The 144,179-nt window shown below is 50.4% G+C and overlaps 2 protein-coding genes across 2 annotated transcripts; one reads left to right on the forward strand and one right to left on the reverse strand.

Moving 5' to 3' along the window:
* Positions 1-6,194: 6,194 nt before the first annotated feature.
* On the forward strand, positions 6,195-19,083 carry LCA5L (lebercilin LCA5 like). Its single transcript, XM_066598939.1, has 7 exons — positions 6,195-6,444; positions 7,068-7,745; positions 8,080-8,273; positions 9,636-9,726; positions 10,884-10,984; positions 14,916-14,979; positions 18,052-19,083. The coding sequence occupies exons 1-7, from the start codon at positions 6,195-6,197 to the stop codon at positions 18,609-18,611; spliced, it is 1,938 nt and encodes a 645-aa protein (XP_066455036.1). The 3' UTR covers positions 18,612-19,083.
* A 16,428-nt stretch (positions 19,084-35,511) lies between these two features.
* KCNJ15 (potassium inwardly rectifying channel subfamily J member 15) lies at positions 35,512-97,494 on the reverse strand. The gene is made up of 2 exons (XM_066598970.1): positions 97,059-97,494; positions 35,512-38,926 (listed from the first exon to the last, which is right to left on the reverse strand). Exon 2 carries the CDS (start codon positions 38,905-38,907, stop codon positions 37,780-37,782), a length of 1,128 nt encoding a protein of 375 aa, XP_066455067.1. The 5' UTR covers positions 38,908-38,926; positions 97,059-97,494; the 3' UTR covers positions 35,512-37,779.
* Between the last annotated feature and the right edge of the window lie 46,685 nt (positions 97,495-144,179).

Below are 144,179 nucleotides of genomic sequence, written 5' to 3' on the forward strand. Positions count from 1 at the left end.
GGTGCTATGCCCTACCATATCTGGTGCTGCGCCCTACAGTATCTGGTGCTCTGCCCTACAGTATCTGGTGCCGTGCCCTACAGTATCTGGTGCCATGCCCTACAATATCTGGTGCTGCGCCCTACAGTATCTGGTGCTATGCCCTACAGTATCTGGTGCTATGCCCTACCGTATCTGGTGCTGCGCCCTACAGTATCTGGTGCTCTGCCCTACAGTATCTGGTGCTGTGCCCTACAGTATCTGGTGCTATGCCCTACAATATCTGGTGCTGCGCCCTACAGTATCTGGTGCTGTGCCCTACAGTACCTGGTGCTGTGCCCTACAGTATCTGGTGCTAAGCCCTACAGTATCTGGTGCTGTGCCCTACAGTATCTGGTGCTGTGCCCTACAGTATCTGGTGCTATGCCCTACAGTATCTGGTGCTGTCCCCTACAATATCTGGTGCTATGCCCCACAGTATCTGGTGCTGCGCCCTACAGTATCTGGTGCTATGCCCTACAGTATCTGGTGCTGTGCCCTACAGTATCTGGTGCTATGCCCTACAGTATCTGTTGCTGTGCCCTACAGTATCTGGCACTGTGCCCTACAGTATCTGGTGCTGTGCCCTACAGTATCTGGTGCTGTGCCCCACAGTATCTGGTGCTGTCCCCTACAGTATCTGGTGCTGTGCCCCACAGTATCTGGTGCTGTGCCCTACAGTATCTGGTGCTATGCCCTACAGTATCTGGTGCTGTGCCCTACAGTATCTGGTGCCATGCCCTACAATATCTGGTGCTGCGCCCTACAGTATCTGGTGCTATGCCCTACAGTATCTGGTGCTATGCCCTACCGTATCTGGTGCTGTCCCCTACTGTATCTGGTGCTATGCCCTACAGTATCTGGTGCTGTGCCCTACAGTATCTGGTGCTGCGCCCTACAGTATCTGGTGCTATGCCCTACAGTATCTGGTGCTGTGCCCTACAGTATCTGGTGCTGTCCCCTACAGTATCTGGTGCTATGCCCTACAGTATCTGGCGCTGTGCCCTACAGTATCTGGTGCTATGCCCTACAGTATCTGGTGCTGCGCCCTACAGTATCTGGTGCTATGCCCTACAGTATCTGGTGCTATGCCCTACAGTATCTGCTGCTGTGCCCTACAGTATCTGGTGCTATGTCCTACAGTATCTGGTGATGTGCCCTGCAGTATCTAGTGCTGTGCCCTACAGTATCTGGTGCTGTGCCCTACAGTATCTGGTGCTACACCCTACAGTATCTGCTGCTGTGCCCTACAGTATCTGGTGCTACGCCCTACAGTATCTGGTGCTATGTCCTACAGTATCTGGTTCTGTGCCCTACAGTATCTGGTGCTACGCCCTACAGTATCTGGTGCTATGCCCTACAGTATCTGGTACTACGCCCTACAGTATCTGGTGCTATACCCTACAGTATCTGGTGCTATGCCCTACCATATCTGGTGCTGCGCCCTACAGTATCTGGTGCTCTGCCCTACAGTATCTGGTGCCGTGCCCTACAGTATCTGGTGCCATGCCCTACAATATCTAGTGCTGCGCCCTACAGTATCTGGTGCTATGCCCTACAGTATCTGGTGCTATGCCCTACCGTATCTGGTGCTGCGCCCTACAGTATCTGGTGCTCTGCCCTACAGTATCTGGTGCTATGCCCTACAGTATCTGGTGCTGTCCCCTACAATATCTGGTGCTATGCCCCACAGTATCTGGTGCTGCGCCCTACAGTATCTGGTGCTATGCCCTATAGTATCTGGTGCTGTGCCCTACAGTATCTGGTGCTATGCCCTACAGTATCTGGTGCCATGCCCTACAGTATCTGGTGCTATGCCCTACAGTATCTGGTGCTATGCCCTATAGTATCTGGTGCTGTGCCCTACAGTATCTGGTGCTATGCCCTACAGTATCTGTTGCTGTGCCCTACAGTATCTGGCACTGTGCCCTACAGTATCTGGTGCTGTGCCCTACAGTATCTGGTGCTGTGCCCCACAGTATCTGGTGCTGTCCCCTACAGTATCTGGTGCTGTGCCCCACAGTATCTGGTGCTGTGCCCTACAGTATCTAGTGCTATGCCACATAGAGGGGTGGTAGATTCTCCTCAGTATATACACATAGAGGTGAGGTAGATTCTCCTCAGTATATACACATAGAGGGGAGGTAGATTCTCCTCAGTATATACACATAGAGGTGAGGTAGATTCTCCTCAGTATATACACATAGAGGTGAGGTAGATTCTCCTCAGTATATACACATAGAGGGGAGGTAGATTCTCCTCACTATATACACATAGAGGTGAGGTAGATTCTCCTCAGTATATACACATAGAGGGGAGGTAGATTCTCCTCAGTATATACACATAGAGGTGAGGTAGATTCTCCTCAGTATATACACATAGAGGTGAGGTAGATTCTCCTCAGTATATACACATAGAGGTGAGGTAGGTTCTCCTCAGTATATACACATAGAGGTGAGGTAGATTCTCCTCAGTATATATACATAGAGGTGAGGTAGATTCTCCTCAGTATATACACATAGAGGTGAGATATATTCTCCTCAGTATATACACATAGAGGTGAGGTAGATTCTCCTCAGTATATACACACAGAGGTGAGGTAGATTCTCCTCAGTATATACACACAGAGGTGAGGTAGATTCTCCTCAGTATATACACACAGATGTGAGGTAGATTCTCCTTGGTATATACACATAGAGGTGAGGTAGATTCTCCTCGGTATATACACATAGAGGGGAGGTAGATTCTCCTCGGTATATACACATAGAGGGGAGGTAGATTCTCCTCGGTATATACACATAGAGGGGAGGTAGATTCTCCTCGGTATATACACATAGAGGTGAGGAAGATTCTCCTCAGTATATACACATAGAGGGGAGGTAGATTCTTCTCAGTATATACACATAGAGGTGAGGTAGATTCTCCTCAGTATATACACATAGAGGTTAGGTAGATTCTCCTCAGTGTATACACATAGAGGTGAGGTAGATTCTCCTCAGTATATACACATAGAGGTGAGGTAGATTTTCCTCAGTATATACACATAGAGGTGAGGTAGATTTTCCTCAGTATATACACATAGAGGTGAGGTAGATTCTCCTCAGTATATATACATAGAGGTGAGGTAGATTCTCCTCAGTATATACACAGAGGTGAGGTAGATTCTCCTCAGTATATACACACAGAGGTGAGGTAGATTCTCCTCAGTATATACACACAGAGGTGAGGTAGATTCTCCTCAGTATATACACACAGATGTGAGGTAGATTCTCCTCGGTATATACACATAGAGGTGAGGTAGATTCTCCTCAGTATATACACACAGAGGTGAGGTAGATTCTCCTCGGTATATACACATAGAGGGGAGGTAGATTCTCCTCGGTATATACACATAGAGGGGAGGTAGATTCTCCTCGGTATATACACATAGAGGGGAGGTAGATTCTCCTCGGTATATACACATAGAGGTGAGGAAGATTCTCCTCAGTATATACACATAGAGGTGAGGTAGATTCTCCTCAGTATATACACATAGAGGTTAGGTAGATTCTCCTCAGTATATACACATAGAGGTGAGGTAGATTCTCCTCAGTATATACACATAGAGGTGAGGTAGATTTTCCTCAGTATATACACATAGAGGTGAGGTAGATTCTCCTCAGTATATACACATAGATGTGAGGTAGATTCTCCTCAGTATATGCACATAGAGGTGAGGTAGATTCTCCTCAGTATATACACACAGGGGTCAGGTAGATTCTCCTCGGTATATACACATAGAGGGGAGGTAGATTCTTCTCAGTATATACACATAGAGGTGAGGTAGATTCTCCTCAGTATATACACATAGAGGTTAGGTAGATTCTCCTCAGTATATACACATAGAGGTGAGGTAGATTCTCCTCAGTATATACACATAGAGGTGAGGTAGATTTTCCTCAGTATATACACATAGAGGTGAGGTAGATTCTCCTCAGTATATACACAGAGGTGAGGTAGATTCTCCTCAGTATATACACACAGAGGTGAGGTAGATTCTCCTCAGTATATACACACAGAGGTGAGGTAGATTCTCCTCAGTATATACACACAGATGTGAGGTAGATTCTCCTCGGTATATACACATAGAGGTGAGGTAGATTCTCCTCAGTATATACACACAGAGGTGAGGTAGATTCTCCTCGGTATATACACATAGAGGGGAGGTAGATTCTCCTCGGTATATACACATAGAGGGGAGGTAGATTCTCCTCAGTATATACACATAGTGGTGAGGTAGATTCTCCTCAGTATATACACATGGAGGTGAGGTAGATTCTCCTCCGTATATACACATAGAGGTGAGGTAGATTCTCCTCAGTATATACACATGGAGGTGAGGTAGATTCTCCTCCGTATATACACATAGAGGTGAGGTAGATTCTCCTCCGTATATACACATAGAGGTGAGGTAGATTCTCCTCCGTATATACACACAGAGGGGAGGTAGATTCTGCTCAGTATATATACACAGAGTTGAGGTAGATCTTCCTCAGTATATACACATAGAGGTGAGGGCGCAACGCGGGGCCATAGACTGGCATGTGGCCACAAGGTGCAGTCCTGGCTCCAGGAACTACACCTCCCAGCATGCACCGCTGTGCTCCTTGTCTCCATGGTAACCGCATACAGCTGCAGCAAAACATCTGTTGGAAACTGTTGGCAGGAGCTGTGCGGAGCGCTGGGAGCGGACAGTGGGGGTTGTACTCCTGAAGGGGGCGATACAGACCGGCAGAGGAGGAAGCGGACGGTGGGGGTTATACTCCTGAGGGGGCGAAACAGACCAGCAGAGGAGGGAGCGGACGGTGGGGGTTGTACTCCTAACAGGTCAATACAGACCGGCAGAGGAGGGAGCAGACGTGGGGGTTGTACTCCTGAGGGGGCGATACAGACTGGCAGAGGAGGGAGCGGACGGTGGGGGTTTTACTCCTGAGGGCAGCGATACCGACCAGCAGAGGAGGGAGCAGACGGTGGGGGTTGTACTCCTGAGGGGGCGATACAGACTGGCAGAGGAGGGAGCAGACGGTGGGGGTTGTACTCCTGAGGGGGCAATACAGACTGGCAGAGGAGGGAGCAGACGTGGGGGTTGTACTCCTGAGGGGGCGATACAGACCGGCAGAGGAGGGAGCGGACGGTGGGGGTTATACTCCTGAGGGGGCGATACAGACCGGCAGACGAGGGAGCGGACGGTGGGGGTTATACTCCTGAGAGGGGATACAGACCGGCAGAGGAGGGAGCGGACGGTGGGGGTTATACTCCTGAGAGGGGATACAGACCGGCAGAGGAGGGAGCGGACGGTGGGGGTTATACTCCTGAGGGGGGCGATGCAGACCGGCAGAGGAGGGAGCGGACGGTGAGGTTTGTACTCCTGAGAGGTCTATACAGACCAGCAGAGGAGGGAGCAGACGGTGGGGGTTATACTCCTGAGAGGGGATACAGACCGGCAGAGGAGGGAGCGGACGATGGGGGTTATACTCCTGAGAGGGGATACAGACCGGCAGAGAAGGGAGCGGACGATGGAGGTTATACTCCTGAGAGGGGATGCAGACCGGCAGAGGAGAGAGCGGACGGTGAGGGTTGTACTCCTGAGGGGGGTGATACAGACCGGCAGACGAGGGAGCGGACGGTGGGGGTTATACTCCTGAGGGGGGCGATACTGTCCATCCTCCGCGGTCTGTTAGCACCAGGCTCCGCTGACCGCTGCTGTCTATACGGGGCGGCCGCCATCCGCTGCGATGGATACGTGTATTTCACATGTTTAGCGCGCTGCTGAAGCCCATTGATCTCTATCGGGCCGCACCGCTACTCGTGACGCCTGTCATCTCCACCAGCGACAAGCTGACTTCTGCGCTTAATATGTTTGTTCACATGAATGGCCGCGCCGCCTCCGTGTTCTCGGGACGGATCCGTAGTTCTCGTTTATCAACACAGTCTAAAGGAAGAACCGTCCTTGTCGCCCCCAGCAACCAATCAGAGCGCAGCTTTCATTTCTGAAACAGCTGTGGTAAAAGTTGCGCTGTGATTGGTTGCCGGGGGCGACAAGGACGGTTAATGCTTTCAGGCAGTAATGTTTTCAATATCTCTGCTTGCTGTTAGTGATATTAACCATTTATGTTACACTTAGACCACAAAACAGGATGAGCGGAAATGGCGAATGGAGGCGGGAACCTTCTACAGACCCTGCGGAGGGGAAGTCCGTCAGCCCACCCAATGAGCAGACCACAAGTCCCAGCAGTGATACTACTAGCCCAAGAGACAGAAGTAAGAGGAGCTGCAGCAGCCGTTCCCTCAGTGAAAACTCCTCCTCCTCCTCCGAGACGCCTGAGAGTGTCAATGAGACGCCAGAAACGCCAAAGAACAAGATGCGTCAAACACTTCCTAAAGTTGGTAAGAAGTTGTAAGGACTCTACAAGGGGACATTATGCTGCGGGCTCACCGGCACTCCTTGTGGCAGCTCTTGGTCCCTGCGCCTGTCTCCCCTGCCGGGTTCGGATTATGGGGGTGAGCCCATTGCAGCGCCACCACCATGGCGGCCCGTGTATTGCAGGACGAGGGTCCATCTAGAAGGTCAATCAGAGACATCTTAGCAGTTTTGTTTGTTGCTCCTATGGTTTTATAAGCGACGTTTTGTGTCTGCGGCCCTTCATCAGACTGAAGGTCTCCGGAGTCCATGTGGATCCTGGTTCAGGTCCCGGAGAGCCGACAGAAGGACTGTAAGGCGGTTTTCTGTGGGTGCAGCGGTGAAGACTCTCTCATGGGTTATATACGATTCTGGTCTCTCCGGATCCCTCGATCACCGGAAAATGATACAGTATCCAATCATCCGGGTCTTATAGCAGTCATTAAGGGGTTAAAGAGATCATATTCCAAAATGTTAACCGCTGGAGTAGAGTCATCATGTAATAGGCCCGAGGGGGCGGGGCATCAGTGGGAGACCAGAGAGTATCCCAGTGTCATGCTCCGCCCCCGAGGTTCCGCGGCTCCTTTAACATCTCCCTCTTTGTGATCAGCATACACAGGGTTTTCCTGGAGGAAGTCGCCGCCATGGAAGCGGTCGACCCTGAAGCTTCAACATCCGCCCATTGCTATTCGTCACGCTGAACGTGACATCACACGGCGCATCTTATCAGCGCAGGTTCGCAACATTAAGGTACTGAAGGACGAACTGTGTGAGGTGCAGCGCAGCCTGGGGGACGTGAAATGCCAGAACCGCCTACTGACCCGCCTCCAGCGCAGACACATGAAGGCGCTGCAGAAGTACGAAGGCTCGGAGGGCAGCGTCCACCACCTTATAACTCAGCATAGTAATGAAGTAGGGGCTCTGAGAGAAAACCTAAGAGCGGCGCAGAGGAGCGAGCGGGGGCTGTCCCTGCGGCTGAAAACCGCAGAAGGCGAACTGCTGAAGACGAAGGACAACTTACTGCGGTTACAGCGACTCGCGGAGGATAAGAACCTCAAGGAGAGAGAAGAGCTCAGCAAGAAGCTATCCCGGCTGTCGGTCAAGATGGAACTCCAGAGCAGCAAAGAGAAGGTAGCGTTAACAGGGACCCCTGAGGACCACCCTGACATACGGAGGCACGGAAAGTGGGAAGCGGGCTCCACCTACAACCTGCAATGTAATTACGTATGGGCTGCGGGAATATACTCAGCCACAGAGAACAGCGGGCTCCAGCACCTGTATATACACGGCAAAATACAACATGCTGCAATCACGCTAATGCAGGCAATGTAATCGATGGCCTGTCAGTTACTGCATATCACACGGGCGTACATGTAATACGTGGTAACCATACACCTGTGTGAGCCCCGCCTAAATCTGCTGACATATTACACCGTCCCTTCAGTAGTTTGTAGTTTGCTTCTGAATGAAACTTTTTGCCACAAAAACAGAGGAAAATCAGCCAAAAATACTTAAAGGGCCGGAGCACAATTACAGGTTCCCCTTGTCCATGGGAGGGGGGATAGCGTGCTGATCAGCGGAGTCTCTGCTGATCAGCACGCTATCCCTGTGAATCTGTACAGGAATAGAAACCTTCGGCGCACGGAGCTCCAGTCACTTCTTGCTCCTCTGCTTGCAGGTCCTGGAGAAACAACTCCACCTCACGACGCGCTTCTACAACCGTCAACTGGCTCTAGAAAGTAAGAAGACGTCTGAGGCCCGCGGCACCGCCAGAAGGCTGCAGGATCAAATCCTATTACTGCAGCAAACCGTAAAGGTACCGGGGGAAAGGGGCTCCTACCGGAGAGCCGCGGGGGCCGAGTCCAGTAGCCATGTAACACATTGAAGTATGTCCCTCGAACCGGCTGTAGACCTAGAAGACTCCCCAATGCTCTGAGGGACATTTGTAGTTGGCACTTTGCCCGCGTGATGCCGCCCCTTGATAGCTGATCATGGGGGGGCCAGGAGGGGACCTCCACTGACCCGGTATTAATGTTCTGTCCTGAGGATAGTGCATCAATATTTTAATCCCAGAAACCCCCATTAGGTAGATATTCACACCTGGATAGGGTAGAACGACACAACTCCAGAAGAGCTCCGCCGCCAGCTCTACCGCTCCACCGCCGGCTCAGCAGGATGATGGATCGGGACTGTCAGATGTCAGACGGATGGGATATTTCCCAGTGTGAACGGCAAAGGCATCAAGCAGGGCAGCCACAAGTATAATGGAGCATTCAGTAACGAGTGCTATGCGTTTCAGATGTGACCCGATCGTTAGACACATATAACGATCGGCTCCGATCTATCTGGCGGTCTGGAGATGATGGGGGTCCGCCTCAGTTGGAGTTGGCACCTCAGCTCATACCCAACATGTGAGCTGTCCGTATTGACCGCCAGGTACCGCCGCAGCAGACGACAGACGTGACTATTCAGTAAGTTATACCGTCAATGACCACACATGTGAAGGGGTGCTCCGCTCTCCTGGTTGTTTGCAGCGCCCAGATGACTGTATGACATATCCAGGTGATTGCGGTATGAGCTGCTTTATTTGGCGCGGATCCAGGATGTTGGGTCACGACTTCCTCTCATCCATACCGTTACTGTGTCTCCTGAAGGGCTTTGGTCAGAGCTCTACAGGGGCATGTAGCTTCCTGCACACGAGGATGGAATCCCAGCATCGTCAGCTTCCTGCAGAACCTCAGGGTTTTCTGGCCGTCGGATCTTGTAGAATCTTTTGCAGGGTCGCTCGCTACTTTCGGTCACTGTTGGGGCAGCTCTGCTGGCCTTGTCCTGCACATCCTGGTGTCTCTGTGGATACTTTTCTGCAGGTCCACAAATGTTATTTCACTGACCATTTTCCCCAAAGTATAAAAGCCACTTTCCATTAGGTGGCGCTGCAGAGGGTTGTACTATTTCTAATTTGAATATCAACTTTCCCAGAGTGCATTGCACGGCCTTTAAGTCTCCTCACACCTACTTAGTGCTTTCTACAAGGAGAAACGGTATCTGTCCAGCCTCAAAAGAATAGAGATGCAAAATATCCCAAGGCTGCAATACCCTATCTGACCAGCAGGTGGCGTGATGAACCTCTTCCTGCAGGACCTTTTCTGTTTTAATTTGTATTTCCTTTCATTTTAAGAAAAAAGAGAGAGAACTGCATATAAAAAACATCTATGCCCATCGAATACCAAGAGATATCTGGAAATATGGCAGCCGAGAAGGTCAGGGAGGTAGGTATGATGGATCAATGGATGGTCAGGGAGATATGATAGATGAATGGACGGTCAGGGAGGTAGGTACAATGGAGAGATGGACGGACAAGGAGGGAGGTATGATGGATGAATATACGGTTAGGGAGGGAGGTATGATGGATGAATGGACAGTCAGGGAGGTAGGTATGATGGAGGGATGGACGGTCAGGGAGGTAGGTATGATGGATGAATAGATGGTCAGGGAGGTAGGTATGATGGAGGGATGGACGGTCAGGGAGGTAGGTATGATGGAGGGATGGACAGACAAAGAGGGAGGTATGATGGATGAATATACAGTTAGGGAGGTAGGTATGATCGAGGGGTGGACGGTCAGGAAGGAGCACGTGGAGGGGACAACCAGAAGAGGAGCACGTGGAAGGGGGAGGGGGGGCAACAACAAGAGGAGCACGGGAAAGGGGGAGGGGGGGCAACAACAAGAGGAGCACATGGAGGGGGCAACAACAAGAGGAGCACGGGGAAGGGGGGGCAACCACAAGAAGAGCACATGGAGGGGGCAACAACAAGAGGAGCACAGGGAAGGGGGGGAGCAACCACAAGAGGAGCACGGGGGAAGGCAACCACAAGAGGAGCACGTGGAGGGGGCAACAACAAGAGGAGCACGAGGAAGGGAGGGAGCAACCACAAGAGGAGAACGTGGAGGGGGCAACCACAAGAGGCGCGTGTGAGGGGGCAACCACAAGAGGAGCGCAAAAGGTGGTCGGCAACCACAAGAGGAGCACGTAGAGGGGGAAACCACAAGAGGAGCGCGTAGAGAGGGCAACCACAAGAGGAGCACGTAGAGAGGGCAACCACAAGAGAAGCACGTAGAGGGGGCAACCACAAGAGGAGCACGTAGAGGGGGCAACCACAAGAGGAGCACGTAGAGGGTGCAACCACAAGAGGAGCACGTAGAGGGGGCAACCACAAGAGGAGCACGTAGAGGGTGCAACCACAAGAGGAGCACGTGGAGGGGGCAACCACAAGAGGCACGAGTGGGAGGGCAACCACAAGAGGAGTGCAAAAGGTGGGCGGCAATCGTAAGAGGACCGTGGGGGGGGGGGGGGGGCAACCACAAGAGGAGCATGGGGGAGTGGCAACTGCCGAAAATCACCGACCCATAACATTTGGTTTTGTAGGAATGACTTTCACTAAGAGCATCCAGACAGAGAGCGAGATGTTCACACCAGATCAGCCCGATGCCCACCGAGGCCAAGAATGTGGTGAGCCCCAAGACAAGGTAAACAAAACTGTGTTCTTCAGCCCGGGACCCAAGGTCTCTGTCTCATCCAGGGAAGCCAGACTGAGTGTCTGGAAGCATGGGGGGAAGGCGTACATGACAGGGTGAGGTGGGCTGGCAGTGGTGAGGGGGGGCAGATGGGGTTATATAAAAGGGCTGACCATGAAGTAAGGTTCAGCCATTTTAGGACCACTTGGTAAAAATTTTAAATGATGGGGTTCTTCTTTTTTGGGTTTGCTGAAGGGTCCAACAGTGTGAGGTTGGATTTATGGCAGCCTTTGTGTTTATTGTCATGGCAGCACTGGTTGAGGGTGTGGGGGTCCTCGAAGTTGGTGTTTGGTGGGATTATTGCAGGAGGGGATCTGGCTTGGTTCTGGACTCCCAATGTAGCTATATCTTGTTATCTGGCTAGTGACCTCTGGGTGGTTATTTGGAGGACTAGTAATTATTAGGACATTATAGTCCCAGTGTTTCTGGAGGCACATCACACTCACAGCAGCTTGATTACCACACAAGACAAGCACAGCTTAGCTCCTCCCACAGCAGTGACATCCCCACAGGTCCTTCAGCCCACTGAATCTCTGTGGTGGAGGTAGGTCAGTGTGTTCTGTCAGGACCGTGAGAGTTGTGAGATAATAACGGCTTAGTTGTATTCTCAATGTGTTATTTTTGCCCTCCCCTTGCAAGAGCCCTCACTGTGTTGTTCTTCTGCCGGTCAGACTGTGTGTTTTATATATGTTGTAGGACCTTTAATGGCGTGACCAGGGGGCGGAGCAATGACATAACCAGGGGGTGGAGCAATGACATCACCGGGGTGGAGCAATGACATCGCTAGGGGCGGGGCAATGCCATCATCAGGGGGCGGAGCAATGATATCACCAGTTGGAACAATTACATCACCAGGGGAGGTGGAGCAATGACATCACTGGGGGCGGGACAATGACATCACTGGGCCCAGCAATGGCATCACCAGGGGGCGGAGCGATGACATAACCAGGGGAGGTGGAGCAATGACATCACTGGGGGCGGAGCAATGACATCACTGGGGGGCAATGACATCACCAGGGGCAGATGAAAGCGCTTCTCCAGCGGCAAAGTGACCGCTGAGAAAACAATAAACCAGCCAATATACATTGTGTTCCCGACCCGCGTTACTGCGTTCTGCATTCTTTGTCACTCCACCACCCTCTTCCACTATACCCCCTTACTACTCTACCCACCTGCGCTACTGCATTCTCTGGCCCGCCTGCCGCTGTATTCCTTGCCATTCTACCCGGTCTCCAATCACTTCCGGTACAGATGGTCACCTGAGTCTTTAGGCTTTCACAGTTAGAGGCGTCACATCATCAGGGGTATGACATATATTGGGGCAGTATCCCACTAATGGCTTCCTCAGTGATCTCCATCGTAGACTCATCGGCTCCATGTATATAGCGAGCGGTTGGCCTCCAGTTCAACCAACCCACATACAGCCTGACGGTGACACAACCCGCATGCAGCCTGACGGTGACACAACCTGCATACAGCCTGACGGTGACACAACCTGCATACAGCCTGACGGTGACACAACCCGCATACAGCCTGACGGTGACACAACCCGCATACAGCCTGACGGTGACACAACCTGCATACAGCCTGACGGTGATACAACCTGCATACAGCCTGACGGTGATACAACCTGCATACAGCCTGACAGTGACAAAACCCGCATACAGCCTGACGGTGACACAACCCGCATACAGCCTGACAGTGACACAACCTGCATACAGCTTGATGGTGACACAACCCGCATGCAGCCTGACGGTGACACAACCTGCATACAGCCTGACGGTGACACAACCTGCATACAGCTTGATGGTGACACAACCCGCATGCAGCCTGACGGTGACACAACCTGCATACAGCCTGACGGTGACACAACCTGCATACAGCCTGACGGTGACACAACCCGCATGCAGCCTGACGGTGACACAACCCGCATACAGCCTGACGGTGACACAACCCGCATACAGCCTGACGGTGACACAACCTGCATACAGCCTGACGGTGATACAACCTGCATACAGCCTGACGGTGATACAACCTGCATACAGCCTGACAGTGACACAACCCGCATACAGCCTGACGGTGACACAACCCGCATACAGCCTGACAGTGACACAACCTGCATACAGCTTGATGGTGACACAACCCGCATGCAGCCTGACGGTGACACAACCTGCATACAGCCTGACGGTGACACAACCTGCATACAGCTTGATGGTGACACAACCCGCATGCAGCCTGACGGTGACACAACCTGCATACAGCCTGACGGTGACACAACCTGCATACAGCCTGACGGTGACACAACCCGCATGCAGCCTGACGGTGACACAACCTGCATACAGCCTGACGGTGATACAACCTGCATACAGCCTGACGGTGACACAACCCGCATACAGCCTGACGGTGATACAACCTGCATACAGCCTGACGGTGACACAACCTGCATACAGCCTGACGGTGATACAACCCGCATACAGCCTGACAGTGACACAACCTGCATACAGCCTGACGGTGACACAACCTGCATACAGCCTGACGGTGACACAACCTGCATACAGCCTGACGGTGACACAACCCGCATACAGCCTGACGGTGACACAACCTGCATACAGCCTGACGGTGACACAACCCGCATACAGCCTGACGGTGACACAACCCGCATACAGCCTGATGGTGATACAACCTGCATACAGCCTGACGGTGACACAACCCGCATACAGCCTGACGGTGACACAACCTGCATGCAGCCTGACGGTGACACAACCCGCATACAGCCTGACGGTGACACAACCCGCATACAGCCTGATGGTGATACAACCTGCATACAGCCTGACGGTGACACAACCTGCATACAGCCTGACGGTGACACAACCCGCATACAGCCTGACGGTGACACAACCCGCATGCAGCCTGACGGTGACACAACCCGCATACAGCCTGACGGTGACACAACCCGCATACAGCCTGACGGTGACACAACCTGCATGCAGCCTGACGGTGACACAACCCGCATACAGCCTGACGGTGACACAACCCGCATACAGCCTGACGGTGACACAACCTGCATGCAGCCTGACGGTGACACAACCCGCATACAGCCTGACGGTGACACAACCCGCATACAGCCTGATGGTGATACAACCTGCATACAGCCTGACGGTGACACAACCTGCATGCAGCTTGACGGTGACACAACCCGCATACAGCCTGACGGTGACACAACCCGCATACAGCCTGACGGTGACACAACCTGCATACAGCCTGACGGTGATACAACCCGCATACAGCCTGACGGTGACACAACCCGCATACAGCCTGACGGTAACACAACCTGCATACAGCCTGACGGTGACACAACCTGCATACAGCCTGACGGTGACACAACCTGCATGCAGCTTGACGGTGACACAACCGCGCTGCGGCAGATTTACTATAGGAAATTCAACAGTTTTCTGGCACAAATTATAGCGGCAAACTGATGATCATGTTTTGCGCCATATTTACTATGTGCTTTAAACACTTTCAGACATTTCTTGCAGTGTCCAAAGGGGTGTTCCTTTGTAGAAAAGGGCCGTAGACTAAATGTGACACCATGTGACAAAGAAATGGCATAATTTTTGTCATAAACTAAGGCGGTGGTATAAACGTTGGCTTGACAGTCTGTAAATGGGCCAGATGTCATTGAGCAGAGCTGCTCTGGTAAACTGCTGCATCTTAAGACTAAGTGTAAGTATTAGTAAATCTGCCCCGCTGCGTCTACGGGGGCTCCAGCGGACGCTCCATGCTGGTAAGTCCTTGATTATGTCAGCATCTTTCCATGTCATCACATTTCTATATGTGTATAATATATATATACATTGTATCAAACATGAATATGTTACAGACTACTGAGCCCGAGAATGACAGCACTGAAGAGGAAGACGATGATGCCCAGATGACCGGCGCCGGTGAGTGCCAGAGAATAGCATGACCTTAACTATCCTCCTCCGCACACCCATCAGTCCCTGCACCAACGGAGCATAGAGGGCACCTCCAGTCCTTCCTGTACTTGTTCAGTATGGAGTCCCTCCAGCAGTACATCATTCAGGTCCCCGGCAGCTTCACCGGGGTTTACAGTCTCTTGCTGGACTTAACCGCCTCTCGTGGGGGCGCCATCATTGTAGTTTCCAGCAAGGGAGTTCAGGAGGGTCTGGATTTGGTCCTTGGTGGTGGTGGTGGTGGTGGGGGGGGGGGGGGGGGGGGCTGGATTGACTATGAGCCACACAAGAGACTCACTTTGTAGTCTCCAAACTTTTCATGAGGTTTAATGTCTTACAGGAAGGACCTAAATAACAACCAAAAACCTCACATGGAGGGATAAAAAATAGACAGAGGAACAGAACAGGCTGTGACTGCAGTTGTTTGCAGTATTTTTTGCATGATCATGAAATAAAAAGGCTTGTCCAAGGGGACTTCACAATCTTTTCATCCTACTGCAGGCAGGACAGAGGGGGGAGGCTCCTGCTGCAGCTAGTTGTCTTACAGCTAGGCATCCTGCAGCGTCCGAGGAGCGGGCCCCAGCCTAAGAGACAGCGAGGTAGAGTTTAGGCCTTGTCACCCAGAGGGTAATCAGGGACACATCCAAGGGGCCAAGGGCAGGCTATTAAATAGGTTAACCCACTGATGGTTTACCTTGGTCCTTTTTGTCCCTTGTGACATCACCGTTCCATCCTCTGCAGTGAATCCAGTTGTTGATTTAACTTTCAGAGCCAAACTGGGAACGGTCAGTGAAGCTCGTTTACTGGAAGTGACTTTGTACAGTTCAGTAATACACGCCAGCAGGGAAGCAGTACAAGACACAAAGTGGTGTGACAGGGAGGATTCACAGGTTTACAGAGGAGTCCACAGTCCTAGTTATCTGTGAGGTGCTGCTCTCTCTCCTTCTCTCTCCAGCTCTCTGCCGGTCATCACTCACATTCGGAAAGTGGATACGCTGCATGATGGCTCCTCATTCTCTCCCAGTCCTTTCAATCCATTAACACAAAGGTCTGGGTAAATTGGGCCCAGGGTATTCACAAGGCATTAGAGATGAGCGAGCACCAAAATGCTTGAGTGCTCGTTACTCGAGTCGAACTTTCAGTGATGCTCGAGAGTTCGTTTCGAGTAACGAACCCCATTGAAGTCAATGGGTGACTCGAGCATTTTTGTATATGACTGGTGCTCCGCTAAGGTTTTCATTTGTGAAAATCTTAGCAAATCACCAAAGTCATGTAAAAAAAAACCAGAAATGGATAGGGCAGGCGAGGAGCAACATGCAGGGCTGCATTTCGGGCTCCGAGGTCTCACTATTAAGCCACAATAGTGGCAAGAGTGAGACCCCTCCCCCCCCCCACTGTCAGCATAACGATCGTTCTCCTCTGCCACAGCTGTATCTGCCACTGTGGCAGAGAAGAACGATGTTAGCCCATTGAATTCAATGGAGCCGGCAATACAGCCGGCTCCATTGAAAGCAATGGGCTGCCGGCGAGCGCGGGATGAATTTTCGGGAAGGGCTTAAAAATATAAGCCCTTATCTGAAAAATAAAGATTTTAGTGTAAAAAAGAATAAAAATGCAGGCATTCTCTTCAATGGAGCTGCTGCTGCTGCCGGCGACTCCATTGAAGACAATGGTCCGCTGGCACACCTGAATTCTTTTTCAGGGAAGGGCTTTACATATAATCCATTCCCTGGAAATGAATTAAAAGTGATTTAAAAAATAAAAAAAATAGATACTCACCTCCCTTCAGCTGCCGGGGCACAGCCGCGTGTTCTCCTGCTGTCCCCTGCACTGTGGTGCTGAACTGTGGTCATTCAGCTGAGAGCTGCGCTGAGCCAATCAGAGGCAGCATTCACTCACCCATTCATGAATTCATGAATGGGTGTGAGTGAGATCTGCCTCTGATTGGTCAGGCTGTGACCAATCAGAGGGAGCTCATTCAGCAGGCGGGGACTTTAAATCCCCGGCTGCTGAATACTACAGAGAGCAGTTCAGGAGAACTGCCAGCTGGCCGCAGCTGAACTCCGTCTGCCGGGACCAGGTGAGTATATATATATTTTTTTATTTTTACACATTTCTGGATGAATTGCAGGGAAGGGCTTATATGTTTAAGCCTTTCCCGAAAATTCATAGTGCGATCGCCGGCAGCCCATTGCTTTCAATGGAGCCGGCTGTATTGCCGGCTCCATTGAATTCAATGGGCTAACATCGTTCTGCCGGGACAAGGTGAGTATATTTTTTTTTTTACTTTTTACACATTTTAGGATGATTTTCAGGTAAGGGCTTATATTTGTAAGCCCTTCCCGAAAATTCATCCCGCGCTCGCCGGCAGCCCATTGCTTTCAATGGAGCCGGCTGTATTGCCGGCTCCATTGAATTCAATGGTCAGTGCTCGTTTAATCGAGACGAGTACGGCGTGGTGCTCGTCTCGAGTAACGAGCATCTCGAGCACCCTAATACTCGAACGAGCATCAAGCTCGGACGAGTATGCTCACTCATCTCTACAAGGCATCCTTCCTTCTCGGCCTCTTCAATCGTGGTGCTCCTCTAAGGGCTGAGCAAAGCCTCTTCTACTCACAAGCGGCACACTACAACCTCAGCCAACTCTCTGGCTAAGATGGGAGGTCCTAGCTGCACGGGTCTCGCAGGCATTCTCCACTGCATCTGCCTTGCCTATAATGATATAATCAAACATGATCATGTGACAGACAACAAGATACTTTTCCAGACATAACTCACACGTTAACCCATTCTGTGCTGCAGAGGTGCAATACACATCAAATTCATACAACACAAAGACAATACAATAAGCACGAGACAAATGCATTCATACTTATAGAGGGGCCCCACTAACTCTGGGCCACTACAACAGGACTGGGGGGAGCCATGGCTGGACTCCTGAGTCACATCGGCCCCTGAGACATTTCCCACCTTCTTTTTTCTGTTTTTTTCTTTGCCAACCCAACATTTCTGCCTCTTACTACATGATGTCTTTATTTTTAGAAGCCCCAATACATGAAGTCTTGCAGACCGAGGAAAGTGATGGCTCTCTGGAAATAGATGGGAAGTACAACGAGGAAGACAAGGAAAGCTCATCGGAGGAACCAGACCAGCAAGGGTCCGGGGAACACCCGCCTCTAGAGGACACAAGATATTGTGAGAAGAACCAACCAGATGACTCGTGGAATGAAACCAAAGCTGACTCAGGAAGAAGAGTTGGGTCAGGTGATGCCAGGCGTTTCCTCCCGAGGCGCAATAGACATTACACATTCACTGCGGCCACAGAGAACCTCCACCAAGGCCTCCCGGCAACCGGGCCCATCTTGACCTTAAGGAAAGCCTATAACTGTAAAAGTCTAATGCTTCAACGCAGCTCCAGTCTTGGCCACGAAGAACTTTCTCTGCAAAAAATTGAGACTGGAAGTCATAACAAGAAGGAGAAACTTCCAGAAGTTTTTCAGAGCAAGAGGAAGAAAAAACTGATGGAAGAACTGTTTGGACCCGGGTACGATGAGAAAAATAGGATTTCAAGTGACTTTTTAACTTCAGAGTTCAGTTTATAGAATTGGAAAAGTAGCCAAAATATTGTATTGGAGAGACCAGACTGAGCGTGGTGGCATGTGTGCCATGCATTCTGACCAGACTGAGTGTGGTGGCATGTGTGCCATGCATTCTGACCAGACTGAGCGTGGTGGCATGTGTGCCATGCAGTCTGACCTGACCGAGCATGGTGGCATGTGTGCCATGCAGTCTGACCTGACCGAGCCTGGTGGCATGTGTGCCATGCAGTCTGACCAGACTGAGCATGGTGGCATGTGTGCCATGCAGTCTGACCTGACCGAGCATGGTAGCATGTGTGCCATGCAGTCTGACCTGACTGAGCGTGGTGGCATGTGTGCCATGCATTCTGACCAGACTGAGCGTGGTGGCATGTGTGCCATGCAGTCTGACCTGACTGAGCGTGGTGCCATGTGTGCCATGCAGACCCCTGGTAAATGCTTTCCTAATGTTTAATAAATTTTGTCCCAAGTCTCATTATCAGCCTCGTCGTCTTCATTAAGTGGACACCATGTATTTAGGTCCTTTTACACGGGTCAGTGATTGTTTCAACTGTTTAGATATGAAGGTCAATCCTGACTGCGGCGCCTCATCTCACCTCTTGCGTTGCGATTGCGGTTTGCCGATGGGTTGGCATGGCAGCCCAGAGCTTAGTAAAGGGTCCCAGGCCTGCCATGCATAGATACTATTAAACCATGCGTGTGGCTGTGGCCTGTGGCAGGGATTAATAGGCAGGGCTGCAGAGTACTATATAGTGCCTTACAGATGTATATGGTACAAGTGATCACAGGTTCAGGTCCCCGTGTGAGTCTGAATAAAAGTTTAAAAAAGGTTTAATCAAATTTTTAAAAATACAAAAAAAAACATTAAAAGTTCAACAAACCCTCTTTTTCCCATTTTTCGTATAAAAATATAAAGATAATTGGTTGGAATTGCCACGGTGATAAAAGTCTGAACTGTTCTAATATGCTATTTATCCTGCATTGTAAACAATGTACATCACCAGAATTTGGGGAGTTTGGGGCATCACGTCTCCTTAAGAAAACTAATTGAATCAAAAGAGTGATCAAAAAACTCAGGTCATGAAAGGGTTAAAGGGGTTACCCCAAAATTGGCTTTTGTCACCTATCCCTTGGGGTTAAAATGCTGAGTGCGACACGATTGGAACTCTTGTAATTGCAAGATATGGAGACGCTGCAGTAAAGCCGTAATCTTCTGTTTTTACCTCGTCCACCAGATCAGTGAGCTGTTATCGCCAGGGAAAGCCAGGCATGTTTCTTGCAGCGCCCTCTGCAGGGGAAATGTGGTATCACATAATGGCTGTTCAAATGACTGGTGGTCTGTGTAATGCACCCCAGTGGGGGCTTGTTGTGGCTCCTACGGGGGCTCCCGGGCAGTCCACTCCATACCTGGCGGCCTACAGCTGTTTTTGTTTTGACAGCTGAGGCCACCAAAGTAGTGCTGATCGCGGCTGTTAACGATTGATGCTGCATTCAAAACAGCCAGCCTGGGGGCACCTCCAAGCGGCACCACCCAGAATGCAATTGCAGGTGCAGGTGCTGATGGGTTAGCATGGCAGCCCGAAGCTAGTAAAGGCCCCCAGAGCTGCCATGCCTGGAGGTCTAACCTATGACCTCTGGCTGGACTTAATAGGCAACACTGAAAGTTACCATGTACTGGTATGACTGCTGGGACCTCAACCAATCCTAAAAATGGGGGTCCTTACCAAAATGGACCGGAGGACGTACACGTGCGTTGCCTCTTCATTCACTTCAATGACAGCTCCAGAAATTGCCGAGTCATTGATATGAATGGAGAGGTAGCACATTTGCCCATCCTCCGCTGTATTCAGGCAGAGACTGTCTGAACCCTCATTCTTGGGATTAGTGAAGGTCCCAGCAGTCAGACCCCCACCAATCAGAGGTCCCAGCAGTCAGACCCCCACCAATCAGAGGTCCCAGCAGTCAGACCCCCACCAATCAGAGGTCCCAGCAGTCAGACCCCCACCAATCAGAGGTCCCAGCAGTCAGACCCCCACCAATCAGAGGTCCCAGCAGTCAGACCCCCACCAATCAGAGGTCCCAGCAGTCAGACCCCCACCAATCAGAGGTCCCAGCAGTCAGACCCCCACCAATCAGAGGTCCCAGCAGTCAGACCCCCCACCAATCAGAGGTCCCAGCAGTCAGACCCCCACCAATCAGAGGTCCCAGCAGTCAGACCCCCCACCAATCAGAGGTCCCAGCAGTCAGACCCCCACCAATCAGAGGTCCCAGCAGTCAGACCCCCACCAATCAGAGGTCCCAGCAGTCGGACCACCACCATTCATAAAGTTATACTCCATCCTGTAGATAGGGTATAAATTATAATAAGCGCTGCGGAATAAGTTGGCGCTATACAAATAAAGATTATTATTATATCCTGGTACAAGCCGTTGCACCATGGATGATTTAGTGAATCCTGCATTGAGCAGTTGGACCCAATGACCCTGAAGGTCCTTTCTAACTCTACCAGTCTTTGATTCTATGATTTAAAGAAGATGGAATGTAGACTAGCTTACTTCTTAAATCCAAAGGGGTAAGCATCATATACCGTAGATAGCCAAAGTAGTTCTAATAGGGACCTAGGAAAGAGCGGCCCGGTGCAGGGTGGTTGCATCCACTATTCTGTAGAATAGTGAGAAGCGGTGCTGCCGCCCCTCTCCACGGGTCAGACTAGACATTCTCCCAAGAATCAAGAAAATAAGATGGGCACCGTCACGTCTTCCGGACCCGGCATGTAGTACTGTTAACACCAGAAGGAATGCAATGGTGTACGTAGAAGAGAGTGGGCCCCATAGCAAAGATCAAAAAGGGCCCCTTATTAAGGTGCTGGATTGAGGCCCCCAGGGCAGAGGGGTGTAGGGATTATGTTCCCCTCCACTCCCTTTTCATGACCCTTAAGATGTTTCCCAACCCCCTTGATTTCGAGCAACTCAGTTCCCCTAAATGATGAGTCCTGTACTGGTTCCCGCCCCCAGTAGAAGAAGGGGTGGGGCCAACTATAGCTGCCAATCAGATTTCAGCAATTATTTATCAGCTACCAATAGAAGATTTAAAAAAAAAATCAGTTGTAAGATTTGAAAAATAGTTAACACCCATTTAGAGGTGCAGTAAAATACGTGACTTGGAGGTGATGGCCACTTACTGCTACAATGTAGAAGTCCTACTGTCACAGTGACCAGAGGCAAAACATGAGGCCCCTGGGCCCCAATACAAAACCTGTAACAGGGCCCCCAACTATAATGCTTTATTCCTAGTGGCTTCTTATGGGCCCCTCAAGGCTCCTGGGCCCGGGTGCAACCGCATCCCCTATAGTTACGCCCCTGACAATAACTATAAAGAGCACAAAACCTTTCCAGAAGTTTACAGTCTCAGTGGTAGCAGTCACTTCTTACACCGGGTGTCCTTGCTCTGTAAGACTTGTGTTGGCTTTTACCCCTGATGAAACCTCCGGCATAAGGCCAGGCTTTCTCTAGAGTTGGGGCTCTGTGTCATGGCGGCCTCTGTCTCCGTTACTACTCCCGGATCACTCCAGGCGATCACCGCTGTTACTCCACCGCACACGGCAAGCTCCACTCTCCCACCGACTGCATTTCTTACCTGTCATTACACTTCCTCAGTGGTTTCTACCTGCCTGTGGTGCCCTCTGCTGTGGCGTACAGGTAGGCATGTTCTATAAGGCAGCAGTCACAATGCCAGCTTGTGGATAGCCACAGTTCCACCATCAGTGGCCGCCATAACTTGTGTCCTGTATTCACAATGTCCCTGGCAGTACTACCTGCAGCAATGGCACACCGCACTGCTCCCGGCCAGGGGGCACATGGTGCATGGGGACCAATACAGGGCACTAATCTCAACAGTATCTGCGTCCTCACTATTGAGGAGGTTGGAGACCTAATAAACGGCTGCGCTCACCTACTGTGTCTCTGCGGTCTCCACTCACCTTTGGGTCCAGCAGTCACCTGCCCATTGAAGCACGTTACCTGTTGCAGCCAATCACCTGTCAGTACTCACCGAGGCCAGCGGTTGGCTGCAGGGGTCATGTGCTTAGATGGGCCGGTGACGTCAGCTGGCTGTTTTTATACCAGTGCCCCCTCGGGTATCACAAAGGCCCTACACCAGGGTTTAGTACTGTGCTGTAAGCATCCACCAGAGGGCGCTCATATGCAGCAGCTCTTCTTGGGTTCCACTTATATTGCGGCCCTTGTGATGTCCCCCTGTGCAGCCGCCTGCGCCGCCGGTAAATAACGCACTGACTGACGTCTCTGTAGTGTTTGAGCGTTAGCATTACGGGGTTAATGAAACAAGGAGGCGTGGAGCCTTGGTTTCCTCAGCGGCTTCTGTTCCTAGAAGTGCGCCATACTACAGGTAATGTGCGAATAGCAGCAGAGGCCGCGGCGGTCCGATCGGCGCACGCTAGATCCTTTGACTCCAGCTTATTGCATTGGTTTACGTCTTGTGACGCTCAGCGTGGAGGCGAACGGCGGCAAACCACCCTCTGGAGGGAAAGGAGCGCCGAAGCCACAAATCAGAGCACGCGGGAAAGGGGAAGGATTAGCTTCATTAATGAGGGGGGCAGGGGTGGAGCTACCTGCAGGGCGGAGCCAGAAGGTCCCTCCACCACATGAGAAGATGACAGCATTGTAAATGGCACATGCCAGGTGGGACCCGGGTACAGATGGGGCTCCGGAGCGCTACGTTACATCTCAACTACCACTTAAAGGGATGCATCACCTATAAAACCCGACAGCAAAATAATTGCCATTTTCTCATCTGTTATTACTTTCTGATTGCAGGATTTTCTATTCTAATTTCTGTACACGATTAAGGGGGCGGCCATCCTGTCTGTACATGACTATGGGGACGGCCATCCTGTCTGTACATGACTATGGGGGCGGCCATCCTGTCTGTACATGACTATGGGGGCGGCCATCCTGTCTGTACATGACTATGGGGAGGCCATCCTGTCTGTACATGACTATGGGGGCGGCCATCCTGTCTGTACATGACTATGGGGGAGGCCATCCTGTCTGTACATGACTATGGGGGCGGCTATCCTGTCTGTACATGACTATGGGGGAGGCCATCCTGTCTGTACATGACTATGGGGGCGGCCATCCTGTCTGTACATGACTATGGGGGAGGCCATCCTGTCTGTACATGACTATGGGGACGGCCATCCTGTCTGTACATGACTATGGGGGCGGCCATCCTGTCTGTACATGACTATGGGGGCGGCCATCCTGTCTGTACATGACTATGGGGAGGCCATCCTGTCTGTACATGACTATGGGGGCGGCCATCCTGTCTGTACATGACTATGGGGGAGGCCATCCTGTCTGTACATGACTATGGGGGCGGCTATCCTGTCTGTACATGACTATGGGGGAGGCCATCCTGTCTGTACATGACTATGGGGGCGGCCATCCTGTCTGTACATGACTATGGGGGAGGCCATCCTGTCTGTACATGACTATGGGGACGGCCATCCTGTCTGTACATGACTATGGGGGCGGCCATCCTGTCTGTACATGACTATGGGGGCGGCCATCCTGTCTGTACATGACTATGGGGAGGCCATCCTGTCTGTACATGACTATGGGGGCGGCCATCCTGTCTGTACATGACTATGGGGGCGGCCATCCTGTCTGTACATGACTATGGGGGAGGCCATCCTGTCTGTACATGACTATGGGGGCGGCTATCCTGTCTGTACATGACTATGGGGGAGGCCATCCTCTCTGTACATGACTATGGGGGCGGCCATCCTGTCTGTACATGACTATGGGGGCGGCCATCCTGTCTGTACATGACTATGGGGGTGGCCATCCTGTCTGTACATGACTATGGGGGCGGCCATCCTGTCTGTACATGACTATGGGGGCGGCCATCCTGTCTGTACATGACTATGGGGGCGGCCATCCTGTCTGTACATGACTATGGGGGCGGCCATCCTGTCTGTACATGACTATGGGGGCGGCCATCCTGTCTGTACATGACTATGGGGGTGGCCATCCTGTCTGTACATGACTATGGGGGCGGCCATCCTGTCTGTACATGACTATGGGGGAGGCCATACTGTCTGTACATGACTATGGGGGCGGCCATCCTGTCTGTACATGACTATGGGGGCGGCCATCCTGTCTGTACATGACTATGGGGGCGGCCATCCTGTCTGTACATGACTATGGGGGCGGCCATCCTGTCTGTACATGACTATGGGGGCGGCCATCCTGTGTGTACATGACTATGGGGGCCGCCATCCTGTCTGTACAGGACCATGGGGGCGGCCATCCTGTCTGTACATGACTATGGGGGAGGCCATCCTGTCTGTACATGACTATGGGGGAGGCCATCCTGTCTGTACATGACTATGGGGGAGGCCATCCTGTCTGTACATGACTATGGGGGCGGCCATCCTGTCTGTACATGACTATGGGGGAGGCCAACCTGTCTGTACATGACTATGGAGCGGCCATCCTGTCTGTACATGACTATGGGGGCGACCATCCTGTTTGTACATGACTATGGGGGAGGCCATCCTGTTTGTACATGACTATGGGGGCGGCCATCCTGTTTGTACATGACTATGGGGGAGGCCATCCTGTCTGTACATGACTATGGGGGCGGCCATCCTGTGTGTACATGACCATGGGGGCGGCCATCCTGTCTGTACATGACTATGGGGGAGGCCATCCTGTCTGTACATGACTATGGGGGAGGCCATCCTGTCTGTACATGACTATGGGGGAGGCCATCCTGTCTGTACATGACTATGGGGGCGGCCATCCTGTCTGTACATGACTATGGGGGAGGCCAACCTGTCTGTACATGACTATGGAGCGGCCATCCTGTCTGTACATGACTATGGGGGCGACCATCCTGTTTGTACATGACTATGGGGGAGGCCATCCTGTTTGTACATGACTATGGGGGAGGCCATCCTGTTTGTACATGACTATGGGGGAGGCCATCCTGTCTGTACATGACTATGGGGGAGGCCATCCTGTCTGTACATGACTATGGGGGAGGCCAACCTGTCTGTACATGACTATGGAGCGGCCATCCTGTCTGTACATGACTATGGGGGCGGCCATCCTGTTTGTACATGACTATGGGGGAGGCCATCCTGTTTGTACATGACTATGGGGGCGGCCATCCTGTTTGTACATGACTATGGGGGAGGCCATCCTGTCTGTACATGACTATGGGGGAGGCCATCCTGTCTGTACATGACTATGGGGGCGGCCATCCTGTCTGTACATGACTATGGGGGAGGCCAACCTGTCTGTACATGACTATGGAGGAGGCCATCCTGTCTGTACATGACTATGGGGGGCGGCCATCCTGTCTGTACATGACTATGGGGGCGGCCATCCTGTCTGTACATGACTATGGAGGAGGCCATCCTGTCTGTACATGACTATGGGGGCGGCCATCCTGTCTGTACATGACTATGGGGGAGGCCAACCTGTCTGTACATGACTATGGAGCGGCCATCTTGTCTGTACATGACTATGGGGAGGGGGGGGGCATCCTGTCTGTACATAACTATGGTGGTGGCCATCTTGTCTGTACATGACTATGGGGGAGGCCATCCTGTCTGTACATGACTATGGGGGGGGGGCCATCCTGTCTGTACATGACTATGGGGGGGGGGGCATCCTGTCTGTACATGACTATGGGGGCGGCCATCCTGTCTGTACATGACTATGGGGGAGGCCATCCTGTCTGTACATGACCATGGAGGAGGCCATCCTGTCTGTACATGACCATGGGGGAGGCCATCCTGCCTGTATATGACTATGGGGGCGGCCATCCTGTCTGTACGTGACTATGGGGGCTGCCATCCTGTCTGTACATGACTATGGGGGAGGCCATCCTGTCTGTACGTGACTATGGGGGCTGCCATCCTGTCTGTACATGACTATGGGGGAGGCCATCCTGTCTGTACATGATTATGGGGGCGGCCATCCTGTCTGTACATGACTATGGGGGAGGCCATCCTGTCTGTACATGACTATGGGGGAGGCCATCCTGTCTGTACATGAATATGGGGGCGGCCATCCTGTCTGTACATGACTATGGGGGCAGCCATCCTGTCTGTACATGACTATGGGGGCAGCCATCCTGTCTGTTCATGACTATGGGGGAGGCCATCCTGTCTGTACATGAATATGGGGGAGGCCATCCTGTCTGTACATGACTATGGGGGCGGCCATCCTGTCTGTACATGACTATGGGGGGAGGCCATCCTGTCTGTACATGACTATGGGGGAGGCCATCCTGTCTGTACATGACTATGGGGGCGGCCATCTTGTCTGTACATGACTATGGGGGAGGCCATCCTGTCTGTACATGACTATGGGGGAGGCCATCCTGTCTGTACATGACTATGGGGGAGGCCATCCTGTCTGTACATGACTATGGGGGCGGCCATCCTGTCTGTACATGACTATGGGGGCGGCCATCCTGTCTGTACATGACTATGGGGGCGGCCATCCTGTCTGTACATGACTATGGGGGAGGCCATCCTGTCTGTATATGATTATGGGGGCGGCCATCCTGTCTGTACATGACTATGGGGGAGGCCATCCTGTCTGTACATGACTATGGGGGAGGCCATCCTGTCTGTACATGACTATGGGGAGGCCATCCTGTCTGTACATGACTATGGGGGCCGCCATCCTGTCTGTACATGACTATGGGGGAGGCCATCCTGTCTGTACATGACTATGGGGGAGGCCATCCTGTCTGTACATGACTATGGGGGCTGCCATCCTGTCTGTACATGACTATGGGGGAGGCCATCCTGTCTGTACATGACTATGGGGGCGGCCATCCTGTCTGTACATGACTATGGGGGCTGCCATCCTGTCTGTACATGACTATGGGGGAGGCCAACCTGTCTGTACATGACTATGGGGAGGCCATCCTGTCTGTACATGACTATGGGGGCGGCCATCCTGTCTGTACATGACTATGGGGGCGGCCATCCTGTCTGTACATGACTATGGGGACGGCCATCCTGTCTGTACATGACTATGGGGGCCGCCATCCTGTCTGTACATGACTATGGGGGAGGCCATCCTGTCTGTACATGACTATGGGGAGGCCATCCTGTCTGTACATGACTATGGGGGAGGCCATCCTGTCTGTACATGACTATGGGGGAGGCCATCCTGTCTGTACATGACTATGGGGGAGGCCATCCTGTCTGTACATGACTATGGGGGCGGCCATCCTGTCTGTACATGACTATGGGGGCGGCCATCCTGTCTGTACATGACTATGGGGGAGGCCATCCTGTCTGTACATGACTATGGGGGCGGCCATCCTGTCAGTACATGACTATGGGGGAGGCCATCCTGTCTGTACATGACTATGGGGGCGGCCATTCTGTCTGTACAGGACTATGGGGGAGGCCATCCTGTCTGTACATGACTATGGGGGCCGCCATCCTGTCTGTACATGACTATGGGGGCGGCCATCCTGTCTGTACATGACTATGGGGGAGGCCATCCTGTCTGTACATGACTATGGGGGAGGCCATCCTGTCTGTACATGAATATGGGGGCGGCCATCCTGTCTGTACATGACTATGGGGGCCGCCATCCTGTCTGTACATGACTATGGGGGCGGCCATCCTGTCTGTACATGACTATGGGGGAGGCCATCCTGTCTGTACATGAATATGGGGGAGGCCATCCTGTCTGTACATGACTATGGGGGCGGCCATCCTGTCTGTACATGACTATGGGGGAGGCCATCCTGTCTGTACATGACTATGGGGGAGGCCATCCTGTCTGTACATGACTATGGGGGCAGCCATCCTGTCTGTACATGACTATGGGGGAGGCCATCCTGTCTGTACATGACTATGGGGGAGGCCATCCTGTCTGTACATGACTATGGGGGAGGCCATACTGTCTGTACATGACTATGGGGGCGGCCATCCTGTCTGTACATGACTATGGGGGCGGCCATCCTGTCTGTACATGACTATGGGGGCGGCCATCCTGTCTGTACATGACTATGGGGGAGGCCATCCTGTCTGTACATGATTATGGGGGCGGCCATCCTGTCTGTACATGACTATGGGGGAGGCCATCCTGTCTGTACATGACTATGGGGGAGGCCATCCTGTCTGTACATGACTATGGGGAGGCCATCCTGTCTGTACATGACTATGGGGGCCGCCATCCTGTCTGTACATGACTATGGGGGAGGCCATCCTGTCTGTACATGACTATGGGGGAGGCCATCCTGTCTGTACATGACTATGGGGGCTGCCATCCTGTCTGTACATGACTATGGGGGAGGCCATCCTGTCTGTACATGACTATGGGGGCGGCCATCCTGTCTGTACATGACTATGGGGGCTGCCATCCTGTCTGTACATGACTATGGGGGAGGCCAACCTATCTGTACATGACTATGGGGAGGCCATCCTGTCTGTACATGACTATGGGGGCAGCCATCCTGTCTGTACATGACTATGGGGGCGGCCATCCTGTCTGTACATGACTATGGGGACCGCCATCCTGTCTGTACATGACTATGGGGGCCGCCATCCTGTCTGTACATGACTATGCGGGAGGCCATCCTGTCTGTACATGACTATGGGGAGGCCATCCTGTCTGTACATGACTATGGGGGAGGCCATCCTATCTGTACATGACTATGGGGGAGGCCATCCTGTCTGTACATGACTATGGGGGCAGCCATCCTGTCTGTACATGACTATGGGGGCGGCCATCCTGTCTGTACATGACTATGGGGGCGGCCATCCTGTCTGTACATGACTATGGGGGCGGCCATCTTGTCTGTACATGACTATGGGGGCGGCCATCCTGTCTGTACATGACTATGGTGGTGGCCATCTTGACTCTACATGACTATGGGGGAGGCCATCCTGTCTGTACATGACTATGGGGGCGGCCATCCTGTCTGTACATGACTATGGGGGTGGCCATCCTGTCTGTACATGACTATGGGGGAGGCCATCCTGTCTGTACATGACTATGGGGGGGGGGGGCATCCTGTCTGTACATGACTATGGGGGCGGCCATCCTGTCTGTACATGACTATGGGGGAGGCCATCCTGTCTGTACATGACTATGGGGGCGGCCATCCTGTCTGTACATGACTATGGGGGAGGCCATCCTGTCTGTACATGACTATGGGGGCGGCCATCCTGTCTGTACATGACTATGGGGGGGGGGGGGCATCCTGTCTGTACATGACTATGGGGGCGGCCATCCTGTCTGTACATGACTATGGGGGCGGCCATCCTGTCTGTACATGACTATGGGGGGGGGGGCATCCTGTCTGTACATGACTATGGGGGCGGCCATCCTGCCTGTACCTGACTATGGGGGAGGCCATCCTGCCTGTACATGACTATGGGGGCGGCCATCCTGTCTCTACATGACTGTGGGGGCGGCCATCTTGTCTGTACATGACTATGGAGTTGGCCATCCTGTCTGTACATGACTATGGGGGCGGCCATCCTGTCTCTACATGACTATGGGGACGGCCATCTTGTCTGTACATGACTATGGAGTTGGCCATCCTGTCTGTACATGACTATGGGGGGGGGGCATCCTGTCTGTACATGTCTATGGGGGCGGCCACCCTGTCTCTTCATGACTATGGGGGCGGCCATTTTGTCGGTTTACTTTATTCTGGAAGCACATTGGAAAAACTTCAGTTTCTTTTAACCATTTAGGAGACGGAAAAATTTTACATTGTTTATTTACATTTTGTGGAACATTTTGTTTTTCTACTCTAAGCCAAGATTGTAAAGGTGTCAGAATGATAGAGACCCCCAAAATGACACCATTTAAAATAAATGCCCCCCTTGATGAACTCACTGAGGGGTCCGGAGTTTCTTTTCGGGAATTAATGCAAGTTAGAGAAGAAAAAAGAAAATTTCCTATTTTTGCAGAGATGTCATTTTAAAGACATATTTTTTCCATAATGCGCATGAAAATGAGGATTTACACCCCAAAATGGATCCCCGTTTGTCCTGTGCTCAGAAACATACCCATTGTGGCCCTAATATTATGTCTGTATGCACAACGGGGCCCAAACTGAAAGGAGCAGCGGTGAGAGGAGATTAAACTTCAACTGTTTAAAAACTTTTACACGATCGCCATTATCCATTAACTAACGGCGATCACATGACCGCGGCCCTCAGTCACGGCTCCGGGCTCCCAGCTACCTTTGTATCCAGGAGCAAGGAGATTTTACATTTCCCGGCCCTCCCTGGCTTCTGCGTTTGTGTTCACCATTTTGCTGACGCACAGAAGCTGGGGAAAGGTCAGTGGATAAACATCCCATTGGGGTACATGGCCAGAGGCCTTATGTAAGTAATTTCACCCCCCTTCACAGTTCGGATACGTGATGGGAGGTGAAACTAACTTTTTTTTACTGTTACGTGATCGCCGTTTTCTAATAGTAAACGGTGATCACGTGACCAGGGAACGCGCACCACGCCCCCCCCCCCCCCCCCGCCGTGATATCTCCAGGCTCTCAGCTACATTTGGAAGCCAGGAGCAGGGAGATTTAAAATTTCCCCAGCAATCCTTAACTTTTGCGTCTGCCATTTTGCCGATGGGCGCATGTGCAGAAGCCGGGACATTACATCTGGTGCTCATGCGCAGAAGACAGCGTCAGGTACTTACAGGATCAGAACACCGCGGGACATTGCGGTGGCGGGAGGTGAGATGAAACTTTGACTTTATTTAACTTTTTTTCAACTTTTATGTGATCGCCATTATCCATTGGATAACGGCGATCACATGACTGGGGGTCGCACACCATGCCCCCCGATGACAGCTCCAAGCTATTGGCAACCTCCAGCAGCCAATAGTAGGGAGTTGTGACCCTCACAGACGCCGCGGCTTTACTCTGCTGGGCTGGTGTGTCTTTATGGCCCTGGGGATTAAAGTCCAGACACCCAGGACATGAAAACACGTATGTGTGGTCACTAATGGGTTAAGAGCGGAGCTTCCCCTAATCTGAGCTTCCCCTACTTACCTCCTGAAGACGTTGTAATTTATTCCTTTTGAACAAAAGGCTTTTCTCCAAGTCATTAAATGTTTCAGATTTGATCTTTATTATTTGGTCAGTGCAGAACTTACAAATCTCACCAAAACGCAGAGATTTCTGCAACACATGACATTTCAAGATTTCACATTCATTATTATCACAAGATACAAACATGATGAACCGGAAGCCGTCGATCTCGGATCCCATTTACAGTCCTAACATTAGCAGCTGATCAGATTCGTAACGGACCTCAACAGTATATGACATGGGACAGAAACTGCACGACTTTTAGTGTGTTTTATAATGTTACCAACTACAGGCCGTATGACGTCCCCACGACAGCCCTCCCTGGCCCTGAGATCAGGCAGCTCAGTGTTATCACAAGGACACCCAGCCAATCACAGAGGATCTACTTGTACATTTTCTTACCGATATGAGTGCTGGATTCTGATTGGTTGCTGCAAGGTTCGGTGCCCCAACCACAGCACGAAGAATTGTTGTCATGGGGACACGACAGGACAATCAGCTCTGCTAACGCGGGGATTCTAATTTCATCCTTGATGTCAAACTTTTAGTTTTACCATGGAGACACGGCAACAAAGTTCTGCAAAACCTGTAACTTCAAACCTTAAAAACTTGGCACAGAATATTTTTTACATTTCTAAAGCCTTCAAAGAGCCAGAAACATAAAAAAATAGCTTTTTGTCAAAAATTGCGCCACTCTTGTTGATGGGCCAAGTCTGTTATTGCACCTCGGTCCTATTCACTAGTTTTCATACTCGGGTTAAAGCAGTTTTCAAACATAGTTTAAGGGTTGTGCTGCAATTGGCTGTTTCACCTATCGATAACATTAGTCATAAAAGTATTATTGGTGGTGTTGTCACTGCTGAGACCCCCAACAATCCTGAGACTCGGGGTGCCACGCTCCCTCTTTTCATCACTGCCGGCTCACTGCACCCCCCAGTGACCTGGACATGGTGGGGAACAATGGTCACGCATGTGCGGTGCTGTTCTATTTAATGCAATGGGGCTGATGGGAATAGCCGAGTAAAAGTGCTCAGCCACCTCTGGCAGTCCCTCTGAAGATGAATGGAGCAACACCGCACATGCGTAACAGACACTCCATTCAACCTCCTCCTCACTACAGGAGGGTGCAGACAGCCATCAGAAGAAGAGGGTGTATACAGGATCTCCATTCAGTCGGGGTCCCAGCGGTGAGACCAAAATAATATTAGAATAGTAGAGTTGGAAGGGACCTCCAGGGTCATCGGGTCCCTCCAGGGTCATCGGGTCCAACCCCCTGCTCAATGCAGGATCACTAAATCACCCCAGACTGATATTTGTCCAGCCTTTGAAGACTTCCATTGAAGGAGAACTCCCCACCTCCCGTGGCAACCTGTTCCACTCATTGATCCCCTCACTGTCTAATATCTAATCTGTGTCTCCTCCCTTTCACTTTCAACCCATTGCTTCAAGCTTTTCTAGATCTTTTTGAATCCTCTCCCTCTCTTCCCTAGTGTTAGCTATCCCTCCTAGCTGTGTGACGTCTGCACATTTGATCAGTTTCCCATCAATTCCCTCCTGCAGATCATTTATAACAATGTTGACCAACACCGGGCCCAGGACAGAGCCTTGTGGTCCCCACTTGATACATTCTTCCACTTGGATGTGCAGCCATTTATGACCACTGAGTATGATTTAGTAAACCAGTTTTGGAATCTACAAGGTAACTGTTAGGTGGATTCACATTTGGTCATTTTTTCAATAAGTATGGTAGAGATACTTTGTCAAATGCTTTACTACAGTCAGGATATACTATATCCATCGCATTTTCCTGCTCAACCCAGTCGGTGATTCTGTCATAGAAGGAAATTAAATTAGTCTGGCATAACTTGTTTGTTACAAACCCATGCTGGCTCTGGTTAATTACTCCATTTTCATCCAAGTACTTGCATACATGCTGTTTAATAATTTGTTCACAGATCTTTCCCGGTATAGAAATCAGGCTCACAGGCCTGTAGTTTCCTGGATCCACCTTCCTCCCTTTTTTGAAGATGGGGACATTTGCCCTTTTCCAATCTTCTGGGACTTCTCCTGTTCTCCAGGAATTTTCACAGATAATGGCGAGTGGTTCAGCAATTACCTCCACTGCTTTCTTTAGTATCCTAGGATGTAATTCATCTACACCTGGAGACTTGGATTCATGTAAGTTAGCTAAGTATTCCCTCACCATCTCTCTGCTTATAGATAGCCTGCATTCTTATTATCCCTCAATACCACAGGGAAGATACAAAACAGGAATTTATAAGTTCGGCCTTCTCCACATCATTCTTAACCAATTCACCCTTTTCATCTTGTAAGCATCCAATAGCATCTTTGACTTTTCTTCTGCTTTTGACCCCCAAATCCTTTTTTATTGCTTTTGGCCTCTCTTACAAGCCTCAATTCATTATCAGCTTTATCTTTTCTGACACTTGCCCTACAGTTTCTGCAGACCCCATTATATTCTTCTTTAGATATTCCCCATCTCCCCATTTAATAAACATATGTTTCTTCCTCTTTAACATGTCTACAAGTTCTATGTTCATCCATCCTGGTCTCTTTAAATGCTTCCTACTCTTCCTTCTTTTAAGGATTGGTAACGATTGTGCTTTGAGAATCTCATTTCATAATATTTCTCAACCTTCTTGGACATTTCTGTCCTTAAGAACATCCAGACCAATCATCAGACTTTTATCACCTATCCTATGGATAGATAATAAAATGCAATTTTGGTACAGGCCCTTTAACATTCGTGGCAGTTGGGGAGACTGGGAACAATCAACTTAACTTAACCGCTCACTTATATAATGAACAAATCGAATGTCTACAACTTCTTGCTGTATAACGTGGGGTAGGCCACAGCTTTTATTGAATAACTTATGAAAACAGTATTGCTAATAACTTTCTCTAAAACAACCTATCCATGCTGAAAGCTGGTTAATTTTGTCCGTAAACCGTCCGCCGAGGACGTTCGTAAGCCCCGGTCCTTCGGCTTGCAAACTTTCCTCTCTAACCCTAACCAGCATGGACTACAGCATGGACTACTTCGGGGCCAAAACACTAGCTGTGACGACTTCCGAAATTAACCACCTACTCTGCCCTCTCCTCCCTATCATACCTACCGGGCGGGTGGGTGGGCGTCTTCTCTTGCTCAAATCCACCCTCTTCTCCTTGTGTCTCTCGACTTCTGGTTCCTTTTCTTCCGCTACCGTCCCTCTTCACATCCTGTCCTAGCTCCGCCCCCCTGTCCCGTTCGCTTTCTATTCAACCCCCTGTCCTATTCCTGTTCCCAGTCACCTGCTGTTTCCTTAGACAGCTCACAGCATACGAGGTGTGTGTGTGTGTGTGGTACTGTTGGGATGTGATAGGTCCCCTTGAACATTGATAGGGAGCCTAGACTGCTCTCATTTTATAGAAAATGAGATAGCAGGCAAAGATAGCCCCCGAGTTTTTCTCATCCTTTCAGAATCTCTGGTAGCCTAGCTTTAGTGAAAAATTAATTCTTAATTTTTCATTCCCGGGTGGTCTAGGGCAGTAAAGTGGTCAGGGCTAGATTCCATTGGCACATGAGCACAAAATTGAAATTTTTTTCACAAACATTTGTATAAGACCCTAATTTATCTGTTCTGACCGTACATTTCTTTTAAGAGTTATGAGAGAAAGTGAGCAAGACAAAGGGAGGAAAGTGCAGGGACAGGAGACACAATGATGTGCTCACCCCCTCACGGACATGTGATAGACTCTCAATATACGTAAACATACAATACCATTCATAATAAAATAATTTATTGCACAAAGTGTTTTTCAACATTTTTCAGGTTTTTTCTTATTGTTCCCACAAAGATTTGGAACTTCAATTTTGTTAAAACAGTTTTTGTTTTTTTTTAAGAAACTTTATTTTGTTTGTTCTTCGGTGATTTGGCAGATACTTGTTCATGCTCTATATATACTAATTATTCTACAGTTTAAAATTCATCCTAATCTTTAAAGGGCCACTTCAGCAAAAACACATTTTTCCATCCCTGCTCCCTCACCTGACTGCCTGTCACACTCTGGAGGTTTCCTCTGTGCGTTGCAGTCACATCCCTACAGTGCAGCCTCCTGTCTGATGCTTACTAGGCTCCATCTTGATGGTGAGATTTTTTACTTTCAGTTTCACATCTATCCCATGATGCATCAACACAGCATTAGCTGAGGCTGCACCATTTCTGCTTGATGGGGAAACAGTTTAAATATCATTATCTCCTCTAGTATACCTGTGTAAATCAGTAACTGTGTACTCTAGACAGTCTCTGTCGTAGATCCATGTAATAACATCATGCAAACAGATAAATCAACCAGTTTTGGAACACATAATCCCAAGTAGATCTGAGTTGGTCAGAAGTGAGATCACATGACTATCTGAGAAAAAAAAGAGGCCAGGAACTTCTGATAGAGAGTAATAACTCATGAAGATAACACCAGCCGACATATATATATATATATATATATATATATATATATATATATATATACATACATACACACACACACACACACACACACACACATATACACATACACAGTGGTGATAGCTGAATCATGAATGAACAGAAAATCATTGGAGTGGCCCTTTAAAGGGATTGTGTCAAGAGTACACCACTGTTCATATAACCAATTAGGGCATATGGACATTATGTACCGCCCTCTATGACCTGGGATGAAGACCTGTCCCCGTTCTGGTGGATCTTCTACTGCCCCGGTGAAAGGCATCCTGTAATACTACATTTGTAGCTGATTGTGGTTACTCAGCTGATTACCAGGACCTGGGGCAATCAGCCATTAGACCCCGGTCCTGTATTCTGAATTTTGGCACAAGCCGTTTAGGTTTTTATGTAAAATTCATATCTAATATTCTTAATATTGGCACAAAATGGAGAAATGTTTCTCAACTTTTTGAAATACATTGCATTCCTTCAGGCACTTTGCTGCATACGCTAAAAGCGCAGCATTAGGACAGGGCAACGTGTGCCACAAGCTGAGAACCTCGCACATAAAACATCAGTGAGACACGAGGACTGTAGGCCTAAGGAGCCATCAAAGCTTTACACAAAGGCTGCAGGTCAGTGGGTCGTAGTCTGTTTAGCTGTAGGTTTAGATGCCTAATCTGGTCTGTCTAAGGGCTCAGTCACATGGGCTCCGCCGATCCGCCCGCGTCTCTGGACAATAAGATGACCGCACTGCAGGTGCGAACGACTCTCCGCACCGGCCGGAAAAAAGAACGTATGGCTGGCAATAGAGCCGGTCACGCGGAGATTCGTCCGCACGCGGTGAGTCCGTCTTATCGTCCAGAAGCACGGGCGGATCAGCGCCCATGTGACTGAGCCCTAAGCCATACCGGACCTTGGATGTTAGTACACAGAATCCCTATGGTTGTGTACGAAGGACTTGTGGACACTCTGTGTGCTGGATCATGCCTCTATACGCCCGTATGATGGCATGTGATAACACGGACTGCAATTTATTTCCTCAAGGATATCATATAAGCTAAGAGAAAAGAAAACTCTGCATGTCTTGGATTAACGCGGGCTCACAGACCCATGGATCTCTACACAGATCTGTATTGTGACCACGTACATAAGACCTACGGGTCATTCAGTGTACTAAAGGAACCTGTGCACAAATCCTGGATCTTGGGCGGCACGTGGAGTCCTTTGGTTCTGTATTATGAGTCTTAAGGCACTCAATGGGTTAAATCATGGCTCCATCCGGTAACCTACATTGATTCTGTTTTCATAATACAGCAAGTAAATGAAAATATCATGTTTGTTCATGGATTCTATATAAACCATTAGAAAAATAACTCCGTTCTCCACTAGAACGCCATGGGTGCATACAACTTGGATCCATAATAGGGACATGTATGTAGGGCCGAAGGGTCTTCAACTCTAGAAATGGAACTCTTTAACAACAGTAGAACTTTACAAAATTCCTGCAATTAGACACCAGATTGGATGTACAACAATGATAAAAAACATTCTGCAGAGTCAAAGATAAGTCAAACATCGCTCTGTACTGACATCACCGAGAAGTGGTGCCGCTCCTTCTGTTCTTTCTGTCTTAGTTGCTCCTCCAATCTTTGCTTCTCGAAATTAGAGAAGTAGATTTTGTGTACCTCCCCACTCTTCCGGATCTTATCAAAATTACTGAAATCGGCAACATATTTCCCTTGTGAGGACAAAGAAACAACGGGAACAAATTCGTAACCCCAGAAGATCTCATCTGGAAGATATGATGTTCGACTCTGGCAGACTGTGCTGGTAGACTCCACAGTGGCATTGAGAAGAACAACAAGTTCAAATTCTTTGGTCTTTATGTTTTCGGGACTGAGATCTTTTAGCGGGCTGTGTTCATCCAGAACATGGTAGAACGTTAAGGGCAAGATTAAAAAGGGACTTTCAGAAGAAGAGTCTACATGGAAGCTCATGTTGGCTTGCTTGAGTAGGATCTTCTCCCCTTCCTTGGTTTCATATGAATGAAGAAGCTTTCCGTAGAGTTGACATTGTATTAAAAGACTCTTCCTCATGTTTGCCACCTGGACCACCAAGCACGTCTTTCCATTATGTTTTGTTACCACCGCTTTATTACTGAATTTTATCGTTTCTGCACGTTTTTTGGGTCTGGCAATTTTAGCAAGGAAAGTACCTGTGATGAAAATTTCAATCAAAGTCGTTAAGACCAACTGTGCCACAAGCAACACTATGGCCAAAGGGCATTCCTCAGTAATGTATCGGAACCCGTAGCCAATTGTGGTTTGTGACTCTAGAGAAAACAGGAAGGCACCAGTGAAGGAGTCAACATTCATCACACAAGGAGTGTGGTTGGACGTCAGGTCTCTCCGGACGTCTCCATGGACAACGGCAATAACAAAATAAATGACTCCGAAAAAACACCATGTCAGGAAAAAGGTTGCAGCAAACAGGGTGAGCTTATACCGCCACTTCATGTCAATCACAGTTGTCCATAAGTCTTGCAGGTACAGAAAAAAGACGCCATCGACTTTGTCGATTTTCACATTGCTGTGGCCGTTCTTTGATATTACCCTTGGTCTGTCCGGCTTCACTTCAGTTTGAATGTCTTCACCTACCAGCGGATAGCTGGACATGTCTGAATGGCTGCTGTCCATGGTCGGCACTGGATCAGTCCTAAAAGAAAATGCAGGAAATCATCATTCTATTAAAATATTACTTTAACAATCGCCCTTTGGCTGAAACCACCTAGGGACTAAATGTTGTCCTCACTGTAAAAGATGTGATCGCGACAAAACTTTAACCCCTTAAGGACCAAGCACAGTAAATATACAGCACTTGGTCCTGGGCTTTAATCCCTGCCAAAAGCAAAAATAGGGCGCGGGATTGAAGCCCCTGCTTCTGCAAACAAGCAGGAGCAGGTTGGGTCCTCAGCTGTTAGACACAGCTGAGGACCCACAGGAGAAACCACCTAGGGACTAAATGTTGTCCTCACTGTAAAAGATGTGATCGCGACAAAACTTTAACCCCTTAAGGACCAAGCACAGTAAATATACAGCACTTGGTCCTGGGCTTTAATCCCTGCCAATAGCAAACATAGGGCGCAGGATTGAAGCCCCTGCTTCTGCAAACAAGCAGGAGCAGGTTGGGTCCTCAGCTGTTAGACACAGCTGAGGACCCAGAGGAGAAGGGAGAAGCAACTTTTTAACCACTTCTGCCTCCTCCTTTCCCGGGTACATAGCACTCAACAAACTCTATATACTAAAAAGGGAAAGTGGAAGTATTACTTCCACTATGCAACCCGGTGATGACGTCACCCCAGGGAGTTCCCTGTTACAGCAGAGCTGCAGGGTCCTAGCAGACCCTGATCAGCTCTGCCAGTGACTATTGACACTAGAGGGGAATGTTTTCCCTGCAACTGGGGCTCCTATGGATGCGGCTCCTATGGATGCCCCAGCTACAGTGGAAAAGTGTGAAATAAAAAGAAAAGACCATGCGAATGTTCCCCAGAGGTCTTATATAGCGTCATGGGGGTCATAGATGGTAGAAAAAATATAGTTACTAAAATAAGATAAAAAAAAAAATATCACAGAATAAAATAAAAATATATACATAAAAAAAACATAACGACCATCCGGTGATGCAACCCAAACCGTCGCCATATGCACCCTGTAATCCAAAACTATACATATCATATATCAGAACATCCAAAACAAAATGAGGAACCCGGTCCCATACTTTATTTTAGCGTACTAATTAGAAAAAAAGCACAATATAAAAAACAAAAAGCTTTTTTAGCTTTTTACCCCCAATAAAACTAAGAAAACGGGGGGGGGGGGGGGGGGGGGAAGCCAGTAAAAAAAAGATGTTAACCCTTTCCAATCCAATTTGTATCCTGGTTTTCCTAGGGGGCTTACTCTTTTTCTGCTGTTATACAACGGCGCCATTTGCTGGCTAGAGCCAGTACTGCATGAGGTGACACGTTGGATAGGCTCCAACAGCAGAGAGGCTGGCAATATACAGCAAGAGAACCCCGGCAGAGTGTCTACCAACATCAGAGCTGTACAGCCTTAAATCCTAAAGTCTTCAGACGTCAGACAGTGGATTGGAAAGGGTTAAAAACTAGCCCTGTATGTCACAGGAAAAGACACGCAGAAAAATTTAATTTTGGTAGCTGAAGGAAATAAATAGGGCAGTAAAACCACCAGAGGGGTAAAATACCTAAAAAGTTTCTGGTCCTCGAGGGGTTAATGTTTCCTTATGAGACACAATAAAGCTCCCGGTGACCTAGCATGGACTTCCCTCATGGCCAAGTGTGTTTGGTCCTTGTTCCCCATAGATAAAGTCTGGCGTTACTGCAGTTTTGCCACCACTGGAGGGTAACGGGTTGGGATGCAGCCGCGGCCTAAATTACTTTTTCTTTTGAGAAACAAGTGATTGTAGTATGATAGCGGGGTCGTACCCTAACGGGGCAGTACGTGGTGGGAGCTGTGATACTAGGTACGGCCCAAGGAGCCTCCGACGCTGCTACTAACAAGCCCTAAGCTGGCCATACTCAGTAGATACTTGTGGGGGGAGTTCTCCTACCTTGATTGGGTCTGATGACAATCTAATTCTATCGGGACAGCAGGATTGTGCCTCAATGCCTAGAGGGACTGGACAAGCTAGATATTAACCTGTCTGTTCCTTCACTTTCCTGTAGACAACCCTACTGAGGGAAAAAAAGAGAATTCTGCTTAAAGGGCTGTCCAACTACTAATGGCCAATCTTTAGGGTAGGCCATCAATCGTAGATCTGTAGCTGTCCCAGACGCCTGTTGATCAGCTCTTTGCTGGGCTGATGCACTCTTGTACTGAGCTGATTTCTGCAGGAAGCATATACCTCTGTTCCACTGCAGTGGCCAGGCTTGGTATTACAGCCATTCATATTAAGACCTTGTTCACATGAGCTACAAAATCATCGCTATGTTTTGTAGCCTGAAAGAACCCATTGGATAGGATGGGCTTCACATACATGCGTTTTGTAGCAAGATTTTGTAGCCCGTGTGAACGAGGCCTAATGGTAACTTGGCCTGTAATACCAAGCCTAACCACTGCAGTGAGAATGGAGCTGTTTGCTTCCTGCATAAATCAGCTCAGTGCACAAGCACACAGTCCCAGAGAGCAGCTTACAGGTACGGGTGCGGGGCAGCAGACTCCACCAATCTACTATTGATGGTCTATCCTAAGGATAGGTCATTGATAGTTTGCAACTGGGCAACCCTTTAAGTCTCCTACACACAGGCATACAGAGATTGTTCCTCCTTCACCCTTTTCCCTTCTTCACCCCATCTGTTTTGTGTATATTACACCCACAATCATATATCTATATTATCTTGGCTCATTGGGAAGACACTGTGATATCCAAGAGCCAAATACCCAAATGGACTCTGGATCTGAAAGGGCTTATCAAGCCTTCAAAACTCGAAGGCCCATCCTCAGGATAGGCCATCAGTATCTGATTGGTGGGAGTTCACCACTTGGAACCCCCACGAGCAGCTGATTAAAGGGGCGAGCACTGCAGCTCTTCAATCTTTACATCTGAGCATGATCTTGTGAGCGCTCAGAGTGCCATATTTTCATAGTGGCCATTCTAAGTACTGCAGTCTTGTCTCACTGAAGTGAATGCAGTACTCAGAAGGGCCTTTATAAAAAGCATGAACAGGACTGTGCTCACATGTAAACATTGAAAAGGCTAAAGCATTTGTGTGAGAGCCACGGTCCCTTCAACCAGCTGATGAGTGCAGGTCCCGAGAGGCTGATGCCCAGTGATCACATGTTAAGGGCCTCTCCTGAGGCTGGATCACCCCTTTAAGGCAGCCCTATACAGATGTGCACTTCCATACCTTTCACCTTTGCTGGATGTGTTCAGATGTGTCTGCCATGAGATGAGCAGTTGTAACATAATGTTGTGACACCCCATCACGAGATGTCTGTCCTATATGTGTCTACTGTGGCCATCTGCTTGGGTTTTAGTAGAATGTCGCAATATTGTGTTGAATTGGTTTCATAAGCAATTAGGACTAAAGTAAGGAGGACACATCTGTACATTTGATGAAAGTTGACTCAATATGCCAGCTTCGGCCAACCATCTGATGGGTAAGGGGGTGCCCGACTCTCCTTCGACTGCAGATGTCTGAGAAAAGAAGGCTTGGGCATGTTGAGCTTCAATATGCCCTATCAGTTTGTATCCTAGAGGAGATGCCATCAGAGCCGTCTGACAGCGGCTTCCTATAGTGAACACTTGCACACTTAGCCGAGATGAGAATGCGTGTTTACGGGAAACGGGAGGGGTGGGAGGGGGAGAGGCTAAAGCTGTTGGCCAATCAAACATTCAGCCGCCAGCTATCTCCCTTTTAATAGAAGCAACAATCTGGCAGAAAAACTGCTCTAATTCAGGGGTCACGAATACCGAGGAGAGCCGAGGCCTTCATGACGGATCCCTTCTAAGCGTCCGATCCGGGAGAAGCTGCGTGTTCCTTCCACACGTGTGCACAGGGTGATGGTGGCATACTGAGCCTCGTGTCTCCCAGCTGTAGATCACAGACTGCCGTCTCTACTGTACTTTATTTACAGTCCATATCAGCCGAGGACCATCAAACACCCCTATCAGCACCTCCTCCAGTTATCTCACCAGACGCCCAGGGCTGATGTTCTTGTACAAACCAGTTCATCTGTTTTCCTTTGGCCTTCATGGTCACATCTTTACCTTGCAGATATTATCACCTTGCAGAAATCACGCTGGTAGGTGGATCCACAAACAGATCCCTCGGTACAACACCGCCGCGATTATCCGTCGCCGCCGCTGTCAGAGGGCTTCTTGGTTTTTGCGGGGCGAGTTGTAATTTTCAATGGTGCTATTTAATATGCCGTATAATGTACTAAAAACTTTTTTAAAAAGTGGAGTAAAATGGGAAAAAAACTGGCATTCCGCCATCTTTCGGTGCGTCTTGTTTCCACGACGCACAAACTGCAGCAAACATAACCTGATGACTTTACTCCACGGGTCGGTGCGGTTACTGCCGTACCAAACGTATACCGTAGTTCTTTTTGCTGAACTACTTTTTTCTTATAAAGACATTTCATTTATTATTTTCTGCCGCCATCATCTGAGCGCAATAACTTTTTATTTTTCTGTCAGCATAGTTTCCGTTGGTTTTATTGGAGTTCATACAACTTTTTGATCGCTTTTTATTGCATTTTTTCTTGGAGACGGGGGGACCAAAAAAAGTGCATTTCTGGCGTTCTTTATTTTTTATTTTTTGGACAACATTCACCATGCGGGGTTAATAATATGTTACTTTGATAGATCAGACTTTTAGGGACGCAGGGATACTTATTATGTATTTTTATTTTATTATTTAGATTCTTTTATTGTAAATATAGCAAAAGGGGCTTTTTTTTCTAACGTATTCCTTTTTTTTTTAACAATTGGTAAAACTTTATTATTCCTATTTTTACTTTTTTTAGCCCCCCTAGGGGACCATAACTAGCGATGCTTTGATCACTCCTGCAGTATGATGTAATGCCATAGCATTACATCACACTGTGATCAGGCAGGCAGTCTATCAGGCTACCCCACGGAGACAGCTTGATAGGCATTCTGCCAAGACAGCCCTGGGGCCTTTAAGAAGGCCCCCGGCTGCCACGACACCTGCACGGCTCCCTGCGATCTCACCACGGTAGGGCCGTACGGGACCCCCAAACATTGTTCGGGGCATTTAAAGGGTTAACAGACACGATTGGCCACGCAGCTGTTGCCGCCGGGTGTCAGCTGTAATAAACACACTGTATGAAGAGAGATCACTGCACAATCTCTATTCATACATACCCCGACCCTGCGGGACGTAACTGTACGTCCTATAGCAAGAAGGTGTTAACCCTTCGCAATCCAATTTTGGATTCAGGGTTTGCTAGGGGGATTTCGCTTTCTGCCATTATACAATGGCGCCGTCTGCTGGCTAGAGCCAGTACTGCGGTATGGGACATGTTGGAGAGGGCACTGACAACACAGCTGCCAGTAATATACAGTAAGAATACCCTGCCGGACGTCCTCCGACATCGGAGCTGTACAGCCTTCAATCAGAATGTCTTCAGATGTCAGACAGTGGATTGGAAGGGGTTAAAAGACTGTTGGCCATGTAAAAGGGCCTTTACACCTAACAGGGAGAAAACAAACAGAGGACTTCAACTTCACTTTGCAATAACGCAGATATAAACAAAAAAATCAGCAGCTCCCAGATCCAGAAGCCAACTTAAAAAATGACCAAAGTGATGTGATTGGACAGACAGGACTCCACAAACATCAGGGTAACAGCCCAATTCACAGACAGGGGGAACACTAAGGGAATACAGACGAACGACAAAAGGACACCTAAAGCAAAGACAAACCCCGGAACATAAACCTTAAACTGACGGACTACCAGGAACAAAGTGGCCAGTGTGACTATGTGATAAGGCCACTGCACCAAGACCCCGTAGCATGACCCATGGACCGCGATAGTACCTCCTCTCTGAGAAGAGGCGGCTCATTATGGTTCTGATGATGAAAAGCCCTAACTAGGTGACTGGCAGTAACATCGGCGGATGGTACCCATGTCCTTTCATCAGGTCCGTGTCACCACCAATGCACCAAATGCTGCAAGGATTCCTAACTGAAGGAGAGACAATAATTGAACCTCCCCATCCACAATAACTGGAGGAGAATATTCCCCACCCACTGGACAAACGTACCTCCTAATCACTGAATTATGGGAAACATGGGTAATTTTGAGAGCACCTGGGATCTCTAGTCTAAACAGCACAGGGTTAATGATCTCCTTGCTCTTGTAGGGACCAATAAAATGCAGGCCCAGTTTATAAGAAGGTACTTTCAGCTTGATATTCTTAGAAGGCGACCACACCAAATCGCCAACTCTAAGAGTATCCCTCCCCCCTGACCGCCTGCTACCGGCCCCAATCCTGTAGCCTCTTACAGAGCTTTTAGAATTTCTCTGCACTTCCAACCAAACATTCTTGAGATGTGAAGAAAATTCATTCATTCTCTTTAGCAACCTCAGAAAGAAATCTCGAAAAAGAACCAAAATACAGATGAAAACCATAAATACAAAAAAGGAGAAGTGCCCGCTGACTCCAAAGACCGATCATTCAATGCAAACTCTGCCAAAGCTAAAAACCACGACCAATCCTCATGATTGTCAGAAACAAAACACTGCAAATATTGCTCAAGGCTTGCTTACATTTCTCCATTTGGCCATTGGTCGTTAGATGATAAGCCGAGGAAAAAGACAGATGAATTTTTAATCGACAGCACAGAAAAACGCCAGATTCCAGACATAAACTGGACCCCCCAAACTGAGACGATATGAGACCGCAACCCATGTAACCTGACCACATAAGTCAAGAACAGTTTAGACAATGTTTTACCATCAGGAAGACTAGGTAGAGCAGTCAAATGACACATCTTGCTAAATCGGTCCACCACCACCTAAACAACTATGTGGACCATATTATGGCAGATCAGTAATGAAATCCATGGACAAGTGAGTCCAAGGTTTCTCCAGAACAGGCAAAGGTAAAAACTTTCAGACGGAAGATTCCAGGGAGACTTGGCTCTAGCACAAACCTCGAAGGAAGAGACAAAACTAAAAACATCCAGTCCAATGGCCGTCCACCAGAAGATTCTAGATATTAGCCTCTTAGTATTGTTGATACCCTGATGACCATCAAGAACAGAGCTATCCATCTCAGACAATAACTGGAGTCTTCTATGTACAGGGACAAAAAGCTTTCCCTCTGGAAAGTTTGGCGGGCAAAATCCTGTGCCTTACAGATCTGTTACTCCAGATCCAAAGAAACAGGAGACACCACTACCCTTTCAGACAAAATGGGTGCAGAAGGTTCGTCAGAGACTACTGGCAGAAAACTCCTGGAGAGAGCATCTGCCTTGATATTTTTGGAACCAGGGCGATATGTGACAAAGTCAAACCGAGAAAAGAATAATGACCGCCGAACCTGTCTAGGGTTAAGTCTTTTCTCAGACTCCAAATGCATCAGATTCTTGTGGTTAGTAAAAACTGTCAATTTATATTGGGCCCACTCCAAAAGATGCCGACACTCCTCGAAAGCCCATTTAATAGCCAACAATTTTCTTTCTCCAATAGCATAATTTGTTCCATTGCAGCAAACTTCCATGAAAAGAAAGCACAGGGATGGCGCTCTTGAGACAGAACTGCCCCCCTTCCCCCTTCGAAGCATCCACCTCCACCACAAAAGGTTTAGAAGAATCAGGTTGGATAAGAACAGAAGACGAAGAGAAACGCCTTCAGAGTCTTGCAAGCTTCCACAGTGCTAGAGGACCACTCTGAAGAAAAGGCACCTTTCTCAGTCATGTCTGTCAAAGGCTTTACCATCAATGAAAATCCCTGTATAAACATTCGGTAAAAAGTAGCAAAACGCAAAAATCTTTGATGTCCCTTCAAATTCATAAGCTGCGCCCAGTCCACCACGCCCATACCTTGGACGAGTCCATTTTAAAACCACGTGGTGTGATAATATGACCCAGAAAAGAAATCTCCGGCACTACAACACCACATTTCTCTCTTCTCACTAACAACTCATTCTTCCGAAGGGCGTGCAAGACTTAACGGACCTGCAAAGAATAACTGAGAATAAGAAGATCATCCGGGTGCACCAACACAAAGTGTCCAATGAAACCTTGAAGAACTTCATTGATAAAAGCCTGGGACACCGCAGAAACATTGGACAAACTAAATATTCAAAATGGCCCTCAGGGGTATTGAAGGCCGTCTTCCACCATCCCCCTCCTTGATTTAGATTAAATTATATGGTCTATGCAAATTCAATTTGGAGAACCAACGTGCACCCCTTAATTGACAGAATAGGTCAGGTATGAGGGGTAACGGATACGGATTGTGTTTAGTAATCTTATTAAGTTCTCTGAAATCCAAACAAGGTTGAAGACCCCCATCCTTTTTTTAACAAATGTGCCCCTTCTTGAGACTGTCAGTTCTAGAATCTTTGAGAGTTTGTCACACTGAACCAGACAGCTTGTTCATACGGCTCCTAGGTAATTTACAATCTGGGATAAGATCAATAGCACAATCATATACCCCATGGGGAGGGAGTTATAAGGCAATTCAGCTGTCTGAACGGAGGAAATGTTAATTGACATACAGCTTGGCCAATACGCAAATTTCCACTTATTAATAACCCCCCTGCCCCAATCAATAACAGGATTGTGTAACTTCAGCCAGGGCAATCCCAACACCACCGGAGTAGGAAGAGGCTCCATAACAAACAAAGCTTTTCAGCATAAATAACCCAATCTTCAAACAAACCTCTGGAACACAAAATTTCAAACATCCTTGGGAGAGTGGAATCAATAGTGGACACAGGAATGGGACGGGTCAGAGGCTTTAGGCCAAGTCCCAAACTCTCAGCCACGTCACACTGAACCAGATTAACCCCGGCTCCCCTATCTAGAAACACCATCACTGGGGAATTCCCTGTGGTAAGGACAAACTTAGCGGGAAGAAGTAGCCTGCAAGATGATACCCAGGCAATCTGTGGACCAGGAGGAACTTCCCACTTAACCTTCAGAACAGCTAGTTTTCCAGCAGAGAGCCTCAGATTCAACACACCCAAACCAAATGACTAAAACAGCTGCAGAAAAAATTGTGACTATCGGCCCACTGCCTCCGCGGTCATATCTTCTAGATAACGAGCCCAATTGTATTGGTTCCTCAGCAACTGGGGATTCTGCAGGTACTACCATGGTAAGCTCAGAACTATGCTCTCTCACTCGCCGACCGATAATGATGGCCAGAGACATAGCATGGTCCAAAGCCTTACGAACTGGATTTGAAAGCATCAAATTTTTAATGTTGTTACACAAAGCAAAATTAAAATGGACTCCGTTAACACTGGCTCATTCTATTGAGTTTCCATGGCCCAACAACGAAACTCAGCATAGAAGTCTTCAATAGATGACTTCCACTGACGCAGGCTTCTAATTTTACTCTCGGCAGAGAAGTTCTATCAGGGTTGTCATAAACCAAACCCAAAGCCGAGAAAATATTATCCATCAATGCCAGAGCCTCAGAGGAGGGAGACAAGGAGAAGGCCCAAGCCTGTAGGTCACCCTGTAATCTTGAGATGATAATTCTAACATCTGAGACCCGTCACCCAAAGAGATAGGATGCAAATTAAAGTAAAGTTTAAAGATTCTTTGAAGGTCACAAACTCCTGCCGTTCGCCTGAAAAGTGATCGGGTAGATCCAATTTAGGCTTTTTCACTGAGCCCCTTCTACCCGAATACTGCTGTTTGATACTGACTACCTCTAAGGAGAGAAATCTGAGCTGATGAGATAATTCCTCTATGGAATCCATGATGAAACTACCAAAAAAAAGTGCACCCACTTCGGAAAAATGAATGGCTCATTATTCTATCACATTCGCCCTGAATGCAAAACGCACCACGTGCCGGACGAACGCGAGGCTGTGTTCACGCAGGGAGCAACCCATGACTCGCAGTGCAGAAATGATAGCATACGGCCTCATGCCCACGGTCGCATCAGACTCTGCCAGCAGAATTTCGCAGCGGAGTCCGACACAGCACCCACCACCAAAGACCCCATAACTCACCTCTATGTATCCGCTGCGCAAGTCCTTTTCGGAGAACCATCGCGCATACACAGTGCAGCGCATGACGCAGCGGCGGTGGGCCTGAATCGGGTAAGAATTTCCTCCCCTTGGAATACCCCTTGAAACACAAATTCCACATCATGAACCAATTCAGATGTGACTGCCTCCTGTGTGATTACTGGAAAGAGATGGTCATACATATAGGATAACCACCCGCCACCATGACATTTCCTTTTTTGGGTGTGAGTTCATCAGAGGTGCCATCTTTAGCTATTGAGGCTGATGTGCCATAAGCAACCACATAGGCCATACACCCTTAGGGCTGGCCTTAGTGTGGACATAATCTAACATTGAAAAAATTAAAAGTTGTCATGAGACCACAAAATTTCTGGGATTATACAGCATGGAACGATAATTATAGCTGTGTGCATGAGAACTTAGTGTAGACATGCAGTGTCCCAGAGTTGGGCACTACAGAAGGTCAAGTAGTTGCTTTTATTGAAATATGTATGTATTACTTTAAGACTGTTAAATGCTTGCTTGTTACTCATGTTCTGCCTGAGAACTCACTGTGAACCCCGTGGGCAAGTCAGGTAGCAAGGAGATAGCTGTCCTGTGATTGGGGAAAGAGACCTCCGAACTGGTTGGTTGAAAGAAGTGACTTGGGAAAAAGGGGAAGCGTCAGTGAGAGAGGGAGGGAGTCGGAGTAGAGTTGTTGAAGAGAGAGGAAAGCAAGATTAGGAGAAAGAAAAGCCAGTGCAGTGAGAAGGAAGAGGTGTGAGTACAAAAAGGAGTATTGTGATTAGGAGAGAAAGAGATCAGGAAAGATAGCTTATATGTGCAAGACAGATAGAGAAAAAAGAATAATCGAAGAAGAAAGTAAAAGAAACAGTTTGGGTAACAAAAGCAGAAGAAGAAGAAAGGAGATTTACATTTAAAGTATAAATGGAAGAGAGAAGAGGAAGGGTAAGAATATAGTGGTCAGAAGTAGTCCCTGTACTTATATTATTATGGAGCCCAAGTGTACAGATGTGGTTCCTGTACTTACCAGCAGTTATCTCCCTCAAAGTGCATCCATTCCTAATGTGTGAAGCAGAATTTACTGGAGATCCATTGATGCAAATAAATTGTTTTACTGTTTAACGTTAATTCTGACTCCTGGAGTTTTTTCTCCCCACCCCACTATCTGCACTAAGGCACCACACCGCACTCCAGGTTTCAGCCTGTATACGGGCTGGTGTCACGAACTTGACATCTATAATCATAGAATGGTAGAGTTGGAAGGGACCTCCACGGTCATCGGGTCCCACCCCCTGCTCAGTGCAGGATCACTAAATCATCCCAGGCAGATGTCTGTCCAGCCTTTGTTTGAACATTTTCATTGAAGGAGAACTCCCCACCTCTTGTGGTAACCTGTTCCACTCATTGATCCCCTCACTGTCTAATATCTAATCTGTGTCTCCTCCCTCTCAGTTTCATCCCATTGCTTCTAGTCTTTCCTTGTACAGATGAGAATAGGGCTGATTCTTCTGCACTGTGACAGCCCTTCAGATATTTGTAGACCGCTATTAAGTCTCCTCTCAGCCTTCTCTTCTGCTAAACATTCCCAGATCCTTTAACCGTTCCTCATTGGACATGATTTGCAGTCCACTCATCATCTTGGTAACTTTTTTCTAAACTTGCTCCAGTTTGTCTATGTCTTTTGTGAGGTGAGGTGATATCCAGATATAGTGACAGCAGCTCAAATCCAGGTGCAATAAAAAGAATTTTCTTTATTCCATCAGTAAAATCTGCAACGTTTCCGCCATTGCAATGGCCTTTCTCGCAAGCTTGTGAGGTGAGGTGCCCAGAACTGGACCCAGTATTACAGATGAGGTCTGACTAAGGATGAGTAGAGGGGGATAATGACCTCACGTGATCTAGACTCTATGCTTCTCTTAATACATCCCAGAATTGTGTTTGCCTTTTTGACTGCTGCATCACATTGTTGACTCATGTTCAGTCTATGATCTATTAGTATACCCAAGTCTTTTTCACATGTGCTGCTGCTTCGCCCAATTCCTCCCATTCTGTATGTGCTTTTTTCATTTTTCTTGCCCAGATGTAGGACTTTGCATTTCTCCTTGTCAAATATCATCCTATTAGTCATCGCCCACTGTGCAAGCTTTCCTAGATCTGTTGGAATCCTCCCTCTCTCTTCCTTAGTGTTAGCTTTGTGTCATCAGCAGATTTGATCAGTTTCCCACAATTCCCTCCTGCAGATCATTTATAACAATGTTGCCCAACACTGGGCCTAGGGCAGAGCCTTGTGGTCCCCACTTGATACATTCTTCCACTTGGATGTGCAGCCATTTATGACCACTCTTTAAGTACGATCACTCAGCCAGTTGTGAATCCACCTAACAGTTGCCTTGTCAATCCCAGATTTGGTCATTTTTTCAATAAGTATGGTATGAGATACTTTGTCAGATGCTTTACTAAAGTCAGGATATACTATATCCACCGCATTTCCCTGATCAACCCAGTCGGTGATTTTGTCATAGAAGGAAATTAGACCCATATGGCATGACTTGTTTGTTACAAACCCATGCTGGCTCTGGTTAATTACTCAATTCTCATGCAAGTACTTGCATACATGCTGTTTAATAATTTGTTCAACTATCTTTCCCAGTATAGAAGTCAGGCTCACAGGCCTGTAGCTTCCTGGATCCACCTTCTTCCCTGTTCTCCTGGAATTGTCACAGATTATGGCGAATGGTTCAGCAATTACCTCTGCTGCTTCCTTTAGCATCCTAGGATGTTATTCCTTGAATTCATTGCTCTCTCTCTGCTTTAGATAGCCTGCATTCTTTTATTCCCCCAATACCACAGGGAAGATCAGCTGATGTTACATCTACTGTCTCAGAGAAAACAGATACAAAATAAGAATTTAAAAGTTCGGCCTTCTCAACATTATTCTTACCAATTCACCATTTTCATCCTGTAATCATCCAATAGTATCTTTGACTTTTCTTTTGCTGTTGGCCTCTCTTACAAGCCTCAATTCATTATCAGCTTTATCTTCTCTGACACTTGCCCTACAGTTTCTGCAGACCTCATTATATTCTACTTTAGATATTCCCTCCTCTTTCCATTTGAGAGATTCCCAACAAATGTCTGGATGGGTAAAATCTCCCATGATCACTATGTTGGGCTTCTTTGAGACCTTGGCCATCTGATGTAGAATGAGTTCCTCCATATCTTCTGCTTGTCCAGGCGGCCTATAGTAAATGCCTACAATGGTGTCCTTTGTTGTTCTCTCCCTGTATTCTTACCCAAACAGTTTCTACTGAACTCCCAGCTCTGAAGCTTGAATCTCTGTGGAGATGAATGTTCTCCTAACATACAACACAACACCTCCCCCCCTTTTATTAGGTCTGTTTCCTATAAATACATTGTATCCTACAAGCCTTGTATCCAATCATGTGTATCATCCCACCAAGTGTCCGTGATGCTGAAGACATCATATTTCTCTTCCTGTGTTCGGAGCTCCAATTCCCCTTGTTTGTTTCCCAGCTCTGGGCATTTGTGTAGAAACATGTTAGTTTGTGATCAGGGTCTCTTGTTCCTCTACTTTCCTTCTGAATTTTTTGTCTTTGTTCTTTCCACTTCTAATAGCGAGGGTCTCAGATGTATTAATTAGCTGTATATTTTACCTGGCCTTTCACTTCCTTTCCCATATTGTTCTAGTGTAAAGCTCTATACAACCATACCCTATATATAACCATATCTATACAACCATACCCTGCCCAACTGTCGGGTAGCATCAAAACGCCATAATTAGACTTTATTTTTTACATTGTCAGTAGCCGTCATTTGTGAGGAGTAGCAGCGGAGCCACCGCCACCATTGACGCACCACCAACCCCCCCACCCCCCACACCCCATATTCGTGTCTACTACAGATGACTACTAGAGTGCCACCCCACATGGAATACAGTGCTTGATACGTGAGGAGAGACAACGTTCCCTGGACCGTTTAATAAAAAGGTAGCAGATTACTAGAAGTTCTGCCCCCTTGAATGATGGGCAGTGGTACAGCAAGCACATCACCTGCCAACAAAGTAGGAATGGCAATATACAGTATATACACCAGACAGCACTACTGGTGCAGAGGTGTGGTGTATGCCACATGGTGTGGCCATATTCCCTTGCTAGGTTTCTAGTTTGGGCCCCCTAAATGTGAAAAAGCAGGGGAACCTATGTGGAGCTTTGCTGTGGTGGCCACTGCAGAAGGATAGCAGAGTACCTGGCTAGGGACATGGAACTGGGCCACCACAGCTTCCGTGACCAGAGGACGGCTGGCACTGTGAGCTCCCATGTACAGGAGGAGAGGACGTCTCTCTCAGTCATTATTGTAGCAAAGTACAGCGCATGGGAGGTGAAGGAGCCTACCTACCTGGGTGCCATGGAAGAAGGACCCAGGCTCATGAATGCCATGGCCTACTGTATACTGTAACGCAGGATTGTCTGCGCCCTCTCTGTGGCTGGCTATGGATGCAACAAGCTGTGAGCCCCAATGGGCAGGAACCTCCCTGCAACGTGCGCAGTCTGGAGCACACTACTGCCCAGTATAATGAAAATGAATGGAGAACAGCAGCCCAATGTAGAATATTATCCCAGTGTCAGTGAAGACCCCATAGGGACTAGGACTGTCCAGTCACCGCTAACATTGCACCTAGTGATGTGGATACAAATACTTCGCCAAGAGATTGTTACCCCATGTGGCTAGAAGGCCAGTGGTAATTGTTGGTGCATTGTTTAAATTGTAGCGCACTCCCATGGAGGAAACGCCTATGTAATGCAGGACACAATAGAAATACACAGTATGGATGATATGGCTGCCATCTTCATTCTCTGCATCTGTCATGTCCATTACTATACCCATAGCTGATCCTGTAACGTAGCTGGATATTCATCACTTCGGCTCCGCATTACACCATTTGTATGGACAGCTGTAGTATCTTTGGCAATAAGACATATTTGAAGAAGCGATATTTCTAGCAGATGTTTTGTACAACCTGCCAGGACCCAACAGTAACCCCAAGTTCATCTGTCTGATGCCTCCCAAAATACACAGAGTATAAGTCAGAGATTACCAGAACTGCGCTACCATCTGCTGTATTAACCGCAAACGGGGCCAAACAGAGCCAATAAGGATGAAGATGAAAAGACGAAGGAGGGAGGGATGGATATGAGATAGATAGATAGATAGTGTAGTGGCCCAGAGTTAGTGGGGCCCCTCCATAATGTGTGCAATTGTCTTGTCCGTGTCTTAATTGTAGTATGCATTTGGTATGTGTATTGCACCTCTGCAGCACTGAATGGGTTGGGTTATGTCTGGAAATGTAGCATGTTGTGTGTCATGTGACCTTGTGATATATTTGTGTTGGCAAGATGCAGTGCAAGGAGTTTTTGGAATGCTTGCAAAGAGGTGGACATGCCAGTTTGAGTTGGTCTTACAAGTGTCAGCAAGTTAGCAAGAGTCAGTGAGTGAACCCCACAGAGATTAATCGGTCTGTGTGTGGAAGATGGAAGAAGCTGAGTGATTCCCTTCTACTCGGCCTGGGCCTATTCTACCCAGGATGAGCCAGTGCTACCACTAAGTACTGAGTGAGAAAGAAAGAAGGACCGCTGCTGGAGAAAGGGAAAACACCAGAAGCGTGAGTGTAGACCGGTAGAGCATTGGAGGGAAAGAGTCGCAGGTAGGGGGATCATACAGATGACTAAGACTATGCATTGTCCGGATTGCCCCAAGAATCCTCCTGGTCACACCAGCTTTTGGAAGTGTAATTTGTACCAAACTACTGTTATATGTTGAAATTGCTGAAGTTACAGTAAAACGGACATTACCGACCATTCCCGGTTTGTCCAGAAATTATCCCTGTGTGCGGATTAAGTTATTTACTTCACTGAGATTCACCGCAGAGGACGGAACGGTGGCGTCACGAGTGACAAGAAGATTGCAGGTAACCTCCGGTTACATTTTCCCTCTGACGTCCCCCAGTATGGACGAGTCCCGAGCTACCACCAGAGGAGGAGATGGTAGAGCCTGTGACTTAAATCCTTCTCTACGCCATCTCCTCGACTGTGGGCCCGCTCCTCGGACACGAGATAGATATGAGATAGATAGATCATTTTTGGCCATTTTTGGACATCTTAGTAGTTTCTAAAAAGTTAATATTTTCCTTTCCGAATGACTTTCCCACAGAAATGCTGACAGCCAAATGAAGGCCGATGTTCCTGCTCACCAGCAGCTAAGGAGCAATATGCAGTGCTGTCACCTCTATCCCCAACAATGCAGACCTTTCTAGAACAATTCCTGTAGAACTTTCTGCCATCATATAGAACACTATTTCATCCAATAAATGTTCCCCAAAGTTGCGGTCAGCAGAGCAAAAGACCTTCAGCTCGGCCCTTACAGCTTCTTGAAGGGTTGTCCCAAGATTTAAATGTATTCCCTATCTACAAGATCGGGGATAATTATCTGAAAGGACCCGAATCTTTCTGGTTGGTTGGAGTCCCAGCAGGATATCATGTGACCCCTTCCACCTCACAAGATTGGGGCATTCAGTATAGGGCCTTTAACATAGAACAATGAGCAGCGCAAAGGTTTACCCAAACATTAATTTGCTGTGTAAATGTGCCGAAGATCAGCTGATGAAGGAGCCAGCACTCATTCACCGGTTGATTGGCTCGTCTAAACTCATCACTCATCCATAAGGCTCTCCACAGTGCTGCACCGCCTCTTCCCTCATTTCTCCACCCTACCCGGGATCTCCACTAATGACCTTACACAAAGGTCCTCCATAATCTGAACTTCCAGTCCACAAGACTTCCGAGCTGCTGCGGTTCGCTGGAACGCACTACCTTAAACAATTAGGGTATTTCCCAACATCCACAATCTTAAGCAAGGTCTAAAAACACATCTTTTGATGGAGGCCTATTATATTCTAAAATCTAAACTCTTCTCTAATTATTTTCGACATTCTCCCTCAGAACCCAACCCCCCACATACCACTTTATCCTCCTCACACCCCCAAATGCACTTCAAAAAGGGCCCTATTTTACAAGTTACTTCCCTGTTTTCTAATCATTACTGAGGATGAGGGGCGCCCCTACCATGAGGTGACCCGAGCTTGCTGCCTCAGGTGGTCTGCAGGGCCTCTCAGGGGCGCCCCTACCATGAGGTGACTCGAGTTAGCTGCCTCAGGTGGTCTGCAGGGCCTCTCAGGGGCGCCCCTACCATGAGGTGACCCGAGCTTGCTGCCTCAGGTGGTCTGCAGGGCCTCTCAGGGGCGCCCCTACCATGAGGTGACTCGAGCTAGCTGCCTCAGGTGGTCTGCAGGGCCTCTCAGGGGCGGCACTAGGATTGCCAATATTTATTTCTTATCAGCCATATTAACAGTTTGTAAAAAGAAAAAGCTGTCTGCGAGCCGGCCGGGCGGTAAGCCCACAAGCAATGCACTCACTCTGTCCACAGCTCTGCTTGGGCAGCCCCTACACTGCATTCAGTTTGTGAGCCCTAACCTCACCCCAGCATCTGAGTTCCTGCACGCAGATCACGGCCTGTACGCAGTGTATATGCCAGCGAGGAGGGGTCAGGGTCACAGACTGATCACAGCCCGGCAGACCCCCAACTGGAGCTGCAGACAGAGTGAGTGCAATGCTGTGCAGATGTTGTCTGGCTGGAGGTCCACTACAGGGGCCGCTATGGGGGCCACTAATAGTGCTCACTATTGCTACTGGGGCACTAACAGGGGACATTGTATTGGTGCTACTACTGAGGGCACTGTTACTCAGACAAGTCTCAATGGTTCAAGTATGTGTTGGGCATCTTGTGTATTGGGGCTTTCAACCCCAGTAAAATGAAGGTTTTAGATCTTTTTTTTAGCTGGACATTTCCCCTCAGGCAGCCTAAATGCCACCCTGCTGGGCATACACATTGATGTGCCCTCTTGTATCCTCCATTCAGCCCTTTAACCAAGAGCATATGTACTATAGAGGTAGACTATGGGGCCCTTGGAAAAAGGGGGGCCCATCCCTAGTTGGACCCTTCTGCTTTGCTGCTGGGTGGGAGAACCTGTGCAGAACTCTTCCTCTAGAGGAATTGTCCCGAGAGTCACAGGAACGATGGAATGTAAAGCGGTAACAGAAATAGAAGGGAGATCCGAAACCGGATACAATGTGATGTTTACAGCAAACACAAGGCACATTATAGCATTTATAGATACATGATTGCATTTCATGGACGGAACTAAATAATGAACCACTGACTCAAAAATGAAGAAAAAGTTAAACCCTCTATAGTGAGACATCAGTGAGGCGTAAAACGGCGGCTCCGGTGTCTCTGCAGGAAATTGGTAATTACACAATAGGGATAATCAGTTCTGCACATTGGGCGCTGTGGAACTTTATCGTTTCTTCCGGCTTTATGTGTCCTTTTTGTCTGTTTCACCTTTACGGTATTTTATCTGCACTGAACTCTGCGGCTGAAGTTGTAGCCAAAGGGCAAGAAGAAGACAAGAAAACACGTATAAAAGAGTCGCTGTACACACCCAAAGACCCCCAGTCCATACACCCCTAATGGGGGGCCGACAGCTCAGGACTCCATCAATGAGCCAGAAAGGAGAGGCACTAGCAAGTAGGAGCGCCTCCCATTCTGGTGGAGCCGGCCTGACTACACAGCAGAAAGTTATGGTCAAAAGCAACTTCATAAGAATGCCTTGAATGTCGTCTCATGAAGATAATGGTTGGACTTGGCCTACAGGGACCGAGAGATGGTAAGAGCGCTGGGAGTCGGTAAGGAGCGTCGCCAACCTTAGAGAAGGGGAATCGGGCAGATTCAACGTGCAAAAGTATTTATCCTCCATATATGTATACAGGACACACCCACAACCTGCATCATGTGACTTACAAACGGCGTGTAGGAGCGCGTTCATCACACCCCAACATGAATACAGACCCCTGAACTAACGCAGACCAGAGCCCCCCACCTAAATAAATACAGACTCCTACATAAAGACCCCTGAATACAGAATCCAGACCCGCTACATACACAGAAACCCGAGACCCAAGACCACCGCACAGCACTATCCCACCACCATAACACCACAGCTGGCAGACTGTTCAGAGGGGTCTCGGACTTCAGTGGCGCATCGGTATCAGACAGGTGGGTGGGGGGCACCGCTCGTATACCATTAACTGTAATGTGCAATATTGGTGCATGAAACCCCCCCAAATACAACCTGCTGCGGTTTCTTTAGACGGGTCTTCAGTTTGACCATCAGATGACTGCACTCACTTTAACGGTTCTGTGTTCTGCCAGTTACAGAACTCGTATATTTAATGTGCCGGTGTGAACAGACCCGTAAGCCATCGCATCCAACTTGACGCAGGGGGCCGGCTCACTGCCGCTGTCTCCCCGACCGCAGGAGATGTAGTTGTAGAGACTTGAGCCCAGTGTGGGGTTGGAGCTCCATGTGAGCGGGAGGAGGATGCAGATGTCGCCCATCGTTCTTGGAGTTCCGGTTGATCATACTTGTGCTTTCTGTTCCTCCTTGTGATCTTTGTGCCTCCTGGGCCGGATCCTGCGGGGATGAGCGCCGCGCGAGTCATGTGATGATTACCTACATAACGCTCATACTTTGCTGCCCGCTGCCTTCAGGGTTGTGACGGACGCACCGGCGCTTCTTACTCTTTTATTTACAAGACTTTCTACAACTTCTCGGTAAACGTTTTCCTAAATGAAAGTCAAACACCAACAAGCCGCATGCAGCCCCGCCATCCGCCCGCCTCCTGACATTCACGTCTCGTGCCGAACTTTCTGTGTTAACATTAATTCCCAAGCTTTTGCCGGTGGATATGAATTGTCAGGGTCTATTCACCACGTCTTATGTGTCTAACAGGGATGGACACTAGAGGGCTCCAGTGCAGGTACAGTGTATGAGTCCCTTACTCTCCAACTCCTCACCTAAAGGGGTTGTCAAACTGTAAACTATTGATGGCCTATCCTCAGAATAGGTCATCAACAGTGGATCAGCAGGCGTCTGTCGCCAGGGATCCCCACCAATTATCTGTTCTCAGGCTCTGTGCTTATGCACTGAACTGAGTTCTACAGGAAGCAGACAGCTCCATTCCCACTGTAGTGGCCAGGCTTGGTATTGCAGGCACTGAAGGCTTCCATAGAAATTAGGTGCACAAGTGCACCAATGGGGTCCTGGGCTGGAGACACCTGCAGATCTACTACTGATGACCGATCCCAAGGATAGGCCATCAACATTTAACAACTGGACAACTCCTATAATGAGACTAAAGGAAACTTCCTCTCTATAAACCCTCTCATTGGTGCCCGATTACTTGTGAGCCCTGGTAGCTAATAGTTTCCACTCATTGGATATTACAAAGCAGAAAATCCGGCTCCTTAAAAACACTTCTTTTATTCACAGCTGTGATCAAGAAAGAAGAGTCTTTCAAAACGTGTCGGACCGCAGACATCATGGTAGTCCTCCCCAAACAAGTCAGTGCTGCAGCAGTGTGGTCAGCTGATCTAGTCCAATGGATCGGCTGTGGGACAGTGGCGTAATAACCTCATCAGCAAAGTAGAAGATGTGGATAAGGAGCCAGTAGGACAATACCTGCTGCTTGTAACAGGTGGGGCCAGGAATGGACCCCTCTCTACAGGTGGGGCCAGGAATGGACTCCCCTCGACAGGTGGGGCCAGGAATGGACTCCCCTCTACAGGTGGGGCCAGGAATGGACTCCCCTCTACAGGTGGGGCCAGGAATGGACTCCCCTCTACAGGTGGGGCCAGGAATGGACTCCCCTCTACAGGTGGGGCCAGGAATGGACTCCCCTCTACAGGTGGGGCCAGGAATGGACTCCCCTCTACAGGTGGGGCCAGGAACGGACTCCCCTCTACAGGTGGAGCCAGGAACGGACTCCCCTCTACAGGTGGGGCCAGGAACGGACTCCCCTCTACAGGTGGGGCCAGGAACGGACTCCCCTCTACAGGTGGGGCCAGGAACGGACTCCCCTCTACAGGTGGGGCCAGGAACGGACTCCCCTCTGCAGGTGGGGCCAGGAACGGACTCCCCTCTACAGGTGGGGCCAGGAACGGACTCCCCTCTACAGGTGGGGCCAGGAACGGACTCCCCTCTACAGGTGGGGCCAGGAACGGACTCCCCTCTACAGGTGGGGCCAGGAACGGACTCCCCTCTACAGGTGGGGCCAGGAACGGACTCCCCTCTACAGGTGGGGCCAGGAACGGACTCCCCTCTACAGGTGGGGCCAGGAACGGACTCCCCTCTACAGGTGGGGCCAGGAACGGACTCCCCTCTACAGGTGGGGCCAGGAACGGACTCCCCTCTACAGGTGGGGCCAGGAACGGACTCCCCTCTACAGGTGGGGCCAGGAACGGACTCCCCTCTACAGGTGGGGCCAGGAACGGACTCCCCTCTACAGGTGGGGCCAGGAACGGACTCCCCTCTACAGGTGGGGCCAGGAACGGACTCCCCTCTACAGGTGGGGCCAGGAACGGACTCCCCTCTACAGGTGGGGCCAGGAACGGACTCCCCTCTACAGGTGGGGCCAGGAACGGACTCCCCTCTACAGGTGGGGCCAGGAACGGACTCCCCTCTACAGGTGGGGCCAGGAACGGACTCCCCTCTACAGGTGGGGCCAGGAACGGACTCCCCTCTACAGGTGGGGCCAGGAACGGACTCCCCTCTACAGGTGGGGCCAGGAACGGACTCCCCTCTACAGGTGGGGCCAGGAACGGACTCCCCTCTACAGGTGGGGCCAGGAATGGACTCCCCTCTACAGGTGGCTCATAGCAGTTGCAAAGGGCTGCCTTTATGGTGTATATACGTTTGCAAATAAGAATGAAAGAATCTGGACTGAAGCTCATGCCACCAGTCTGGCTACAGGGGAAGTAACGGAAGAGAATTACCTGGCTATCTGGTCTAAGGATAGGGTTGTGTGGTAGCATTGGAGGAGGGCACTATGGGAGGAGAGCACTTATCACGGTGCACCGCTACTTCCCACCCAGCTCACCTACTCTTGAGGCCCTGGTGGGTTAGCACTCTCATCCATGCACTGTATGTCCTCCTCAGCTTGTCCCCTGGATAACGGGCCAGTGCACGCTCCTGTAACCTGTCCCCCACCAATGCTCCTCTAGCATCTGCAATATTAGTCATTCACACCCTTAGTGACAGAGCCCCAGTAAGTTGTGTTCTGGTTCTGACGTCTGGAATCCCTGACCTCATGTTTCTGGACTCCGATATTGCCTGCTGCCTGTCTAGTGAAGGGTCAAAGGTGAAAACTGGGGTTCTTTAAGTGCTGCCCCTAGTGATAGCCCAAAGTCAAATCGGTGGATCCACATCTGCCTGCCTGACAGCACCATAGCAAGAATGGGAGTGTAGCCCCCCCCCCCCCCCCCCGTCTGCATCCATGTACATTCCTACCTAGATCACATTTGGTGCAGGGTCTTCAAGGTCATAAATCAGCTCTGCCCATTAATGGGGTTGTGTGCCTTTAAGCGTAACATTGGAGTCAGTTTTTCGATACATTCCCATTATATAACTCAACAGTTCATCAAAAAATGGCTGAACAAAGATGAAGGACGTCTCAAGCATCCTTATATATAACACACTGCGAGGTTCAACCGAGTGCCTATGGGAACGAGGCTGCGCAGCGTAGAAAACCCATAAAGGGGGTTCATCAGCTCAGTGTCCTCACCACATTGACAGGGCGCTCCGGAGGTCCCGTCCTGCGTTACACAGGAACCCAATCAAAGGTTATGGACACCTTTAATGCATGTATTTTATGCTAACAATCCTTTTTACAATGCAGTTTGATTAAACATGTTTCAGTGTTTGTCTTCTGCAGCTTCTACATATTGCAGTATAGAGACACTGCAGACCGAGTCTCAGTAGGAGGTCCGTCAGTTTAGCTCCCCCCCTCCCCCCCTCTCCTCTCCTGCATCTTCTTATCGGCTGATTTATGACACAACTAACTTGCTGTAAATAAGGAGAGGAGAGATAATCAGCCCATCAGTCCGGCCTCACTAACGGATCGGCTATGGAGGCTCTGCAGTGTCTATGTACAGGGGTATGCACAAGCTGCAGAAGAGGCTGCCACATTGTGAAGAAAAAAACTGCCCCCCAAAGGTGTCCGCAGACATTGATATCCCCCGTTGGGCGCTACAGGGACACTGAACAGTCACTACACCATATCCGTTAGATACCGACGATTGCTGGGGGTCTCAGCAGGGGGACACTTGGTGATCTGCTTATTGTCAGGTGACCTGTTAACAAGGGGGGGTTGTAGGAAAGCAGAGCGCTCCCCGAAGAGAAGAAACCAGTAATTATACAGTTAAGTAGAGTCTCTTCTCACATACAGTAATGTTAATCGCAGTTTTCCCAAGTCCCACCCAAATTCCGATGCCTGGTTCAGCGGTGGGCCAAGTCCTTGAGTAAAATGTCAAAAAAATGAATCTCTTTTACGGTTTTGGCGATGGATGAAGCCCCTCACCATCCGCATGAAGCGCCCGTCGGTCCGATCGGTCCGAACTAAAGGATGGAGGATCAAAAATGAATGAAAACGCTACAAAGTATCAACCACTTCTTTAACCCCTTAGTGACAGGGCCCATTGTGGACCTAAAGACGCGATGAACTTTTGGGGGTTTCCATCTCCATCGCGTCTTACTTCCCACTGGCCCGCCCGGACGGCCGCTCGCTGTTTGTGCCGTGCCATATCATATATTGTAAAACTTTTATTCATTTTTTTTGGACCGCGAGCAGAAAAAAAACCACCACGACTCTGCTATTCTTTTCTTTTAGTGCTCCCCTTTTTCGCGGGTCACAATGATATGAAAATTATGTAGAGCTTTTATTTGTTTTCTACTTTTTCACAATAAAACCTCTTTGTTTTGGAGTTTTCTTCCTGCGCCGCTGCATTCACAGTCGAATACCTTTCTATTTCTCCATGGACAGAGCTCTCTGAAGCCTGCAGGATTTTTGCACGACGACGTTTGTTTCTATTTGTCCTGTTTTGGGGTACATAAGGCTTTTCTGATCATTTTTATTGTGCTTTTTGGGGCAAAACAAACAAACAAAAAAAACATTTGGCTGTTTTTTCTCTTACGGGTTTGTAATGATACAAATTATATTCCATGTATCATACAGGCCATTATGGATGCGCCAAAAACCAAGCAGAGGCTTTATTTATTAAACACAGAGCTGGAGATGAGCGAGCACGCTCGGATGAGGCTGTTACTGGAGCGAGCGCGCTCGGATGAGGCTGTTACTGGAGCGAGCGCGCTCGGATGAGGCTGTTACTGGAGCGAGCGCGCTCGGATGAGGCAATTACTGGAGCGAGCGCGCTCAGATGAGGCAATTACTGGAGCGAGCACGCTCGGATGAGGCAATTACTGGAGCGAGCACACTCGGATGAGGCAATTACTGGAGCGAGCACACTCGGATGAGGCAATTACTGGAGCGAGCGTGCTCGGATGAGGCTGTTACTGGAGCGAGCGTGCTCGGATGAGGCTGTTACTGGAGCGAGCGTGCTCGGATGAGGCTGTTACTGGAGCGAGCACGCTCGGATGAGGCTGTTACTGGAGCGAGCACGCTCGGATGAGGCTGTTACTGGAGCGAGCACGCTCGGATGAGGCTGTTACTGGAGCGAGCACGCTCGGATGAGGCTGTTACTGGAGCGAGCACGCTCGGATGAGGCTGTTACTGGAGCGAGCACGCTCGGATGAGGCTGTTACTGGAGCAAGCACGCTCGGATGAGGCTGTTACTGGAGCGAGCACGCACGGATGAGGCAATTACTGGAGCGAGCGCACTCGGATGAGGCAATTACTGGAGCGAGCACGCTCGGATGAGGCTGTTACTGGAGCGAGCACGCTCGGATGAGGCTGTTACTGGAGCGAGCGCGCTCAGATGAGGCAATTACTGGAGCGAGCATGCTCGGATGAGGCTGTTACTGGAGCGAGCGCGCTCGGATGAGGCAATTACTGGAGCGAGCGCACTCGGATGAGGCAATTACTGGAGCGAGCACGCTCGGGTGAGGCTGTTACTGGAGCGAGCACGCTCGGATGAGGCAATTACTGGAGCGAGCGCGCTTGGATGAGGCAATTACTGGAGCGAGCGCGCTCGGATGAGGCAATTACTGGAGCGAGCGCGCTCGGATGAGGCAATTACTGGAGCGAGCGCGCTTGGATGAGGCAATTACTGGAGCGAGCGCGCTTGGATGAGGCTGTTACTGGAGCGAGCATCGCTCTTCACAAGTAACTGCATTCTCGTCCGAGCAGGCTCGGGGGGGGGGGGGGAGTGAGAGAGAAGAGCGAGGCTCGCGCCAGTAACTGCCTTATCCGAGCGTGCTCGCTCATCTCTACACGCAGCAGAAAGTGCGCAAAAAAGGATTTTGTTTCTGTACTGGTTTATTACTATTTTTCTTACTCATATTATGTCGCTGTAGGGAACTTGAACCTGCGATGCTATGATAATACATTGCAGTACTGTCTGGCATCTGGTAGCTATGGCAACCCATCGGCATTCAGCGATTACATTCTGAAGGCCCACTTACGTCACAGAGGGAACGCCTTCTCTTTGTGAACCCTTTACATGCCGCGATCAAAATTGATTGTGACATGCGAGGGGTTAATAGCAGGAGGCCAGCTATTAGTCGCAGCCAGCTCCTGCTGCAGATGGCGCGGGCTCAATATCTATAGGACGTTTGTGGGGACCTCTTCCCACCCAGCATGTAAGTTTACTTCTTGGTGCGAGAAGGGGTTAAAGTTGAAGTATATGAGCCAAAACCTAAATCAATACCTGGCCCATAAACTAGTATGCCACCAAATGTAGTAACTTAAAGGGGTTGTGCCAAGATGGAGGGGCGCGGGGAGACGTGCAGGGGGGGGGGTCATGGCCTGCATGGAATGTAGCATCGCAAGTCGGACCGTCACATAAAGGACTGGAGCCCCTCTCTACGAACAAGGGATGCCAGCGGCCCGGAGCAGCGGCTCTCCAGATGTTGATATGACGAGTCTATGCCATGGCAATAATCGAAACGCGGCGTATTAAGACGTCCACTGAAGGCACCTTTATATGGGACACCCAACAGCCGGTCTGGTGACCTTTTACACAGGAGTGATAGTCGTTCTGCCAATGGAGGCGGAGCGCGTCAGATCTCTCCCGCCCGCCTCCGTTTAATGCCAACAGGAGTCACTCAGAGACCGCTGTACTCGGCCGACAGTCGCTTGGTCTTCAGTTCTGCTCTGACAGGTGAGCGACTTGGCACTCAGTGCCCCTTCGGTGGCCGCATGGACATGGGTGGCTATTACCCGGATGCGCTGTAACGGTGCACAAGCCACGCGGGCCGACATTCCTGTTTCGGGCTGTGACTGCCGGGAACAGGAGATTGTGATTTCTGCTTTATTACGTTAATATGGACAATTATCCGGAGTAACGAATGATTCATTCATGCGGTGAAATCGCGGCCAGGAGGCTGAAATGCTACCTGGGAGTCGGTCCCGTCTGCTCAGCTCTCTCATTACCAGGCCACTTGAGTGGCATTCTGTTTTTCTAGAACTGTATGAGGTCAGAAGACGCCCACCGCGCCCAGAACTGGCGCATTGAAGCATCCGTCACGGCAGGAATGTGGCTTATAGAACATTTCCCACCGCTGTGAACACGTTTATATATAAAAAAAATCAATTAAACCTCCGGATCTGCAGAGAGATGGACAGAAATATCCTGCCTGGTCAACAGCAAGTGGAGTCAGTGGTGGGTGATGGGTGGTGGGTGATGGGTGATGGGTGGTGGGTGATGGGTGGTGGGTGATGGGTAGTGGGTGATGGGTGATGGGTGGTGGGTGATGGGTAGTGGGTGATGGGTAGTGGGTGATGGGTAGTGGGTGATGGGTGGTGGGTGATGGGTGGTGGGTAGTGGGTGGTGGGTAGTGGGTGATGGGTGATGGGTGATGGGTGATGCTACAGTGAAGCATACTTGCCAAATGTTAAGAAGTGCCGTAAGTGATGCACATTATTTTTCCTCTTGCCCCGCCCATTTATAATGGCGCTTTAGACAGGTTATGGACCAGTGTTACTGGGCCATGTGGTGCCCCCGGGAGCCTCCCAAGTAAGGGACCGGCAGGTGGAGACCGCATGTTGCAATGCTGAAGGAGCTTTATGTCTAACCCTCACAGTCCAGCCCGCGAGTCATGTGTCCTTCAAACGTTCAGGTCGTTCAATATCTGAATAATGATGGGTTGCTTTCACTGGTCCTCAGCGGTTCTCCGAGAACATCGTAGCGCAGAGGCCGATCCTTCCACCAGCCCGCGGCTCAGCAGTATTCTACCGGTTAATGGCGGGCTCAGCGTTAGTCTGGTTCAATATAGAGTTGTCCGGGGCTCAGAAATAAGTGCAGAGCTGGGGGGTTGGCCCCATGGGCAGCACGTGGTAGCCGACTATGTGCTAAGGCCAGCTGACACGGGCAGGAGGCCCACAGCAGATTCCAACTGTGAACCCAGCCGGCGACCATGCATACCTGAATTTACGGTAATGCGGATGACTGCGGCGGCTCGCTGTCAATCATGCGCAGTCCAGTTGGTTTTTTTTAATGTTTGCATTTCCCACGCTGTCGTTTAGCAATCCCAAGACCGGCACACTGCGGGGTCTCCATGTGAATGCAGCATCATTGCACACGCGTCACCCCTGCTCGCACCACTCCTATGGGACAGAAGAAGGTTGCTGAGCACATCACTCTCCGTCCGTCCCACAGAAGTGGATGGAGCAGGAGCCATGTGTGTGCAACAAGGCTCCATTCATATGGGGATTGCTGGGGGTCCCAACAGGTAGACCCTCCATGACCATTTATCCCCTATCCTGTGTATAGGGGATAAATGTTATTAGAAGAGCAGCCCCTTTATTACAGGACCAGAGCAGGCATGCTACTATTCACTCTTCCCTGTTCTGCAATCGTCTTCCCTTCTGAGCAGAGAGCAGTTCCTGCCCAACTGCAGAGACTATATGGATGGCAGCTTCTGAGCCAAAGACAACTATATCGTTGGTTTACCTTGATGTGCCCTACGCTAACAGAAGTATTGGCCCCCTGCGATCCAGCGCCGTAAGGTGACATGTGAACTTTAGGTATAGAGGAGAGGATCACCCATCCCAGCACAGCCAGCATCAGATGCCACCAGGTGTCGGTGTATCCAGGTAATTGCAGCCTTGTGGCCATATTAACCGGCTCCTGACCGCGGCAGCAAAGCTCATTGAATATACAGGAATATCACTCATCTTCCTGCGCTTTTCTGAGAAGAACCCAATCCTGTTTTCCGAGCAGCTGTCAGGTAGTTGTTTATTTCTTGTGTGCCAGTGAAATGTGCCAAGGCATGCCCAACGCCCTGCGACTAAACCAACAACTTGCACACTGCACTTCTCACACCTGATATATCCTTCTATAAATAACCACATTGTGGCCCTTGTTACTTAGTAGCAGTTTAGTCACATGGTTGAGTACGCAGGTGCGCAAAATTGCATTTTGTGTAGCAATTTTATGAAAGAAGGCGATTTGCTGGCAGCTTGTTAATCAGCACTTTACTGCCCATCAGCCTGCTGCTGCATGCAGCCCTGATGAGAGGGCGACTTCAGATCCGCACTGTCATGTGATCGGCACGGCCAATGGTTGCCTTGTCAATGAAATCAAATTAACGTCCATTGCTGGCTGCTAATGGATTGCAGAGTAGAAAGTCAAATTTGGGGTCTTCATTAACGAGGGATTTTTCATTTTTTAATTTTCATTTCTTCGCCCCCTCCAAGAGTCCGAACCTTTTCGTTTTCCCACTGACGGCCGTATGAGGGACGAGTTGCATTATTTTATGTTATCATATAATGTAAGGTAAAGGTAAAGCCCCCTGGTGCACCGAGTCACGGCCAACACCTAGGGGAACGGCACATCGTGACTTTTTCTTGGCAGACTGTTTTTGCGGGGTGGTTTGCCATCGTCTTCCATCTCTACCCCCCAACAGGCTGGGGGCTCATTTTACCGACCTCAGAAGGGTAGAAGGTCAACCCTGAGCTACCTGAACCGTGCGGGGATTGAACCGGCAACCTGCAGGTCGTGAGTGGGAGCTTGGGACTGCATTTCTGTGCCACACAAGGCTCGTACCAGGAGGAGATGCATTTTTTAATGCCACCATTTAATGTACCGGAAAACATACCAGAAAACTCTTTAAAAAATGTATATGGGAAGAAAATTTTTTTAAAATTTCAACGACAACATTTTGTTTTTTGTCTTCAAAAAAGTAAACAAATTTTTTTCTTAAACACAAATTGCCTTCCGTTGCGGCATGCAGAGACCCACAAGCTGTTCATCTCCCATCGGTTGGGCTGTGGGGGTTGTATTTGGTGGAGTTTAAGAAGCTTCTGTCTTTCTGATCACTTTGTATTCACACATTTTGGGCCGGAGAGCGGATATTTCTTCCCGTTTTCTTTACGGCCCGGAATGTGTCCGATGAATATTGGGATATTTAGGAGTTCAGACAATACTAAACATGTGTTTGTTGTCTTCATTGTTTACAGTTTTATGGGGAAAGCGGGGGGGGGGGGGGGCAGGGGGGGGGAGTTGTAATATTCTTAAACTTTTTTTCCCCACTTTTTGAACTTTTAATATATATATATTATCTTTTAAAAACTTTATTAAATTCTTCTATTTAGTCCCCACAGGGACACAAACTTGTGATCATTTGCTTGCTCGTACCATATACCGTAATACTTGCAGTATGCAGTGATTTCTTATGTTGCCTCGGGCAGGACTTGATAGGCATCTAAGTATGGCAGCCCTGGGAGCCTTCAGTAGGCTCCAGAATGCCAAGCTAGCCTATTAGCACCCCTCCAATCACATTACAAGGGGTGCTGGTGGGATCTGTCAGGCGGTGCCCCCTTCCTGCTGACTGTAGACATGCGGTCTGCTTTGGCAGCAGCATCTGAATAGTTAACTGCTGCGATTACAGCCACCTTTGATCGCAGCAGTTACCAAAGTTGTATGGAGCGGACTTAGTTTCTGAACCTGCTTCATAAAAGTATCGTCCGCGGTTGTGAAAGGGTTAATTGCTTGGTTTAAAGGGGTTGTCGAAGAGTAGGCAGGACTGCCCCTTTAAGTGCTCTCAGCTTTCCTAGCAGAAGTGTGATCTATTTATCACTATGCCCAGCAGAAACACTTGTTCTTTCTCAATCTAGGTGGCAATTAATCGGTGACCGTTAGTAACTAATGCGCAGTCAGGCTCGTCGGCGATGTTAATTAGTGATATGATGCAGTAAAACTTCTACCAGGTGTTTTGAACACATTATATCAAAGTCGCAGTCAGGCGTCCCAGCCCAAAGACGGCTCTCTGCTCTAACCTTGCATGTAATACCCTCGCCAAGGCAGAGCAGCTCGCTGATGCCCCCTGTGACATGCAGCTCCCAAGGCACTCGCCCTGCCAGCCACCCCCTAGCAACACCTCTGTGGTCCTGGAGGGTCCACTCCATGGCTGACAGCCGCCGATAACTGCCAAGATCTGGTTACCTCTGATAGCTCACTGAAGGCTCCCCCGGCTGCCATGCATTGATGCCAATCAAGATCTGCCCAGGACAGGGCTTGAAATGCAACCTCAAAACTTGTCATATACTGCAGTACTGAAGTATTGCATTACACAGTAAAAGCGATCACAAATCACAAGTTCAAGTCCCTTTGGGGACTAAATATAAGGATTTAATAACGTTTTTTGAAAGATTATATATGTATATATTAAAAGTTCAAAAAACACCCCTTTTTTCATAAAGAACCAAACAAATTTAAACCCCCAGATATTTGGCATCACCATGTAAGTGCGGGCCATAAAACCCCAAAATAATGATGCATCTCGGTCATAGGCCAGACAGAAGGAGGCGCAGAGGCCAGAATTGTCATTATTTTCTTGGGATCTCGATTCAAAAAACATTTGAATAAAACGTGATCAAGAGGATCCGTGTTACCCAAAATGTACCAAACAAACTGCGGCGCACCACAAGAAGCGCAACCGGCAGAACGCGGCGCCAGAAAGCAAGCGTTTACAAAAAATGTTTACTTCTCAATAATGGAAAAACATTAACAAAACTGCATCCGTTTGGTATCAGCGTAATCATCCTGCCCACAGAACAAAGCTGCTGTGCATGCTGGGAAACTAAACCACCAAAAATGGCGCAATTGCATTTTTTTGTATTTCTCCCCACTTAATTTTTTTTTGACGGCCATGTCAATGAAAAAATTAAAAAGTTATGGAAGGCGGGGTCAAAAAATCAAGACTAAAAAAATGCTTAAAGTAGTTCCCCAATAACCCTCTGAGCGTAGTCGGTCGGCCGTGGAGCTGGAGGTCGGATCCCACTAGTTTCAGTATCTGATGATTTCGGGATCCTCCATATGATGTCTGGCTGCGGCTCCCTTTGTAGCGGCCGTTCTGCAGGTTTGTCCCAATGGCTGCTACAAGTCTTACGGCGTTCTGAGTGCGAGGAGGATAACACTGAGGAGGCCACAGCGCTCGCATTGCAGCAGCCTCTACAATCAGCTGGTCGTGGGGGTCCCGGCCGGCGGACTTCCCCCAATCAGATATCCTGAGGATTCCCCTTCAGGATAGAAAGTTGCTAGACATTTGGAACGCTGTGAGATTGTACGAATGCCAATGAGACAGCAAAAAGTTGGCGTTTACTTAAAAAGCTTTCCTCTGATTGGTCGTAAGTCGTTGTATCTTTAAACAGCTTAAAGGAATTCTCTAATTTAGAAAACTCATTTTCAAAGACATCATAGGAATAGTTTGAGGTAAGAGAGAGGGGTCCTGCATTTAGGATCCCCATCTACAAAGAGTGTCTCTTGCTCTGGAGGACCAGTAAAATCCCTGCTTTACATAGACAGATCATTGAGTTAAATGGAAACTGTAATTCTTCATTTCACCTGCGGAGGCGCTGCAGGGAAAGTGAACACTTGCTTCAAGGTTATTCCACTGATTGCAGCAGATTTTTTTTATTAGCTGTCCAACCCCTTTATGAAGAGTAGATCTTATTAAGGGGGTTTCCAGTTGTAGCCCATTGATAGACTATCCTTAGATTAGGCCATCAACAGGTGATTGGCAGGGGTCTTCCACCTGGGCCCCCAAATGATCAGCTGTGCACCAGGCTGTTGGGTTTGTGAACTGAGCTGATTTCTGCAGGAAGCAGACAGCTCCATTTCCACTGCAGTGGCCACACTTAGTATTACACGCAAAGTCCCCATTCACTGTAATGCCTGCAATACCAAATGTGACCACAGCTGTGGGAATGGAGTGGTCTGCCTCTTGCAGAAATCAGCTCAGCACACAAGTGCATTGGCCCAGAGGACAGCTGATTGGTGGAGATGTCAGGCAACAGACCCCCAATGATTTACTATTCATTTGGCACCAGAATCAAAGTTCACGATGCAATTTCTCTATGCACAGAGTCCATTGGATGGGCCCTTTCTTCTTAAGGGCCACAATATGGGACTACTGATGTGACCTCCCTGCTAATGAACTTGTTGATCTAGTAAGACAGGAGCCATTTTATCATTAATATGTTAGTACATGTTCAACCCATAAAAAGAAATATCCCCTGGGCGAATCCGCACGCAAGAGCGATTTTATGGTCACTTAACGTCTTCTGCACTTTGCATAGATCCTTCTGATGTCGCTCAAGGTCAGTCGCTGAGTTTGTTTTCATGCCGGCGTGTTAACATTTAATCAGGAATGTTGAGCAATGAAAGTGATGTTATTGTTACCTGGCGATGACTTGGGTTATTGAGCTAAAACCGCGCGGCGTGTCCTACGCCATAACCCGCAATATTACATTAACTCCTCTAATTGGCCTGTCACCGTGGACTCTGGGAGTTCCATCCTGCCAAGGTCTGGGAATCATTAGCCAAAACCTCCAAGAAGACAAAAGAATATCAAATGAGGAGTCCGTTCATTTCCCTAATCTCCCAACTCATGTAACAACGTATCGATTTACTGTTTATGTTAGGAGAAACTTGTTACATTCTGCATTGAAAAGTGATGCCAGTACTGCAGAGGAAAGCGGGGGAGGGGGGAAGGAGGGGGGGGGGGCATTTGTCTAGTGAAATAGTAAGAAAAATAACCTAACACATAAATACAATAACAAATAGTAAATAATGATACAAATGTTGCAGAAACACCTGATCTCCAGTGGTTGATGTACATCACTGATTTGTCATTCACACCAATAGTGAAAAGCTGCAACACGTCTTATTTTTGTATGACAACAGGACTTGCGATGCAATAACTCCTTCTAAGGGCTGGACTTTTCTTTGAAAAAGAGTGTAGTTTGTCGTTTTGCTATAAACCCGTCCTGCGGCTCCATCTCAGGCAGATCTGTAATGATGAGAGTTGTTGTGATTAGATGAACGGTCACCGGAGGCCCTAAAAGTGGTTCCCCCCTTCTCCTATGAGAGGCTCTGGGAGGCCCCTTGTGTGTAGTGACTTGTTCTTCTGCTTGTGTAGAGCTTGTTGGCCACTAGACGCCTCTACGACGCAGAGAAGAGATTTCACCTCGTTACCAGAGGGGGGCGCATTATTGGGGTGTGAGAAGCTGGATGATCATATCAATGAATTGTCCCCCACCGGCCGCTCTGACCAGACTGTTAGGAGGTGTTGGGACCAGTGGTTGGGGGCACACAAGGTGACCGGCCTCAGGATGCCCCCTACAGACCACCAGTAGAGAGGAGTGTCTGACCAGACTGTTAGGAGGTGTTGGGACCAGTGGTTGGGGGCACACAAGGTGACCGGCCTCAGGATGCCCCCTACAGACCACCAGTAAAGAGGAGCGTCTGATCAGACTGTTAGGAGGTGTTAGGACCAGTGGATGTGTGAGGACACACAAGGTGACCGGGCTCAGGATGCCCCCTACAGACCACCAGTAGAGAGGAGCATCTTACTAGGCTGCTAGGAGGTGTTGGGACCAGTGGTTGGGGGTACACAAGGTGACCGGGCTCAGGACCCCCTACAGACCACCAGTAAAGAGGAGCGTCTGATCAGACTGTTAGGAGGTGTTAGGACCAGTGGATGTGTGAGGACACACAAGGTGACCGGGCTCAGGATGCCCCCTACAGACCACCAGTAAAGAGGAGCGTCTGATCAGACTGTTAGGAGGTGTTAGGACCAGTGGATGTGTGAGGACACACAAGGTGACCGGGCTCAGGATGCCCCCTACAGACCACCAGTAGAGAGGAGCATCTTACTAGGCTGCTAGGAGGTGTTGGGACCAGTGGTTGGGGGTACACAAGGTGACCGGGCTCAGGACCCCCTACAGACCACCAGTAGAGAGGAGCATCTTACTAGGCTGCTAGGAGGTGTTAGGACCAGTGGATGGGGACACACAAGGTGACTGGGCTCAGGACCCCCCTACAGGCGACCAGTAGAGAGGAGCGTCTGACCAGACTGTTAGGAGGTGTTGGGACCAGTGGTGGGGGCACACAACGTGATCGGGCTCAGGACCCCCCGACAGACCACCAGTAGAGAGGAGCATCTTACTAGGCTGCTAGGAGGTGTTGGGACCAGTGGAGGGGGCACACAAGGTGACCGGGCTCAGGACCCCTTACAGACCACCAGTAGAGAGGAGCATCTGACCAGACTGTTAGGAGGTGTTGGGACCAGTGGATGTGTGGGGACACACAAGGTGACCGGGCTCAGGACGCCCCCTACAGACCACCAGTAGAGAGGAGCATCTGACCAGACTGTTAGGAGGTGTTAGGACCAGTGGATGGGGACACACAAGGTGACTGGGCTCAGGACCCCCTACAGGCGACCAGTAGAGAGAAGCCTCTGACCAGACTGTTAGGGGGTGTTGGGACCATTGGTTGGGGGCACACAGGGTGACCGGGCTCAGGACCCCCTACAGACCGCCAGTAGAGAGGAGCATCTGACTAGGCTGCTAGGTGGTGTTGGGACCAGTGGATATGTGAGGGCACACAAGGTGACCGGGCTCAGGACCCCCTACAGACTACCAGTAGAGAGGAGTGTCTGACCAGACTGTTAGGAGCTGTTGGGACCAGTGGATGGGGCACAAAAGACAACCGGGCTCAGGACGCCCCCTACAGACCCCCAGGAGCGTCTGATCGTCCGACAAGTACCAGCAGCTGCAACTGATTCATTGTTCACCATCCAAAGACAGGGGGCGGCATTGTTACACCCCTGTGTCTGTCGGAACCATCTCCGGGCGCTTGGCTGAAGGACATTTTGCACTGACGACATGTTCGTGTCAATCAATCCTGCCCCCTGCTGGTGTGATGGTCTGGGGGGCCATCACATACGACAGTCGGTCCCCCCTAGTAGTGGTGAGAGGGACAATGCATGTGTTCCTCTCATGGCGGCTTCCAGCAGGATAATGCTCGGCCGCACACAAGGGGGTCACAGGAGCCCCCACAACATTGTCACACATCTGTGGCTGCCCGATTGCCAGATTTTACACCAATATAACATGAATGAGACCATCTGGACACCAACTATAATAGTCTACGGGTTTACACGATCTAGAGGTTCAGTTACAACAAATGTGGAGCGATATGCCACAGGATACCATAAAGAACCTGTATGCCTCCAGGCCGTACAACAGGGTACTAGAGCCTCCATGCCTGCCCGTATCACATCTTGTATCCAAGCTAGAGGCGGTACAACAGGGTACTAGAGCCTCCATGCCTGCCCGTATCACATCTTGTATCCAAGCTAGAGGCGGTACAACAGGGTACTAGAGCCTCCATGCCTGCCCGTATCACATCTTGTATCCAAGCTAGAGGTGGTACAACAGGGTACTAGAGCCTACATGCCCGTCCATATCACATCTTGTATCCAAGCTAGAGGTGGTACAACAGGGTACTAGAGCCTCCATGCCCACCTGTATCACATCTTGTATCCAAGCTAGAGGCGGTACAACAGGGTACGAGAGCCTCCATGCCCACCTGTATCACATCTTGTATCCAAGCTATAGGCGGTACAACAGGGTACTAGAGCCTCCATGCCCGCCCGTATCACATCTTGTATCCAAGCTAGAGGCGGTACAACAGGGTACTAGAGCCTCCATGCCCGCCCGTATCACATCTTGTATCCAAGCTAGAGGCGGAACAACAGGGTACTAGAGCCTCCATGCCCCCGTATCACATCTTGTATCCAAGCTAGAGGCGGAACAACAGGGTACTAGAGCCTCCATGCCCCCGTATCACATCTTGTATCCAAGCTATAGGCGGTACAACAGGGTACTAGAGCCTCCATGCCCCCCGTATCACATCTTGTATCCAAGCTATAGGCGGTACAACAGGGTACTAGAGCCTCCATGCCCTCCCGTATCACATCTTGTATCCAAGCTAGAGGCGGAACAACAGGGTACTAGAGCCTCCATGCCCCCGTATCACATCTTGTATCCAAGCTATAGGCGGTACAACAGGGTACTTGAGCCTCCATGCCCCCCGTATCACATCTTGTATCCAAGCTAGAGGCGGTACAACAGGGTACTAGAGCCTCCATGCCCTAGTATCACATCTTGTATCCAAGCTAGAGGCGGTACAACAGGGTACTAGAGCCTCCATGCCCTAGTATCACATCTTGTATCCAAGCTAGAGGCGGTACAACAGGGTACTAGAGCCTGCATGCCCTAGTATCACATCTTGTATCCAAGCTAGAGGCGGTACAACAGGGTACTAGAGCCTCCATGCCTGCTTGTAGGACATCTTGTATCCAAGCTAGAGGCGGTACAACAGGGTACTAGAGCCTCCATGCCCGCCTGTATCACATCTTGTTACTGACAATGGGTATATATATATATGACTCCTACGGACAATGAGGGTGTATATATATATATACTTTTTGTTACTGACAGTGAGTGTATATATATATACTGGCCGCTGCGGTCCATATGTCTGTAAATGAGCCGTTCGAATGTTTCTTTTCGCAGATATTAATAAACGCTGGAGGTTTTGGAAACAATCACAGTTTCGGCGCGGCCGCCATCACGGAAATATCAATGGAATTCAAACAAATTAATCTCAATTATCGCAGCCGCTGAGAATATTAAACATCTGCGCCTCCATTTCTCGGCATTCGGTTACAAAAATAAGAAAACGAGTGAAACTGGAAATCATAATAATCAGTCGGAGAACGACCGGTCAGCGGAAAAAGTGCTTGTATTGTTTATTCACATAACACGATTGGCGCGTTTCATCTCAGCGGCGGCATTAACGGGGGAAGATGGGCGCTGATAGCTGGAGCGACCAAGGGTTAATGCTACCTATACATAATGAACGCACCCTGGGGTCTTGGGGTGAGATCTGGGGGGCAGCTAGGAGCTGCTCCTCCTCCGCTCTCACACCCCGGAGCTGGCACGGAGCAGGCTGGCCATTAGGGCGGTTGGCAGCGCTCTTTGGCACATCTCCTGGCACGACCCTGGTATTGGCCCTTTTTGGGCAGCAGTTAGACACCTACCTCACCAGGTCCTCGCAGTTGACTTCCCACTGGCTCCACGGGCCCTCTTACTGAGCCTGATAGGGCCCACCAGGCGGCTTCGCCCCTCCCCCCACATTGCCTGGCTGCAGACCATTAGAAGCGTCTCTCCTCCATCTACTCTCTTGTATCTAGGGACGGATGTGAGGACTCCTGGCACCGCTGTAATAGGATCTGGGATCCATGAGATCTCACCGGATCACTCGCCAGCTGTGCGCCCCGTGTCTTCGCGGTACGTTACTATTCTGGGGGTTCATTGCGCCAATGTATCATTGCGTCTTCTTACTTCTTCGTTGCTCCCTTCTGCTTTCTGGGAGGTTTGATAATATTCAACTGGTCTTTTTCTCAATATAAATCCAATTATACAAAAATCCCAACAATTTAGAAGTCCCATGCAAGGGGGGAGCCGCACCTAACCCGGACCCCAAGTCCCAACCCTGCTGAAGAAGACGATCCATCAAACACACGAGGGATGGTGCGGGGGAGGGGCGGCCTTAGGCGCTGTTCACATCGGCAGCGTATATGTAGCACTGCCGGTATGACAGCAGCGATCGCTGATCCCAGCGCTTCAACAGGGGGCATCACGGCTCTGGTGCCAATGAGCCCAGCTGAATGGAGGGGGAGGGGCCTGGCTCGCTGATTATGGCGGGACCGTCCGGTCTCCGGGGTCCGGTCTCCGGGGTCTCAGCCGCTCCCTTTGTCGTTCGGCTCATCAAAGCCCAAACTTCAGGAAATTATTTGCTTTATTAAATGTAACCAATTCTGAGTGCGGGCGGCTCCACACAAAGCGTCACGAGGAAACGCCGCGCTCTCATGTGACGCTTTATGTTCGCTATTAGGCGACAGGGAAATATAAAACACGCTAAGATAACACGCTCTATGTGGCCTCTTTTCCCACTTGTACAGTTGGGGGTGCAGCCTGCGGCTTTTGAATATTCTTCAGTAAATCGCGCAAAACATGGCAGAAAAAACCCCAAAAAACTGGGAATTAAAAACATACAACCCAAAAAACACCTCCGGAAAAAGGCAACAAAGTCTGTTCAGAGAAACAGAAAACAATGAAGTTGTGGCCTCAGAAAAACACCAGAAGAAACAGCGAAGAACGGCGAGGAACGGCGGGGAACGGCGAGGAACGGCGGAGAACGGCGGAGAACGGCGGAGAACGGCGAGGAACGGCGGAGAACGGCTAGGAACGGCGAGGAACGGCGGAGAACGGCGAGGAACGGCGGAGAACGGCGAGGAACGGCGGAGAACGGCGAGGAACGGCGGAGAACGGCGAGGAACGGCGAGGAACGGCGGGGAACGGCGAGGAACGGCGAGGAACGGCGGGGAACGGCGAGGAACGGCGGGGAACGGCGAGGAACGGCGGAGAACGGCGGGGAACGGCGAGGAACGACGGAGAACGGCGGAGAACGGCGAGGAACGGCGAGGAACGGCGGGGAACGGCGAGGAACGGCGGGGAACGGCGAGGAATGGCGGAGAACGGCGGAGAACGGCGGGGAACGGCGAGGAACGACGGAGAACGGCGGAGAACGGCGAGGAACGGCGAGGAACGGCGGGGAACGGCGAGGAACGGCGAGGAACGGCGAGGAACGGCGGCCTCCAAATGTTACTGATTATCAAAGGAAAACAAAACATGAAAATAAATAACTAAAATAACAAAAGAACCTAATAATTTGTACTCGGAAGGAAAACCTCCTCGGCGGTCAGTAAATAATTCAGGGGTCGCTCAATTTTTTCCCCAGCGAGAGGCCATAGTGAGGGTCACTATTACTAATGGGGCCACTAAGGGGGTCACGGACTACTGGGGCCACTAACAATGTGACTATTACTTCTGTGGCTATTAAGGGAGTCACTATTACTATTGACACCATTAAGGGGGCACTTACTATTGGGGCCACTACTGGAGACACTAACCGGGCTCACTATTACTACTGGGACCATTAAGGGGGTCACTACGGAGGGTACTTACTATTGGAGCCATTACTGGGGACACTATCGCTGTCACGATTACTATTAGGGCCACTAAGGTGGACACTTACTACTGGGGGCACTAATGAGCTCACTATTACTCTGTCTCGATGGTTCAGATATCCTCCCTCTATGGCCAGACACATTTGATGGCTGCACATCTGTCCAGATATGCGGCTGATGCACCCTCCACGTCTCGCGGTCGCCGCAGGCGCTTGTCTGGGCGGTCGGCGCTGTATGTGACAGTAATGGTTATCAGATGCTCTTCTGGCGGATACATCTCTTCGCTCGGAGTGAACAGCCGGCGGGTCAAATGTCCTACAAATATTATTACAAGTGGGAAAAACTGCAAAGTCTCCAAGAAGCCGGTGGAGGAGCTAGACGGTAGGTTACAAGGTTAGGAGGAGAAGCAGATGGTGGGAGGTGAAGCCCCTCGTCTCCCAGCGCCCCCTTCCTCTTTAACCATGCGTAGGGAAAGGTTTCCGGTCTGTGCGCCCTCGTCCAATAGGAAAAACATGGCTGCGTGTAGCGGAAATATTCCGCACGTATGATAGGTCCCGGAGTGGGTAACCGTCAGAGGTGTTCAGGGGTTCCTGCGTTCCCATGTAGCTGATTTTGTTGCAGGTTTGCAGCGTATTTCACCACTTCCATTTGAACTTGAATTGAAAGCAGGAAAACTGCAGCAGATCTGCCCAAAATCCATTACGTGGGAATGCACCCCAATGGTCCCCGTGCAGAAGTGAACACTGCTGTGCTCAGTCACACCCAGCTGGCGGTATACTTGTGCTAATCCAGTCCTGCCACACATCGAACCACCACATAGTATGTCTGTGCAGCCATGCTGCGGAGTGAGGAGCTGGGGATACTCCTTAATGTCTGTGCAGCTATGCTATGGAGTGAGGAGCTAGGGAGACTCCTCAGTGTCTGTGCTGCCATGCTGCAACATGTGGAGCTTGGGAGATTCCTCAGTGTCTGTGCAGCTATGCTGTGGAGTGAGGAGCTGGGGAGACTCCCCTGTGTCTGTGCAGCTATGCTGTGGAGTGAGGAGCTGGGGAAGACTCCTCTGTGTCTGTGCAGCTATGCTGTGGAGTGAGGAGCTGGGGAGACTCCCCTGAGTCTGTGCAGCTATGCCGTGAAGTGATGAGCTGTGGAGACTCCTCTGTGTCTGTGTAGCTATGCTGTGGAGTGAGGAGCTGGGGAGGGTCCCTGGTGTGCAGGATTACCCCTGCCTGCGTGAGCCATGCTGGGACAGATGTTTCTTTTGGGTGAGGCTGAGCTGAATACAAGCATTGTAGAGACATCTGCCTTCTCGTTCCCCTCCTCCCTTTAGAGACTACAATACTGGTGACCAAGTAAGGACTTTTGAGAATCCTGTTACATGGGGAAGAGAAGACTTAGGCCCCCTGCACACGGGCGGAAATTCTGCGGTGGGATTTCCCGCAGAATTTCCGCCCCTGCCCGCCTGCATCGGATTGCATTACAAAACGTAATCCCAGGCGGACGGACGCGATTTGTCCGTATGAAAATATACAAGGAAAACAAATTGCGGCACGCTGTATTTATGTGCCGGTCTCGCAGAGCCCTGCACAGAGATGTCACTCCCAGCGGCCCGGCCCTGCGCAGGCGTCGGCTGGTCATCAGCCGGCTCATCACAGAGCCGGAGCCACGGGAGAAGATGTGACCTGTACTGGTCCCTTCAGGGGCGTGGGTCGGATCCCGCTGCGAGATGTCTTGCAGGGGGTCTGACCCGGCCGTCTGCAGGCGCCTTACTGATGTACGGGAACTGGACTATTAACGCAGCACCCCTAATGCGGATCCACTGTAACAGCTGATCACTTAGGACTTTTCCCAGAATGCGGCTTAAACTGTTTATCTGTTTTCTCTTTGCTTTCACTATGTTACTGAAGCATACATGTCGGCTCCGGGGCCCCATCTGAGCATCGCTGGAGCCCCATCTGAGCATCGCTGGAGCCCCTGTGCTACCAACACCATGCCAGGCCACCGGGCAAACCCCGAGCCAAATACCAGCGGCCCCACCACAAAGTGTTCAGTAGAAGATGGGAAACCATGCGTTGTGAACCAGCAGGGGGAGCCGTTCGCAGTTACAAACACACCATCAGGTTTCGTGCCGCAGAACGCGAGTCTCGTGGCAGTGAATCGGCGCAGGTCTTCGTTGGCACGGCATGTTATTTACCGGCTCTTTACAATCCATCCGACTGTCTTGTTTCTGGTAATTACTGCGTACTAATGACTTTATTGGTCTCTACGGTCAGGTTGGGTGCGTTGCTGCGCCGCCGCGCCTCCTTCACCGGCCGCCCAGGACTTTGGATTTCGTAAATAAATTTTATTGCTCCTGATAAAGACAAGAAAACAACAGCGGAGCAGAAGAGCGTCACTGAGCGCCAGCGATGTGTCAGAGTGCATGGAAGCCTCTGCTACCCCGTACGGCTCAGCACAGGGGCCCCGGGGCCAATCTGCCCGTGTGCCTGGAGGCTGCATGAAAGCCTCTGCTACTCTGCATGGCGGCGGCGCAGCACTGGGGCCCCAGGGCCAATCTGCCCGTGTGCCTGGAGGCCGCATGAAAGCCTCTGCTACTCTGCATGGCGGCGGCGCAGCACTGGGGCCCCAGGGCCAATCTGCCAGTGTGCCTGGAGGCTGCATGAAAGCCTCTGCTACTCTGCATGGCGGCGGCGCAGCACTGGGGCCCCGGGGCCAATTTGCCCGTGTGCCTGAGGCTGCATGTGCTTTTGCGATGAGTTTTTGCAATAAAGTCTGAAATCTGCATTTGCCAGCATAGCGCAGTCCAGAGCGGTGGCAGACGCAAGCAAGATGGGGGGCGGAGCCGACAACACGGATAAACTGCTCCACCTCCAGAGAACATCAGGAGGAGAACCTCCTTGTGTGCCTGCGGCCCCAAAGACTTCAACATGCATGGGATCAGTAGGGATCAGCGGAATCAGCGGGGATCAGCAGAGATCAGCGGGGATCAGTGGGGATAAGCGGGGATCAGCAGAGATCAGCGGCCAACCAGGCAAAACAACAGCGGAACAAGGAGTCGTCTGCTGTAATACATGTCATCTGTTCATCCCAGTTACTTTGGGGACGTCTATCGGGGTCCCGGCCCCCCGCAGTCAGTAATCACTTCCCTCCTGGCTGCTCCATTCCGGACTGACAAAATAATAGAGGTTTTCACCAATAAAGTCCTTGGAGAGGAACAGGGGGGGGAAGGGGGGGGGGGGGGGGTCAGTCTCTGATTGGGTATCCAGCCGCCATAAGTAGCCGATGCTGGGCCCCGCTACAGGGTACAGGCGGGGCCCGACATACATCCTGCTGGGCCCCTCTACAAGGTACAGGCGGGGCCCGACATACATCCTGCTGGGCCCCGCTACAAGGTACAGGCGGGGCCCGACATACATCCTGCTGGGCCCCGCTACAAGGTACAGGCGGGGCCCGACATACATCCTGCTGGGCCCCGCTACAAGGTACAGGCGGGGCCCCACATACATCCTGCTGGGCCCCGCTACAAGGTACAGGCGGGGCCCCACATACATCCTGCTGGGCCCCGTTACATGGTACAGGCGGGGTCCGACATACATCCTGCTGGGCCCCGCTACATGGTACAGGCGGGGCCCGACATACATCCTGCTGGGCCCCGCTACAAGGTACAGGCGGGGTCCGACATACATCCTGCTGGGCCCCGCTACAAGGTACAGGCGGGGCCCGACATACATCCTGCTGGGCCCCGCTACATGGTACAGGCAGGGCCCGACATACATCCTGCTGGGCCCCGCTACAAGGTACACGCGGGGTCTGACATACATCCTGCTGGGCCCCGCTACAAGGTACAGGCGGGGTCCGACATACATCCTGCTGGGCCCCGCTACAAGGTACAGGCAGGGCCCGACATACATCCTGCTGGGCCCCGCTACAAGGTACAGGCGGGGTACGACATACATCCTGCTGGGCCCCGCTACATGGTACAGGCAGGGCCCGACAGACATCCTGCTGGGCCCCGCTACAAGGTACACGCGGGGTCCGACATACATCCTGCTGGGCCCCGCTACAAGGTACAGGCGGGGTCCGACATACATCCTGCTGGGCCCCGCTACAAGGTACAGGCAGGGCCCGACATACATCCTGCTGGGCCCCGCTACAAGGTACAGGCGGGGTACGACATACATCCTGCTGGGCCCCGCTACAAGGTACAGGCGGGGCCCGACATACATCCTGCTGGGCCCCGCTACAAGGTACACGCGGGGTCCGACATACATCCTGCTGGGCCCCGCTACAAGGTACAGGCGGGGCCCGACATACATCCTGCTGGGCCCCGCTACATGGTACAGGCGGGGCCCGACATACATCCTGCTGGGCCCCGCTACACGGTACACGCAGGGCCCGACATACATCCTGCTGGGCCCCGCTACAAGGTACACGCGGGGCCCGACATACATCCTGCTGGGCCCCGCTACACGGTACACGCGGGGCCCGACATACATCCTGCTGGGCCCCGCTACATGGTACACGCGGGGCCCGACATACATCCTGCTGGGCCCCGCTACATGGTACACGCGGGGCCCGACCTACAACCAATCTGGTACTTCTATTGTAAACTGATCAGACTCCCTGCAGTCTAGAGTCCGGGGCGCTTCGAGGATCAGTCCTGGTAGAACTGATACCCAGTGTTCTACCTAATGCATGAGGGGCGGAGCATAGCATGTGGAGTCACCGCCCACCCAGGAGTCATGCTCCGCCCCCTCAGGCCCAACTTTGGATGTCACACGGGGAATCCGTTTTGCCCTCTAAGATGAGGAGACGAGGACCCTCATGGAGGTCACACTTTAACCCTTTGCCTTTCGCGGTGGAGCGAATGCCGCATCAAAGAAAAGCACAAGCAGGAAGATCTTAAGAAAGAGAATGAAAACAAGGTAATTTGCGTCGCTGGCGGTTCGCGGCCTCCGGGCTCCCGAGGTAAATAATACAGAATGTGTTTTCATTGGCCGAGAGCAACGAGGAAAGTCTTCAAAGAAGTCGTTTCTACCTGAGTCCAAGGAACACAGTCTGGAGATTCTACGGGGGATGAAAGAACAACAGGAAGCGGCGTCAGGAGAAGCAGCTTTATTCCATCTGTCAGGACGGAGAACTCGCATTACAGCGGGGGGCTGCAGGGGAACTACAAGTGCCAGCAGGCAGGAGAGTCAGAACGGCCCTTGGCTTCGTCACACGACCGGCTTCCATGTGAAATGACGTCACTCACGTCCCGCTGGCTGTTCATGCGGATGGGGCTCCACGACAGTCAGAGGGCGCAGCGTTCGCGTGCCAACCCCGGCCCCGGCCCCAACCCCGGCCCCAACCCCGGCCCCAACCCCGGCCCCGGCCCCAACCCCGGCCCCAACCCCGGCCCCAACCCCGGCCCCGGCCCCGGCCCCTGAAAACCCCTGTGGAAATAAAGCCGAAGTGCCTCATTTATGTCACAGAGAAGCGCAGCGCTAAACGTGGGTGACATCGTCTGCATCGTGCCCCTAGAGAACAAAGGTTGGCGTTTGTATTATGTGTGCGGGGGGGCACAATTATTAATGATACCCTCCCCCTGCCCCACATGGTAATGACACCCCCTTCATGCCCCACACAATAACACTGCCCAGCTTTGCGCCCCCTTCTTTCTCCGGGGCTTCCTGCTCTTCCTGGTATCTCCTGTATTTGTAAGGGACTCACCCTGAAAAGGTGAAAATGCTTCATAGAGAAGCCAAAAAGTCTCCAGAACTGTCAAGTGTGCAAAAAGTTACACCAAATGGAGGTGCAGCGGAGCTGAGGGGGTTCAGTGGCTGCTTGCTGATTGGCTGAGGAAGAGGAGTTGGGACAAGGGGCCAGGCAGGGGGACAAGCAACTGCTGACAGAGAGGCCATGGGAATACTTCATCTGGGAAAGCCGAAGACTGGACTGGAACCGACCCAAGGACCGGCAGTGGAAGCAGAGAGAATCCTAGAATGGTAGAGTTGGAAGGGACCGCCGGGGTCATCGGGTCCTCCGGGGTCATCGGGTCCTCCGGGGTCATCGGGTCCAACCCCCTGCTCAGTGCAGGATTTACTAAATCATCCCAGACAGATGTCTGTCTAGCCTCTGAAGACTTCCATTGAAGGAGAACTCCCCACCTCCGGTGGCAACCTGTTCCACTCATTGATCCCCCTCACTGTCTAATATCTAATCTGTGTCTCCTCCCTTTCAGTTTCATCCCATTGCTTCTGGTCACTCCCGACCCCCAGGCAATACTGTGGAGTAACTGGGGCTGGTAGAATCTGCGTCCCCCACTCAACAAGCTGTAAGTGAGACCGCTCTCAACAGGAACGCCAGGTTTGCATACTGAAAGAGACACAGATAGTCAACAGGCCGGTTTCAGAAGACACGAACTGCGGCGAGGAAACTAGACTGCTTACAGACTAAGGAACAGAGGGGCCCATGCACCAACCACGGGTCACAGAGGGGAAGGGGTTCCCGCAAGTGGAAGTAAACTTCCCATCTTCAGTGGGCCTTATTGGTGGTAGTTGAGTGTTAACCCTTAAAGGGGAAGTGGAAGACTGAATTCAGTAATCTGCCTTCTTGTGAAATAGGGCTGATATCAGCGGGGTGTTATTCATCTGGTTGCCAGAGTATTGCGCTACATGGTGCTGCGTGCAGTATTATTACTAGCCAAAGGTGGCGCCTAGATATCGGCAGGTGGGGGTTCACTTACTTCCTCTGTATCGTTCCGTGTTCCTAATGTGGTGTGTTTTGGCCACTTTTTCTGCCGCGCCGCATCCTGCGACCGATTTACATCCTGAAGACGTGGATACAGCGGTAATGAGGGTCCTCGCTAATCCGGTTTGCCCCCCAGTGCTGACGCCAGGCAGCATTCACATATAGTGATGCGGTGAAGTAGAGCAGCAGACGAGCCCCACTTACTCAGGACTCCAGGAAAGCTGGGTGGCGAGCCTCACGGACCTTCCTGTACTGCGGCAGACTTTACGCCTTGTGACTCCGGAGGTGAAGTAACTTCTCAGCTGTTGACTGTAAACGCTTTATGGTTGTTGTGAACACTTCAGACCATCATCGGTCCATAAAAAGGGAAAGGAAGCCTAAACTTTGACCTTTTGGATTCCAGTTCACTCTAAGCAGAGAGCGGTGTCAGCGGGTTCATCTGAAGGGACCCGGCGGGCATCATGCCTCTACCAGGAGGACGTCCAACCAATCACAGTGCAGTGCTCATTGCTGAAACTGCAGAGGTGTAATGAAAGCTGCACTGTGATTGGTTGCCAGCGGTTTCATATCTGCGTTGGATCCTCCGATCGGAGGGTCTGTCACAAATCCGGCACAAATTACCGGAAGGAAAGCTCGGCATGCAGCACGTATCCTTCCGTCCAAAAGCCTGGCAGCGGGGCGTAAGGTGGTCGGACCCCAATCTGGTCAACGGGGTCCGTCCAGCGCTGTGCTCCCCCTTTCCTGCTTCCTAATCGGAACCACCGAGTGCAGATGGGAAACCACCCTTACTGGTAGACCGCTTTGGTAAATGAGGCCCGGGGTTTCATGATGAGGGCGGGGCCTGCAGTGGGGGCGGAGCATGACATGGGGCATCTCTATGACTGCCTGATGAGTGGGGTCCTCGGGGGTCCCGCTGACCTGCTGAGTGCTCGGCCCTCTTCGTTGTTTATGATGACGGTTGTTTGTGCGGTTTTACACGGAGCGGTCGCTGTTCACGTGTTTTGTGTTGGCTGAATGAATCGTTTACACGGCCGACATGTCGCTCGTTAACCAGTTGAGGGTCGTGAGGTTCTTTGGAGGCGTTTGAAAGTTCAACTCACTCTGATTGGTTGCCGAGTTGGCTGAGCGGCCTTGGATGACACTGCTGCGGTCGGTCACCAGTCCGAGGACGCAGCAGCGAACCGTCTCCTAACCCCTCCCCCCAGGAGGTACATATTGGCGGGGAAGGGGTTCCCACAAGTGTCCCAGGATGGAGCGGGAGCAGAGGCTGAGCCATCCACAGCCGAGCAGCTATGACTGATGGCCGGCCGTCCTTGGCAGTATTGGCGGGGGTCTGTGAGAACACCGATCCCCACTGTTAACTCCTTACATGCCACGATCAGTGCCATCTGCATGGGGTCTGCCATGGCACTAATGCACTGCAGTATTATCAGAGCGTCCGTAGCATCACAGGTTCACATCCCTACAGGGACAGAAAAATGGCCAAAAGCAACATATTATATATAAAAAAGAAGAATATATTTAACAGGTCTTGCGCCCCCCGGAGGTTCGGTCTGATCTGTGCAAGAAATCAACACTTTTATCCGGCAAAGTTATAAAAACAACAGAAAAAGGCAAAATACTTTTTTTGTTCATTTTACCTCCCCGAAGATACGCAATCAGACTCACACAGGGGCGGAGCGGGGGCGGGGCTATCGGGGAGCCGCGGATAGGGGGCGGGGCTATCGGGGAGCCGCGGATAGGGGGCGCTTGTAAGGCAAAAAAGTTCCGCTTCTCTCATGTGCGATAAAGGATCAAAAGTGATTCCCATTGATTTCAATGGAAAACCTCATACCTCACATACCGCACCTCACACACACCGCGCCGCACACACCGCACACACCGCACACACCGCGCAGCACACACCACGCACACACCGCACACACCGCGCACACCGCACACACCGCACACACCGCACACACCGCGCACACCGCACACACCGCACAGCACACACCGCGCAGCACACACCGCACACACCGCGCACACCGCACACACCGCACAGCACACACCGCGCAGCACACACCACGCACACCGCACACACCGCACACACCGCGCACACCGCACACACCGCACAGCACACACCGCGCAGCACACACCGCACACACCGCGCACACCGCACACACCGCACAGCACACACCGCGCAGCACACACCGCGCAGCACACACCGCACACACCGCACACACAGCACACACCGCGCAGCACACACCGCACACACCGCGCACACCGCACACACCGCACAGCACACACCGCGCAGCACACACCGCACACACCGCACACACCGCGCACACCGCACAGCACACACCGCACAGCACACACCGCACACACCGCGCACACCGCACACACCGCGCAGCACACACCGCGCAGCACACACCGCGCACACCGCACACACCGCACAGCACACACCGCGCAGCACACACCGCACACACCGCACACACCGCACACACCGCGCACACCGCACACACCGCACAGCACACACCGCGCAGCACACACCGCACACACCGCGCACACCGCACACACCGCGCAGCACACACCGCGCAGCACATACCACGCACACCGCACACACCGCGCAGCACACACCGCACAGCACACACCGCGCAGCACACACCGCGCAGCACACACCACGCACACCGCACACACCGCACAGCACACACCGCACAGCACACACCGCACACACCACGCACACCGCACAGCACACACCGCACCGCACACACCGCACAGCACACACCGCACACACCGCGCACACCGCACACACCGCACAGCACACACCGCACAGCACACACCACGTACACCGCACACACCGCACAGCACACACCGCACAGCACACACCACGCACACCGCACAGCACACACCGCACACACCGCACACACCACGCACACCGCGCAGCACACACCACGCACACCGCACAGCACACACCGCACAGCACACACTGTACACACCGCACCGCACACACCGCGCAGCACACACCACGCACACACCGCACAGCACACACCACACCGCACACACCGCGCAGCACACATCGCACACACCGCAGAGCACACACCGCACACACCGCACAGCACACACCACACCGCACACACCGCGCAGCACACATCGCACACACCGCACAGCACACACCGTGCACACCGCGCAGCACACACCACGCACACCGCACAGCACACACCGCGCAGCACACACTGTGCACACCGCACCGCACACACCGCGCAGCACACACCGCACAGCACACACCGCACAGCACACACTGTGCACACCGCACAGCACACACCGCACAGCACACACCGCACAGCACACACCGCACAGCACACACTGTGCACACCGCACAGCACACACCGCACAGCACACACCGCACAGCACACACCGCGCACACCGCACAGCACACACCGCGCACACCGCACAGCACACACCGCACAGCACACACCGCACAGCACACACCGCACAGCACACCGCACAGCACACACCGCACAGCACACCGCACAGCACACACCGCACCGCACTTACACACACCGCACCCACCGCACACACACACACACCGCGCACCGCACTTAGACAAACTACTACCCCCAGCATCATACTGAGAATGTGCGGTATGGCTCCTCAGCGGTGGTGGGACTACTACCCCCAGCATCATACTGAGAATGTACAGTATGGCTCCTCAGCAGTGGTGGGACTACTACCCCCAGCATCATACTGAGAATGTACAGTATGGCTCCTCAGCGGTGGTGGGACTACTACCCCCAGCATCACATTCTGCAGTCTGATATCAGCAGGTAATGAGACGAAGTGTGCGGCGGACGAGAAACACTGAAGGTGGAAAATGTCTTAGTTTTTCGCCCACAATGCATCACTCCAGCTTTTCAGCCAGTATCGGCAGTCAGCGTTCGGCGTGTTTTTTGGCCTTGGGTCACAAGTCCCCTTTATTTCCACGGGTGATTTTATCGTGGGAGTTTCCCGCAATGCGAGTCGTACAGGAAGAGACACCATTGGCTTCCATGGGTCGTCTTCTATGTCCTCCCGCAGCGATGCTCTGAGATAGAAGGTCACGGCGTGTCCTGCTATTCTGCAACTTGGCAGAGAACGTGTCCATTATTTCCTCTGGGCAAGTTATAAATGGCGCCGCACCCGCGAGTACAAGGAGCTCCGTGTCAGTGCAAAGGGATCTTAGAACATATCAAGATTGAAAATCGTGTATGAAAAATCGCATGTCAGCGATGCGGTGGGATGTGGTGGGATGCGGTGCGATGCAGTGGGATGCAGTGGGATGCAGTGGGATGCGGTGGGATGTGGTGGGATGTGGTGCGATGCAGTGCGATGTGGTGGGATGCGGTGGGATGTGGTGGGATGCGGTGGGATGTGGTGGGATGCGGTGGGATGCGGTGGGATGCGGTGGGATGTGGTGGGATGTGGTGGGATGCGGTGGGATGTGGTGGGATGTGGTGGGATGTGGTGGGATGCAGTGGGATGTGGTGGGATGCAGTGCGATGTGTTGGGATGTGGTGGGATGCGGTGGGATGCGGTGGGATGTGGTGGGATGTGGTGGGATGCGGTGGGATGTGGTGGGATGTGGTGCGATGCAGTGCGATGTGGTGGGATGCGGTGGGATGTGGTGGGATGCGGTGGGATGTGGTGGGATGCGGTGGGATGCGGTGGGATGCGGTGGGATGTGGTGGGATGTGGTGGGATGCGGTGGGATGTGGTGGGATGTGGTGGGATGTGGTGGGATGCAGTGGGATGTGGTGGGATGCAGTGCGATGTGTTGGGATGTGGTGGGATGCGGTGGGATGCGGTGGGATGTGGTGGGATGTGGTGGGATGCGGTGGGATGTGGTGGGATGTGGTGGGATGTGGTGGGATGCGGTGGGATGTGGTGGGATGCGGTGGGATGAGGTGGGATGTGGTGGGATGCGGTGGGATGCGGTGCGGTGGGATGCGGTGCTATGGGATGTGGTGCAGTGCGGTGGGATGTGGTGGGATGCAGTGCGATGCGGTGGGATGCGGTGGGATGCAGTGGGATGTGGTGGGATGCGGTGGGATGCAGTGGGATGCAGGATGTGGTGGGATGCGGTGGGATACGGTGCGGTGGGATGTGGTGGGATGCAGTGGGATGCGGTGGGATGCAGTGGGATGCGGTGGGATGTGGTGGGATACGGTGTGGTGGGATGCGGTGGGATGCAGTGGGATGTGGTGGGATGCGGTGGGATGCAGTGGGATGCGGTGGGATGCGGTGCGGTGGGATGTGGTGGGATGCGGTGGGATGCGGTGCTATGGGATGTGGTGCAGTGCAGTGGGATGTGGTGGGATGCAGTGCGATGTGGTGGGATGCAGTGGGATGTGGTGGGATGCAGTGGGATGTGGTGGGATGCGGTGGGATGCAGTGGGATGCAGGATGTGGTGGGATGCGGTGGGATGCGGTGGGATGTGGTGGGATGCGGTGGGATGCGGTGGGATGCAGTGGGATGTGGTGGGATGCGGTGGGATGCGGTGGGATGTGGTGGGATGCGGTGCGGTGGGATGCGGTGGGATGCAGTGGGGTGTGGTGGGATGCGGTGGGATGCAGGATGTGGTGGGATGCGGTGGGATGCAGTGGGATGCGGTGCGGTGGGATGCGGTAGGATACGGTGCGGTGGGATGCGGTAGGATACGGTGCGGTGGGATGTGGTGGGATGCGGTGGGATGCAGGATGTGGTGGGATACGGTGCGGTGGGATGCGGTGGGATGCAGTGGGGTGTGGTGGGATGCGGTGGGATGCAGGATGTGGTGGGATGCGGTGGGATGCAGTGGGATGCGGTGCGGTGGGATGCGGTAGGATACGGTGCGGTGGGATGTGGTGGGATGCGGTGGGATGTGGTGGGATGCAGGATGCGGTGGGATGCGGTGGGATGTGGTGGGATGCGGTACGATGGGATGTGGTGGGATGCAGTGGGATGCAGTGCGGTGGGATGTGGTGGGATGCGGTGGGATGTGGTGGGATGCGGTGCGATGCGGTGGGATGCGGTGGGATGTGGTGGGATGCGGTGCTATGGGATGTGGTGCAGTGCAGTGGGGTGCGGTGGGATGCGGTGGGATGTGGTGCAGTGCAGTGGGATGCGGTGCGGTGGGATGTGGTGGGATGCACTGCGGTGGGATGTGGTGGGATGCGGTGCGATGCGGTGGGATGTGGTGCAATGGGATGTGGTGCAGTGCAGTGAGATGTGGTGGGATGCGGTGGGATGCGGTGGGATGTGGTTGGAAGTGGTTGGATGTAGTGGGATGCGATGCGGTGGGATGTGGTGGGATGCGGTGGGATGTGGTGGGATGCGATGCGGTGGGATGCGATGCGGTGGGATGCGATGCGGTGGGATGCGGTGGGATGCGATGCGGTGGGATGTGGTGGGATGCGGTGGGATGTGGTGGGATGCGGTGGGATGCGGTGCGATGTAGTGGGATGCGGTGGGATGTGGTGGGATGTGGTGGGAAGTGGTTGGATGTAGTGGGATGCGGTGGGATGCGATGCGGTGGGATGTGGTTGGATGTAGTGGGATGTGGTGTGAAGTGGTTGGATGTGGTGGGATGCGGTGGGATGCGATGCGGTGGGATGTGGTTGGATGTAGTGGGATGTGGTGTGAAGTGGTGGGATGTGGTGGGAAGTGGTTGGATGTAGTGGGATGTGGTGGGATGTAGTGGGATGCGGTGGGATGCGATGCGGTGGGATGTGGTTGGATGTAGTGGGATGTGGTGTGAAGTGGTGGGATGCGGTGGGATGCGGTGGGATGCGGTGGGATGCGATGCGGTGGGATGTGGTGGGATGTGGTGGGATGCGGTGGGATGTGGTGGGATGCGGTGGGATGCGGTGCGATGCGGTGGGATGCGGTGCGATGTAGTGCGATGCAGTGGGATGCGGTGGGATGCGGTGCGATGTAGTGCGATGCGGTGGGATGCGGTGGGAAGTGGTTGGATGTAGTGGGATGCGGTGCGATGTGGTGGGATGCGGTGGGATGCGGTGGGATGTGGTGGGATGTGGTGGGAAGTGGTTGGATGTAGTGGGATGCGGTGCGATGTGGTGGGATGCGGTGGGATGCGGTGGGATGCGATGTGGTTGGATGTGGTGTGAAGTGGTTGGATGTGGTGGGATGCAGTGATTCTTGCGGATCACATGGCACTCACATTAAAAAAATTACTATTTTCAAGTGCGATATCTCGGACCGATCGCGCTTTCCCTTGTAAATGTAGCGTCACGGCGCTGGCCGAATGACTCCCTGATGTTTATGGGGGGCGGCTCAACCCTTCCCCGATAGACGATGTCCAGGAAAGATGAATTTGGGATGATGAATTTCATCGGCCGTCCTTTCATTTGTTGGAGATAAGCCACTGCCAGAGTATCTGCGGCTTACCTCTCTGCACATACAGACACTCGGCTGAGCCCAACACTTCTGTCTATGGGGAAGTCAGGGAAACCGCTGTCAGGCGAAGGACTGTCCTTCCGACTGTTGGGAGCGTTTGGGGCTTCACAGCCGATCGGCTGATCACCGCTTGCTTGGACTTCATTGGGGCAGAATATTCGCCTTCTGCAGCTAAATCTACTGCAGATGATCCCTCCTGTTATTCGCGCGTCATGCAGATTTTAGCTGCAGAATGTGACAATATTCCGGCGGTGTGGAAGGGCCTCATAGAAGGACATCGGTTTCCTACTTTCTCGCTGCTGGTCTTTGTATATGATTGGTCCTAATGTTTGCAGTGTTATCAGTCAGCCGATCGCGGGTCTGCACTAAAAACCTAAAACTTTAAATATGAGTGCCGTCACCCCAAAATCCAATCCCTCCCCCATATATCACTATCACAGGAGGCTGAGATCTGGGATGCTGTTTGTTGAGGTCCCCAGAGCTACTTTAGCGATTTCTCAGACACAGAGGGAGTGAAGTGCTGAACCGGCAGGGCCAAAACAACATTGCGCCTTTGACTCCTGGAGCTGCTGCTGTGTTTCTGGGCCTCTGAGGGGATATCGGGGGCTACCAGAAGTTATTAAAGGCATTACAATCAAACAGCAAATGAAGAATCCACCATGCAACAACAACCAGGCTATCAGCCGACACCATCTGAATTGCTGACATGCAACCAGAAGCAAAATCTACTGGAAACAGGGATGACTTCCAGCGGCTAAGTGTCCAGCTTCAGCGAGAAAGACAAGGAACGGTTTTGGAATGCCCGCTGCATGGAACTGGAAGAAGCAAACTAAAAAGGACCCACCAGAGCGCTCGCCCCTCATGTTAACAAGCCTCGTGCTCCTTTTACATTGCACAATGCAACCTCAATGTTTGATTAGAATGGCAAGGAATTACACAATCCTGAACAAGTCGAGCCTAGATGGCGGGAATATACAGAAGAACTGTGCGCAAATGATCACGGAAACCATCAACCGCAGACAGAACTAGAACCTGATATCCTGGAGGATGAAGTTGAGTGAATCAGCTACCAAATAGGAAAGCCCCTGGAATTGACTGTATACCTACTGAGCTGCTCAAGCCCCGGCCCGTCCAGATGCTATCAACACTTTGTCACAAGATTGGGGAACCCAAGTCATGGCCAAAAGGTTAGGCAAGGTCAGTGTTCGTGCCGCTTCCCAAAAAAGGAGACCCAACAAAATGCTCAAAACTACCCCATGACAGCCTTAACGTTGCATGCAAGCATTATGCTACTGACGATTATACAGAAACGCATGACGGCGATATCGGAGCAGGAACTCCCGGATGCACAAGCTGGTCTTCGCAAAGGAAGAGGAACAGGATACCAAATTGTAAATCTCTGATGGATCATGGGGAAGGCCCGAGAATAGCAGAGGAAGATGTACATATGCTTTACTGATTACAGCAAAGCCTTCAATTGCACTGAACATGACAAGCTGTGGCCATGCCCAAAATAAATGGGAGACCTGGGATATCTGGGGCAACTCATACAGTCATTATATGTGAACCAAGAGGCTACAATCAGGACCGCCAACAGTGGCACGCAATGGGTGAGAATCGGGGAAGGCGTAAGCCAAGGCTGCATCTTATTCCCTGCATTGTTCAAGCTGTAGGCCAGAGGCAAACTTGAGGGAACGCAATATAGATGAATCCAACCTCAGAGTCAAGGTTGGTGGAAGGAACATCAACAATCTCAGATCTGCAGATGATGCCACCCTGCTGGCAGAAAGTCAGGAAGATCTCAAACAACTAATACTGAAAGTTAAAGAAGGAAATGAAGAAGCGGCCGGTACGACAACATCAAGAAGACTAAGATCATGACCACAGCCGGTAACGGGGCAGGAAAAATCAACTGTAAGGAAATCAAAGCCGTTCAAGACTTCATCTTCCTCGGATTGAAAATCGACCACAATGGAGAATCAGAACCCGAAATAAAACGACATCGCTCTGGGTGCAGCGCAATGTTAACTATGGATAAGACATAAGCATTGCAATGAAATGCTAGATAGTCAGCGCAATCATCTTCCCAATCACAACCTAAGGGTGCATTCAGACAACCGTATATCAGCCAGGTATTCACACTGGCCGATATACTGCGTCTCTCTCTGCAGGGGGAGGAGGCTGGAAGAGCCGGGAGCAGTGCTCTGAGCTCCTGCCCCCTCACCGCCCCTCTGCACTATTTGCAATGAGAGAAGGCGGGATGGGGGTGTGGCTGTTTCTGAGAATTAGCTGCGCCCCCCCCCCCCCCCCCCCCCGCCTCTCCTCTCCTCATTGAAAATAGTGCAGGGGGGTGGAGAGGGGGCGGGAGCTCAGAGCACTGCTCCCGGCTCTTCCAGCCTCCTCCCCCTGCACAGAGAGACGCCGTGTATCGGCTGACGCGAATACCCGGCCGATATACGGTCGTCTGAATGCACCCTAAGGCTGTGAAAGCTGGACACCAAAGAAAACGGACCCGAGGAAGATTGACACCTTCAAACTCTGCGGCTGGAGGAAACTCCTACAAATTCCGTTGACAGTCAAGATCACGAATAGAGATGAGCAAACCTACTCGGTCACGCTCCTTTTTTGCCCGAGCACCGCGATTTTCGAGTACTTCCATACTCGGGCGAAAAGATTCGGGGGGCGCCGTGGGTGAGCGGGGGGTTGCAGCGGGGAGTGAGGGGGGAGAGAGAGAGAGCTCCCCCCTGTTCCCCGCTGCTACCCCCGCTCTGCCACGCCTCCCCCAGCCCCCCGGATCTTTTCACCCGAGTACGGAAGTACTCGAAAATTGCGGTGCTCGATAGAGTAATTACTCAAAAAGAGTAGGTTCGCTCATCTCTAATCACGAACAAAACAGTCCCAAAACATTCTGAAACAGAGACTCTCATACTTCGGCCACATAATGTGAGCTAATTCATTAGAAACATGGATAATGCTTGGAGTAGTCAGCGGCAAAAGAAGAGCCGTCCGCCAAAGAACGCACTGGCTGCTTCCATCAAAGCTGACAGCAATGTGCGAATGATCGAACAGGAAGAAGTACAGCACAGGCCGGCGTGGAGAGGGCCGGTCCATGAAGCGTCCGAGAGTCGCTGACTAAGCGAATACGGTGTAGATATAGAGGTCACCCCTAACTCGTCGTGGCTCTAGGTTTCGTACATTTCTCTATGATTCTTCTAGAATGTCATCACTGTTCTTGCAAAAGCCGTTTATAGTTTAGTTAGTGTTGTAATGCCGTGCCAGGATGTGGTTAAAAGGAGAAGTGATCTGCACTATGGTGGCAGAAGCATCGCTAAGAGCACAAGTGTCATCCAAGTCTCTTCTACTCTTAAGGTCTATTTACACGACTTGTTTTCGTTGTGCTTTTCTTAATTGCTGCAAAAATGTTGACGTTTTACAGCATATATAAAAAATGCATCAAAAAATTACTCTGTAAAACCATTTCCTACTGTTTTTGCAGGGAAATCGTGCAGACAAAACCAGCTGACCACCATGAGGGCAAAGCTGCTGCATGAGGAGGTACCACTACTGCTCCCACACCTTCTGCTGCTCAGCGGTCCCGGGCTCTTGGGGGGGCTTTCACAAGGGACTAAATTAGTCCTGGTGGACATTTCAGCATCACAATGTTATCCTTATGGGCCCCGAATTCCTCATCTGAATCCACACATCTTTATTTCAAATCTGCAAGACTAAATTCCGCAGTGGAAAACCTTTCTGCTACAGAATTAGGGACGTCGTGCAGAATTGTTGTAGCAAATTTCTAACAAACAGGAGATGGAATTCTACAATTAAAGTCTGCAGAAAAAAATGCAATAATTTCCACTAAGCGTTCCACAGAGTCCGCAGTCACGGAAAGGACATCGGCCGCCACTCTCTGGGAAAGCTGGGTAACGACCGCAGATACAATGATGGTCCAACAACATTCATCACCTACCTGTGACGCCGTCACTTTAATGCTCCTTCATGTTTACAACACTTTATACAGTAACTACAAATGTAGCGAGTCAATCTACGGATGTAGCAAAGTTTAAGCCACCTGGCTGCAGCAACCTCTCTACAAAACAAAAACTATTGAAAAGGCAAGAAAAAGTTCTGTGCCAGTTTTCCTAAAGTTAAATGTTGCTACATCTGTAACTAAACACAATGTATAAATTGCTGTTTACAAACATTGTAGAGCTGAGAACATTTGTTACATCAGGGACTATACTTTACTGCAGGTAGACTCTGGACTGAACCATGCGGCCAAAGACAGACTAAATGACAAATTCAGTTCTGCTACATCTGGTCTTAAATTCGCATTGTGTAGGGGGTGCAGTGATTAGCAATGTCCCATTAAGCTATTACTATGATCGAGAACATCTGCAGGAACCTCCTTACCTGAGTAGTCCAGTGTACACAGTCCTGACTGGAACTTAAGCCATGACTTCAGCAGGAGCTTCTTACTAGACAGACACCCAGGAACAAGTCAGCTCAAGCCTCAGTTGTAAGCAGCACCTGATTCTATGAAGTGCAGCACAGAGGAATCTGAGAAGATTTCCAGTGATGTCAGCAACATGCCTTAAAGGAAATCTCCAGCAGCCCTGCACATGTTCTGTGGCATGGGACTGCCACCTCCTCTGTGCTCACACACACCTGGAGGAAAGGAAATAGTTGGACGTGCAAGGAATGCGGGTGATCTTGGAGTGCTGCAGTGCCACCCTTTCATTCCCAGGACACTTCCAGGGTTTTGCATATCAAGGCTTCAGGTTAATGAATGGCTAAACAGACCCAAGAAGTGAGCGAAGTCACAACAGCAGGTCTGGCAGTCCGGGGAGCGACGACTACATTTGCAGAAGTGTGAAGAGTTTTATAGAAGTGAATCATCTCTGGATGGTTATGAAAGTGATCCAATCACCAATAGGAATGCGGAGCAGGGGTACCATAGGAAACATCGACACGAGACCCTTTTTCCTGCTGCTGTTTTATGCCACCACAACACCTATTACAAGACAGGTGGGGTCAGTGGCTCCAATGCAAAACCTGTAACAGGACCCCCAACTATAATGCTTTATTCATAGTACTGGGCTCCCCATATGGAGAAGAGAGGCCTTATGGGCCCCCTAAGGCTCCTGAGCCCGGGGGCAACCGCATCCCCTATAGTTACGCCTGTGGTCAGGGCCCATTTTCCGCCTTACTAACCTCTGTAAAGCCCACTGGCTGGTTCTTTCTTCTGCCTGTAGTGGCACTGGAGACAGGCTTGGGGTCTGCCCTGCTCTTTGAAGAAGGTTGGCAGAGCAGTTGGAACCTCTGAGAGTGATAGGCTCAACCTACGCAGAGTCCCCATTGTCTCCTGGTCCACATAGGTGGAAGCAGGAGCCAGCAGGGCCCCATGGCCTGGTGACGGCTATACAAGTTCTCTGGAGGGCCTCATTTTAAAGTAAGCCCAATGCGCTGCAGTAGTCCAGGGGCATCATGGATAGCTCTGAAAAATCCAAACTTCCTTAGTGATGCAGAAGAACTTTCCAATGTAATAAACAATTGGAACCAACAAGAACAGATGCGCGTTCTCGAGCTGGAAGCAAATGCCGGAGTCTTTACCCATTTGCCAGGAGCAGTCCAATGTCAGTTTCTCTTTTACCAGTTATCAGCCCAATTATGCCCGGTCTAATTATCGGCTTATTGGAACAGTCTGTAGCCCAGGTACCCGGTCTGTCTGTTGATGCAAGTCCTTTTCCCTGTGTAGCAGGTCTCTCAGCACTCCTTGTAAGCATTTAACCTCCCATGTATCAGGCTTGATCAGTGCTTAACCTCCCGTGGACCAGGCGTTGATCAGTGCTTAACCTCCCGTGGACCAGGCGTTGACCAGTACTTAACCTCCCGTGTCCCAGGTGTTGACCAGTACCTAACCTCCCGTGGACCAGGCGTTGATCAGTGCTTAACCTCCCATGTTCCAGGTGTTGACCAGTGCTTAACCACCCATGGACCAGGCGTTGACCAGTGCTTAACCTCCCATGTCCCAGGCGTTGACCAGTGCTTAACCTCCCGTGTCCCAGTCATTGACCAGTGCTTAACCTCCCGTATCTCAGGCGTTGACCAGTGCTTAACCTCCCGTGTCCCAGGCGTTGACCAGTGCTTAACCTCCCGTGTCCCAGTCATTGACCAGTGCTTAACCTCCCGTATCTCAGGCGTTGACCAGTGCTTAACCTCCCATATCCCAGTCGTGACCAGTGCTTAACCTCCCGTATCTCAGGCGTTGACCAGTGCTTAACCTCCCGTATCTCAGGCGTTGACCAGTGCTTAGCCTCCCGTATCCCAGGCGTTGACCAGTGCTTAACCTCCCGTGTCCCAGGCGTTGACCAGTGCTTAACCTCCCGTGTCCCAGGCGTTGACCAGTGCTTAACCTCCCGTTTCCCAGGCTTTGACCAGTGCTTAACCTCCCGTGTCCCAGGCATTGACCAGTGCTTAACCTCCCGTATCTCAGGCGTTGACCAGTGCTTAACCTCCCATATCCCAGTCTTGACCAGTGCTTAACCTCCCGTGTCCCAGTCATTGACCAGTGCTTAACCTCCCGTATCTCAGGCGTTGACCAGTGCTTAACCTCCCATGTCCCAGGCGTTGACCAGTGCTTAACCTCCCGTATCTCAGGCGTTGACCAGTGCTTAACCTCCCGTGTCCCTGGCGTTGACCAGTGCTTAACCTCCCATGTCCCAGGCGTTGACCAGTGCTTAAGCTCCCGTGTACCAGGCGTTGACCAGTGCTTAACCTCCCGTGTACCAGGCGTTGAATAGTGCTTACCAGGTAACTGCATTTGTTTCCGTTCAGCAGCATTCCACCAAGGACAGAGGGCAGGAATGATGGAGCAGCGGGTTCCCAGCGACTTTGTGGCAATAGTTTACTGGTCTCTACTTCATGCCCGTGGGGCTAACATCTTTCAGCGCCCAACCATTTTACAGGGGATACTCCAAGCACATCCCCTCGTCCCCGCTAACCACTTGCTCAGCCCACCTTCCCGTTTCTGGTCAGTGATTTCCCACTCAAAACTAGACGCTCCTCGCACTCTCCAAACCCTGAAACCACCACCTTGATTACACAGCGGGCTCATCTTAAGCAATAAAACCTCAATGTAACAGTCCGAACTCCCCCCCATACATGGAGAGGAGGGTCGCTGCGCCACTGCTGCATACCTGAGTAGGGGGTAATAGGAGCATGTCTCCTTCTTGGAAGACCCCAGAGCAGCCACTTGGGCTAAGTCTATGGTAGTTACTGTAAGCCCATGAGTTTATGGGTTTTCCTTTGTCACTTTAGTGACTCACAACAGAAATGCCACTTTTTGATGCCGCGTACAAATGCGAAGGTCATCTACTTAATAGAGCTGATTTAATATCAAACTGTTGATAAGGAAGGGTGGTGGAGCGAAATAAGAACCCAGCAGTACCCGTTAAAAGTCTAGCACAGCCACCTTGGACCCCTCTGCTCTGGTCTCAGGAGTTCATATGGCGGTCATGTGACCTGTGCAGCCAATCACTGCCTTCAGCTATAACATGGGCACAATGCACAGCTGGTGACCAGTGCAGGAGCTTCCCGGACCGGAGTGATGGGCATGGCAGGCACAGTGGAGGCGAGTCGTGCTTAGTGTTTGATTTTAGTCCATTACCTGATCCTACCAACGTTTTGAACAGTCCCTGAAAACCCCTTTAGGCTCCCGTCTCATGGGGTGTAAATAATGCGGAGTTTTCGCTGGCACAATCGCACCCTCTTTGCGCAGGGAAGGAGCCCATAATGCACTGATTGCCCGTTTCAGTCAATGGGAGCATGGTGCAATAAAACACGCACATCTGCACACAAATACGTAACGCCCATTGCGCAAATATGAGGCACAAATGCACGCGTAAATGCACTTCCATCCATGTTATATCAGCCTAGGGCCGTATCACACGGCTGAGAAAATATCGTATGAATGTAAAGCCCATTCTATTGAATGCAGTAATATACATGAGCGATTCTTATTCTATGCGATCCCATCGTCGGGTGTTCCCTCAGAATGCCTCATATATTGTTTTCAGTGGGGCAGGAAAGAGCACTGCAGGGCATGCGGGGTGCATGTGATGGGAGGTGCATGTGGTGTGGGGTGCATGTGATGGGAGGTGCACGTGGTACGAGGTGCACATGATGGGAGGTGCACATGATGGGAGGTGCACGTGATGGGAGGTGCATGTGGTGCGAGGTGCATGTGGTGCGAGGTGCACGTGGTGCGAGGTGCACATGATGGGAGGTGCATGTGATGGGAGGTGCATGTGGTGCGAGGTGCACATGATGGGAGGTGCATGTGATGGGAGGTGCACATGATGGGAGGTGCATGTGGTGCGAGGTGCACATGATGGGAGGTGCATGTGATGGGAGGTGCACATGATGGGAGGTGCATGTGGTGCGAGGTGCATGTGGTGCGAGGTGCACATGATGGGAGGTGCACGTGGTGGGAGGTGCACATGATGGGAGGTGCATGTGGTGCGAGGTGCACATGATGGGAGGTGCACATGATGGGAGGTGCATGTGATGGGCGGTGCATGTGGTGCGAGGTGCACATGATGCGAGGTTTCCCATTGGGAACAATGTGAAACACTTGCTGATCCCCTGGGGCGGCCACCAGCCACGAGGATCGCTACTTCCCTGAAGCAAAGCGAGGCGTTTTTGGCCAAAAAGCGCCTCACATCCGTGGGGATATCACGTTGGCGAGCGTGAGATCGGGCCAAGTACAGCCACCCAATATAACGAAAAAAAATGGTTTGTTACCGTGTTAGCCAGTAGAGCGATGTGTGACGAAGGGGCCGATATCCCCGAAAGCTCGCAGTAACATCACGCATTCTTGTAGCCATTAAACGGTATCATATCTACTTGGTTTCTTGCTCTGAGAACAACCCCACGCTGCCCAATATTGCGCTTGCCCCTGTGGGGTTAACCCAACGGCGCTTCACACATAGTGGAGTCAGTGTGGACTTTGTTGCAGATCTGCCCTACAGTAACAGCAGGTTTCACCCCTTCAAATGAAAGTGCGACATTTACTGTGGATTGAGAGAAAAAAGCGGTGCGTATGTCAAGGTAGTTTTTGGTGTGGATCCGCAGCATGTGAACAGACCCGGACGTCTTCATCTCCTGGTTGGCCCTCAAGGTGTAAATCTGAGGTCAGCAAACACTTCAGTCGTGACCTGCAATACTTCAGCCAGCAGCATTGCAGTATACATGGCCCACGCTGCGGCGCTGCCCTTACCTACCTTCCTGCCTCAGCACCTCATACGAGCTTTACTGCTGGGGGTATAAACTGGGGCCACCAGGGCATTTTGATGTTAGAGATAATGGGGACACTTAGATGGCACTCGTATAGAAGCTGTTCAATATTAGGAAAAAAGGATCTGCTTTTTATTTGACCAGAAGTAGTGCCCCTATTTTTCAATGGCCGTATCTGGTATTGCAGCTTGGCCTCACTCTCTTGACCTGGTCAGCAGATAAAAGGGGCACTTTTCTGGGAAATAAAAAGGACAGAACCTTTTATCTAATGTTGGACAATCCCTTTAAGGGTGAAGACTGATGATCCTGTTAATGGGGTTTTCTGGGAGTCGGATATTGATGGCCTGTTCTCAGGATAGGTGATGAATATTCGCTTCAGCGCCTTCTGGGACCCCCACCAATGAACTGTTTGATGATGCTGCGGCGCTCAGGACTCTTCACTGCACCAGGCACAGCGCCAATTTGTACAGTAGCAGCAGTGACCAATATTGCAGCTCAGTCCCATTCGCTTCAATTGCTGTCAGGCCACATGACCAACCAATGTGACATCACTGGCCTGAGGGGAGGCCACGGTACTCCCCCGAGTGCCACAGCCACTTCAGCTGATTCGTGGAGGTCCTGGGCAGCAGACCTGGCAGATTGGATGCATGAAAAAAAGACAATCAGCTCACCCTGTAGATCCAATGAAGTCGCGGGTTGAGCTGGCGGGCAGTGAGGATTACGGACAAAACATCAAGAGGACTTCAACGCCAGACGGAGACAAAATCATCCAACTGTAATACCATCCATCAAAAACAGATCCTGCAGATTGGATGCTGATGGCCTGTCCAGAGGTGGAGCCTGTGATAAAGAGGTGGAGCCTGTTATATAGAGGTGGAGCCTGTGATAAAGAGGTGGAGCCTGTTATATAGAGGTGGAGCCTGTGATAAAGAAGTGGAGCCTGCTGTGTACAGATGGACTCTATTATATAGAGGTGGAGTCTGTAATGTAGGGGTGGAGCCTGTTATGTAGAGGTGGACTCCACCTCTACATAACAGACTCCACCTCTGCATAACAGGCTCCACCTCTGCATAACAGACTCCACCTCTACATCACAGACTCCATCTTTACATATAAATAACAGACTCCACCTCTGCAAAACAAACCCCATCTATAGATAACGGACTCTACTTCTACATAGCAGACTCCACCTCTATGTAACTAATACCGCCTCTACATTACAAGCTCCACCTTTACATAGGCCATGCAATATTAGCAAATAGGGAAGAATCAATGAATGGCTCCTGCTGCCTTTTTCCTAGACATGTCCTTCACATAAGATGTGCGGTAGTGTGAACCCACTGCAATGTGCGACCCCACTAAGATGTCAGCTCTGGAGGCTTGAATACTGGTCCCTGCACAGGAAGTTGTTTTGGCAGCACAGTGGCTCAGTAAGTTGCACTGTTGCCTTGGGGCCCTAGGTTCAAATCTGACCATAGACGACACCTGCCTGCAGTTTGTATGTTCCCTCTGTGTTTGTTTCAGTTTCCTCACAAACTCCAAAGTCAAACTAACAGGTGGATGTAGATTATCAGCCCCCATGGGGACAGAAAATATTCACTGATGTCAGATTTCATTAATGACGACTGGCGGCTTATTTCAAAGAGAAAATAAACAACATCCATCAGGAAATAACTTCCCGATTACTAGTTAACTTTGATCCCCTTCTCTCCCGCCCCTCCTCTGGTCTTCTTCCTCTCTGACCCTCTTCTCTCCCCCATCTCCTCTGGTCTTCTTCCCCATTTGATCCCCTTCTCTCCTGCACCTCCTCTGGTCTTCTTCCTCTCTGACACTCTTCTCTCCCGGGCCTCCTCTGGTTTTCTTTCTCTCTGACCCTCTTCTCTCCCACACCTCCTCTGGTCTTCATCCCCATTTGATCACTTTCTCTCCTGCACCTCCTCTGGTCTTCTTCCTCTCTGACCCTCTTCTCTCCCCCATCTCCTCTGGTCTTCTTCCCCATTTGATCCCCTTCTCTCCTGCACCTCCTCTGGTCTTCTTCCTCTCTGACACTCTTCTCTCCCGGGCCTCCTCTGGTTTTCTTTCTCTCTGACCCTCTTCTCTCCCACACCTCCATTGGTCTTCTTCCCCATTTGATCCCTTTCTCTCCTGCACCTCCTCTGGTTTTCTTCCTCTCTGACCCTCTTCCTTCCCACACCTCCTCTGGTCTTCTTCCCCATTTGATCCCTTTCTCTCCCGCACCTCCTCTGGTTTTCCTCCTCTCTGACCCTCTTCTCTCCCACACCTCCTCTGGTCTTCTTCCTCTTTGACCCCTTTTTCTCCCGCACCTACTCTGGTTTTCCTCCTCTCTGACCCTCTTCTCGCCCACACCTCCTCTGGTCTTCTTCCCCTTTTGATCTCCTTCTCTTCTGCACCTTCTCTGGTTTTCTTCCTCTCTGACCCACTTCTCTCCCCCATCTCATCTAGTTCACTTTCTGCATTTGACCCAACAACAGAAAAAGAAGTCACCAGGTTCTTCTCTTTTTTTCGCCCTACTACTTGCGTTAGTGTCCCTATTCCCTCTCACATCCTTCAGTCCCTTTCCCCAGCTGTCATTGGTCATCTCATAATATTAAACATGTCTCTCTCTCTTCTGGTATCTTTCCCTCCTTTTAAACTTGTTGTCATATCCTTATTACTAAATAAACTGTTGACTCGTCTTGTACTGCCAACCATCAAATGTCTCTAATCTCCCCTTCATCTCCAAACTCCTGGAACCTTTGGTCTACTCTCTCTAGTAAGCTCTTTTGCAGATAACTTTCTCCTTGACCCCTTGCAGTCTGGTTTTTGCTCTCTACATTCTACAAAAACCTCTCTCACTAAAGTGTCAAATGATCTTCTGACAGTCCAATGGTGAGGACTCTCCACTGATCCTCCTGGCTCTCTCTGCAGCGTTTAATAGCATGGATTACCAACTCCTCGCTCTGCTCCATCGGCCTGAAGGACTCTGCTCTTTTCTGGTTTTTCTACCTTTCTGACTGCTCATTCGTTGTATCGTTCGCCGGCTTTACTTTTTTTCTTGCCCTTGCTGTTACGGTTCCTCAGGGTTCGGTCCTCGGTCTTCTCATTTTTTCCATCTACTGGATTGACTCAATTTTGTTACACGAACATAAAATGTTTGGAAAAAAGGTGGCTGTGAACTTTTAAATCTGCTTGTTTAGGTGATTATTCACTTTGTATTTGGAGCAGATTTCTCTCTCTCACCGCTTCTCTCTCTCTCTCTCTTACCGCTTCTCTCTCTCTCTCTCACCGCTTCTCTCTCTCTTACCGCTTCTCTCTCTCTCACCGCTTCTCTTTCTCTCTAGCCACTTCTCTCTCTCTAGCCACTTCTTTCTCTCTTGCCACTTCTCTCTCTCACTACTTCTCTTTCTCTCTTTCACTGCTTCGCTCTCTCTCGCTGCTTTTTTCTCACAGCTTTCTCTGTCTCTCTCGCTGCTTCTCTCTCTCTCGTCACATCTCTTCCTCCCTCTCGATGCTTCTCTTTCTGACGCTTCTCTCTTTCTCAACGCTTCTCTCCCATGCTGCTTATCTCTCTCTCTCTCTCTCTCTCAATGTTTCTATCTTTCTTTCTCGCCACTTTTTTTTCTGTTTCTCTTTTTCGCCACTTCTATCTCTCGTGCTGCTTCTCTTTCTCGACGCTTCTCTCTTTTTCTCTTTTGCTGCATCTCTCTTTATATCTCTCTCTTGTTGCTTCTCTCTTTCTCTCTCTTGACGCTTTTCTCTCGCTGCTTCTCTTTCTCTACGCTTCTCTCTCTCATGTCGCTTCCACGGGGCTTTCACATGGTGGAAAGTGTGATATCAGGCTGTGAATGTGAAACCAACCTCACTCTCTCCTCCTTGTCACTTACACTGCATTGCAATGCTTCACTCTCCCTAGCGGTGTGTGTCCATAGACTTAACATTGCAACTTTGAGCTGCCCTTACAGGTCACTCTATGTATCAAACTCACATTTTAGGATTTTATGGCGATGCTGAGGATGTCACTAATCCAATGACAACAAAATCATCCACCAAAGGTCACGCAAAGGTGTCAAAGTGCAGTGCAAGAAAAAGCCTGTAGGCTTTTTACATTAGTGTAGTGGCCCGAAATACCCTTGCCTGGCCCCTCCATAACTGTCTTGTATTTGACTCACATGTCATATCTTCATTGTGGATACTCTGTGCAAATTGTCCTGTTACTAGTTATGTGTATTGCACAGCTGCAGCATGCAAGAGGTTAATGTCTGTGAATGTCTGAGATATGTCTGGATAATGTAACAATTTGGGTTGTCACGTGAGCATGCAAGTTATATATGTGAGTGCAAGAGGAGAGTAAGGGGGTCCATTTTCTTCAACGGATGGGTGTGGAGTGAGAGTGACAGCCACATGGGGGTACCTTCAACCCTCATGTGGTGAAGTATTGAAGAAGAAGAGAGGTTTCCCTGATGGTCTTATGCCAGGGATCCTAGCAAAGGAGAAAAAGGTTCCCCCATGCAGTGTCCTGAAACCGTCAGCAAGTGAGTATCAGTGAAGTGTTTTGTCCTCCTCCAGAGTGTGTCCAGGAGAAGAGTCATACAGATAACTAGGACTGTAGGCCCGGTGTCATCCTGTGTCCTGGAGTGTGTATGTCTAGGAGCGGAGTCATACAAATAACTAGAACTGTAGGCCCAGTATCATCATGTGTCCCAGAGTGTGTGTCCAGGAGCAGAGTCATACAGATAACCTAGACTGTAAGCCCAATGTCCATGAAGAGTATGCTTGAAAAAGACCCAATCGGGTTGAAACGTCGCAGCGTCTCTGTAATGAGGAATACAGTGAAATTTTGGGATTTTAAGAAGCCTCTGCATGCTGGTATTCCTTTTTGGATTATTTGTAGGCCTAATCCTGTGTCCCGGAGTTGTGTGTCCAGGAATGGAGTCATACAGATAACTAGGACTGTAGGCCCGGTGTCATCCTGTGTTTTCCTCCCTGACCTCCTTCATTTGTCTTTCCTGCACTGCTGTGCGAAATTCCCACAAAGAATTGTGAGTGTGTATCCAGATAATCTATCTGCAATTTCCAGTTGTTGACCGTTCCCAGCAACTGAGTTTCTCAAGTGAACTGTGTGTGGACTCTCTTATTTTTCCCGTCGGATATCCTTTAGAGTAAGGAACGGTGGCGTCACCCGTGACAAGATTCTTCCAGTCAACTACACCACTTATTCATGTAACCACTGCCCTAGCGTTGCCTGGAGAGGCCTAGCGGTGCCTTGGTCGAGTGTCACATGCGTCCTTCCGGGGAGGAGTTGGTAGTGCCACCGTGACATCCCTGACAGCTACCCTGCCATCTCCTCACTGCTATGCCTTGTGCCTCGATCGCTGCATTAGATATGGCTCCCACTGGAAAAACCCTCAGAAGATTTGGGTTTCATTACCATCTCTACGCTGATAACACCCAATTATACGCTTCTTCCCGTGACATCACACCTTTACTACTACAAAACCTCCGTGATTGTCTGTCCACCATCTCCAACACCACGTTGTCTCTCTATCTAAAACTGAATCTCCCAAAGACGGAACGTCTACCACTAAACAACCTCATCCAGATATCGCCATCTCAGTCTGTGGAGCCACCATAACTCCTCCCAGCACGCCCGCTGTCTGGGGGTCATATGTGCCTCCAACCTTCCCTTCAGTTCCCATATTCAGTCACTTCACTGCCACTTCCTCCTTGTACCAGTCACTACACCAATGCCTCAACCCTGTGCCAGTCACTACACTGATGCTTCAACACTGTGCCAGTCACTTCACTGCTGACTCTATCCTGTGCCAGTCACTTCACTGCCGCTTCCTCCTTGTACCAGTCACTACACCAACGCCTCAACCCTGTGCCAGTCATTACACTGATGCCTCATTCCTGGGCCAGTCACTACACTCATACCTCAACCCTGTGCCAGTCACAATACTTATGCTTCTACCCTATCCCACTCACTACACTAATACCCCCTCCCTGTACCAGTCACTACACTGCCACCTCCTCCCTGTACCAGTCACTATACCGATGTCTCCACCCTGTGCCAGTCACTACACCTCCGCCTCCTCTCTGAACCAGTCACTACACTAATGCCTTCATCCTGCACCAATCACTACACCAATGCCTCAACCGTATACCAGTCACCATACCAATGCCTCAACCCTATACTAGTCACTACACCGATGCCTCACCCCATGGCAGTCACTACACCTCCGCCTCCTCGCTGTGCCAGTCACTACACCTCCGCCTCCTCGCTGTGCCAGTCACTGCACTGGTTGTCTGTGAAATGCAGAATACAATTTATACTCATCACTCATCCAAAAGGCCCTCCACAATGCTGCACCACCCTATACCTTCCCTCTCATCTCTGCCTGCCACCCTACCCATGTTTTCTGCTCTGCCAAAGACCTTAGATTAAATTCCCCTCTAATGTGAACCCTCCACTCGCCTCCATGATTTCTCCACAGCTGCACCAGTTCTCTAGAATGTGCTACCCCAGAAAATCAGGTTAATTCTGAATGCCCACATCTTTAAGTGTGCCCTAAATACACATCTTTTTAGCGAGGCCTGCCATATTCCCTAACCTAAAGTCTTCTCCATCTACCCCTATTCTGCACTACCCCTTGGAAACCAGACCCCCTTCCTCCCACTGCACCTCTTATCTGATGATCCACTCACACAGCTCTATGTATAGCACCTATATGTATACCTCCGTATAGTCTGTGAGCTCTTGGGATCAGGGCCGACGCCACTATTGTACAAAATGCGTGCTGGTTTATTACTGCACGTTCTGACCTACCTTGTGTTCTCCCCAGTTTGTAAAGCGCTGCGGAATATATTGGTGTTCTAGAAGGATTATTATTATTAGGCTGTGGAGCGTTCTGCGCATGTTGTTGGTGGCTTCCAGAAAAACGTGTTTGGAGGTCGGGAGATGCTGCTGATGACATCAGTAGGAGAACTTCCCAGCGTCTCAGCGGGCTGGATGCAGTAAAGCAGCGCTACCCGTCATATTGTTATGGCATAAGGAATCTAAGAGAATAATGCCAAAATCTGTGCCCAGCCGAATGTGGAGCAGTGTTTATGTACTGGCTGCCTGATACTGTCTGCGATAAGGCTGTTTGCATAACCTTGTAGTACATACCTTGCGCTGCCATGTCTGCTCGTTCCCATACTATTACATGATGATGTGCCAAGAGTCACCAGACAGCTGGAGCAACAAAGGAAGAAGTCAAGACAAAACCAAGGCGAGCGTAAGAACAGAGAAAGCAGCTGCAGTGTAGAGTACAGACTCCGGAATAACATATGCCTGCTGTCCAATGGGGACATCAATATGTCCAGCTGTAAGGAGGGTCTGCCTTATTAACCCTTACCAATGTGACAACTTTCCCATGCAGATGTGTTCATTCCTTTGTCACTTGTCCTTGTTTGTAAAGAATCCAAGGATGTTATACCGCAGTAATAATTGTTACCACTGGATGGCTCTGTTGTGCAGAGAGCAGGAGGAGGTTATATAAGAATGCTGCTGGCAGGAAGTGAGTCAGTGTGTGGCTGAAGAGCCACATGGGAGATAGAGGTCCTCTGTTACTGGGAGGAGTAGGCTGGAGGCATGGAGCCTCAGAGGAGTCTGGTTAGAGGGCTGCAGCTGCACAGAAATATGTAAGTGGTTGCAACAGACTCCAGGCACCTTAGGAGACAATGGTGGCCGAGGACAATATCTGTGAGGCCAGCGGGCAGCAATGTATGCAACAAATGTGAAGACGTGTTTGAGCTGCAGTGTCTGACATACCGTAACAGTGTTGGAGTACACATTTAGCAAATGTTAACCTGACATTTAATGCATTATGTTGGATAAAGGGGACCAAGGGCTCGAGGCTGTTCCTCTATGGGAGCCTTGGTGCGCACATGCCGTACGGCCGTATTCACATGGCTGATATTCTCAGGCGAGTTCTCTCCGTGTCTGAGATGGACAAGCCTCGCACGGAATGGGTTCATTCACTTAAGTGATATTTCACTCTGACTGATGGTCCAAGTTTGAAAAGTCTCTGCAGGCTCTATTAGCGCAAGAGTCTTGAACGATATAAGACATATACAGCGCGGAGTCCTGCACTTCGCACGGACGGGGTCTCTGGGTGCTGTGTGTTGCCAGTTGTGTTCCAATCTTGGGCTCTCAGCTGTGTGAACCGGCCTTATGATGATCTGATTGCCCTTTATTAGAGGGCCAGTCCAGACAGAGGGAACCAAACCTACGCAAAATTTTAAAACATGTTATTTCTTCACGTAGGGCCCAGTCACACAGGTGCGTATGTGCCAGAGATAGGCAAGTGAAACTCTCACCGAACCGCATACAGACACACGCCCACGAGCCTCCGATATCCGTGGGCAGCGGACATTGCAGGTGATAAGAATAAGACCTGCGGCAGTTTTCTTTCACACGGACCTTAGGCCAACTTGTGTCTCTATAGCTTACTTGGCTATAATGGGTGCATGAACTACACGGATGGCAGACGGACAGGAAATGCACCCATGTGAATAGGCCCTTAGTCTGAAGTCCAGACCGGTGCCTGGAGGTGGGAAGCAGCAGCTAGCTGAGGGCCCCGCGGCCGCACTGCCATGTCTTCATCCCCTCCTCTATCTCTTGCCATCCCACACAGACTGGTTGGTCGAGTCTCTCCCCAGACGACCCATTAAGCAAACTGCCATCATGCCTCCCTGTTTGTGAATGATGTCATCTCAGTCGCCAGCGTGGCGGGGTGAAGTTGCCTGCTTCAGTGTAAGTCCGCGGCCTGGCGGAGCAGCATTATAGCAGTGCAGCTAGTGCTGTGCATGGTGAATTGAGCCCCAAGGAGCCCTGGCCGAAGGCCGTCGCCCCCACCACCCCTTCATAATCTGCCATTGATTCTGATAACTACAATGCTGCGCCAGTCATGGTAACCACTGCTGCGTCTGTACCGTACGCTGTGTGCGTTGTGCTGTGATTCGCACTGTCTGTGTATACATACGATGTTAGTGGACTGGCAGACCGTGGCACAGCGGTGGCTGGCAGCAGGAATGACATTTCTGCCAGCTTGTAGGAGGAGATGCCACATCAACGCAGGGAGAGCCGAGGTTGACGTACAGAATTACACAACTGACACATGGTGGTAAATTGACTGACCGCATGGTAGTACAATGTAGTTGAGTCATCAGATAAATGTTAAGCTGTTTGGTACATTGGTAGATTGGCGAGTGCGTCACCACAGCGGGCAATGGGGCATGTATGTAGGACGGGGCTTTGTTGCAGAGGATGAGAGTATGGTGGGTCGCTCGAGCTGCCCGAAAACTGTCATTGGACAGCAAAACCCATAGACTTGTCCATTGTGGGTGTATTGGGGCCAGAAAGAGTGATGACGTGCCCGTGGTGAGGCTGCGCATTGGATCTCCTGAAGTTAAGACAGAAGCCCAGAAGATCTGAGGTGCCGGTCCCCCACGTACTGTAGTATTTATGCTCTATAGTAACATAGTCTGTGATGCTGAAGGGAGGCAATGTCCATCTGGTTCAGCCTGTTTCCACCCCTCTTGTACGCCCTACATAGCACTGTTTAGTTATGGGGCCCGGTAATATAACAACTGGCCCTAAGGGGTTAATCTGAGTCATTTTGCACAGCTGATGCAGGTAACCTAGCAACCAGATAGGCTGTGATTGGCTGCAGACAAACTGGTCAGGTGACAGAGATGATAAATAGCCGGACAATGGTCGCAGGAGCCAGAATAGTGACAAGAAAAGAAAGTGCCAGGCAAGAGAGAAGAAGGAGCAAGAGAAGGGGAGAAACAAAAGAAGGAGAGTCAGCGGTGACAGTGAGCAGAGGAGAGATAAAAGAGATGGAAATCTGAAGAGGGAAGGAGAAAAGAAACCCACAGGAAGCTCCCAGGATATGATATGGGATTAGACACAAGTAGCTTTAATGTTGCAAATTGTATCTGATTTAGGGCTCCCACCCACTGGCGTTTTTTTCTCCACTGCGATGCGATTCTAAAGTTAAAGTCTCGCATCGCAGTGCGAGAAAAACGCAGGCAGATATCCCAAAATCGCTGGGATATCGCTGCAACATCGCCAGTCTTTTCAATAGGGCCAGCGGCAGCAGCACTAGCCCCATTGAAAAGATATGGAGAATGCCGCGGACGTCTGCCACAGCTGTCACAGCTGTGGCAGAAGTCAGAGGCATGCTATCCCATTGCTTTCAATGGGATTGGCACTGCTGCTGATCCCATTGAAAGCAGTGGTTTCTGACAAGCCCCGCAGAATGATTATCGGAGAAGGGCTTGAAATATAAGCCCTTCCCCGATAATCATAAAAAAGTGGTTAAAAAAATAATAAAGTTACTCACCTCTCCTGCTGTCAGCCGCGTCCTCCGTCTGGCTCCCCGGCACTGCTACTGAGCTCTTTCAGCAGACGGGGATTTAAAAATCCCCGCCCCATGAAAGGGCTGTGCAGATTGGCTGAGAGCTCAGCCAATAGCAGCTACTGCTTAGCTATTGGCTGAGCGCTCAGCCAATGGCAGATAGCTCTTAGCTATTCATTTATGAACAGCAATATCTTAGCGGGGATGAAGGAAACTTCTGTCACAGCTGTGGCAGAAGTCTGCGGTATTCTCCATATCTTTTCAATTGGGGTAGCGCTGCTGCCGCTGGCCCCATTGAAAAGACTGTCGTAGCGATATCGCTGCGATTTTCTCGCGCTGCTCTGCGAGAGTTTTCACTTACTCTCGCAGCGCAGTGGAGAAAAAAACGCCAGTGGGTGGGAGCCCTTATTATTCACTGTAAGTGTTGAAGAAAACCCCCTCCCCTCCCCGCCTTATGGAAGAACATCGTGTTTACAGGTGAAGCAAAATATCTGACTCCGTGTATTATTCAGCACCTTCACTACTACTAACTGTGCCCCAGGGCGCCGGCGTCCGAACTAAAAGAAAAAGAGAGAACAAATCACAATTAATCGCCCACAATAAAAATTAGCGCTCACCATATATGGACCCCCTCAAGCACTACAACATCCTTCCTGAGCCCCGGTGACCAGAACTGTCCGCAGTATTCCATGTGAGGCCTGACAAGTGCCTTATATAGTGGGAGGATAATGTTCTCGCCCCTCGCCCCTATACCTCTTTAACTGCACCCCAAGACTTTATAAGCCTTTGCAGCAGCTGACTGGCATTGGTTGCTCAGTTTAGTCTACAGACCACTAGTACCCCAGGTCTTTTCCCTAGCTGTACCCCATTCAGTGTATATTGGTGACATCCGTTTCTCCTGCCCATGTGCAGAACCTTACATTTATCCCCATTGAACTTTATTTGTCGTTGATAAATATATTGAACAGAATGGGGCCCAATACTGAACCCTGTGGCCCCCACTAGTGACGGTGGTCCTATCAGAGTACGAACCATTTATTACTCCCTCTGCTTTCTATCTCTGAGCCAGTTCTTTACCCAATTACACACGTTTTCACCCAATCCGAGCTTCTCATTTTATATATCAGCCTATTATGCGGCACGGTGTCAGATGCTTTAGAGAAGCCCAGATATATGAGATCAATAGACTCTCCCAGGTCCAGCCTAGAGCTTACTTCATCGTAGAAGCTGATCAGATTGTTCTGACATGATCGACCCCCTCATGAACCCGTGCTGATGAGGAGTTATTCTGTTGTTCTCCTTGAGGTATTCCAGGATGCCGTCTCTCAGAAACCCCTCGAATATTTTTCCAGTTATTGAAGTGAGACTTACCGGCCTGTAGTTACCAGGCTCTCTTCTAGACCCCTTTTTGTATATTAGGACCACACTGGCAATGTGTTCTGCTGGATTGGGCTTCTGTCCAACACTGGATCCTTTTCGGGGAAGTTGCGCTCATAGACGCTTCAACCGAGGCTCACGGACCAAGATGCTTCAAGCCTTACCACCGGTCCACCATTTGCTGACTTCCATTGTTCATCTGACTCTGCTGTTAACACGCCGGTGAGAGACTATTTTACCACTTGCTTATACTGCCATGCTGGTAAACACTGCAAGTAATCAGTGTATTCTATTGCATGTAAAGTATGTTTCGGAACAAGTTGTCTGAATGATGAGAATTGCTTCCCCCCGGTATGTACCATACATGGGGGATAATTGGCAGAATGCTGCATGCCCACTAGACCCCCCCCCCACCCCCCCATCGGTCACTGCCTCCATTACCATCCAGTGCAGAACCGTACCGTAGAGCAAAGTGCAGAGCTGTCATGGGAGTGCATCTGAATGCCACATTCTCTCACCGGGTTGAAGTCTTGGGTGGTAGCTAGCAAGGGCGGGCAACGTGGTCAGGCAAGCCAGGGGTCGGTACACAGAGAGAGCGATGCACTACAAAGGATTCAGCAGAGACGTAGTCAGGAGCAAGCCAGCGGTCGGTACACAAGAACAAGCTTCTTATAAGGGAGCAGGTGTAGGAAGAAGCTGGCTTAAAGGCTGAGGGCTCAGACCACAATAAACACACTACGAAGGAGGGACAGGTTTATATAGTGAGTCGGGCTGAATAGCTCACTGGGGAGAGCTGTCACTTGGAGTGCAGGAGGTCCCAGGTTCAAGTCCTGACAAGCAGTGTCCCTGTTACTAGAGGAACCAAATGCCTAACAGACTGCAAAGATGCTGGAAGGAAGACGCCTAATGGCCGGCGCATTAAACAAAAACCATGTAATGCAAGTATGTTAGACGATTGATGATACACATGCAGGCTCTTAGATGAGCAGAACTGTGGGAAACGTTACCGTCCAGTTTAGAACTGCTCAGAAAACGATTCCTCTTTTCCTAAAGGGGCAGCAATGTTTTCGGGACATCTGTAATGACGACATATTCTGTACCGTGGCTTTAAGAGTCGTCAGCAACCATCAAGCATAAAATAAAACTGCCACAAATTCTTGATTTTTACAATCTTGCACAAAAAAACATGTAGAGTCACAACCGTTCTCCTGTACGTTACTGCTACGGTCTGCGACCCTTTTTTCAAGGGGAACTCTCCTCTAGTCGCCCCTCACACTGCGTTCTTCCGGCAGCAGCAAGACCGTGAAGAGGCACAACTTTTATATTAAGCATTCATCCCAGGGGGCTTGCAGGTGCCACATTGCTTGCTGCAGCATTTCCTAATAAAGCATGTATCCGCGGTTCCATTTAAAGCCGTTGTCGCATGAAAGAAATCTTTTTAGAATGAAGATAGCCCTGCGATCAGTTTATTGCTGTTGGTCCAGACTCCAACCCCCCCGCAATCAGCCAAGAGACGTTATGCCATAGAGACTGTGACAGGTGAACTTCTACTACCAACCACCAGGGTGATCCCATTCCTGACCTGACTGTTGGCAGCACCTTCTGGTACCGGTAAAGATGTGTGATTACGGTTTTCCGTACCACATAATTCAACACAACAACTTTATTAATACTCAACGTGACATCATCTGCAACTGGAAAATGGTTGCAGGTACTCAAGACACGACTGAGCGGATCAAACCGATGAAAATCTACCCTTAAATCGTGGATCCCATCAGCACCATTCTATTGATGTTTCTTGGGCCGAATCCAAGATGGCTTCTGCCAATATGGCCGACAAGTACCAACATGATGCCAATAAGTTTTGCCCCCATCCATCTACAAAGTTTCCTACCTGTATCTCTTTTTGTTGAGTGGTCCTGACTGTTGAATCGCCCAGTATATATATTCTATTAGAAAACATTTATAACGTGGTGGACTGAGATATAATAGTCAGATATCAGTTCCACATAGTGATAGTGAATACAGTACACTTACCTCCAGTATTAGTGATTACAGTGCAGTTACCTCGTGATCACAGGTGATGTCTCTTTTGATTGCTGACATTTTTGCTGATGATGCCTGTGTGATGTGTACTCTCCTGCCACCACCTCTATGCAAACTTACTTCATCCGGCTGCTCCCCACAGCAGCCCTCTCAGTACCCTCCATACTAGTAGTGCCCCCTCTGTGGTCCTACAAAGTAATAGTGCCCCCTCTGTGGTCCTACAAAGTAATAGTGCCCCCTCTGTGGTCCTACAAAGTAATAGTACCCCCTTTGTGGCCTTACTTAGTAATAGTACCCCCTTTGTGGCCTCACTTAGTAATAGTGCCCCCTCTGTGGTCCCCCAAAGTAATAATGCCCCCTTGGTGGTCCGACAAAGTAATAGTACCCCCTTTGTGGCCTCACTTAGTAATAGTACCCCCTTTGTGGCCACACTTAGTAATAGTGCCCCCTTTGTGGCCTCACTTAGTAATAGTGCCCCCTCTGTGGTCCCCCAAAGTAATAGTGCCCCCTCTGTGGTCCCACTTAGTAATAGCACCCCCTTTGTGGCCTCACTTAGTAATAGTGCCCCCTTTGTGGCCTCACTTAGTAATAGTGCCCCCTCTGTGGTCCCCCAAAGTAATAGTGCCCCCTCTGTGGTCCCACTTAGTAATAGTACCCCCTTTGTGGCCTCACTTAGTAATAGTGCCCCCTTTGTGGTCCCCCAAAGTAATAATGCCCCCTTGGTGGTCCGACAAAGTAATAGTACCCCCTTTGTGGCCTCACTTAGTAATAGTACCCCCTTTGTGGCCACACTTAGTAATAGTGCCCCCTTTGTGGCCTCACTTAGTAATAGTGCCCCCTCTGTGGTCCCCCAAAGTAATAGTGCCCCCTCTGTGGTCCCACTTAGTAATAGCACCCCCTTTGTGGCCTCACTTAGTAATAGTGCCCCCTTTGTGGCCTCACTTAGTAATAGTGCCCCCTTTGTGACCTCATTTAGTAACAGTGTCCCTCTCTGTGACCTCACTTAGTAATAGTACCCCTCTGTGGCCTCTCGTTTGTAACAGTGTCCCTCTCTGTGGCCTCACTTAGTAACAGTGTCCCTCTCTGTGGCCTCACTTAGTAACAGTGTCCCTCTCTGTGGCCTCACTTAGTAACAGTGTCCCTCTCTGTGGCCTCACTTAGTAATAGTGCCCCACTTCCGCTCCCAAACTCCTAGCTACCAGTACAACAATTTTCTTGATTACTCCTGCACTTCTGAGCCTGACAGCAGCCATGTGCTTTGAGCATAATCCGACTACTCCCCCATCTCCTGCTGTCATAGTACAGTGTGCAGGAGATGGGCAGCAGTCAGATTATGCTCCGAGCCCATAACTGGCATGAGGCTAAGAATTGCATGATGTATGAAGAACACTATGGTAGCGGTGGCTGGGAGGTTTGGGAGCAGAAGGTAATGCTTCATCAGTCATTGATGGGTTAAGGCCATTCGGTCACAGGCCACCCTGCTGTGTAGGCACCATGGCAGTCCCTTGGTCTGCCTCTACTGGTGCTATGCCATGGTCCCCACATACTTTAGATGGCTGCCTAGCCCCATCACAACTGGCAGGATTGACCACCCTTCCTTTAGTTGGGGCGCCTTTAGGAACGGCTTCATAGCATGGAAATATCCTTTAATCAAGCAGATTGCGATGTCGTCCAGGCAGGAGCGGCAGCTTCTACTTCCAGCAGGAGCTTGTGCCCCTCCCATTAGTAAATTAGGTGGTAATCTTTGGCTGTCAGCGGCCGGTTTAAGCTGCTTTTAGCTCGGGAACATTGTCTGCTCAGGTGCCCCGGGCGGCAATCACTATTTCCAAACTGTTTACTTCCTGCAGGGGTCATTCAGTACACAATTCTTCACTTCAAGCGCCTTGTTGTCCTCTCCACAATTCCTTTATCACTCCTGGGCTCTGTGCACCAAAGGACCCAGAAGAGGTTATCAGCTGTACAATGCCAAACCATAAAACCTCCCAAATAGAGCAGATTGTCTGCTAGACTGTTAGAAAGTGGCTACATTGTATGCGAAGAGTATTGCGCTTGTTGGTTACTGTTATCTGTGGGAACGGCTCTGTAGAGGGAGATTATACTTCAAGAGCCAAAATATCCACCTCCCTACAGTAATTAGGCGGTCATACCTTCAGCAAAAAATAGCCATTGTAGGTGACCACCGGCTGCACAACTAACAGAGAATTGCTCACGATCACGGCAAAAGATGCGATCCGTCCTGTTGGGAAATTTCTTCCAATCACAACCAAGTGTATGGCGTGATCAACCGAATGTGGCCAATCATGCCATTTTGTGCAAGCCTCAAAAATCCATGGCTGCCTCTCCGCCCTGTGCCGGTCGCTGGGCGGCTGCCTCTCCGCCCTGTGCCGGTCGCTGGGTGGCTGCCTCTCCGCCCTGTGCCGGTCGCTGGGCGGCTGCCTCTCCGCCCTGTGCCGCTCGCTGCGCGGCTGCCTCTCCGCCCTGTGCCGCTCGCTGCGCGGCTGCCTCTCCGCCCTGTGCCGGTCGCTGGGCGGCTGCCTCTCCGCCCTGTGCCGGTCGCTGGGCGGCTGCCTCTCCGCCCTGTGCCGCTCGCTGCGCGGCTGCCTCTCCGCCCTGTGCCGCTCGCTGCGCGTCTGCCTCTCCGCCCTGTGCCGCTCGCTGCGCGTCTGCCTCTCCGCCCTGTGTCGCTCGCTGCGCGGCTGCCTCTCCGCCCTGTGTCGCTCGCTGCGCGGCTGCCTCTCCGCCCTGTGCCGCTCGCTGCGCGGCTGCCTCTCCGCCCTGTGCCGCTCGCTGCGCGGCTGCCTCTCCGCCCTGTGCCGCTCGCTGCGCGGCTGCCTCTCCGCCCTGTGCCGCTCGCTGCGCGGCTGCCTCTCCGCCCTGTGCCGGTCGCTGGGCGGCTGCCTCTCCGCCCTGTGCCTCTCGCTGGGCGGCTGCCTCTCCGCCCTGTGCCTCTCGCTGGGCGGCTGCCTCTCCGCCCTGTGCCTCTCGCTGGGCGGCTGCCTCTCCGCCCTGTGCCGGTCGCTGGGCGGCTGCCTCTCCGCCCTGTGCCGGTCGCTGGGCGGCTGCCTCTCCGCCCTGTGCCGGTCGCTGGGCGGCTGCCTCTCCGCCCTGTGCCGGTCGCTGGGCGGCTGCCTCTCCGCCCTGTGCCGGTCGCTGGGCGGCTGCCTCTCCGCCCTGTGCCGGTCGCTGGGCGGCTGCCTCTCCGCCCTGTGCCGGTCGCTGGGCGGCTGCCTCTCCGCCCTGTGCCGGTCGCTGGGCGGCTGCCTCTCCGCCCTGTGCCGGTCGCTGGGCGGCTGCCTCTCCGCCCTGTGCCGGTCGCTGGGCGGCTGCCTCTCCGCCCTGTGCCGGTCGCTGGGCGGCTGCCTCTCCGCCCTGTGCCGGTCGCTGGGCGGCTGCCTCTCCGCCCTGTGCCGGTCGCTGGGCGGCTGCCTCTCCGCCCTGTGCCGGTCGCTGGGCGGCTGCCTCTCCGCCCTGTGCCGGTCGCTGCGCGGCTGCCCCTCCGCCCTGTGCCGCTCGCTGCGCGGCTGCCTCTCCGCCCTGTGCCGCTCGCTGCGCGGCTGCCTCTCCGCCCTGTGCCGGTCGCTGGGCGGCTGCCTCTCCGCCCTGTGCCTCTCGCTGGGCGGCTGCCTCTCCGCCCTGTGCCTCTCGCTGGGCGGCTGCCTCTCCGCCCTGTGCCTCTCGCTGGGCGGCTGCCTCTCCGCCCTGTGCCTCTCGCTGGGCGGCTGCCTCTCCGCCCTGTGCCTCTCGCTGGGCGGCTGCCTCTCCGCCCTGTGCCTCTCGCTGGGCGGCTGCCTCTCCGCCCTGTGCCGGTCGCTGGGCGGCTGCCTCTCCGCCCTGTGCCGGTCGCTGGGCGGCTGCCTCTCCGCCCTGTGCCGGTCGCTGGGCGGCTGCCTCTCCGCCCTGTGCCGGTCGCTGGGCGGCTGCCTCTCCGCCCTGTGCCGGTCGCTGGGCGGCTGCCTCTCCGCCCTGTGCCGGTCGCTGGGCGGCTGCCTCTCCGCCCTGTGCCGGTCGCTGGGCGGCTGCCTCTCCGCCCTGTGCCGGTCGCTGGGCGGCTGCCTCTCCGCCCTGTGCCGGTCGCTGGGCGGCTGCCTCTCCGCCCTGTGCCGGTCGCTGGGCGGCTGCCTCTCCGCCCTGTGCCGGTCGCTGGGCGGCTGCCTCTCCGCCCTGTGCCGGTCGCTGCGCGGCTGCCCCTCCGCCCTGTGCCGGTTTCGCCATTGAAAACAATGGAGACGCTCCGAGCTGCAGTGGAGGATCGCTTCTTCCCTGAAGTGATGTGAGGCAGTTTTGAAACAAAAACACCTCAGATCCGCGGGAAAATAGCATGTTGGCGGGAACAAAATTGGCCCCTGATTCACGGTGCAATATCGCACTTGCCCATTTGAGGTTACCCTTAAGGGGTTAATAGAAGTACTAATTCTCCTTGTGGAGGCCATCAAGTTGGTGTGAGGAGACTTCTAGGCCGTGCAGTGCTCCCTGGGAAATAAATATGCAAATGTAAGATGTGGCCTCTCTACAAGCGGATGTCCGACCTTCTAACAGACTGGGATAACGGTCTACAGGCGGCTGTTTTAGGGTTCTGGCCCCTCAGGGCAGGGGGTTCTGGTTGGTTGGGTGACAGGCCTGTGATGTGGGGAAGTACAGGGATAGTACAAATGACCCCCCGCTGTGACCCCTCGTACCGCACGTCTAATGACACTCAGATACAGAAATTTGATATCAATGGAAACAGAAGCTCAAATACTTTCGCCTTTTGAGTTTCTCTTTCCATTGATATCAAATCTCTGTATTTGAGTGTCATTAAGCATCACTTATGAGGGATTCACATCGCAAATATCATCAGTAAGAACCCTGTTATTTCTCCTTGTGGAGACCCCCAGGTTGGTGCGAGGAGACTTCTAGGCCGTGCAATCACTAATGGCACCTTTTATCATTAGACGGGGAGTTTTCTCCTGTAAGACCAATGGGACATCTAGGATCACCGGCCACATGGGATCAGGGTATTAAATGGTTAATACGGTTGGTCTCTCCTCTGTAAGAGGGGCTTCTGTAGACCCCCCATGCTAAAGGACATTTCAGGGTCGGCTGAGGAAGCCTTGAGCACTTAAACATGTGCCTGGAGGATCATTGGTCTTGGTGACAGCGCTGGCTGTCCAGCGGCCGGCGGGAAGACCTGGAGCCCATAGGAAGCGAGGAAGCGGGCCCTCGGGCAGCTGATCATCCATGCTGAAGAAGATAAGGAATAAAAAGGTTAGCAGAATATGGATTGTTATGTGTGATGCTGTATTGTGTGATTCTTTTACTCTACAGGGCATTAATGGGGAAAAAAATCACTTTGGGCGGTGGGACAACCCCTTTAATGCTCCCACAGGTCAGCATCTAATATTAAATCGCAATCTTCTTGCACTACTTTCCTGGTGTTCTTGGAGGCGTCTGCTTCTCTTTGATGGAGGCCAATGGAGTGGTTACAGAACTGTAGATGGCACCATGACGGCTCCTGTTGTGGGGGGACGCCCACCATGTTGCCATGTTTTAGAAGAGCCACTCAGCTTAATGTCCATTGGGCCGGTAGAGAGTTTTACCTGAAGGCCTTAAGGCCACCAAGAACGGTTCCCGGCTAGAAGTCTCTCCAGAACTAGGTCGGGGATTTGTTCCTGAGTTTCCAGGTTCAGCTTGTTTAGGGGTTAACAATGTAAAGTCTGAGATGACCATACAACATCATCTAGAGTCACCCAATCTCCCTCATCCTCTAACATGGCCCCTCCAGATCCTTGAGGCCTCTCAAACAGTCTTCAGATACATGCCCATTAGACTTAGGTACCACGGACGATATGGCATCGTCCGTGGGGGGTGGGGGGCTTGAAACATAAGCCCTACCCCGAAAATAAGCCCCATTTGCAGACTTTTTTTTTTTAATACATCACCTTTAAAGCGCTCTCCGGGTCTGCGCTCCAGCTTTCCCCCGGTCCCTGGTGCTGTTTTTTATTTCTTCTGGCCGGGAATTGAAAAATCTCTGCCTCCTGGAAGTGATGGCTGTGATTGGCTGATGCTTAGCCAATCAGTCAGTGCTCGATGAATGGCTGTGCTTGGTTCATCGAGTGCTGGCCGTGTTTGGCTAAGCGTCAGCCACAAAAGATGAAGAAGAACAGTGCCAAGGGCCGGGAAGAAGATGCAGCGGAGCGAACAGCGCTTCTTAAGTGATGTATACTCATTTGTTTATTTTGGGCTTCGATTAGGATTTCCTGCTGTCAAAGTTGCATCGCACAAAAATCACGTTTCCATGCGATGCAACAGAGAGGAAGGCTCCATAGGAAAACAAGGGCCACAAAACCTCACAAGTCACTGGCAGATCGCGGGATGTTGCATGCTACAAAACATGGCAGGTGGGAAGTAGCCCTGAGGAAGCACGGGCTTCACTTACATGCGATTTGTAGCAACAGGACAACATTGTACGACTTTGTATCTTGTGTGAAGGAGGCCTAACTAATAAATAATGAATCTCCAGACTAGAAACTCTCCAAAACTCGTCTAGACCCCCCCCCCCCCCCTTACTGGCTCATAGATTATTGTTACTCAGTTAAGGATAAGATCATCAGTTCTTGCAATATTTACAAAGTAGGATCCGATCGGAGTGATATCTGCTCAGTGTATGAACGCCGTTGTGACTTGTAATTGGCTGTTTCTTATCTGAGACCTGCGAGCCGCAGTCACAAATCACAATGCTTCATCCTCCGGCCTCCATGTACAATGAATGCAGGTTGGCTTGTTTGCTACAGACTTTCTTAATAAAAATAGATTGTTTTAAAAAAAAGTAAAGTCTGTGGATTCGCATCATGACGTCATCAGAACTTAGAAAGCGGGGGTGGAGGGCCGCGTCGCTGCCCCTTTGGATGGTTCCCCTTTTTGTCAGTTGTAACTCATCTGCACTAGGGGGCGTCCCTAAAAAAGGTTACGAATATTTGTCGTATTCCTCATCATTCCTCGCCCCCCTATAATCTGTCAGTCAGTGATGAGACTGATACTAACTTATCAGATGATTACGCTTATTGTGATTCCGCGTTGGTTTTGTTGAGGCGCATCTGCTTTTCGCCTTTTACCCGCGTTCCTCCAGCTTCTTTAGGTTTCCAGTTTGAAGAGCAGAGGGCCTGGCATTCAGATACCTCCTTCATGCTGATTGCAATGCAGCAGGGGAAGGGCAAGGAAGCCAGGACAGGGAACTACTGGCAGAATGCTAGGCTTGATACATGCCTCTCCCTGATAGTGGATAGCAAACAGAAGAACAACGGAAAAATGGGGAAGACAACCTAAAAATCTGAACTTAGAGACATAAAACGGTGCAAACAGCAGCAGAAGAGGGTGAGAGAATCGGGGGTATTGTGCAAAACTTGTAGAAAACTCAGGTACGTTTTACTGTTCAACTAAGTAGAAAATAAGTGATAAAGTTCAGCCCTCTGTCAGGTTGGTTAATGGGACGGTTTGTGGGGGAATAGGCTTTATGTTTGGTGCCATCTTGTAACTATTCTTGACTTTTGGTTTAAAGACTTCTACTACAGGAATTAAGTCCCATTGAAGAGTCGTTCCACGTTTGGCGTTTGTTTTGTTAATGACATATATTTGATTAGGCAGATAAGATGGAACATTTTGCTTGTTGAGCAGGTGAGTCGAGGCGTGATGAAATGTAACGATGTGGACATAATCCAAACACCGAAAATATCAATTAAAGCCAGAAGTGTTCTTACTTGTAGCACTTGTCTCCTATTACTTCATGTAATGACTCTATGCCATCTAGGTCCTATGGGGTTCTCGCAACACAGCTTACTACGACCTTACATATATCACGTAGACTTGCAAAATAAAGTAAGCGAACCCTCATTGGGAAACTCCATTGCATCCAATTACATCATGTTGACAAAAGTATTGGACCCCCACTAATCCTGTGCAGTCAGTCAAAGGGGAAATGCAAATCGGATGTTGTGAGCATTAGGTGACAGGATCACAAAGGAGATCCCAGTACAGAAACCATCAGATGTCACCAGGTGTAGAACTGACAACGGGGTCTGGTGGGAGGAATGTCACCAGGTGTAGAGCTGACAACGGGGCCTGTTGGTGGGGATGTCACCAGGTGTAGAGCTGACAACAGGGTCTGGGGGGGATGTCACCAGGTGTAGAGCTGACAACAGGGTCTGGTGGGGGGATGTCACCAGGTGTAGAGCTGACAACAGGGTCTGGTGGGGGGATATCACCAGGTGTAGAGCTGACAACAGGGTCTGGTGGTGGGATGTCACCAGGTGTAGAGCTGACAACAGGATCTGGTGGTGGGATGTCACCAGGTGTAGGGCTGACAACAGGGTCTGGTGGGGGGATGTCACCCGGTGTAGAGCTAACAACGGGGCCTGGTGGTGGGATGTCACCAGGGGTGGAGATGACAACGGGGTCTGGTGGGGGGATGTCACCAGGTGTAGAGCTGACAATGGGATCTGGCGGGGGGATGTCACCAGGTGTAGAGCTGACAATGGGGTCTGGTTGGAGGGATGTCACCAGGTGTAGAGCTGACAACGGGTGTGGTGTTGAGATGTCAACAGGTGTAGTGCTTGGCAGAGGGGGCAGCGCCAGCACAGGGAGCGGCTGCCATCTTGGATTCTGAGCTCTCACGCGCATCACTACACTGGTCTGTTTAGCAGCTCACAGGTGGCAGCACAGCTCTGACCCGTTACCCGGGCGTCCAAGTGACCCTCCAAGGGAAGAAGTTTGGTGCTAAGGAGGTGGAGGGGGAGAAGCCCATCATAGTGCAGAGAGCAGCACAGCCATGGTAAGGAGGAGTTACATTAAGGGCGCCTTCACATTGAGGATGCAGTTTTGGTCCGTGAAATAGGCAGCATTTTCTCGGACTAAAACTGTGTGTATTAACTGCGTATTTGGACCTTCTTGCTTTTTTTGCACTTGTATCAGCTGCATTTTTCACGTGCACAAAAACCCCAGGAAGATCCCGAAGATTTCTCCCACCTACATGCGTAAATATGCAGCGAACACGAATGTATCGTACCTATTCACTGCAGATTTGCGCAATCTCATTGGCTTTTATGAGCAATTTCAGTCTATAATATGGACCAACATTGTTGTCATTTTCTTTTCGTGCGCGTAAAATACATGTGAGAAATGCATATCTGACCCCCCAACGCCACTCAGCGGGGGCTCAGCTGTATGTACTGCGTATGTAATACAGAGCACAAATACGCCGTGTGAATGAGCCCTTACAAACCGCCCTCTGAAGCCAATCATGCTGGTTAATGTGACCCTCGGAGAAAATGCGTTTGATAGCCTCACCTTATGTCATTTGTGAGCAATGCATCATGGGACATGTGACCAGAACGATTGTCTCAAGGGGGTTATCCCAGAATTGCTTTTTATTACCTATGCACTGATCTTACCTAAGTCTGATCTTTGGGGGGCTCACCACAAGAACCCCCACCGCTACCAAGTATGGGTCTCCTGCATTCCCCTCTCCTTCTCACTGTACCTCCAGCAGGGAGGAGGACCTTCAATGGAGTGGCAACCAAGCATGTATGCTGCCCCTCTGCACTTCAATGGTCGTGCTGGAGATGGCGGAGTAGAGGCGCTCTGCTATCTGCACCCCATAGCGCTGAATGCAGAGGCGCCACATACTCGGTTACCGCTCCATTCAAGGTCATCCTCTCTGTTGGGGGTGCAGTGAGAGGGAGTTGGGGAACACGAGACCCCGTTCTCAGAATTGGTGGTGATCCCAGCGGTTTTGTCACCTACTGTGCCCTGTGGTTAATTGATAAGCATCATTCTTGATAACCGCTTTAATGGGGGCTCCCATCTCGGACTATTATGGCGAATCCACAGGGTTCCCACCTCCCTTAAGATCTAAGCCCCCCGGTCCCAGACCCAGCAGTATCCCAGCAACCTCACCGCCGCTTACAGAGGGGGGTTTCCATCATGGCCATAATTAGCCAAAGTGGAAATAAGGGTCATTTTACACGGGATGACCTGTAGGACGCAGATGCCCCAAAGGCCGTCCCAGCGGTGAACACTCCGAGGCTTTTACACATCGCTGAGTGAATGGAGACGGACGGAGAAGGTTCTGGCTGCTGTCTCCATTCACAATAAACAGGCAGTCGTTTATACGTGAGCAACTACCTGTGGACGCGGGCCGATGACTTCCTGTGAACACGGGCCGATGACTACCTGTGGACACGGGCCGATGACTACCTGTGGACGTGGGCCAATGACTACCTGTGGACACGGGCCGATGACTGCCAGAGGACGCGGGAGAATGACTACCTGTGGACGCGGGTCGATGACTGCCGGTGGACGCGGGTCGATGACTGCCAGAGGACGCGGGAGAATGACTACCTGTGGACATGGGCCGATGACTGCCGGTGGACACGGGACGATGACTGCCGGTGGACGCGGGCCAATGACTACCTGTGGACACGGGCCAATGACTACCTGTGGACACGGGCCGATGACTGCCAGAGGACGCGGGAGAATGACTACCTGTGGACGCGGGTCGATGACTGCCGGTGGACGCGGGTCGATGACTACCTGTGGACATGGGCCGATGACTGCCGGTGGACACGGGACGATGACTGCCAGTGGACATGGGTTGATGACTACCTGTGGACATGGGCTGATGACTGCCTGTGGATGCGGGCCGATAACTGCCATTGGACGCGGGCCGATGACTGCCAGTGGACACAGTACGATGACTGCCAGAGGGCGCGGGTCAATGACTACCTGTGGACGCGGGCCGATGACTGCCAGAGGACGCGGGTCAATGACGACCTGTGGATGCGGGCTGATGACTACCAGAGGACATGGGTTGATGGCTGCCAGTGGACATGGGCCGATGACTGCCAGAGGATGTGGGTTGATGACTGCCTGTGGACACGGGACGATGACTACCTGTGGACGCGGGACGATGACTACCTGTGGACGCGGGACGATGACTACCTGTGGACGCGGGACGATGACTACCTGTGGACGCGGGACGATGACTACCTGTGGACTCGGGCCGATGACTACCTGTGGACGCGGGACGATGACTGCCTGTTGACATGGGTTGATGACTGCCAGTGGACACACACGGAGCCGATGCGTGCTTCAGTTTTTATGCATGCCGAAGCTGAACACCAAATGATAAGCGAAGCAATTACTGTTCGTCGTTCAGTTGGGGCGGGTGATCGGTCCTGGGAATGTTAATGATTTGTCAGTCCGAGTAAAGGAGACCCAACCCTTTAGGCGCCATTTACACGGGCGAGTCCAAAAACCGCTTGTAAACCTGCTATTTTTCCTGCAACTGTGATATGTTTTGTGAGAGAAATGCCTCGCCTGAAAATACAAAAAGTCCCCGTATGCGGATCACATGACCTGCCAGTCAGTGCCATGCAATATTTTTTTTCAGGTCTGCAGAAATTAATGGTTAATCTCGCCCAACAAAAGCACAGACCCCGAACGTTCCTTCTGGCAACGTCGCTGTGAGGGAAAGTCACCACGTAAATAATAAGCTCTATTTCTGTGTGAGTTTTGTACGTCTCGCGGGATAAAGTCGCCTCTGTGCACCCGCCCTAGGGCCGTATTTACGTGGACGAGAGCGCGCCGTGCCACAGAATCTTGGGCAGCAGATGGACACCCCTCCGTGCAAAGCGCAGGAGACGCGCGCTGGAAGTCCTATTCTTGTGCGAGACTCACATGTAATAAAACGTGCGGCCGTGTCTTTCTCTCGCAGAATCGCTCTGAGCCCGCAGCCGCCCGTGTGAAGAATGGGGTGTATTTTTGTGAGAATTTCCATGAGTTTCGCAACACATAAAACTTGGCCGTGTAAATACAGCCTCAATGTCAGCTATGTAAAAGCGACCAGCGCTGCGTGCGGGGACAGGCGACGCTGTGATAACGGGGCGGGGAGGAGGGCGGACCAGCAGATCGGCAGCAATCTGTGAGAGAATCTCAATAAAGCTTTTATTTATTTGTATTTTTATTCCATTTTCTTTTTTTTTTCCATTTTTTGCAAAGCAAAGAATCCCCCCCCCCCCCCCCCGCTTAACCCTTTCAGGACTGTAAAAGATTCAATCAAGTTTGCAGACAGTTTAAAACGATGGGACAGATATGTCGCTTGGTCCTCAAAGGGTTAAAGTTTTTGTTTTTGCAGCTCCCACAAGGTGAGACGCGGCGATTACCCAAGTCCCTGTTTTCTGAGAAGAGTACAACCAGGTATCAAACAGAACCTGTCGGACAAGTTGTCTCTAATGTAAAACATTTCTTCGATGAGAACGCGCCGCTCGCTCGGTGACTTCACTCCAAACTGGTTTGGTTCGGTTTTCTGTGAATTAAAATTAAACTGTGTTCTAGTTCAGTGTGGCGAGAGATCGTATCGCGGCCGGCGGAGGACGGCACCTCACAGAAAGGGAAAACTGCTGTGAAAAGTAATGGGGCCGCCGAGTCACCGTCTGTGTGCAGCCGCCACTTTAAGGAGTCTTCCAGAATACGAGCGTGCGCCCTTTATGTGACTACAACACAAATGAAGAGAAGCTATAGAAGGACCCAAAACGTCTCTTCCCCCCAATTCCCATTCCAGTACGTGGAGACAGTATTCCAACAACTGCCGTAAATATCTGGTTGGTAGATGGAACCTCTACAACGTGTGTAGGAGGGTGGTGCGCCCTATGGGGGAGCAGTGGCTGCCACGACCATGATGCTCCGCCCTCATGCAGGGACTTCTGCAGGGGGCACAGTCCGCCTTGGTGTGCGCCAGATGACAGGACTGCAGAGGCCATGCACCAAACTGGACACATAATGCACCAGACAGCGGCACTATGTGAGAAGACACCTTCTGGCAAGCCAAGTGACACGGCTGCAGGGGAGGTTGAGAATACAAGTCAAGAGAAGTTGCAAAAGATGCAGATAGTTTACATGAAAGGACATGTGCTTTGCTGTGGCCACAAAGAGGAGACAAGACAGCCATGTAAATGTTGACAAGAGATGCCTGTGCAGCGTCCGAGGAGCAGGCCCCCAGCCTAGGAGACAGCGGGTATAGAGATAACCTTGTCACAGGGCTCTACCGTCTCCTCACTAAGGGTGGCTTGTAGCCCAATCTCGTTACTGCAGGGGGAGTCCACCAATTAGTAACCAAGGTTACCTTAGGTCCTGTTTGTCACTCGTGACGCCAACGTTCCATCCTCTGCGGCAGATCTCATGATGTATAAAGTAGTCCACTCACAGGGTATTTTCTGAATGAGAACCGGGAACGTTCAGTCTTGTCCGTTTAGTTAAACTCTTGATATAAAAGTCAATAAAACCGTCTTTGCACAGAAATAACTTGAAACAGGGAGGATTCTTGAGGCATTTATATAATCCACAGTCTCAGTTATCTGTCGGATCTCTCTCTACTGTCATACACTCACTTCTCTTCTCGCTAGTAAGCGGTTGCAATTCCTCTGCACGCTATAAACGCACATGTTTCCACGATGTCTGGGCTTTCATTCTCCTCAGGGTCAGTGGCTATATGGAGGGTTCTTGGAAGATCTGGGCCCAAGCAAGACCGGTAGACCATCGCTCAACTTCTTTGCATTGAAGCCCAGAAGCTTCAAGTTATGCCTTTGCCTCCAGTAGTTGTGTTTACCCAGCATGTCTGAAGAAGAGGCTTTTGTGCTTCGAAACTTGGCATTATTGCTGGTTTTAATAAAGAAGTCAAGTTTTATGGTCCTTGACTTTATTATTTTCTTCATGCAGGAGGGCTGCACCAGTGCTCAGTCTTTTTCCATACAGTTTCTCACCAATCAAGGGAACATGTGTCTCTAGACATGTTAAACCCGACCATGGAAGCCACAGAAAGAGGAAGCCTAAGATTAGCAGACACACATAGAATCTTCTTACTCCATTGTCCATTGAGTTATAGAAACACTAAGTCTGCTGACTTGGTCGTATCCATAACTGCCATAGGTTTCAATGGAGAAAGCTTTGCACTTGCATCAAACATCCGATTAATTAAATGCCGGAGGAGGAGTTGTCACACAATGAGTGGCTCTTATATATCGGACATGGGGGGAAATCCTCTCACCTAGCAAAAATTAAAAAGAAACTGACTTTGACAATTATTTTTCAAACTCTTCATACTTTTGCATGGAGTCCCATTTAAGGGTCTTATAGGCCATGCAATGTTCCCTGGGAAACAGTATGCACATGTGTGATAAAATAATGCTGCATAGCACCACCTATAGGAAGATAGCGTCACTATGAGTCAATATCTGACCTTTTAACCTTCTAACATGATGGAGGATGTAAGCCACACATGTACAGTCAGCTGTTCCAGGGTTCTTTCCCCTCTCAGTGTACCGCAGGGTTCTGGTTGAGAGGCCATCATACTGAGTCCGAGGGGATAATGTTTCCCCTTGTGGTGAGAACCATAAGGATATAGGGAGTCTTTCAGTCAATATCCGACCTTTTTATAGGTCTTTAAACATAACTGGGGATGTAATCCAAACCAGAACACCCATGACCATGCGAGGGTTCCCTGGTATCTGGCTTAGGGTTTCCTCAATAGTACAGAGGTTCTGGGAATAGGTCATATGGGGTCCGGGAGCCAACATGTATGCAATCAGTAACAAACTTCAATGAATGTAAAAAAAAAACAGATAAACAGTTTAGGCCCCATTTTGGGGTGACTCACAATTGTGCACCAGTTGGCTATTACAGAGGATATGCGTTAATGGTATTACATTAAAAGTCCAGTATCCGTACATTCGGTTTCTTCAAAATACTTACCCAGTAACTGGGGTTTCAATCTAAGTCCTCACTTCCCCATGTAATGGGTTTCTCAAAAGTCCTTCCCCAGTCAACAGTAATGTAGTCTCCAGTAGATCAGTATCACCTCCATGTTATTGGGCAGAAGAGAGGCAAGGAACAAGGAGGCAGAAGTCTCTCCAATGCTTGGATCCAACTCAGCCTTTATGCAAAAGAAAGTCTGTCCCATTGAGGAGCTCAGGCCCGCAAGGTTAATCCTGCACATCACAGTTTTCTCATACGAGAGAGTATTCACAGTTCCTCATTCCATGGCATAGCTGCAGCATAGCTGCACAGACATAGAGGAGTCTCCCCAGCTCCTCACTCCACAGCATAGCTACACAGACACAGAGGAGTCTCCCCAGCTCCTCACTCCACAGCATGGCTGCACAGACAGAGAGGAGTATCCCCAGCTCCTCACTCCACAGCATGGCTGCACAGACATAGAGGAGCATTCCCAGCTGCACAAACTGCAGCATGGCAGCACAGACACAGAGGAGTCTCCCCAGCTCCTCACTCTGCAGCAGGGCTGCACAGACACAGAAGAGCATCCCCAGCTCCTCACTCCGCAGCATGGCTGCACAGACACAGAGGAGTCTCCCCAGCTCCTCACTCTACAGCATGGCTGCACAGATTCAGGGGAGTTTCTCCAAGCTTCTCTCACTGCAGCATGGCTGCATGGACTATCTACTTCCTGTCTCAGCTTCCTGCTTAGTTCTGTTGTTTACAGATCATCAACAGCAGAACATCAAGTGAACAATAAAACACCCCCCCCCCCCTTACATACAGACAGCTGTTTCAGGGTTCTGGTTGGCTAAGTGAGAGACCATCAATGTGAGTCCAGGGGGTCATGTTTCTCCTTGTGGAGAGATTATTCCATGACTCTTTTGCATGCTTCTCTCTCAAACATGTAGTAGCAGGTCGGGTAGGCCACTAAACATACATTTCTGGTACTTTTCTGAATTTTTGGATCCTACTAGGTTCATAAAACCATTAATAAAGCATTTATGGGATGAGTAGAGTTGAGGTATCTACTGCTATAAGACAAATCAAGATAATGTACATATGCGGAATGCTTGTTGATTTGATGCCCGATTGAACTGGGGCAGAACATTTTCATTGGCACATTAGTGGTTACATGGGTGACAATATAGAAGGTGACTCAGATACAGAACAATACAAGTATAAATATGCGGTAATCGTAAAGGATGGGACAAGACCTACGTCTACCCTCAGGCACCAGCTGAGTAGCTCAGTTACAAAAATGACAAACCCCTTTTTTTAATCCTGTTCTTTCTCTTGTCCTTAATATTCTTATCTTGATAGCCAAGAACATTCTGTCTTCCTAACCCTTATTCCCAACCTTTGACCCCTGCATCACGGAGAACAGTCAATTGTTGACCATGCTGCCCTAACACATTAACATTGGCTTGTTCCTACATGAACTCGCAGTCCAAATTCTAACCTCCACAAGCTGTTTAAGTTTCTCTTCTTTCATTTGGAGGCGTGAACCTCACAGGACCTCAGGAGAGGCTTTTGGGGTTCCCAAATTGTCATATATGTAAAACTTTATATTGAGAACCCACTTTTTTGGTTGAATAAAAATATGAATTTCAAAAAGACGTTTTGCTCCCTCTCTGGCAGTGGACTTGTTGCCGATTTTACACTGGGGCCCCTAAGTTACGATTCTATTGAGAAGAGGTCACTTGCTGAACATAATCGGAAATACAATCAACATGACCTATGTAAATCCACAAACGTGTGGGAAGTAGAGAAAAACTGGGAGTTCGGGACCAAGAGCCTCCTCTGCCAAGCTGGGTATGGTGAGGCCTAACATCTCCAGCCGGAGTGGGCTCACTGCATCCCCACGGAGGAAGCATCTGTATCCCGAGGCCATAAGGGAGGAGGACGTTATTGGGGGATACTGTAGTTGGCTTAGAGTATAACGTAGGTGAAGCTGGTGCAACTTTTTTGTCACCTCACTAGACGACCACAGAAGCTGAAAACCTTTACTGGAAACAACAATAATGAACAGTCTCTGCCTCAGCTAGAATCTTGTTGCCTAAATCGGCAGGGGCGTTGGGCGGTTTAGTTTGGTACTCAGTGGTTCGGTAGCATGGAGATTAGAAGCAAAGTATAGGCAGAGCATGCGTTAACTTGGCTGGCTGAAGACTTCGGCGTGGCGTAACAAACTTCTCCGATTCAGCATCATCAACGCTTCCTGCTAGGAAGTGTTTCCTTCACTCTCTGTTCTGAAGGCCTTAGGCCCACCCTCGATTCCTTGACCCGAGCCGGTGGGTAAACATTCAGAGCCTCCCCCGCTTCAACAGGGAGCCTTAACAATGTAGCATATGGTGTTTCTTTATTACTAACACACAATGAGGTGGATCACTTCGCCCCCTTCTTATTGTCGTCCCGTACACCTACTGTAATATTTGTAATGACTTCTGTGTTACAAGACGAGCACGTCCACTGGTTTGTGGGCATATTCTCAAAACATTTCAAACATCTTCTCGGCTCATTAAGGAAGTAATCTGAAAGCTAACATGCCTCAGGGCAGACCAGGTGGGTCAGCTACTATTTGTCATCTCTTCACAATTGCATGTATGCATTCTGGTAAGGAGTTCAGGACATTTCATAGGTGCAAAATTTTTAAAAAAACTAAAATTAAAAACATATAAGTCTATTTTTAATACTTTTCATTGCAGTCAATACATTTCACATTTCCTATAAAACACATTTCAAAGCTGTTACAGTTCCAAAGCAATGTTTATTATAGGGCTATTCCAGTTAGTGGTTGTGCAGCGTCCCATAGGGAGACCCCGGACACCTGACATATGTGGGGAGCTGGGAGGTAAAGTGTTGGCTTGTCACAGCGGCACTTACCATACTCCATCCCGGAGGAACACACGTAGCCAATGCCAGAGTATCACTGCAGGCCACTTGGGATAGCCCTAGGATAGGGAATACCCAATACACAGGATAACAGGGGTTATAGTTGTCACGCGTGACGCCACCGTTCTTTCACACACTCGGCAGATAATAAATGCAGCCACAGTCAGTTCTTAGTACCACGGGTCCCTAGGAACAGTTAGAGCCCGGCATAAACTTTACTTGAAAACTTGAAACAGAGAATACAAGACAGTTCAATTAAAGACTTTACAGTGCAGGCAAATGACTGCAGGACGTAGTACCTCCACACGGCTCTCATAAGCTCAAAGATGCACCTGTGTGAACAAAGACTATTATCTTGCAGTACCGCTACCCCAATTTGGAGACACGTGGGTGTGACAACTAAAGGGTGTGCCTCTACACGGTGATCCAGGCTCCTGACGGCCGCATAGGAAACTTAGACGATTAGTTAGTACCTCTGCACTGGCCCTGAGAAGAAGTAGTTATTTACAAACGCTCTCTAACTCTTGGGGGCTCACTCCACTCACATCCAATTCACAAGCAGCACGGTAAATCTCTCCTCCTCCTCCATGCTTCAGTACATGAGGGCTGAAGGTTCCCCCATGTACCTGGACCTCCTGAACAGCAACACTCCTGAAGACATGGACTCCTTCCTGCTCTCAATCACTCCTATTTATACCTTCCCTCATGCCACATGACAGACTGACTGATACATTTGCATGCAGGGCTTGGATTTTATTAAACATTTAACCCTTCTAGCGCCACAGCTGTGCAACACACACACTGGAAATAACAAGACAGCTTGCACAGTGCATCAACATAGGACAAACATGTATGACATTTATGAAGGGGACCAAGATGATGTACTGGGACACTACAGGTGTAATTTCAATTTTCCACTCATCTGCTGGATAGGTGAAAACTGATAGATTGGTAAAGGTCCAACTACTTAAACCCCCATTGATCCTGGGAGCAGGCGGTCCCATTCCCTCGTCCAACCCACTTCTTGGTTCCTTTTCCTACAGCAAGAAACTGATGGCAGGTTGTGCAAGCTCGCTGCCACTCCATTCAGTGCCAATGGGACTACCAAGATAGCTGATACTCAGTGGATGGATGCAAACTTGAAACTATGGCTGCTTACCGAAATACCCCTTTATATGGTAAACCAGGCCAAAACCCTGGGCCAAAAAATACTGTATAGGAAAGCATCACTTGGAATTTACACCCATGAGTATTAAAAAGATCCTCATCGGATGTCTTCTGCAATTAAAGTGATCCTCCGGTTTCAGGACAAAATGTTGTCCTGAAACCTAAGAGGCTGGGGATATATTGCCTACACAGGATCTTCTCTGCCATTCGTCTGATCTCCTATTTCCAGGTCCTGCTTTCGGCTGGTTAAGATGGCCAGCCTAATCTTCAGAATATCTAATCCCCACAGTGCATTGCTAGTGTTAGACTACTAATGCACCATACCAACTTTCTGACTGGCCAGAGCTGCTCATGTGATCAGTACTGGCCAATCAGAGAGCAGTGCACAGTGTGCGTTAGGTAGTTAGAAAATTGCTGCAGCAATGTTGGATAGCTGGAAACCGGATCCAAAGCCAGCGGATCGGAGGGGCAGAATAAAAGAATCCCTGCCCCCTCTTTTCATGGGACAGAATTTTGTCCCCAAACTGGATAGTTGCTTTAAGTTAAAGGGAACTGGTCACCAGGTTTGGCTCTTATAAAGCATTGGCAGTATGTTATCAGCCAATGAGATGGCCTTGAATGATACAGAAGGCATACCCAGACCGTTCCAGCAGTTGTCAGTGCAGTCCGTGCCCATTGCCTGTGAGTGATGTGGATGGTGTCGCCTACATGATCCATACGCCGGAGTAGTCACTGATGTCCTGGAAGTTAAAGCACGGCTGGTGCATGCGTAGAGGACTCCTGACATTATCATTCACGTCACTCAGTGGCAGGGCATCCAGGGCTGCTTTAAACATAAGGCAAAGGGGTGCGCTTGCATCGGCCCCCTGGCAGTGACACCAATTTCAACTGTATCTGTATATTCAGGATGCAGATACAAACAGTATTGAGGAGGTTAAAAAACAGTAAAAAGCTATACTCGCCTATTGTGTGCCTACTGCACTCTCGGCTCCACTCACTTCCGGGTCAAGGGGTCATGTCCCTCTTGAAGCACATGACCACTATGGTCAATTTTCAGTCTCAATATTAGTGATAAGCAATTATTAGAATAATTGGGTCGGCAGTGATAGGCCTGATTTTCCACAAATAATAAGGCGATCCTACCCCAATGTTCACCCGCCGGCTCCGTGCTTGATGGTCACTTCCAAGGTCATCCCAATAATCCAGCAAAAAAACTGAAGAACCTTCTAGAATAATTCTTAGTATTTTGCTGAGAAGTATTTATGTACTTTTTAGGCTCTTTTTGTTTTGTTTTTTTTTAGGCTGCTCTTTCGGAGAATTCAGGTAAATCCAGTCTGTGAATTTTCCTCAAACGTGAAATGCTTTGTTGTCGAAGTGTTAAGATTCTTTGGAAAGTTCTGTGAGAAGAAATATTTTTAGGTCAAAAGCGACTTGATTTACAAGGGGAATTTTTTGCCTGCCTGCCTGCAGTAAGCAGACCATGAGCTTGGTAGTGTGAGGGACAATATAAGATTTCCTGTCCTCCATATTCTGTTTTGTAAGCTGCTCTTCTTACAGCTATCCAGGCTTTCTTTAGCTTATATTGCTGTTCTGTTATAAGAATCCAAGGCCGTCTTCAAGACAATTTTACAGAGAGTCTCATGAGAAATAGTTCCAATCAGCCTGAGAGACGTCCTGCCTATAACTAGGACATCACTGTTCTTGTTGAGTTTTAATAACCAATGATAATAAATCAACTATAATACATTATAATTCTTACAAGGGAGGCATGGTCTAGCCTCGCTTCAAATGTCTTTGTGTATATACTTCTGTTTGTTAGTTGAATCCAATGTGTGAAATTTATAAGCTTCCTCGATGCTTGAAACTCTTAATTTGGATACCTGAAAACATACCAATTAGCTTTTCAGATGCGAGCGCTACCCAAAGTGGAGACTCCAACTACATTGATAAATAGGGAGGATTTGGGTCAGATAATGGATGTCTGAGGTTCCTTTTACATGGAGCGATGCGCTCCCAATGACGAGCACCAAAGAGATGTGGTCTTCATGTAGACCAATTTAGACTCTATTACACACCGGTAAGATTATTACACGAGATTTGTGTTTTGTGAAACAGGCAAATCTCGCATGATTATAAACCCCATTCATACACATGAGTGATTGCGGCATGTCCTATCTTTAGGCATTCCCTCCCATCGTATTTCCCATTGTTTTCAATGGGGACTTCGGTTGCATTGCACCACATGCTAGGTGCTCACGATGCCGTGCGATGCGAGGTGTCTCCATTGAAAACAATAGAAGAAGCTCCGCGATCGTCAGCCGGGTGGAGGGTGGCTGCTTCCCTGAAATGCTGCGAGGCGGTTTTCATGTAAATCGCATGTTAGTAAACGTGATATCGGGCCGTGATTGACAGCCCGATAGGCACTCGCCCGTGTGAAGTGATGCGAACCAACAGTTGTCATCCTCACAGGGTATCATCACTGTTGGCAGCACAACCTCCGCTTACACAAGGAATGTGCTGCCGACAACTAGATTTTTGTGCAGCATAATGTATGGGATCACCCGACAAATGAGTGAAACACAACTGCACATTCAGACGGGCCAATTATGGGACAATTGAACTATTGGCGAATGTTCATGCTTGATAATCAACCCGTGTAAAAGGCCCTTAAGGCTGTGTCTCTTAAAGGGGTTGTCCAGGACTTTTTGATTATTTTCTATAGATGATCTGCCCTAGAACTCCAGCACTGCAGACAATGAATGTATTTTGTTAGTTATTGTGCATGGTGAATGATGTAAAAATAATTTTAAAAAGTAATGCTGGAATTGCTAGTTCTCTTTTATTCGTCTCCCAAAAACATTATAAAAAACAATCCAAAACTCACACATACCCCAAAATGGTACCAATAAAAATACAAATCTTCCTGTAAATTACAAGCCCCCACAGAGCTTAGAATAACAATGTTCTGGGTCTTAAAATGCGGCGATGCAGTCAGTTGTTTTGCTTCTAAAACATATTTATATTGTGCAAAAGTAGTAAAATATAAAAACATCTCTATAAACTTGGTGTTGCAGTAATCGTAGATAGGAAAGTTATTATGTTATTACTAAATGCTGAACGCTGTAAAAACAAACCCTAAAGCAATGCCAGCCCTTCCGGACATTTTTTCCACTAACCCCCCCAAAATGTATGAAATTTATACAATACATTATGTGTACCCCAGAGTGTGTCGCGCAAAAGCATAAGCTCTCATATGACTGTGTCAATGAGTCATACTTCTTGGGTGTGTGGAGACACACAAGCTAACCAAGCTCAGGACCCACCAATAGACCACCAGTAGAAAGAAGCATCTGACCAGACTGTTTGGAGGTGTTGGGACCAGTGGATGGGGGCACACAAGGTGACCGGGCTCAGGACCCACCAACAGACCACCAGTAGAGAGGAGCATCTGACCAGACTGTTATGAGGTGTTGGGAACAGTGGATGGGGGCACACAAGGTGACCGGGCTCAGGACGCCCCCTACAGACCACCAATGGAGAGGAGCGTCTGATTGGACTGTTAGGTGGTGTTAGGACCAGTGGTTGGGGGCACACAAGGTGACCGGGCTTAGGACGCCCCCTACAGACCACCAGTAGAGAGGAGCATCTGTCCAGACTGTTAGGAGGTGTTGGGACCAGTGGATGTGTGAGGGCACACAAGGTGACCGGGCTCAGGATGCCCCCTACAGACCACTAGTAGAGAGGAGCATCTAACCAAACTGTTAGGAAGTGTTGGGAGCAGTGGATGTGTGAGGGCACACAAGGTGACCGAGCTAAGGAAGACCCCCTACAGACCACCAGTAGAGAGGAGCATCTGACCAGACTGTTAGGAGGTGTTGGGACCAGTGGATGGGGGCACACAAGGTGACCGGGCTCAGGATGCCCCCTACAGACCACCAGTAGAGAGGAGCATCTGACCAGACTGTTAGGAGGTGTTGGGACCAGTGGATAAGGGAGAAGGTGACTGGGCTCAGGATGCATCCCACAGACCACCAGTAGAGAGGAGCAACTGCTCAGACTTTTAGAAGGTGCTGGGACCAGTGGATGTGTGAGGTCACACAAGGTCACCACGCTCAGGACCCCCCGACAGACCACCAGTAGAGAGGAGCATCTGACCAGACTTTTAGGAGGTGTTAGGACCAGTGGATGAGGCACATGAAGTGACTGGGCTCAGGACCCACCAACAGACCAACAGTAGAGAGGACCATCTGACTAAACTGTTAGGAGGTGTTGGGACCAGTGAATATGTGAGGGCACACAAGGTGACTGGGCTCAGGATGCCCCCTACAGACCACTAGTAGAGAGGAGCATCTGACTAGACTGTTAGGAGGTGCTTGGACCAGTGGATGTGTGAGGACACACAAGGTGACTGGGCTCAGGATGCCCCCTACAGACCACCAGTAGAGAGGAGCATCTGTCCAGACTGTTAGGAGGTGTTGGGACCAGTGGATGTGTGAGGGCACACAAGGTGACCGAGCTAAGGAAGACCCCCTACAGACCACCAGTAGAGAGGAGCATCTGACCAGACTGTTAGGAGGTGTTGGGACCAGTGGATAAGGGAGAAGGTGACTGGGCTCAGGACGCATCCCACAGACCACCAGTAGAGAGGAGCAACTGCTCAGACTTTTAGAAGGTGTTGGGACCAGTTGGTGTGTGAGGTCACACAAGGTCACCACGCTCAGGACCCCCCAACAGACCACCAGTAGAGAGGAGCATCTGACCAGACTTTTAGGAGGTGTTGGGACCAGTGAATATGTGAGGGCACACAAGGTGACTGGGCTCAGGATGCCCCTTACAAACCACCAGTAAAGAGGAGCATCTGACCAGACTGTTAGGGGGTGTTGGACCAGTGGATGGCGGCACACAAGTTGACCGGGCTCAGGACACCTCCTGCAGACCACCAGTAGAGAGGAGCATTTGACCAGACAGTTATGAGGCGTTGGGACCAGTGGATGGGGGCACATAAGGTGATCGGGCTCAGTACGCCCCAACAGACCACCAGTAGAGAGGAGCATCTGACCATACTGTTAGGAGGTGTGGATGGGGACACACAAGGTGACCGGCCTCAAGATGCCCCTTACAGACCACCAGTTGAGATGAGCATCTGATTGTCCGACAAGCACCAGCAGCTCCAACTGTTTTGTTGTCCGCCATCCAGAGACAGGGGGCACCATCATTACACCCCGGTGTCTGTTGGAACCATTTCCAGGCGCTTGGCTGAAGCACATTTGGTCTCACGGCCCCCATTACATATACGGCCTCTGACAGCCACCGTCACCTCAGTTTGCAGTGATGTCATGATTGATGAAACTGGATGCCAGAGAGGGGAACCGGGTTGTCTTCATCGATGAATCTAGGTTTAGTTTGGGTGCCGGCGACGGTCTTCTTCATACAAAAAAAGAGATTGTACCAGCAGCACCAATCATATACCCACTCTGGGTCGGGCTAAAGGATGCAAAAAAGAGGGAATCCAAACCTTAGTTCCCGCAAGATTTCCAGATAATGAAAAAAGGCTTTGGCAGCATGCAGAGGTGCTAAATATAAATAGAGTTTATTGCCCCATAACACTAAAATGCACCAGCGTTTCGATTGTGAGGTCTTTCTCAAGCTTGAGCTTATATTTAGCAACTGTGCATGCTGCCAAAAACATTTTTCATTATCTGGACAGCCTTGTTCGTGTCCGGAGACCTTGGGATAAGCATCTCAATCCAGCCCTTTCTGTGGAGCGGTACACTACCCCCTGCTGGTGTGATGGTCTGGGAGGCATCACATACGACAGTCGCCCCCCCTAGTAATGGTACGAGGGACAATGACAGCTCAGCGATATGTTCAGGACATCCTGCAGCCACATGTGTTCCTCTCATGGCGGCTTCCAGTAGGATAATGCTCGGCCACACACACAAGGGGTCACAGGAGCCCCCACAACATTGACACACTGCCATGGCTGCCCGAACACCAGACTTATCACCAATAGAACATGTATGGCACCATCTGGGACGCAAACTTCTACAGCCTACGAGTTTAGCAGGACCGCCTTCATTGAAAAAAATGGGAGAACTCTGCGATCCTCTGCTGCGGCTGGGGGAATCCCGTTATCCCTGCTGGAATGAAGGGATTCCCTGTAGTGATGCAAGGCTGTTTTCTCCCAGCTGAGTCATTGCCAGGGACCGGGGTTAGCGGCCAGAGCATTAGAGCAGTGCTGCTCATCCTCTTCAATGGAGAAACAGACATATTCCTCCATCATATTACATAATCTTTCCACTAAACCACCAGTCTATCACAATGTGAGGCCAATTGGACATGTGGAGTCCGAGATTTACATGATTAATATGGCTGGCTTTCCTTCTACGCTGAAAAGACATTTCAGGGTCAGCTGAGGAATCCTTGCGGACTTTCCAGAAAATCTGCCTGGAGAATCGGGTGGTTGGGTGACTGTGCTGGATTGGCTGCCCAGCGGCTGGTGGCAACCCTGGAGCGCATAAGAAGAGACCCCAGGATCCAGAGGTGGATTGAAGACCGGACATCTCACACTGCAATGGAGGACCCCCCCTCAGGCAGCTGATCATCTGTGTTGAAGAAGCCGGCGGTGAAGAACGGCTAATGTGGTCCTCAGCGATGTTCCACCTAACCCTGCAAGACAGCACCGGAGCTGTCGCCAGAAAGCGGAGGGACATTGTAGAGGTCAATGACCCAGATCAGAACTAGGTGACCTCTACACCGAACATGCTGGAAAAAGGAGCCAAGGGAGAACGGAGGCAGTTTGGAGCGGGGAGAGGTGTTAGTTGGGTGTGTATGAAGAAGGCGCTAACGTGCGAGCCGTCCACTCTGGGTACAAGGAAAAAATATGGAAAGGAGAATTTGTCCAACCGCCGTCGGTAAAAGAGCTTCCGACAAAGTACAATTTAAAAAGGTTGATGATGAGGAGAGACGCAGGAGCGCCCCTGTGGGTTTCTTTAATTTGGCTACAAGCGTTTCGTATATTTTCTGCTGTTTTGTCAGAACGTTCACAAATCGGCGCCTCACATAATTTTTGCGGTCTTTCTTGCTATTCGTATGACGAAATGTTTTGCCAAGGGTGTCAAAGATGTCGGCCTCTGGTTGAACTTAATGCTCCCACAAAGGCCGGCGACTAATATTACATAGCAGTCTTCTTACACTACTCTTCTGGCGTTCTTTGAGGCGTCTGCTTCTCCTTTAAGTGGTTACAGAACTGTAGATGCCGCCATGACGGCTCATGTTGTGGGGGGACGCCCACCGTGCTGCCGTGTTTTAGAAGAGCCACTCAGCTTATTGTCCATCCAGCCAGTAGAGAATTTTTACCCGAAAGCCTTGACGCCAGTGAGGCCTCCAAGAATACTTCCCGGCTAGAAGTCTCTCCAGACCCCCCAAGGATTGGCTAATTAGGTGGGATTTGTTCCTGAGTTTACAGGTTCAGGTTGTTCATGGGTTAAAAATGTAAAGTCTGTGGATTCGGATCATGATGTTGTTAAAACTGAGAAAGAGGTGGCGGAGGGCCGTGTTGCTGTCCCTTTGGATGGTCCCTGTTTTGCCAGTTGTAGACCATCTCCACTAGGGGGCATTCCAAAAAAATGTCTGAATATTTGTCGTATTCCTCATCATTCCTCGCCCCCTGCTAATCTATCGGTCAGTGATGAGACTGATACTAACTTATCAGCTGATTACGCTTCTTGTGATTCTGCATTGGTTTTGTTGAGGCGCTCGGCTCAGAACGACTTCTTAGCTGATATCACATCCACTTTTCGCCTTTTACCACCAGACGCGCTGCAGTGACTACCTGATCTCCGGAGTGCGCCGCTACGTTGTCAACAGATTGCATTAGAACGCCCATCTCTCTGAGGGTGATTGGTCTTTGCCACAAGATGATTCCAATTGGTTGCATTTTTGCTCGAAGATTGCTTAGTGCCACGAAGACCTTAAAGATCCATCATGTTTATCGGAGGCATCAGACATGTTTAATGTCCATCTCCACCTTGTAACTGAGATGGCATCATCACTGACGTCATCGGCGGGTTGTCGCATTACATAGACGGACATTGTTTCAGTAGTTTAGTTCAGGGTTGGCCTCGGCAGACTTGAGTCTGAGGGACGGAGTCTATGGAGGGGTTTTATGTTACTGGTTTATATATACAATTATTGAGTCCAGGTTACAGTTGGGTGATCGCTGAACACCGCGGCCTCTTATAATCCACATTGTGCAATTATAACTGATTGGTGTGTTATTACTCATGTATTGATGCATAGCATCCCGTGTAAGGAAGAGTCCAAGGCACCCGAGATGTCCAGGTAATATGTCTGCACTTGTCTTATTTCCTGGCTGGACAATAACTTTGCATGGTCGACACTTGGTGTATTTTTTAAAGGGATGACATTTTGCTGGGATATCTTTGGACTCTGCAGCTCTCGTTAGGCGCCGCACACGGACTGCTTGGTTTGATGATACTTTTGATTTGGTTGCTAGGGATATAATCTTTACTTTTTAGATTACTCAAATCCAAGAAGAATTACTACTGACCTGAGACAGTGAGGCTTGTCGGGTCCAACCCAAACCTTTCCTTCTCCTACAGTCCCATCACAACCATATTACTATACATGTAGGTGAAGCCTCTAAATGACATCACTCTGTAGGGTTACCCAGGGATTCCCGCCTACATGTCCTTCTAAGCCACCAGTGTTGTTGCTGCCGACACTGGTGACCTTCCGTACTGCACTGGAATCCACTTGTGTTGTGCTTATGTGCCTATCAGAGCTTTCCGTTGGCTTCCATTCAGCACCCAGGTGTAGGACAGCAGATGTTGGTGCGGCGGCGTCCTTCAAGAGTTACGCCTTGTGAGTAGCAAGAAGTATAATTAAACTCCAGACGTTGTTGAGACTTGAGTCCAATATTTTATCATAAGAATGCAATAGATCTTTTGTAAACTATCAATTACAGAAGCAAGCGGTGTAATACGGGTCACCTGGTAGTCACTAATACACGCCCTGCTTACACACAGCTAGTGCGCCACCTTCTGGGGGGTTTGGAACAATGTCTTGTTCCTGTAACAAGCAACATACAATGGACTTCTGCACCATCCTAGAATGGGGCTTATCTGCTGAGACCGGGCCAGGAGCAGCTGAGCAGGACGTCATTTAGTGCAATTTATGGACTTTTGTTATTGTAACCATCTGGATGCTGTATTGGAGCTGCAGACAAGGCCGCAGGGGCTGGGGTCTACTGAATGTTACCTGTCAATACATTGGTGAAGGAATAGCCCCCATCACCCAGGAATAGACTTGTGCATGGCTTCCGCTGTAACTACAAAATTTCCCTATGTAGTGGCCCAGAACAACGGGGCCCCTCAGAAAGGCTTGCTATATGTAGTCTGTATTGTCTGTGAATGGGGTATGATTCAGCAGAACGTGTATTGGTATTTGCAGTAATGAAAGGGTTAATGTCTGTAAATGTATCGTTTTGTGTTGTGAGTTTGTGGTCACCTGACCATGCTTTATATTA

The sequence above is a fragment of the Eleutherodactylus coqui genome, chromosome 4 (genome assembly GCF_035609145.1).
Source record: "Eleutherodactylus coqui strain aEleCoq1 chromosome 4, aEleCoq1.hap1, whole genome shotgun sequence".
Taxonomy (NCBI): domain Eukaryota; kingdom Metazoa; phylum Chordata; class Amphibia; order Anura; family Eleutherodactylidae; genus Eleutherodactylus; species Eleutherodactylus coqui.

Coding starts and splice junctions, on each gene's coding strand:
- LCA5L (XM_066598939.1), top strand. CDS start 6,195: ATGAGCGGAAATGGCGAATGGAGGCGGGAACCTTCTACAGACCCTGCG. Junction 7,746..8,079: donor CCAGCACCTGTATATACACG/GCAAAATACAAC, acceptor GAATCTGTACAG/GAATAGAAACCTTCGGCGCA. Junction 14,980..18,051: donor TGCCCAGATGACCGGCGCCG/GTGAGTGCCAGA, acceptor CTTTATTTTTAG/AAGCCCCAATACATGAAGTC.
- KCNJ15 (XM_066598970.1), bottom strand. CDS start 38,907: ATGGACAGCAGCCATTCAGACATGTCCAGCTATCCGCTGGTAGGTGAA.